The sequence below is a fragment of the Candoia aspera genome, chromosome 5 (genome assembly GCF_035149785.1).
Source record: "Candoia aspera isolate rCanAsp1 chromosome 5, rCanAsp1.hap2, whole genome shotgun sequence".
In the NCBI taxonomy this organism is placed as follows: domain Eukaryota; kingdom Metazoa; phylum Chordata; class Lepidosauria; order Squamata; family Boidae; genus Candoia; species Candoia aspera.
Genome location: NC_086157.1, coordinates 96,651,024 through 96,755,601, shown reverse-complemented (window position 1 = coordinate 96,755,601; position 104,578 = coordinate 96,651,024). Strand labels below are relative to the sequence as shown.

The following is a 104,578-nucleotide window of genomic DNA, read 5'->3' as shown; positions in this document are numbered from 1 at the left end:
GTGCTTTGTGCCAGGGCATATGTATAAAATGTTCTTTTTTGCTCTTCCATTTCAAAATTTAGATCACATTAAAATATGCAATTTAAGAAAAGTCATTGGTGGACTAGTTAAACTACAGATGGCCCTCACCTGTAGAACACTGAATGATCAAGACACATTGCAGTTACAGGAAGTGCTGAAATGCTTGAAAATCTAGGCCAAATAGCTTTAGCGTACACCCCTATCTTCTCTACTATAAAACACAGGCACAGGAGACACCAAGGGTGTCAGAAGACAAATCTTAGGTTAACTTTGACAACAAAAGGCTCTTACAAGCAAGATGAGAAATAAGATTGACTTATAACCTTGGAAGAGGGGTAGGAGCACAAGGAAGCAATGAAAGAGATTATGATGTTTCTAACTATAGTCATTCCCTGAACAGTTGTTGGTGATAATATATACATCCAGACATCAGTAACCTAAAAATAAATTATTCCAGTGCAAGCCACAGGTTATGGAACTGAGCCTCTTGATGTACTTTGAGTCAGTAGCTTCGCATTGCAGTCATCCTTTGAAGACATCTGTTTAGGAATAACTGTTTTACAGCAAGCCTGCAGTAGCATTCTGTTAATAGAAAGGGAGGGGAAACTTGCCTTAAATCAATCTGATTGCAGTTTCTTTTCCTGGTAATTGAAATGGTCATCTGTCCTGAAGCTGTTATCATTGCAATATTTTTGCTTTATTGCTCCCAGCAACACTATACAGCTTCTTCTGTGGCTAGTGCCCATAGTTTAAATTCTCATGTGGAAGAATCATCATAGAAGTTCTGCATAACTATCAAGAGAGCAGCTAAAGATTGCGTGTGTGTCTATAAAGGCTTATTTCAGCCTATAGCATCACAATAGCCAATCTAACAACTGGAACAACTGCAGAACATCTCCTTGTTCACCTCCAAGGCTCTTTGAAGGAGCAAGATAGGCTTTATGGGAGTTGCTGGGCCTCATTTCTAAGGTGCCAATGGTTAGAGCTCCTTGTTCCAGTCAGCTAGTATAGCTCTATCTGTATCACCAGTTGTTCTGGTATTTTATTTTGTTTAACTTAACAGGTCTTGTATCCTACCTGTGAATTTTATGGTGATTTGTGTTGTAATTTCAAGTAGCTCCTACGATAATTTATTAACACCTATGGAAAAAGTATTTATAGTGACCTCCACATGACCATTAAAATTGCTGTAGACCAATGTATCAGATCCTGCAGGGATTCTAAGGGCGCTCCCACGCCAATTTTAATCTTGAAGTTCATCTGCAATCCACATCTGTCAGCCTCAAAATGCTGAAATCACTAATCTGTGCTCCTTCCAGTTGAGCAACTTGAAAGGACAGCCCAGAAGTACACAAATCCTTTCAGCCTTTTTGGTACAAAAAAAGAAAATACACTGATATTACCCCTTCTGTTTTCTGCTGTCTGATGTACACAAACACACACATCTGCAAAACAAATGCACAATTGCTATCAGGGACAACTCCAAAATCACTGTTCCTCCCTTGCTGTGATAATAATTAATAAGAATAATAAGAATAGAATAGAATAGAATAGAATAGAATAGAATAGAATAGAATAGAATAGAATAGAATAGAATAGAATAGAATAGGAATAATAGAAAACTTTTACTGTCATTTCACTATACACCAAAGTGTACATCAAAATGAAATTTCATTGCAATTGGCTTGAGCAATAAAATAATACCATAATTACTATAGTATATAATATATATTCTTTACCCATTCCACTCCTCCAATCTTTATCCCTAATAAATATCAGTCCTACACAAAGCATGTGTACCCATGGAGTGAGAAGGGATTATTAGGAGTTCAGGAGTCTAACAGCCCAGGGGACAAAACTATTACCTAAGCTAGCTGTTCTACATTGAATGCAGTGGAACCTTTTCCCAGAGGGGAACAAGGAGAACAAGCCATAATGGGGGTGAAAGGGATCACTAACAGTATTTCGTGTTGATGTTTTCCTACTAACGATTAAGACTGCTATTGTACCTAATAATTTTGGCCAGGTGAAGAGGTTGTATTTGATTGTCTCCTTTCACGTGCTTGATGCAAATCGCCTGGGGGGAGGAACCTGCCCGGACTTGTTTCTTACTTCCTCTTTTTTTCTCTGTGCCAATATGTAGCCAAGCTAGGTAGCTCTGAATGAGAGCTAAGTCCTTTAAATATGTTTTTGCTTTTGTTTTACTTTCTATAAATAAATTATTTTTATAGAAATGCCTGGTGTGTGACTTTTCTGATCTCTCCTGGGCTAAAGGCTTTCCCAGCATTCTGCAACGTTTCGGGCTCTGGACAGACAGCGTGTATGCTCCATGTTCTGAATGAGAGGAAGTGAAATCCCAATTATCTTCTCTGCTGCCCTCACCACCCTCTGCACAGACTTCTTATCCGAGGCCCTACAGCCTCCAAACCAAATAGAAATACAGCTGGTCAATACACTCTCTATAGTGCCTCTGTAGAAAGTAAGGAGGATGGGAGGTGGAAGATGTGCTTTCCTCATCCGGCACAAAAAATACAAACGCTGCTGTGCTTGTTTTACCAAAGATGCAGTATTGAGAGACCAAGTCAAACTATTTGTTATCTGCACCCCCAGATACCTGGTGCTACTGACTGACTCCACAGCTATGCCTTTAATAAAGAGTGGTGTGTGGCTGGGCCGGTTCTTTCTAAAGCCGATAATAACCTTGGTTTTTTCAACATTTAGAACCAGGCTGTTTATATGACACCAATCCACCAAACCCTTCACCTCCTCCCTATAAGCCCACTCATTGTCATCCCTGGTAAGACCCACCACTGCTGCATCATCTGCATACTTCACAACAGAGTTGGTGGTAAGCCTGGCACAACAGTCATGGTTCATCAGGGTAAACAGCAGTGGGCTCAGGACACAGCCCTGAGGAGAACCGATGCTCAAGGAAATAGGGCTGGAGATACTGTTTCCAACTCACACTGACTGGGGTCTGTCAGTGAGGAAGTCAAGTAGCCAGTTACGCAAAGGAGTACTAAAACTCAAAGGACCCAGTTTGTCTACCAGATGCTGGGGAGCGATTGCATTAAATGTACTCATCAAATCTAAATAAGGCTTAGCAAAAATAATTAAGCATTGTTAATAAAATTTTGTTTTTAATTTCAATTAAAATAATTTTAAAAAATTAATTAATTAAAATAAAGTATCTTGATTGATAGGATCAATAGGCCTACTCCTAAGTCTAGGCACATCAGCACTGGGATATCTTCCAGAGAATGAAATCAAAAAGACAGGTAATAAAACTATAGATGTTGAAAGAATTCACTTTATTGTAGCTTGCCCTGCCAAGCCCAGTGTGGACTCTGAAAAGAAGAGAACTCTCTATCTCCTTGATCAAAAGATGTACTTAAGTGGTTTCACACATATATTACCTTCCAAAGCAAAATAAAGATCATATAGAATGCTGTACAGTAAAAGAATACCGTGAATATATTCCTAACATTTCATAAAGCATTGATAGTTGTTTACGCCTGAAAGAAGCAAGGGAAAAAATTCATTTGCCCTTGAAAATGTGAGGAAATTCAAAATATTGAAATAATTATTGGGATCATTTTAGCTGATGAATTTTACAGGAAAGCATTGAATCATATAATTATTTTAAATGAAGAACCATTCTTGTGATAGGCCCTTTTCCATATTTGGGTCCAGGGTTAATTTCTCTCTTGTTCTACTAGAAAAGAATCTGCCAGGCCCTATCCCTTTTCGATGATAGACAAGTAGCTCTGTATGCTCCAGGAAGTGTACCTTAAAACTTTAAAATCAACACTATACAGAAGGTATAATCATGGGTAATAGCACCTCCTTTTACATAAGACACCACAGAGCAAACCTAGAAAAATATATCAGCTGAAATGTAACCAATGGTTAGGTGTTCACTTTGTCAGAAAAGGAAAATCACTCCAGTTTGAAAAAAATCTATTAATTTTTATTGGGCTATCAAGAGGGAGAATCTAAATCCAGTCCAGAATCGTAATTCACATAACATCGAAATTCATTAGCTAAATTTCGAGCATGTTTTGGAATAAACTTGCACATCTTCACGCCAAGATACTTTGCAGCATATTCCTCCATGATTAAACCTGAAAACAAAACAAAACAAATTTAGAATAGTCTTGCTGGATCAGAACAGGGTTTTATCTATTTCCAGTTAATGGTCTATCAGATACTCCCAAGAAGCTCCTAAATTGGGTATAAAAACAAAAATTCTTTCCTGATAGAAATTTCCCAGAAGGTGGTATCCACAGATAAAACACTATGTTCAGAGGCAGCATCATTCATGTGTTACGATAAAGCTATGAAATAATGCAAATTCTCTTTCACAAACTACATCTCCGGACTTCTGTTTTTTCTCCTTGTATCGTCTCACAAATCATTCACTGTGGGGAAGGGCTGATTAGTTCCCAAATCAGAAGAAATGGGACAGATTGAAAAAAATACAAGCCAAAAAGGAATAAGTAGTGTTGGGCTTCAGGGTTTAGTGACCATAACCCAGAGGACAGATTTCCTGACATTTCACCAGCAAATCAGTCCTCTGGACCATGGTCAATAAATCCTGAAGCCCAACACTGCCCAACAGATGCCAGCCAGGAAAGCCTACACCAAAAAGGAATATTTGTTCTATTGTATGGTTTGAATCAAGTATCACTTTGTAGAGCATTTTTTTAAACAATAAATCAAATACACTGCATTCATAGATTAACCATAGCACATCCACAATACCCGGATACACGACGGCACAAGTGTATACATGTCTTAGGTAAACTAGACCATGCTTTGAAATTTGTTCCAAATGCTGCTTGAATCCATCTTTATAACTAGCTATATTTTTTGAATGAGTTACTCCTGGTTCTCTGAACCTATTTTCAGGTACAGTTTTGTACTCAAAGCCACTGTGGTTTGATATTTTTGACAGTGGTGTTATTTCTCTGTACCTCCTCCCCTTTTTTCTCCCCTCCCCCCCATGTAGGGGGAAAAAAGATCATAGAACAATGCTGTTGCCCTCTGCAGGTCACCTTTAGTAGACCAGTAACAGGATAAATATTTAATTACACAATTGGGACCAGCAACTCAGTCGTTAAGCAAAGCAGTTGCTAAGTGAAAATGTGACTGTGGTTATGATCTTACTTCACCTTTCCTTTGCTTTATAGACCTGTGAAGGTCGTAAACGCGAGGATTGGTCATAAAGTTACTTTTTCATCACCGTGCAAATGGTCACTAAACAAGGCAGTTGCTAAATGAGGACTACCCGTAGTTTTATCAGAACATTCTTTAAACCCACAGAAACTTATTTTGAATGAATGCAAATCTATAATAATAACGATGTCACAAATGGCTGTTTTCTTTCAAAAAACTACTGAAGCAAATGAATTGGAGAAAACAAGTAATATACCTGTACACAGCAGAATCTTTCCTTTAGTTAAGTATTTTATGGTTTCTGCTATTTTTTTGAGACATTCTTCAGATAAGTAGGGTGGATCTGCTACGACAATATCAAAACTATGTGCTTCAAGGTGGGCTGGAAGTTTCAAAGGACTGTTGTAATCATAGAAACTATACTCAGCTCCGTATACGGAAAATCTTCGGTCATATTCCAAAATGCAGGTTGAAAAATGTTGGCTCTCTTTCAGCTTTTGATAAACACTAGGGGCACTGACACAAGCTATCCTGCAAGGATAATGAAGCAAGGACAGAACCTGTTATTCAAGACATCAAAATGTTTCATTCACATCTTCTCCTGAATATAAACATTTAAATATTTACTTGACCCCATGAACATCATTCTTGTTCAAGTACACACCTACAGAATGTTTTTTTCCTCCCCAAATACAGGAAAGTGCTAATTTGAAATAACTGAATTTATTCATCACACAGTGCAATCTTGTTCTTGGGTAAATATGCACATTTATATATTTATGTATTGCAACCAAAGTTAACTTTACAACCACCTTCCACTCAAAAAGTAACACACACACACTGGATAAACAGCCTGTCCATCTATTCTATACATAGGGCAGGATCAAACAGGGCAAGGCTTCCTGAAAAGAAGCTGCTGCTATTTCTAGCATTATTATAAGCACACCTCTCTTGTGTGTGGTTTATGCATATCCAAATGTTAGATATTATAAATCTCAGGGTTTCGTGCAGCAAAAACCGCTGATTGCACTAATAAAGGCAGGAGTCTCCATGGGGGGTAGGCAGTCACAAATTGAAGATGGCAGCCCTGATCACATGATGGAAGCCCCACCACTTTTTGTATGCATGCAAAAACTTGCAGGGTCTTGATAGCATGGTTGTGGCCACCATCTTTTCTTTTCCGACCTGCCCCTGCTCAGACACCCCTGAACAAAGCTCTGGATTGAAATTCTTCTATGGATGATAAGCTCATCCAAAGACAAATCTCAACCCCTCACCTGTAAAATAGAAAAGTAGGTTATTGTGAGGATCCAGAGCTGTTTGTATATACTTAAGAGATCAGTGTAAGAAGCTCCTTAATGATTCTTGCCTCCCATCTGACAGTCCTGTGTCATAACCACAGACCCTCACAGTCAAAACTGCACTATAGTTTAATGCTATCGAAAGAAAGGATTGATAGATGAAGAAGCCAGGATACAGCATTTTCACAAGATAGTCACAATGCTTAGGATATAGAAAGCCAACAGAATTTACCTGCCACCTTTTCCAGCTGCTCTTATGGCCTCATTAGCCAAACAAAGTGCTGTTTCAGAATCATACCAAAACTGGCTCAGTTGCTGCAAGGGTAAAAAATGCAAAAGTTAACAGCACAATTTTTCCAGTAACTTTATCAGTAGAAGGCTACTTTTCTTCAACCCAGAGGTGGCCAACCAGAGATCCACTTGAGTTGGTTTACTCCTGCAGCCTCTAGGGGTCTTGGGTGTATAGACCTATAGACTGCAGGAGACTAGCATAAAATATTCAGCTAATTTGGGGGAGTTTGGAAGTGTTAAGGGCAAAACAACAACGTTTAAGATACCATGTCAGGCCTTATTTCATAAACACAAACAAAAGCATGCTGCAGAATTTTGGCACTATGATTACTGGGCTCAAGGGACACAAAAATGGGACTTTATGAAGTATACAGCTCAACAGGTGCAAGTTGGGCACCCTTACTTAGCCAAATAGAAGAAAACAGAAACACACATAATCTCATACACATCCAAAGGCAGATCAAGCACTAGGGAGCCAGGGCATCTGTAGGCAGGTGGGGAGTGTCAGGAAAGTCGAAGTAGCAGATGTGACTCCTGTCTTGACTTTTTTGACATGTCCCCCACTCCCTGTGAATGGCCCTGCATAAAACTCATGGCCATTATTTTTTACAAATTCTGTGCAAAATGCATGTCAACCCCCTGCCCAAAACAAAAAAACCCAACCTTGATGAAGAATTAGGGGAAAGGAGGAATAAAACATGATTCTTTCAAATAGGAGTCTTATGCCTATTATGAGAGGAATATGGTGCAAAAGTAGACTATTGAACTTGGAGGAAGGGTAGGTGTGATGGGCAAGGGAATAGCAAGACTACTGGGAATGTATTCTCAGCTGTATGAAGTTCTTAATTAGCAAATTTTAAACACTGAACAATGTGTTAGATAAAAGCTCCCTTGAACTGAGTTTTCCTAGTGAGGTCCCTGTGCTTTTCTTAGCAACAATACAGAAGTGATTTGCCACTGCCACCTTATTTTATTTTATTTACTTCCCAGTCTAGCCAACTGTCCTAAGAAATCCTGATGGATTCCTGTCCTTGTACTAACCAGGTCTGACGCTGCTCAAACAATGCTGTTGTTTGCTTTGTTGTTTTGAGATCAGCCATGGTCATCTAAGTACTGCCACCTAAGTTGCTATCAAAGCTGGAAAAGCTATTTTCAAATGCCTTCTTCTAATTCTTTTAAACTTTGGTTAAAATACCAACTTAAAGAATTAGTATCCATCCTTGGTATTGAAATACTGGCAGATTAGAGTTAGATGTTGTCAAGACAAAAATAACAGAAATTTAGAAAATTAGTTTAGTTTAAATGAAGAATGGTGAGTAAGCACACCACTGAATTATGTTCCCATTCACAAACTGTTCTAAACATTTAATAATTAATAGGTATGTTTGGGGATTATACATATATTTCGCTTGGAATTATCTGCCCTCAGTTCAATGGACGCAGAGGATGTAGAATGGGAAACAAAGCTGTGCTTACATGATGCACCAAGTCATAAGTAATGGCTACCAAGGTGCACATACTGCCACCTTACTCTTATTTTGCGTAGATCATTAATCAGTGCTGTAGGCTCCATGGAAACTTAGCGACTGCACTTAGCCACAGCAATTTCCATTTGTGGAAACTAGCGTTGAAACCTTGTGAGCGTTTCTACACAGGAGTCACCATTAGCCATACTTTAGTAAAAATGCTTACCCAGTTCTCTTCAATAGAGCCGACAGAATAACTCTGAGTTCTATCAGTGGTCTTAGCTTCTCTCTGCTGTTGCTCAACATAGAACTCCTGCAAAGCAGCTAAAGCTTCAGATGAAAGCTGGGGAACATCATCATCACCATAATTCATTTCTAGATATAAAGCACAGGAAAAAGAGCCTTTTGTTAGCCAAAAGGAATCGGCAAAAGACAAATGAATTAGCTATAAAATACAACTATTTTGCCATGAGAGGTAAAAATGTGAGGAACAGATTTTCTAATTTCCTGAATTAAAAACAAAAACTATGGAGTTGTTGTTATTTCAAAAACTTGTCAGTACAGGTAATCCTCATTTAGCTACCACAACTGGGACTGGCAACTCAGTCGTTAAGCAGTGTGGTCACTAAGTGAAACTGCAACTGTGCTTATGATCTTACTTCAGCTTTCTTTCGCTTTACAGACCTGCGAAGGTTGTAAATGCGAGGATTGGTTGCAAAGTTACTTTTTCATCACTGTTGTAACTTCAAATGGTCGCTAAACGAGGACTACCTGTAGTGCATTACACGTTAAAGCAGACAGAAAATACTTTGAAAGGAAGCATACAATGCCTTACTTACAAGAATGTCTGTCATAAATAGTGTCAAAGTTAGCTGTCCTCCTCAAAAGGAATAGAACAAAACAGAATTAATTTGCTCCCTAAATAGGTAAGAATTTATAAATATTGTATATGAAATGAAGGTGGGACATGAGAGGGAAAAGGGCAGAATCCTATTATACTGGGCTAAAGAATACCTGAGGGAGGGATGGTCCACAGCACAAAGAACTAATAGAAATGGATCTGGAAGTCCACAAAGACTTCAAAAGTTTGGGGACATGTGGCTCTTTTCACTGATTTGAAAGAGGCATCAGTGTGATGTTTTCTGGCAGAGTAAACAAACTAAGGGGGGACAAACTAAGGGGGGACTGGAAACCATAGCAAGACTAAAGTCTGGGAAGTCCTCCCTGCCCGTTCCTGCTATCATTCCCCATAATTCATTTTTCCTATGCTCTTTTTTCAAACACATAGATCCAGAGATCCAAATGGTTTGGTTCAGCTCATCCAAAATAATGATTTCCACTACATCTAAGAATGCTGCCTGGAAATAGACCCTTCCCATATTCTTTCATGTTGAAGGTATCTTTTAATTTGCAAGAAAAAACAATGAAAGTTGCTTCAGTTGCATTTTGAAGGTGTCAAAAGGGAATTGTTTCAACTGCAGCTCATTATTCCTTTCCAAGTCAATACAGTACAGTCATCAAGAAAACATGTTTTCATTTTATAAATAACCAGCTGTGTGTATTTTTGTTAAACATACTTCATAACGAAAAATTATTTACGCACCGAAGTCTTGTATCCAAAGGGATGCCTGGAGCTATTTCTTTCAAGCAAATTATGCAAATGTTTTAAACGAATATTTCTTGTTTGGTTTATCATTGCTCTGGCTTTGTGCAGCTTTAGTGCCAGGACAAAGATTAACAATTCTATGGAATTTCTTTCAACAACAAAGTGTGCTACACATAACATAAGCTTTTGAAGATTTAAATATTAAAACTGTAACAAAACCACAGCCAAGGAAAAAGTAATTATGCACACATGAAAGAAGGTAAGATGGACTAATAAATGTACTGCCATGGACTCCTGCATATAATTCTGTATCCAATATCTTTTTGGCTATTTTGATAATCAGAAGCTCCTAAGGATAGCCAATTCAGAATTTTAGAAAAGTGTCTCTCACTAGGATTAGGAGGCAGTCAAAATGACATAAAAGTCACAAGAGGGGCCCCATAAAGACATGGGGGAAACTATATACAGTATTTCAGGAAGGGAAACTGGGTGGTCCTCCACTAAATTTATGGACTAAATTTTCCAGCATTCCTAATGATTGACAATGTTGGTGAGGGAGAATAGGAGCTGGAGTACAGCAGCAGCTGAAAGGTCACATCTTCTTCAACCATACTGTAGCGGAACAGAGATTCTTGCACTTTTTTACAAAAAGGACTGTAATTCTCAATTACAGCTTCAAGAAGTTAAGACTGCCCACATGGCCACCTAAACACCAACAGTGATTCAGTAAAAGTGACATAAATTGTGTTGTACATCTATCATGCTTACCATTCTGCTGCATGAAAAATAAATTCACAGTAATTTAAAGTAAAGGTCATAAAGTAAAGGCCATTAGCAAGTGTCTTGCCCCATAGCAGACAGCATATAAATAAAATTAAAAAGGCTGCCCTACCTTAAAGGGTTTGAAAAGAAACAGGCCACGCTGTTAAGTCAGCAGACATCCTCTTGGGCAATTAAATCTCCTCTTGCTCTCTCTCACCCTCCCCCCTGCATCAACTCTCATGGTTCCAAATCTGGGCATTCAAAGGGTCTACTCCCAGTGTAGCGCAATCTTAGCTACTTTGTCTGCTGGCTGGGGAATTCTGGGAGTTGAAGTCCACACATCTTAAAGTAGCTAAGGTTGAGAAACACTGGTCTCCTCTATTGGGAAAAGTTGTTCTGCCAGCAGACACAGCTCAGTACCTCTGAGCTGAACATAATTATGAAATGTAATTTTTCTTATAAAACACCAACCTTCATGAACATTCACCGTATATTAATCACTGTTAACATTCCAAAGGTTCTTAGAGTCAGAAGGAACCTCTTAGGCTTCCGAGTCCAACTCCTTGCTCAATGGAGTAATCTACTAAGCATCAGATGGCTGTCTATATTCTGCCTGAAAGGGAACACACCACCTCTAAGTAATTGGTGGTGCTGCAGAGTAAAATTATTTCAATACATAGAATGCAATTCATCTGGCCCTGGACATTTAAACCCATGGGAAAAAAGAAGTATTCCTGATGTTATTTCTATCCAGCTGAAGCTTCATTCCTTCTTCTTCATCACCTTCTTCTTCAGTTACCTGATGAAATATGTACCTTCTTGTTTCAGAGAAACTTAAGCCAGAATAGGACTTGGTAGCTCTGCCTTTCAGGGTTGTTAGTATTTTGGTATCTTCACAAAGGCAGTTACTATTTATTCTTCCTTTTATTTTGAACATACCCCAGAAGCACTTTTTGGTGTTCTTAGTTACACATTCCAATTTTCATTTTTTCCCATTTTTAAATTTTCCTGACAACCTCAAAAGTCCTGAGCTATCTGTATGCACTCAACCTTGGTGACCTGGTCTCTTCCCACCTCCTAAGTATGTCCTCTTCAGGGTTGAACTCTTAGATGCTTTCTGTGCAGCATCTCCTTTTACAATTTTTTCTCCCATTGGGATTGTCTGGAATTATACTTTTAGTGTCTTCTTTTTAAAAAGAATTCACACCTACTTGGCACCCATTTCTTCTGCCATGGGATCTTACTTATCACTGCTCTGATTTTATTAAAAATCTGTAGGTTTTAAGTCCACCATAAACTTCAGCTGTAGCTTCCATTCTTGATCATTTGAATGATCACTTATCTTGGCATGACATAAGTAGTAAGGCCAAGAGAGCCACTGAGCTAGTTACAGACCTTCCAGATGGCCCATAAAGTAGCAAAATTGCAGGTACAAAAGCAAAGTTTGCCACTAATAGAAAGCTTGAAAATACAACAGAGCACTGCAGCATCAGTGAGCAATTGGCCATATTATTATTGCAGTGGGGCAGTTCAGCTGTCCTGGTGCTTCACTATTCTCCTTCTGAAAGAGTCCCCTAACAGCAGAAAAATAGCATCTAATAGGCTGGCGCAGAACAGAAGGACACCTAGCGTTTACACTTCTGGGACAGGAACGTGCAACGGTCCTCTCCCGTTCAAAATATCCTGATGCCACCCTGCTGCACAGACGGAAAGGACTGACATCGGTCCCTTTGCTCGCCAGCATCTTTCAGAGGCTGCCTTTGTCCGGCAGGCCAACCCGTGCTGCACCGCCCTGCATTCACGCGGCACATCAACACAGGCCCAGGTTACCCTATCTGCTCCGCAAACCTACAGATCATCGCTGGAAGGCAGCAAAGAGCGCCTCCGCGGCTGCCATCTCGTGGTCAGCCGCTTGCTTGCAGGCAGAGCAGCGCAACGCTAAAACGCGGAGCGAAGCGCCCGGGCTGGGTCTGCATATCCCGCAAGGGCAAAACGTGGATGGCTGGTCGCCGGCTCCAAGGGGTCCACGCAGCCACAGGCGCTCTGGAAGACGGAGGGCCCCGGCGCTGGAGACTGAACCCCGTCAGGCCCAGGAAGTTGGAGGAAGGGCTGCCCCTTCGCCTACTCGTGCGCCCTGCCTCGGCGACTCTCCCTCTGTCGCTCCCCACCCCCCGGCAGCCCGTTCTCCTGCCTTCCGGCCGCTCGCAGCAGCACTCACCAACACCTTAGGCCTCCCGGCCGCCTCTTCCCTTCCCCGCCTCTCCCGGAGCTCCGCCTTCCCCCTGCCCGGCCACCCAGCCCGCTCCGGCGCCCTCTAGTGTGGAGGGAGCTCCGGCGCTGCTCCCTGTTTTAATAGGTGCTGTGGGGGGAAGGGGTGCAAAAGAGGAGAAAAAGGCGGTAGGATAGAGGGCCAAGGAAAACGGAGCTAAAGGGCATGGCTTTTCTGGTTCTTGCCAAGCATCACATTTTTTTTAGGGCATTATAGAGCTAAAAAGAGGGTGTGAAGGGATGATGGGTCCTCGTAGGACTTACAGAGCGTCCCATTCCTTCTTTCCCGTCTAATACATGGCTGGCTGGGGAATTCTGGGAGTTGAAGTCCACACATCTTCAAGCGGCCAAGGTTGAGAAAGGCTGGTCTAATAAATCCCCGGAGAGGCAATGTTATCATCTGTCACAATAAAACACTGAGGGGGCTTAGGACATTTTTCGAATTGCAAGATTCATTTACCACACAATGCAGGGGGGGATTTTTCCATGCTCAGTTCCAGGGCTAAAACTAGCCTAGCAAAATGATGTTTGCACAAGCCACTATTGCTACAAATGGCTAATTTTGTAAATGGCAGTTTTGCTCAGAAGCATCACGTAAGGTATTCCTAGTTTTGGGGTTAGAACTTTAATCCAGTTAGATGCAAGTGTTTGTTCGGTGTCCAGAATCTATGAGAAATTGGTTCTCAGCTGTGCCTTTTTATTTTGAAATGAACAAAATGTAGCACTTTGCCTGGTTTCTCAGAAAAAGTGTTGTTTGTTGCTACCTCTTCCTTAAATAGAAATGACCCATCACAGAATTCTTGCAGGCCCAGTAAAATCAGATGAATGTGTGTGTGGCTCTCCAAAAATGGTAAGATGTATTTTACTAAACTGAAGTTCCATCTTTTGGGGGCATTTGTTTTCACACTTAAGACAAGGCAACACACATGAACACTTGTAGAGGACAGAGGCAATGGCCTTGACGGACAGGAGGAGCCTGCCAAGGCAATGGTCAGATAAAAGGGGCCTGACCCCTGACCAAGAAAGTAACTTGAGAAAAGTCTCAAACATGGCCCTCCCTGGTTCACATGAAGGAGGAGGGAGGGAGGGGGAAGTGCATTGAAACTTGCAGGATTCAGTTATAAAGCTTTACAGTAAAAGTAGTACTGACCTACATGGCATTGGTTTCCAAGTCTGATCTCTCTTGTAGGACTAACAACACTATAAAATGCACTTTGTTTCAAATATCAAATAGAACTTGTCAAGATTTTGGAAGTGGTTTGCCAGTGCCTCCTTCCTGGGGCTGAAAGTGACTGGCCCAAGGTTACCCAGCTGTCTTTGTGTCTAAGGCAGGACTAGAACTCACAGTCTCCCAGTTTCTAGCCTTAACCACTACACCAAACTGGCTCTCCAAACTTGTATTATTATGGTTACATTAACTATGGATAAATGTGTTCTGCAAACAAGCTCCTGCAATTTTGTCTTAGGAAAGGAACAGGTTTATATTGGATGTTTTGTACTGTATTCTTCTCAAATTAAGAACCTAGAAATATGAGGCAGTGCTGCAGGAACAGAGTTAGATTTGCTGTCCCACTCTAACAAGTAACTTGCATACAGGTCGTCCTTGTTTAGCGACCACAATTGCAACTGGCAACTCAGTCGTTAAGCGAGGTGGTTAAGTGAAAACATCCCTTTGCTTATGACCTTACTTCAGCTTCCCTTTGCTTTACAGACCTGCAAAGGTCATAAATGTGAGGATTGGTCATAAAGTTAGTTTTTCATCCCAATTGTAACTGCAGATGGTCACTGTACAAGGCAGATATTAAACAAGGGCTACCAAGTTGCTAGATCCCTGTTAGGGCTCTCATATCTGGATTGCAGAACCACTAGGTGGAAGCAGAGAGGTAGGGATTTCTATATCTTTTGTTGCTATCCAGTAGCCTATGTTTATTTCAGGGGGAGAAGTGTTTCTACCATAATCATCAATTAGACATTCAGATTAAAAAGAAGAAAAAAAATTATCATAAATTGATGTTTGGCACATGACACCATATTTATCGTGCCAAATGAGGCTTGCCTTCCAAATGTTAGATGGCTGCAAGAAATTATTGGGGGCTGAGTAAGAATATTGCCAAGCTAACTTCTGAGAAGTAGCATGAAAATAAGGGCTTGATTTCTGAAAATAGAAATTGAGCAAATCTACCTTTGTTTTGTTTTTTAAATCTCTTCAGAATATGGTTGAAAGCCAATATAAAAATGACAAAAATAAATGCTTTCAAAATTGTTACATAGTAAGATTTGCATGCTATATACTCTTTGATAGTAGGCTAATAAATCAAATACCATTGCAATGTTAGGAACTACATTTTCTGTGTGCGTGTGCTTTGAACAGCCAACCTGCCGGTCATATCATAGACTTCTTTTGACTTCTGGACTGCAATTTTTGAAAGTAGGGACAATGGGAAATCCATCCGCCCCAAAGATGTTTGGATACCCAGCTTGTTCTAAGGTGTTTTCAGGCCACATTGTGACAGCAGTCCCTAAAGTCCTCTGCTAATTTGATAGATATGCACAATGTTGGATGATGGGTTTAGAAGTGTGATACAAAGTGATAGTGGTTTGTTCAGACACAAAATGCAAGGAAACAAAATCTCTGCTTCTCCTGCATCAAAATAGAATCAAACCACAGTTCTAATGTTAATTTTCTTTATAATAGTTTTCTGATGAGATCAGAAACACTCCTTTCCCTCTACTCTCTTTTTTTTTTAAATTACAAGTTTTAATAGCACCCAGTGTGGGACCTTACCACTATGATATATCATGTGTATCTTTGGTAAGCCATTATGAAAAATACATCTATACCTTAAAAATTACTAAATCGGTAATTTAAAGCTTTTCTCCAGGAACAATTTCACCTGATTTAATAGAATATCATATCAATCATGTGACCCAAATCCCAGTGCTTGGAGAACAGTATGAGAGACTGCTGCATGTGAAAAATTAAGATTTCCATTGAGTCTGTGTATGGAACATCCTCTCTCTTCGAAAGAAAGAATAAATGTCTTCTCCTCCCTACTAAAGGTTCTTCCTAACTGGCTCAATCCAGATGCGTTAAGGCTGCATTCAAAGCCACACTATATACACTATTAAAACTGTAGAGGTAGTAAAACAACCTCCCAAACCAACAATAACAACTTTGCAATCAGATGATGTAAAATATATTTAGCAACACCAGGAAAAACAGAAGTAACACAAATACTTAAAGAACAAAATAGCTTGTACAGCATCAGAATTTCCCAAGAGAAATGATAATATATGAGCCTATGTTCCCTTTGAACTTATAATCACAGTGTTGGGAATTTAGGCATTTGAGCAGAGTTTGACACCTCGCTCAGTGCAGGAATTGAAATTAAAGCATCCTTAGACAGTAACTATCCAATCTGTACCTGAAGGCTTCCAGTAAGGAAGAACCCAACACCTTTCTGTGTAATGGTTACACTGTCACACTGCTGTGTTAGGTTTAAAAAAAAATTAATTAGAATCCGCCTTCCAGTAATTTAAATCCTTGATTCCATGTCTTGCATCCTGACCTCCTTTTATGTAACTCCCCTTCAGACATAGAGCTGTGCAGTCGTCAAAACTTCAGCAAGAGAAGTACTTTAGATTCCCTGCACCTGCTGGGGACACTAATGCTGGATCCAAAACACCTGACTTTCTGTACGCCTCTTATTTTAGATATCTGAGGAATACTATGATATCCTCTGCTCCAGGGTAATATTCTCCAATTCCTTCCATGTCTTTTCATAGGACTTTTTCTGAAGATTCTCATTCCAGTTTGTCTGTGTCCTTCTAAAAGTGTGGGTTCCACACACTATTCAAGAGGGGGTCTGACCAATGCAGAATAAAGTGCAACTATTACTATTTATAGATATAGCTGTAACTGCATTTGCCCTTTTTTATAGTCATATCATACTGACTCACATTCAGTTTGCAATCAACTATTGTACGTTTTTTTTTTGGATTTCATACATGGTCATTACAAGGCAGGATGGAAGGCAAGAAGAAACATGGTTGCTTTTACTGTGGTGCAGCAATTTTCAAGGGGTTTACAATAGTTATTTGGTCCCTTCATCCTACAGTGGTTTTTGCGTTGTAAGCCCTATTTATTGACTATCTTCACATTACATCACTGAGACTGGCATCCAGTCTTTGTCACAAAAACCTCTTCTATCTCTTGGCAGTACTTCATCTGGGCTTCCTTTCTGTATAAGAAATAGATCTTCTTTAATAATTATTATTTCAGGTATCCATACCTACCTATTTGACTATTTCCTCAATGACAAAGTTCACATTTGACCGTATTCAATTTGCTTTTTTCCCCAGTCTGTTTCTCTGATTTACCAAGATCCTTCTGCATTTTGTTTATGTCTTCTAGGGTATTTATTACCACCACCACCACCCCATTTGTGCAATTCACAGATTTGCTAAGTATTTCCCGTTTCTTCACCCAAATTATTAATAAAAATGTTGACGTGTACAGGACCCAGGGCTGAACTTTGTGGCATCTAAGCAATTATTTTACTCTACTTTGATAATTGTGATTTTTAAACCAGCTATATGTAACCCACACTTAACTAGCTTGCTAATCAGAATGTCAGATGATGCTGTCAAATGCTTTTTGGAACTCATGGTATACGTATAGCATTCCCACAATCTACTAAGGAAGCTACCTGGTAATGGTCAAGACTGATTATGTGCCATCAAGTCATGTTCAACTCTTGGTGACCACATGGATATTCTCCATGACAATCTGTCCCTAACTTGGTCTTCCAATGGTGTTCTCATCACTACTATAACTGAAATGGTCAAGACATGATACTGATATATGTTAATTACACTGTTTTCATGGTGCTTTCAGAATGATTTTTATGGACTACTCTAGAATCTTCCTACATATTGATGTCAGATTGACTTGTCTATAGTTTGTCAAATCCTCTTTTTCTACTTCTTGAAGAAAATGACAGCCTTCTCCAGTCATCTCAAAGATAATGTATAATTATTCAGCTAAACCATCAGCAAATTCCTTCAGCATCCTAACATCTCATTCAACTGTCCTTAAAGATTTAAATAATTCAAAGTAAGTAAGTGTTTCCTTACTATATTTCAAGCAATCCCAAAAGTCTACCCTGCCCCTTCATCCTACTCCTCACAAATATCTGGTGGAACACATACTTCCTTGCTGAAGAAACTAAGGTATAATAGCTCTGACACTTCTTTGTTACCTATTAGTTAAACATATAACTTAACATTAATAAATGTTGGAGAACAAAACATTTAAAAGCAAATAATCTGTTCTTGTTCATATTAAATTAGTCTCCCCCCCCTTTTTAAAAAAAGTTCTAGCTTCTAAACATAATCTGGCTATTTAAAATATACAGATAATATATTCCACTTAAAAAGAAGAGACAGGTATCTATTGCAACTTGCTTTCCTGAGGCAGTTAAATTTTGTTTTTCATTGAGTACACATGTTTATCAAAATATTTGCAAGACAATTCATTTTCAACAGCCATAAAGTCACAAAAGTGCGTAACAGCCTTGAAGCAGTCCAAGAGTATTTTGGCTGACAGTCTTTCAATTAGGGCGGGTAGAAGAGTGTAAGAATTCACTGCCAGTAGTGCTGATGTTGTGAGAAGACATCTTCCTAAGATGTTTCTTAGAAATACAGCAATAGTTCAAAAATAGCAAAATGTTGTTTAAAAGTAATAGAGCATAACAAGCAAAATGAACAGTAGAAACAACAATACTTAAAACAGCATTGCAAACATATCTTTTAGGGGCCACTGAAAATCCTTTCCCCAACCATTTTGCAGTGGAATAAATTGAATTAGGATCCTCTAGCTGAAAGAATCAGAGACATAAACAGGCACAGTTTTGTTTGCAGTCTTTCTTGTAGTAACCACCATCCTTCAGCAGATACAAGACATGTAAGGCTCCCATATAATTCCCCAGTCTTTTTTGGTAAAAGGCAATCTAATGCACTTTAGAATTGAAGATAAACCTTAAAAGAGACCAATCATATAAAAACAAGGATTAGGTGCAATAGAAAAGAGTTGGAATTTTAACTAAACACATTTCTGCAATGAAACATTTAACGAGAACCCACCCCTTTTAATAAAAAATAAAATTAAAGTACTGAAATTCACACATTGAAGCACCAAGATTATCATTTACATTTACAGAGAGGTTTTCAAATGCAATTCAAAATATTTACTCTACTTTCTAAACACCTGTCAATTACACCTGGTTAGGATTGCAATCAGATTTAAAAAACACAATTACATCTTGCTGTTATTGCTTAACTAATCATCATTGCTTCTTTTTCTGACCAGGCAGTTTCATTTGGATAGCAGGTATCCTGAAGTCTTAAAAAATGAAAGCATACTAAGAACCTGAGTCCAATCATGCAAGACAGCACAAATGTCTCTCTCTCCCCCTCCGTACACAAAAATATTATCAAGTCATTGCTTCCCCCTCTATGACTTTCAAGTTTATTCCAGATCTCATTAATTTAAAGCAAAATTTCATTTCAGACAACCTGTGGCTTTAAACATTTTCTGTTGCTCAAAGGGACTGGGTTAAAAAAAGAGACTGATCTAAATCGATAATAAGTCTTCTTGATTTTAATAACCAGTCAGGTTACTAAGCTAAAAACATTACATTTAGCAGAAGGGTAGTTAGCAAACTCAAACTTTCCGGTTAAGTTCTGAACTCACGCTAGCATAATTCAGCCAAATATAAAGCTACCAAAATCTAAAGAATGGAAAATGAAGTATGTTTGAGCCCCAGTAACTGGGATATTTCAATAGTTTAAGGCTGTAATAAATAAAATTGACTGGTTGAATTTAATAACTGCTTTATTCCTTCCAGAAAGTAGCCTTGTATGAGAGAGAGGATCAAAATAACATCAGTGATGTTAAGAAGTTAATTGTATTTTGCACATTTGGTTATGGCTGTCTCCTCCCCATTCTGAATGCTTGGTTTATCAAGAGTAGGTGGACCAAGTGCAACTTGCATCCTAGTGATATTCTAAAGCAAGAAAATTGGATCAGTGCAAAACTGAATTCAGAATTTATTATTTTTATTTATCTTTGAAACAACTGGAAAACCATTTTTCAGGCTTCAGAGCAAGTCAGTTTATAGTAAAAAAAAAAGCAGTAATTGCACATGGACAAAACACAAAAAATATTTAACAAGAAATATGTCATTCCCCAGTATTCTGGCTTAAAAGGTGACTATATTACATTGACTATGGCTTCATTTTATGGAATATTCCATCAATTCCAACTACAGTAATAAATAGTGGAATTATGGAGCTCATGTAATTTCAACACTGCCATTCTATTTTGTTTGCTTGCTTCAGACCAAGCTTTCCATTTCTGCAACAGTCATCAAGTGATAATAATATTCACAGCACAGGGCCATGTGTGCCTACTCAAACCGCTCACTAAATTCAATGGATTTCTTCCAATTAATTAAATGAATATAGGATTGCAGTATGACTGTTACTGAATCTTTAAAACAGTGACATGCAAAGCACGTTTCACCACCAAAAGTGATATTGTACTTGCAAAACTTTGCGGACCAGAAGAGTTGGAAAAAGAGACATTCATACTTTGGGGCCTGCTTTTAAAATAATATTTTTAGTGAAGCTGAATCTCAGAATACTGAGATAAACCCATAAATATAAGCTGTTCAGCAGAATGCACTTTTCTCACAGATAAATGAAGTAAGATGGAAAATGCTGTTAGTCTATTTCAGTTCCAATAATCTATATTATTGTGTTGTTTCAGATGGAGTGCTTTTACATGTTTTAAGTTCTGTATGGAAGTGGTTTGTTGGAACTCAAATAAAATCCTACAAGATTGGGGAACCTATTATAACTGACTTTGGTATTATTGTGCGGACATGTGTTACTACGGTATATTTTTAACACTGATAATTGCTGGGACCAGGTAGATTTATTCTAGTTTCTTTTGTGATAAATTAGCTGTCAAATGTGACAGTTGGTAATTTGGATTTTAAGCAATTTATCATAATTTTCATATTATGTCTTTGTATGGAAATTGTGCATATTTCACTAAATATCATAAATGACAAGCCAGTATTTGAATTCAATGAATTTAGGATTCCTTTTCACTATGTCTGCTCTCATCCACATTGAATTAATGTACTTTGCATTAACATGCCCAGATTGGAATTGCAGACCTTCCTTCTCTCTTTGAAAAACATAATAGCACTATTGAAACCCAAGATGAAATCAAGGTCACTTTTCCTATGCTTGTATTTCTTATCCTAGTCTCTTTACATATCAAAGCATATGATTCAGTTTTATATGTTTTGAAAAATGTAGCAGTAGACTTGAATATATAATTTGGAAGTACATGGGGATCAGCAATGGCTATCATTAGAACAGATATCCCAAGAAAATTGTTTGCTCTATCAAAATATTATTTTTGGTATGTCTGAATTATACAGTTGTAGGTTGCATAATGGGATCTTACAGCAAGTGATTTTTATTTAATGTTTTCCTTTTCTATAGTTTTTCCCTGAAGGCAAACTCACTGTGGTTATGTTAATGAACCAATTTCTCAAAGAATGTCAGCTAATTGAAATGCATTGGGTTTTTTTTAATTGACCTCCATTGGCTTTGTCTGTGTTTTCACTAACAGAAGTACATGGTATCCCATTAAAGACTCCTTTCTTATAAAGATCTGGACACAGTCAAGTAATATAGAGTTCTCCAGTGTGATAAATCTGTGTATGCACCAAAGTGGGCTTTCAGAGTTAGTAGAGCAATTCTAAATTTTTAAAATGCCAACATTTAGGAGTAGAGATACATTATGTGACATCTGGAAATATGTTGGATGGAGTAGGATGAGATAGTATTATTCATAATTTCTTTAAAAAATACAAAAACTGGAAAGATAGCCTTCTTAGAAATTTCTAACAGTTATAAAATTTCAGATAAAAATGTATTGGATAGTGTCCCTTTAATATAATATACACATTAAACTGGGAAGCATGTTTAGAATTGTAAATAATCCTTGACAATTTAGAAACAATCCACCAAGCCCTGCTGTGCAAAACTACCATTCATTTGTGCAGAAATCTGGAACAGAGTAAATTGAAACAGATGATGCCCAGCAGCACTTAGCAGATTCTTCCCCAAACAATCAAGAAGGTGGAATTCTTGGCCAAGATTCACTATTGCCTTGCAAGTATTTTCCACTTTAAAGAAATTGTGCAAACTTGCTCTTCAATGCTTCCAGAGATAATCATTATGTCTCACATTTCCAGAAGTTCACATGGCACCTTTAAGCATTAATTTATAAACTAGATTTTTTGTTCACAATAAATGAGAATTCAGTTACATCCTATCAATAAATTGCCCTCAGTTAAATATAGGCAATAGAATTGCTTTCAACGTCATGAGTAAAATTTTGAAAGCTATTGGTTTAGCTTAAATGTTAACAAATTATTTAAAAAGATACATGTAGAATTCATCATAATTCAAATACATATAGCTGTTTTGGAGCCACAGGTGCAACCCAATTTTTAAACAAATCAGAACCCAAAACAGTTCCCTTATTCTACAAATAACAGTAACAGAAACAGATGGAACAATATAATTGAGAATTGAACAACTTTAGGCTCAGTTCAGATATCATGGCCAAATTATGGATTAGCTGGTTAGGAATATGCTTCGTTTTGAAACTAGTTAGGAGACCAATCAGTGGCTATAATAACCATCATTTGCTGAACTCAGCCTCTACTGCATACTAAACTAAACCATGCACAACGGGTGCATGCCATTGGTCGCAGCATGTTCCTGAAGACCAAGCCTTTATTTGGTATTGATCTCTGAACTAAGCCATTCTTTAGTGAATCTTTTTCTGTTTACTTATTCAAGGAAACAACTTGCTCTAGCCAGTCTTCATTTTGTGAAAACATTACAATTCAGAGGAAAGGTCTGCAAACCGTAGCCCATCTTTCCCTTGATTTCTGATCGTGGCTTAATATGAAGGAATTAAAGAAGTTTTGGACCCTTATAACACTCCATAATATTAAAGATTTCAAATCATATATAAATAATTCTGGGTAGTGTGATTAAATGTTGAGATGAACAGCTCAAGAATGGCATGGAATTGCAAACATGATGCTAGGATGAGGTGAGGGTCTACATCTCTATATAAAATGTAAAAATATTTATTTGAAAATATCCAATAGCATAGTTCTTGCAGGTATGAAGCACAAGGTTCTGGAGACAAATTATCTCCTTCCTTCATTAAAAAAAGGTTACTTTTAATCAGCAGCATATGCATTCCGGTTGGGTTGGTTTAGTTTGGCTTACAATTATGAATAAACTTCCTGCTTCCATATTCTTTAGTTCCTGCCACTTTGTTCCCATGGCAACCTCCTATTTGGTGAGTGCAGGATGAAACCATACAGGTAATCTTACACAGTTAAAGTGCCAACACACCAAACAAGTGGGATCAGAGCAGCAGAAGACAGCACTGTGAATCTGACAATGGTGGCAAAATATTAAACCATGGGTCCATATTCTGAATCATGAAGTCAAACATGTGCACCTTTGGCTAGAAGAGTTTGATGCTCATATAGTCTAGCCACTGAATCTAATGCCCCAACATAAAAAAATTGTAGAAATCAATAATTTACATAATTTGAAACATTATTGCTTCAGCAAACAGTTCAGTCTTGAAATACACTGCAGTTGTGTATGACCTGGGTGTGACTCAACAGATATTAAAAGTAAAGGTACACATTAATTTTTGTTTACACTCACAGACATAATACTCTCAACACACAAGGGCTGCAAATAGGTACATGGCAGCTTAGTGCCAACATTCTAAACCAGTTTTGAAGACTCAAAGCTTGCCTTAGATTACTCACCTAACTTTTATCAGCTATTTTTTTTAAATTAAGGCAATGAAATGGCTACAGTTCCTAAAGTTCATTTCAGGGGAAACAAAAATATACACCTTTCTTCTTTCTGAACTTTAGGGCAGCAGCATATAATGTAGAAAGTTGTATTACACAAACATGCAACGCCAGGTTGATGTAAAAAAAAAAAGCAAAACAAAACAAAACAAAACAAAAACACTAAATCCAAGTTAAAAAATATCATTTGGTGATTTTCTTCTTCACTGGGTTACACACACCATTTTCAGAGAGAAAAAATAAAGCTTAGAATTGATTTACAGTTCTGTATGTGTCTAAATCACACACCAAAAGGGTTTCTAGCAATAACAAAAAAATATTATAGGAGTTTGATTCATCACTACTTGAGGCCATCTGGGACAAGGCACTGGTTCTTGTTTTTGTTTTTTTACTGTGCCCATGTCTGTATGCACTTGTGGAATTTTTTTTAAAGATTTCAGTTTTTCTGTTTATTCTGTACAACATAAAAGGTATATGACAGACTGTGGCTAACACATATTAGCAGAAGCTGATTTTAGAGTTGACATCTCCTATTCCACTCTTTATCAAAACTTCCAGGCTCTCTGAAATTTTAGATGGCTGCAAAAAACCCAGAAACAGGCATTTAAGATTAAGTCAGCTTTCAGCATTTTTCAGTGCATTTTGCAAAAAGGGTCTAAGTTAGGCATACAGTTCTGGTATTTATTTTACACACAGAAGACCACCAACATTTGACATAAAGTCTTCTAAACTTTTGAGGAAGGTCATCTTCTGCTTACGATCCAGCGTAGGCGGAGTGCTGCTTGCAGTAAGCTTGTTGAAAGCATCTGCTAACCGCTGGTAAATTATGGGATCTTGCTGACTTGATAATAATGTTTCAACTAGTTCAGAATATTCTGCCTGTAAAGAAGATAATCATATTGATAGATCAGAAGAAAATGTCATTAAGAAAAATTAACATGGCTTAATTATGTCAAAGGCTTCCTATACATTGACTTGTTAAAAGATTTACAATGTAAGTATATTTCCTATTTTGGATGCCAGGAACATTACTTTAAGGTTGAGAATATTGGCTTCCCTCAAGTCACCAAGTGAATTCTATCTGACTGTAAAGTTCAGTTGCAGACCTCTACTACCCCTAAAAGTTGTGGAACATGCAAGAGATAAAGACAACATAAAATATCATACCTGATGCAAACATACTAATGTATAAAATGCTTCTCCTGCTGCAGCTGTCATCTCTGTATTGTGCTTTTGCAGTACCAGCATATCAAAAACCATCTAAAATTTAAAAACATAACTTTATATCCTGACTTTTTAAGAAAAATTGTGCTAAGCTGAAAGTGACAACTACTTTGTAGAAGCTTGTATTTTCAAGACCATCACTAGAAATTAAACTTTCAAATGATACACATACACATGATATAAATTGCTTGCAACAATGTATAAAGTAGAGAAGTATTATCACCATATAACAAAATGGATAGGAAATGGCTGAATCAGAGAGCCCAAATCTATCTGCTTAATTATGAGTCTTGAATTTCCTGACCAACAGCTTTCTCCCTTGGTCACAAAGACATAATTTTCTGGTGGAAGGACTATGTATTTTTTCCTAACACACTCCTTGGGCTCCTCAGTAACCAATGCAGCTAAACTTATAGATAAGCAGGGTTTATTTTACAAAAGCTGGTACCTAATGTTGTGTTAACCTTATTATGGGCTTGCATCCAGAAAGCCCTTCTGGTAGGAGAAAGTAGATTCCAATGACTAACACTGCACAAGGTTCATTCTCAAGACTTTCTGAAGGATCACTAAGGCTCATGCCCATCAGCCTGTATTTCCTATTTTGTAATACTGTATTCTTCAATATGGCACTGTGCAAATGAATTGAGCTGCAATTCCCAGAATCCCTAGCAGCTAAGTCAAACATGCAGTCCCACCATGCCTAGTGAGTGCCATGTTAAGGAAGGCTGCTATAACACCAACTATATTACACGATGGTGTTGCACTGCACTGAATCCAAGCCACAATATTAGGCAACAGGATATGGAATGATGTCTCTTACCTTAAGAAAGTGTCTTGTTGCTAAAAAGAGGGATGACTCTGACTCCTGGGTTTTTGCACATTGTTCTGCTAATGGTGTCAGAGCTTCTAAGCAGAGCTGGCAAACATCTGAACTCATTCTGATTATTCAGAGTCAAGGAATATATCTCTTCCTTTTGGGGGGAGGGTATTTGGAAATGATACAGTACATCAGGACAACAATAAACAGACATTAAAAATTGCCATTTTCCTATACATTATTTTAAGCGAAGATCACCACTAAGAGAATTGTTGAACTGGTTCCTCCTCCATCATTTTCCCCTAGAAACTGCTGTTACTGTACTTCTATATTTAAATAAAATATAAAGAAAGGAAGTAGAGAGAATTTAGGGCCCAAGCACATCATCAACTGAAGAGGGTCACGACAGCTTGTAGAAAGTGAGAGAGAAGCACAGACTGTCTGGATATTTTTGCATTAAAATGTTATTGAACCTAGAAAATGTGAGGAGGACAGATTCCTTCCCTGCCAAATGATGAAAAGTGGTTTCATTTTTCCTATCTGGGAATTCTCATAATATTTAAAATGCTAGAATACTCCAGCAACAGGCTTAAAAGATCAGGTGCATGTGTACCCTGGCTCTTCCTGGTGACAGGATGGGAAAGTTGCAGTGAATGAATAGCTACTTCTTGTTACAAAGATAAGCTACTTCAAGGAAAGAATATGTGGTGCTCGATGAAGGATTGTATCAGATTCTCTGCCAAAATAAAGTGCTAAGAAACACGTGGATGCCATTGCACAGAATAACTTAGATGAACAAAAACAAATGCAATACAAATGTTTAGATAACTAATCAACAACTGACATTCTTGACATTCTTAAGGCACACACTTAAGAGGTATTTAGCTAGTATAATGTAATGATTTAAAGAGGGGAAAAAAGGGGACCTGGTTAATGACTCCTTCCCCACCCCACCAAAAAAGGATCTCAAAGGATACGATGTCATCCCTAATTCTAATGAATACATAAGGCTTTTAAACAAGTCTTCTGGAAGCTGTGGAATTTTCTCAGGGAATATTTCACAAATAAAAGTAATTAATTTGTAGTACTGATTACATAGTGATGGAAACTATGGAAGGAAAAAGTAAATAAGTCTATGTTAATGAGGCCTCTTCAGATAAATTACTATATTTCAAGAATACAAAGGAATGTCAGATGTTCAAAATCAAGTGTTAGTTTTTATACATATCATAATTTGCAACACATATACAGGGCTAGGTTTTTGAGGTCAATACAGAATTAAACTTAAAATATCTTTGTAATTCATGGCCTACTGTTGAAACCCTAGATCATTTATTATGACAAACACAGGTCAAACTGATCTGCAATTAGAGACTTCTGAAAAGTTATAAAGCAAGAGGGGTATCATGCACGTTATTCCATAATGGTTGCAGAGGGAGCATGTTGGGTCTCCCCTGTCTCAAGCCAGTACCTTAACCGCTACATTACACTGGCTCTCCAATGCCAGGCTATTCCTCAGATGGTACTGCTAACACATTTGGAGAGTACCAGATTCAAAAGGCTGTCCAAAGGCAGGCATGAGCTGAAGCTCTGAGTTAATGCCAGAGGCCATTTTCCGCCAGCCATGAAAGTCCTAGTGGTAGTAGAAAATGAATATTCATATTTAAGGACATGACATTATGATGACTGAAATTTTTAGAAGAATGGTCAAAATTCCTCATCCCTTCCTGCAACACTGCATGACACTATACGTACTTTTAACAAGTCTTGGGACATTAAAGGCAGAATTAGGTTCACTCCATATAAGACAACGTCTGCTGCTGATACAGATCTGTTTGTTGCTTGCCCAGGTTCATGCCCCCTAAATACTTCATCTAAAAAGATGGGGAAGGAGAAAATATAGGAATATAAGAACAAATTCAACTCTCCCTCAATATTTTCTGAACTTCAAGCTTTCATTAGTGAGCATGCAATATGTTAATAAATTATTAACTAAAGCAATTGGAATGCAGTGCTTGAATCCCAGTAAGGTGATGCCAAGCTTAACTTTGCCTTCTGCAGTTGATCTTAAAAACGTATTTCCTTTAGAAAAACTAAATAGTATAGTGAGGTGTATTAAAAAGTATTCCACTTCTGCATGTTCTGTATTCACTACTTGATACAGATATATTTTTAAAAAATCAGTAATGTAATATATAAATAGTGTTAAATTATATCTAGTTTTTCCAATTCTTCTTTGGATTCTGAGGTGGACAAAAAGATTTAGAAACCCAGTGAGAAAAGTAAGAAATCAAGATTAAGGTGAAAAAATGACTGAAATTCTAACTTAAAAAACTATAAAAGATATAAAAGATGTTTTGCAATCTACTACAGCCAAGATTACTGTATCTCTAGACATACAATTATAAGGTATATACTTACTCATTTCAAACTCTTCAAATTTAATTTGTCAAATTTAGATTTGTAATTTTATATATTAAAGTGGTCTGTCTTTTGACAAATCTAAATTTGAAGAGTTTAAAGCAATGATTCACTAATGATCTGGTTACCTTGTAGTTAAACATATTTTCTTTTAGTTCAAAATGCACAAGGTACAAAAATCCAAACAGTAATCTTATTAGCCACAAAGATTTGTCTAATAAATGAAGACAAAACTCTAAGTCTACAAAAAACTGAGCTTACAGTAGTTAATTATCTACTTGGAAATGGTTTCATGTATCATACAAACACAAATCCAAGTTTACCAATGTCTATATACACCATAATTACTAATATTTATAAATGTCATTATGCAAATGCTTCAAAAACATTTGTTTATATATTAGATTTTTAAGAGATTTATGACCTGTCTACATTTCCCAACTAGCTGCTAAAGATCCCCAATATTAGTTTAAGCACACCAAATAAATAAATAAATAAATAAATACATACATACATACATACATACATAAATAAAGCAAGCAAGCAAGCAAGCAAGCAAGCAAGCAAGCAAGCAAGCAAGCAATATAAAAATTAGAAGGACAAAAAAAGATTGAAAAAAAATCCAAAGTGACCAAAGAACTAAACAGGAAAACAACTGTTTGTATAAATGCATCAGTGAATTAAGTGAATTAACTCTGAAATTTGAGAGATAGAAAGCACCCAACTAACAAGGCCCTGTTATTTGTTCATCACGTGCTGGAAAATAGGTTATTTTAAGAAAAGCCTTGGACAATAATTAGAGATCTAGCTGAACAGTTTCCTACGCATACTAGCCGGGTGTCAAGAGATAAAGAGCTCTTTAAGTCTGAGTGGCACCCATGCTATTTTCAGTTCTAGATTCCGCCCTACCTGTGTCACTGAAATCTATAAATTCTTTTGAAAGTAGGTTAGTGAGAAGCTCCATAATGAGAAGAAGATCCTGGTATTGGTCCTCTTCTGCTGTAACATCTATTCGTTGTCTACCTAAATTATTCTTGGAATATACTTGAAGTAGGGTCAGACAAGCTTCATACAAATTCATGGCTTTAGACTGCAAAAAATAGAAAAGAAGGCTTAATGAAGGATGTACATTTGCTAGAATTTATTACTCTGGCCTCTAAGCCACTTCAACTGCAACTGACACTATGCGGCATACACTCCATCCATAGCAAGGGTTAAAACAATAAAATAACAATACTTAATAATCATTAATCCTATTGCACCAAGGGAATACTCTCCAACATAGACAATCACAAATTGTCAGGCAAATTTAAGCAGTGTAGAATTTCCATTGTATAGTTATAACATTCTGTAGGAAATTCTGTCTCTTGGTACTATTAATATCTCCATTTTTAGGAACCCTATGGCTGGGCTGGAAGAGATAAATGTCCGCTGTATTGTTAACAGTTAACAAATGTACTGGGGCATATACCTTCTAGGTTAGAGCTTCTTCCATCAGATGCTGAAAGTGCTCCGTTGATGTATAACAGAGAACCTGTATGCCTCGTACAGGAATTGTATTACTGTTCCCATTCATTGGCCATGCTGGCTGGGACTGCTGGGATAACAGTTCTCCTTTAACTGGAAGGCCACAGCCTCACCACACAGCGAGGTCATAAAATAATGCAAGCAAGGCATGAGGCATAAATAATATCTAGCTGAAACTCTCTCCAAAAGGAAAATATTCTAAAAGGAACTGTATCATGTGGTGAATCATCAACTCTCAGTTTTAATTCAGCCTAACTGATAATACTAAAAATGTTTAGAAATTCCAAGCTCTTCAAAGATTCTTCTTCTAAAATGTTTGAAATGTTTCAATTTACAGAACCCATTGATTTTTTTAAAATTAGAAATAAAATACGAAAGAAGTCTTTATTCTCGACTTAGTGGAGAAAAGGGGCTGGAAACACAGAAACAGAAAAAGGTTGTGAAAGGAAATTGATATTACTGAACGGGTATGCAATGTACAGTTCATTTCCTGTGTGTATCCTACATTACATAAGAATATATTTTAAAATGTATTTACCTCTCCAAGATAGCATATTTGTTTATGTGCAACTTCAACAAAAACTTCAATGATGAGGTTAACAGTCTCTGGTGTATTCTTGTACACCTCCATTAGTCCAATGCAATTTGTCAGGAAGTCCATCAGAAAATTAAAGAGAATTGCTACATTGTCTATCTGGGTAGCCTCAGCAATACCGCAAAGTGCTTCTAGGGTGGCAGTGATTTCCTGTTTCACCTCCTCCTCCTGGCAGATCTGTTGGAAGTTTTCTTGGTTTATCACATTCAAGAATCGTTGCTGCAGTGGCTGAAGAACCTGGAAAACAAAAATAAAAACAGGTGTGCTGTAGCTTTGCTCATTTGCAACAGCTGCAGACAGAAGTATCTCGACCCAAAGGTTTTTCATGGACGTCATACACATATCTTGGAGAACAGTATTTTTTTATATATATAACACAACCTAGAGAAAGTTTAAAATTGATCCCAAAGGCATTGCTTCACTTCCAGGTAAGTTGGCAATGCCCTTTTACTGAATTATTTCTTGTTTGAATAGCATATATAAAACATAAAATACAAGGCCAAATACCTTAACATGCCAAAAAAAATACCCATTTTGAAAAAGCAGTACATACGTAAAATTTTAAGCCAAAAAGTGCTGAAAAATCATACATTACTTGATTTTAAAGAGCAAGTTTTTTTTTTAACATGCAGTAAATGTTCATAAACGTTAACACTGATCAAAGCAAAAATTGGACTGTAAAATGCTACTGGGCTAGTGAGATGGTTTTAAACAATTTTGGAAGAGGTGCGTGGAGAAACTGAGTCACAACAGAACAGTTGTCTCTGGAGTCTCACTGTGGGAGTGGCAGGGGAGTCATATCATTTTTTGCTCTTCTAAAACATCCTGAATGCACTAGGCCTCCCAGACTTGGTAAGCATCGGTTGAATTCTTTTATGTTGACTTGTCATATCTGGTTTTGTATAATATTTTGATTGCCAAAAGGGCTCATTATCAGTTGTAAAATCTTACAACTAGCTGTTTCTGGCTCGGGAAAATAACCTTTGTTTTTGCAGCCACATTTTTAATACATGGCTCATGCTACTTTGAAAAATCATTTTTAAAGCAAGCTTCCTGGAAGAGGAAAAGGGGAGTATTAAAAATACCACTACATGCTTAAAGCCTGGAAGGCAACTAAACAGGGCTGTAGTTAACATGAAGAAAAAATAACAGTAAAAACTATTCTTTTTCAGAGTATTCGTTTAATTTTTGTGTGTGTCTCTGTTCTCTCTTCTCTATATATGTGTGAATGTGTGCATGCGTGTGTGTGTGCAGAAGAGGTATATTTGGCAAAAACCAGGCCTTTACCAAAAGAGCTAAAGCCGCGGAACAGGAAAGCTGGGGAACTCGGGTGAGGTGCTCATTTCCGCTCAGTCTTCCCCTTGCAGCAGCCACGTCCCTGTACTGATGGGCCACAGTTCTCCAGAACATATCATGCTCTGCTAGACCCTCCAGGAGCATCGTTCTGAGGAGGTCTTCAGAATGATGCATTGTGAGGCTGCCCACTTCTCCCAATACAGTACACCAGGCACTCCCTCCAAGCCACATCTAAAGCAACGTGTCTCAACTTCAGTGTCTTTTAAGATTTGTGGACTTCAACTTCTGGGAGTTGACAGTCACACATCTTAAAGTTGCTGAGGTTGAGAAATAATGGTCCAAGGAATGCAGATGAATGGCCCGGTGAAGGCAGGGGCAGCTTTGTACTATGGAGAGAAAGTGTGTAGATCCTCCTCCTGCTTCAGTGGTGAGTATTCAGTGGACTGCTCTTGATCAAAGCACTTCCTTTCTTTGCTCCTCAGCAGGTTAAGTTCCTAAGACAGTTTATGCCGAATCAATAAATGCAACTAAAGGACATGGCACAAAATGAAAAAGAAGAAAAAAAATTAAAAAGGAAACTTAAACATCAATTATTATCGTTACATTCCATTTGCTTGTTATTTTAAGTCCAGAACACATTTTCATGTCATTTTATGAAACCCTTTGGTAGCACAAAGCTAAAAAATTAGAACTTTAATTTTTATCAATAAAAAGGAAAGCATTGATGCATGAATATTTAGAATTGCTTTTAAAACAATTAAATAACTTATTTATTTGAGTCAACAATACAATTATTGTTATATTCAAATTTATAAGACTTAGTACTATTGCAATTCAGAATGTTACATATCCTACAATTTCCCAAACTATAATCAAAAATAATGTCAGCAATAGATTTCCTTTCCTGGTGGTAAATGATGATATAAGCAAGCATACTTCTGGATGGATTGTAGAAAACAATCCTAGTTATAGAAAAGTATTCTCGAGAGTAGGTAGCTACAGACCACTGATACATTCTTGTACATGCTCATTTAACATCCGGATATAAAAAAAGTATTGGTTCATTTTAATGTTAAGCAACTGTATGTTACTTAGATTTATAGAATATTACCTAAGGAACTTTGTGAAATAAGTTACATTGCAAATAATAATGTAACATTAGATAACAATACATGATAGCCAGTGTGGTGTAGTGGTTGAGGCATTGGGCTAGAAACTGGGAGATGTGAGTTCTAATCCCGCCTTAGGCACAAAGGCAGCTGGGTGACCTTGGGCCAGTCACTCTCTTTCAGTCCCAGGAAGGAGTCAATGGCAAACTACTTCCAAAAAGCCTTGCCAAGAAAACTGCAGGGCTTATTCAGACAGTCGCCAAGAGTCAAAAACTGACTCAAAGGCATGTACACACACACACCCAATAATATAATGCTAGTAGTGAGTAACTGACGCTCTAAAACAAATTTTAAAATAAAGTAACTTAAAGGATTCTTTAAGTCAAAAAGGAAAAAAACCCAGGACAACTGAATCCCAAATTCTCACTTGCTGATTTCACTTATTCTGATTTTTGAAGCAGAGATTGCACTTACTTCTGTCCAGTATTGCTGTTTGGTATCTCCATCCATATGAGCAAAACCCCCAAGAACTAAGGCTTTCATTAATGTACGTTGCACTGAACTGGATAGAAAGTGAAGAGGGGGATTCCGTCTGGCAAACTGTTTTGCTAAGTTCCACCAGTTTTCACACTGAATCACTAAATTTGCCCTTACAGAAAGACATTGAAACACAGTAAATAGCAATGTAATAGCCCAGAACACTTAAGTAAAACCTGCCTTCCCCCAGATAAAATTCTTAAGCAGGCTCTTAACAAATGAATAATACTCTAACGACACAGTGTGTGCTGGCACTAGTATTAGGTGTCATCATCAAAACTTTTCCCCTTTGTTTCATTCAGTGAAAAACATGAGTAGAAATAGGACAAAAATAATTTATGTCTTACCCACAGTATTCTTCTTTTGGGAACTCAGTTAAACCTGAACTGGCTAAATTCATACCCGCATAGCAGAAGTTCCGTACTTGTATACAAGCTGCCCTGACTGTCTTAAGTGTTGTTTCTAAATGTAATTGTGGGCATGAGATCAGCCTGCAAAGCAGCAGCAACAATAGCATAAACGAATTAAGACTTACAGTCTCCTGCCAAATAAGGCAATGCAGGTTATATGCAGCAACACTGCAGTTACCAGCAGCTTTAAGAACTACCAGGTATACGCACAAGTTAAAAGGGGAACTTATTGTACAAGTGAACTGCCATTTCTATATGAAACCGATCAGTTTCTGGAAGAAGTTAGCAATAAAACTGAGGCTCAGCAAATCGCCCTTTTAACTCTTGGTTTTGATCAGATCAAGGCAGTTTAACACTTACGATAAACTTGTTCCTTGCCTTGGAAATAAGTGTAGTATCTTAACAATGGAAGCTTAGCACCAGACACATATTTCTGGAAAGAATCATTTTGTAACTAAATTATGAGTTCCAGCCCTTAAACTGATACACTTCATTCAAGCAGTATTATTTTGCCTGTGATCCTACAGTACTGGATAGTTAGAACACTTCCAACCATTTAAATCTCTTTCTGTTTACTTAGATGTATGCCTAAAACTCTTCTGACGAAGTTCAAACGTGTATCTTCACAACATACTTTTGATGGACAGGCAATCTATATTGAGAATGTAGCCCAGATGCATGCCGGTCATGTAATCTGCCCTCAAAAGATACAAATTTGGTATTTTAAACTCCATTAGGCTTCACATATCTACTTTGCGCTTAACCCCCCCGCCCAGCCCATGAAAAATAAAAGGCTGAAAAATATGCTTACCCCACCATGGTATCAGCACATTTTTAAACACCCTTCATCAGAAAGCTAGTAAATATTAAGAAATGAAATGCAGAACCCAGCAAAAAACGCCAGTTGCCTGATTCTGCTTTATCACATGCAATAACTATACTGACATTCTGAAGTTTAACAACTGCCTCAAATAACACAGAATTATTAGAAATAAGAGGGACTGGACATTTCTCTCAATGGCATTACACTCCTGATATAGGTATTCAAGTGCTGAATGGAGACATTTTAACCAGTCCCAAATTTCCTGAAATCCCTGAGCATAAAGCAGTCCAGAAGTTATACTGGACTCTTTATTAACACAAAACAATGATTTGCTGGCATATGATTCCTAGCAGATACTAATCATGTCCTCGTTACTCTCGGTGTCAGCATGGTGAAACTAGACAGAAAGGGGGGGAAGGCTGGACAGCAATTAAAGTTTAGGGATGTCAACTGTTGTTGGCACAACAGCCAAAGGAAGGGTTAGTCCTGCCTTCCAGATAGACGTGTGGGGACTGAGTAGTTGTGGTTTCAATGCTACTCAGGCTTCCTCAGAGCTACTATTTATATAGCAAGACTTAGATGTTCACAGAGTCTATTAACACCGTATCTAGCTTGGCCCAGAAAATCTCAGCCAGGATTGATTTTTTTTTTCATTTAGGAGTATAACTTTTAGGCTTACCTCTCTCTCCTTTCTACTAAAGTTACTAGCAGTTGCACAGTGTCATTGGCAAGGTCCTGCTCAGAGCTCCACACTGCAAGGTTGCTGATTACTTTTTCTAAAAGGTAACCCACAATCCATTGGGCACCCTCAGTATCAGCACCGAATGCTGTGTTGAATGGCAGGCTGATCTGAAAAAAAAAAAGTTAATATTTATAAATGTCACAGAATGTAGTATATTGATAAGAACATTGCCTGACTTCTTAGCTTTTTTTTTATTCATACCTCATATTTGATCTCTGTATAATAAGTTCCAAATATTTGTTCGTTTTATTAAAAAATGCATTAGGAATAACACAATAGTTTGAAGACACATAATGTATTTTTAAGTACAATTAGAGGTCACTATTATGGTGTTTCCATGTACATGTACCTAATAATTTAGAGGAATATACATGGTCCACCCATGTAGCGGAAGTGGCTGAGAGGGGAGATTATCATTTCAGATCATAAAGATGGTGTGCCATTTCTGAATGCTTTTCCCATCTATAAATTCCCTAAAAGCCATTTTAGTTTATTACTTGTAAGGAACAGCACAGAAGCACGCCCAAGTACAACCCTCCCCCTGAAAATGGTACAGGCCACAAGACTTCATTGCTTCATTTTGGTCTCCTTTCATTGTATGTTTAGATCCGGTCATACTTATTTAAGTACTAAGTGAGAATGGCACTGCAAAGAAAAAGCTCATGCCTTTGCAAAATCCAGGAATTCATTCTTTAACTCATTTGAAATTAAATGTAAAAATGCCCATATGTATTAAAATAGTTTTACCTGGTCATACAGTTTTTCATCTACTAGGAGATAGGTTTTTGCCCACCGTTTAAGGAACCACACAATATCTTTTCCCATTTGCGGGCTCAGAAGGTGCGTAAGATCTGCTCTTATTGCTCGAGACTCCACTTCCGAAACTCTTAGAACAGAAGACAATAACCTGAAGAAAATCAAAGATATCATGACTTTCCCCTAGCGCTCATTAATGTTGACTTGTGCTTAAACGCACAAAGCCTTTAAATTTTTTAAAAGTCAGGGGAATAACTGAGTGACATGATCAGTTTCACCATTTCTTCCAGAAGAAAACACTATTTCCTGTTTGGGACACAAAGTTTTCCAAGTATACACTCTTTCAGCCACTGAACAGCAGCATATACTGCCGATTCTTTACTTCAGAGACTACTAGGAAAATCCTCAATCTTTAATTTGGAAGTCTCAGATTATTGCTGCAGGAAGAATTAATGCTCCAAGATCAGTACAACAAGCCCACTTAGAACATTTGAAAATTTTATTGAGACTTTATGCCAGCTAACATTATTACTCTCTCTTCTTCAGCCCAAAACTAGTTTAATATTGCTGAAGAGTTTTCTAAAACAGACGCCGCACTATGATTTTCAGTTATTTAATCCCTGAAGGAGCATGTTAGCTCAAAGAAAACTAGGTCTCTTCAGAGAACAGTATTTTGGAGGAAGGAGGGAGAGTGAGGCCATAGGTCAATGGCAGCACCCACAGTCCCCCCCAGTAAGGAACACCAACTGCATTATCTTGCACCTCCAGTTTGCATGCCCTGAGGTAGCCCAGATGGGATAGCCTTTTAACCCCTACACATGAATAGCTTCTGCCAAATAGAAGGCAGTGCTGGGCTGGTAGTCTGATTCCTTAGAGCTTATTTTTCAGCATTCCTACGAGATGTCTCTGCAGCGACCACCATATATCTACTATTAAGTCAATACATGTATGCATCTGGGAACTGCTTAAAAACCTGCTATCCTAGTGTGAAAAGTGGCTCATAAGTATTCTGGAAATGCAGAGAGTCTGTGGTATTCAGCTGGATGTTACTGATCTCAGCAGGGCTTTAATTTACTTTTCTCGGATTTATATTCCATCTTATTTTTTTATGGGTCTGGGAAGCCACCTTTATATTGGCTCAAATTTATCTTCCAAGCAGTCAAAAGCATTTAGTGTCATTTTCTTAAAATATAAGAGTTCTGTGTCCATCTCTCCTTACTTTTGGTAGCTTGATCTGCACAAAATACTCATTGCTGCAGCACTGTGACATTACACAGCATATATAGCCTCAGTGCAGCAGTTTTATTACAGCAGTTAATTAGGGACTATATGCATATTAATAAAAACATTGTTTTTCCTCTTATAAAACAAATAACAGTTTTTAAAGCGGATGGATACTGAAAATTTAACAAAATGTACTATGCTTCCTTGTGGTGAGATGCCAGAAACAGGTATTCCTCTTTTAACAGAGAAAAACCTTTTAAAACATTCTCCTTAAAGGCAACTGAACTGCATATATTAAAAAGCTCTTTTAAGAGCACAGTTTGTTCGCTGAATTTTTACTCAAAGGCCAACAAATTACCTGAGAAGATATGTTAATTTTAGTCACTTAGAAAGCATTCTGTGACTTCATACTAGCCTACAAAACTTGAATATATGTTCTGGCACAGACTCAAGATAGCATTTGAACAGTCATTTCTGCCTTGCTATAAGATATTTATTTCAATTTAAAGATGCACCCATGTCACATGCCTGTATACATGTTCACAACAACTCATTTCATTTTCATTTAGTAAGCTATGTATTACCTTTTTTGACACACAGCCCCCCAAAAGTGGTGTTTATGTTATTCTTGCACCAAAAAAACCCTTATTTTCACTTATACCATAGTGCATCATAATGTTTGCTTAGAGCTAAAAACCTTAAATATTAAGGTTTTTTTCCTCAGTCATCAATATTAGGTCACTACACCTTAATTCTACATAAAGCCTATTTAACCTTCTTTCACCAGTTGTGACATTCACAATGTTACCATGGATTAATAATTTACAATGACAGCCCTATCTACTTCTGATTTAATTTTCAATATTTGGCATTAAAATACTAAATAAATTACCTAATAACAGAATCGGTTCTGTTGTACCCTGGAATGGAAGAGGCCTTTTCTCCTGGAGATCCAAGAATTTGAAGCGTTGTATTGATGTCAACCTCAGTTGAATGCTTAATGGAATACTCCATTATTTCTGGAGGTATTAGCGGAGTCTCTCCCTGAGTATCATTAGCTAAGAGGTAGCCTTAAAATTAAAAGCAAACAAACAAAAAAAGAAAGTAGTGACCTCAGGTTACCTAGCCTAAATTAAATACTGCTTTAAGGGCCATCAAAAAGATGCTGAGAGAACCGGCATCAATATTTGACTAAATTCTACCATATGCTTAAATTATAACTTGCATTTATGTTACATAGTTCAATTTGGTTTTGTATTGGGTTTCTACATGTAAGAATAAAGCCTATAAGCAGCTACAATTACTAGGGAGAAAATAGCAAATAAAAATAAATTCACCTTAAATACCATAACAAATATAATGTTTAAATAATACATCTATCTTGGCCAACATGTCACTAATGTTTTTTTTAAAGGCTTTTGCATCTGCAGCATAGGCTAGACTGAACCTTTTCAGAAGTTCCTGTAATACTGACAGCTTTAACCAATTAACTCCTTCCAGAGGGACTATATAATAGCTAAAAAATGCAGAGGAAGGTCTGAGAGAAACTACACAAATTTAAAGGTCAAAACAACATGTTGAGGGGGATGTGAATCATGTTGTTCTCCCTCCTTCCTTCCATGGATTTGCCTGAAGTCTGCAATGTCTGTTCCTCTAGAGGCAGTAGATCTCTTCTCAATATGAGATACAATATATAAATGCCAGGCTGTGTCTTCCCAATATTCACATACTGTGAGGTACCCCACAGAGTGGAAATGGCTGGAGTGGTTCCAATCCCACAGTGTATCTACATGCAGTATCCTCAGCATAGCAGCCCTCCTAGGCCATTAGGCTCTCAAAAAGAAGAATTTTAGGAGGCAAAAGGTAAATTATGAATGAATGAATCTTTACAGCACGTGAATTGACATTCATGTTCATAAAACCTCAATAAAGTCTTTGCTAAGCTGTCTTCTGTGAACCCGTATGTCAGTAAAATAGGACTACTAATTGTTTTACTATCAGTTTGGAACACACACACACACATTTTAGTATCATTTGAGATATGACTATATGTACATACCCACAGTTGAGATATGTGCATATGAATGTGCTTATGTGTTCCAAACATGCTAAAATAAATAACAGAAATAAGATTACAGAATCATAGAGGTCGTTTAGTCTACCTAGTGCACAGTTCAAGTATCCTAATTAATGCATCCCAGACAGATGGCTATTTCCTACTTGAATGCATCCAGCAAAAAGGAGCCCATCCTGTCTCTTGATAATTGGTTCCACTCTGAAACAGTTCTTATGGTTTGGATGTTTTTTATAAAGTTCAATTGGAATCAGTCTTCCTGTAACTCAAATCTATTATTCTGTCCTGCATTCTGAAATGATGGTGAACACATCTTCTTGTATTTCTTGAAGAATGCCATCATGATTCTCCACAGTTGCCTCTTCTCAATATTAAACATTTTTTCTCCTAAAACTGAATTTCCAATCCCCAGATTGTCCTCACTGCCTTCTTTGTACTTGTCCCAGTTTGACTGAATCCTTTAAAAATGTAATGCTCAGAACTGGACAAAGAATTCCAACCTGCCCATTGCAGAGCAAAGCAAAACTATTCCAAGATTTGGGAGGCATATTTCAATTGGTAAAGCCTAACATTCCTTATGCCTTTTTGGAAACCCTGACACACCGTTGACTCATATTCAGCTTATAACCAACCACAATTCCAAAATTCTTTTTGTATATACTATTACAAAGTCAAATATTCCCCTTTCTATGCCTGTGTATTTTATTTTCCCCCCACCACTGAAGATCTTTTCATTTGTCCCTATTAAATGTAATTCTGTTAGTAGTTCTCCTTTTAGTGACAAAGTATTGGCACACATTGTTATCTGAAATAAATGCTGAATCTTAATATGAAGGGTTTTTGTGCTGATTAATGGAAAAGCAGTTTACAATAGGATGAAGCTCTTGTTCTGAGAGGCCAAAAGATTAAGAGATAGTTTGGCCTTCATGGCTTATACAGCCCTTGTTTCCCAGGGAAACTGAAGGAGATCATTAGAAGCTGTTTCAAGAGACTTCTTTCCTGGACAGGCTATAACTACTGGGTCCCTCAGTAGCTTGTGATGTATTTAGATTTACCTCTTTCTGTGCTTCCTTCCTATTTACATGCAGGTACAGTCCAAAGATGAATTACTCAAAGGATCTAGAAGGCTATGAATGAGAGAAATTTGGCCGTGGCAGTGAAATACAGCAAACTCTAATATACTATATGCCTGAGCCTATTCATAACAGCCATCTTCTCAAGTCCAATTTAGCTGGTCTTTTCCTGAGCCTTCATCATTTATGTTTCCTGCACAATAGGCCTTGGGCTGAATGTTAAAGTTTCCTGTATTGCATGTACCACTGACAGTCCTCCCCAAATACAGCAATCCTCATTCAGGAAACGAGCAATTGCTCACAAATACTGTAAAAATTCTGGAATGCATTTTCAAATTTGTAACTTTGGGTTTTTGAGGAAAGGGATTAAAGGCTGAGGAAGCTAATAATTTACTTCACTGAGTCATACTGGACAACTGGAAAACCTCAACTCAACACTGCCAGGTACAATTATTGTGAGATTCTTCCTCTACTTTCTACTTGAGGAAAATTCCAACTTGGGCAAAATAGCAAGAGAAATTTCATGCCTATAGAAACTGCTCCCCCTTATCAACAAAAATCCCAATACACTGCTTAATGGTACTATATTTTCCCTCTTTTTCGATGGAGACATACCAGAAGCACTAAGATCCTTGTACTCAATCTCCAAATTTGGTTGTTCTGGTTGAGTTGGTTTGGTTTTTCACTATGTGCTACAGAAAACCACCACACTCATACAAGGCTGTTTTTTCTGACTTGAGTGTTGTGAAAATAAGGGTGCATCTATGTGTGTAAACTACATACACACAATTGACAGAAGAGCTAATTCATAACTGATTTTGAAAAAGGAACTTCCATTTCCAGTGGAATGTTCTCAATCGTTCTGCATGCAAAAGTCTTCCACTCACCTGTGACTAGAATAAGCCAATGAATATCCTCATACAAATCATCAAGCACTTTATTGTCAATGGAGCCCGATCCAGCTGAACTAATTAACTGCTGATGCCTTTGTAACTGGCCATGAAGCCTCGTCACTCTGTCTTCTAACAAACTGAAGGGAAACATTAAACAAGTTTATTAGTTACTCTTTTCACAATGAAGTGAAAATGGCAAAGGTGATGTCAAAGGATACAAATGACTTGAGCTATACCTGGTAAGAAGAGGTATACAGTGTTCAGCAGCAATTCTTCCTAACATGCCTATGCTGGCCAGCTGATCAGAAAATTGTTCTCTGTCATCCTCCTGCAGCTCACTTATTTCCTCCTCCTCCCTGGAAGCCACACCATTGGCAGTCTGACATTGAACAGAGAATGTAATCATGTCACATTATAAAAGCTGATTTTCTAGCATGTGTTAATGTTTTAAATAAAATAAGATTAAAAACTGACCCATCGCAAGCAAAAATAAAGTAATATGTCCAAGTGCTATTCAAGGTGGAAAAGTACAAATGTACAAAAAGATATAGATTTGCAACTATTGCATGTTTCCTCTTTCTCTCTTTGTAATATCAAAAATACAAAACAGCATTACTGGATAGGACCAAAAAGCATTCCCAATTCAGCATCTAATCCCAGTGGCAAACCAGCTATCTGTGGGAAAACTCTAAATAGCACTCTTCTGATCAAGTTTCTTAGTAATCAGCACCCAGAGCCATACTGCTTAAGAGACCAGAGATAATATATAGCCACAGTGACTAAAAGTACTGACTTCCTTATCCTCCATGAATCAGTCTACCCTGTTTTTAAAGCTGTCGAAGTTAGCCCTCATTATACTTCGTGGAAGAAAATTCTGAAGTTACATAAAAACTTATGTTTGACTGGCCTGGGATGTGAAGCTCCCTTCCCAGTTATTATAGTTGTAGGTCCTAGGTTATGCTCACTTCGGCCCTGCAAAATCAAGCTGAAATCCTGCTCAACTATTTGGGGGGGAGGGGGGAGCAGGGAGATTGTCGATTGAGATCTGCTTAATCAAATTTTTAAAAATGGGAGCCACTCATTTCCAATAGTATTGCAAGCATCAATTTTTCAAGAATTTTACAGCATTTAGAATGAAGAAGTACCATAGGAAAATCTCTGTGTCTATCAAACCATGAAAATGCAGAGTAGGCAGCAAGATAGTTAAGGGAGGAAGCAGGATAATTACAAAAGGCATTCTTGAGCCCAGGGAAGGGGGAAGCACAAGAAAGAGGTTATTCAGAGTAACTTCAACCTAATTATATTACATACAGGTCATGCAGGAGAATTACTTTGGTAGGCTTTCAGGATTCTATTACATTACTAGCAATAAAGGTATTTCCAGAAATCCAAGTGGTTCTTGCTTTCTATGCTTCTCAGCTTCACAGGTTTGGAATTAATCTTGAAAGCCTCCTTATTCTCTCATCAGAGAGGACTGGGTCCTGTGTCCTGGATCTAGACATGACTTCTGATCCTCAAGGTACCTCATTGGCAGAGCAAATGGCAGAGGTGTTACTGCAGCATATGCAGGAGGTAGAGATACAGATCACAGGTTTGCACAATGCTGTGGTGCAGTTAATTCAGTTTTTCGGCAAGGGTTTACAAGGAGCAGCCCCATAGGCTGTTATGCAGACACTTATACTGTTCCTATGCAAGCCTGCCAAAGAAGTTGGGGGGTGGAGGTGGGAAGAGACATGACCAATTCCTTACTTCCACTATCCAGTCTGAATTATTCATGGCAGGCATGCAGGCCAGCAGAATTCCCTACAGACCAGACCAAGGTGGCATTTGTTCTTAACACTTTTGAAAGAAAGGACAGATGGGCAGTACTACTCATTGAAATCAACGAACTGTATGAGACACCCACTGAAATTTGATAATGTTCAGAGCTGCTTCTGATGATTCTACCTGGAAAGTAACCGCTAATTGGGAGATTAATAAATTATGACCTGGAGGATGCCAAATACTTGAGTACACAGCAGATTTTCAGTTGTATGCCAGGGCCACGTGCTGGAATGATTTTGACCCAATCAACCAGTTTTGGGGAGGTCTCTCCTATTAACTGAGGATCAACTAGTGTGACAAGGCACATAATAGGCTTTGGAAGAGTTACTTCAACATTGCGTGGTGATTGATGGCAGGCTAGACAAGTTGAGACATAGAGGAAATAACAGCCTTTCTTCCACCTTCCCTTCCCTTCCTCTCCCTTCCCCAAAATTGCCTTCTTGGATTCCAAGGTGTGAAGCCCATGCAAATAGGAACAATGAAGAGATCCACATTTGCAGTGGAGAAACAAGATGAGATCGCAGTTCATTTTTACCTCACGAAGCTTCCTTGCTCTGAATTGGCTGGAAAGTATCACACTTGTGGAGATTTAGGACACCTTGCAAGTAAATCCCTGAAAGCCTTGACTTTGGGAAACTTTGCAGTACTCCCTCCCAAGAGCTCAGCAGGGCTCCCCACCCCAACAGACAATTAAAAAGAGCTCCAACATCTGACAACCAGGCAAATGTATTTTATAATCTCCTTAGTCTTTGAACCTCCACAGACTCAGAAACCCAACTATCAGGTTTTGGAATCTGGGGTGACTGCTATTTTCATAGATGTTATGTGGCATAATATCATAGATATTATGTGGCAGCTGGGCTTCCACACACAACAGCTGGAAAAGCCAATGCTAGTGAGATTATCAATGACAGACCCCTTAAATTGGGCTTCATCCTGCTGTTGTATGATTCATCTGAAACTGAGAATAAATGACGATAAGGAATTCTTGCAGCTATATTTGAGTGCCTCCTTCTATGGCCCAATTGTCTTGGGCACAGACTGGCTCCAAACATATAATCCTGATATACTGTACAGTAGAAGCAAGGAACTATTTCCTTTCCCCTTACAAAAATGTCAGCACTATGGGGCTGCAGGTGTTGGATTCTTTTTCATCCCTCCCTCCTGCACTGCCACCTGTACCTCTTTCTTTGCCAGTAAAGAATGCTATTTGCTGATGTTTGTGGGGAAGAGGAAGCTTGAATCTGCATCAGGCATGTGACTGCACTACTGACTTGCTACCTGGAGCCCAGATTCCAACCAAACAACAATATCCCATGTCTACTCAAGAGTTAGCAGCTTTAAAGGAGTTTCTTGATGGCAAGGTGAAGAAAAGATTTATTCACCCTTCTTCATCTCCCATCTCTGCACCAGTTTTTTTTTTAAATAAAAAAGATATTTTTCTTTGAGCCCTGTTCTTGACTACAGACTTCTCAATTCTGTAGCCATTAGAACTCATTATCTACTGCCTCTTATTTTGTATATGCCAGACTGCCTTCAGGAGGCAGACATTTTCACTAAATTGGACTTGACAAGAATGTACAATTTAATTTGGATGGAGCGACATGAATATTTAACAGCCTTTGATACTCACAATGGCAAGTTTGACTACATGGTAATGCCTTTTGGCCTAATGAATTGCTCACAGTGAAGTGCTCTGTACTCCCAACCACACCTGTCTCACAGCTATTGTTTCAAACTCAGATGTTGAATAGGTGAGGGAGAGGAACATTCCAGCCTCTTCAACTTCTTCCATTTTAGACTTGTCCATTAACCTTGAGGAAAGGTCTGGCTCATCTTTGGCAGAGGGGAAAAGTCTGAAGGGAGAGGTAATATGATGGAATGTTTAACAGACATTGGGAATACAGAAGATGCACCATGACAGTTAAGGGAGGAAACGGCCATTACTAAAGTCGTTCTTCAGTCCAGGGGAGGAAGGAAGTGTGAGGAAGAGATTCAAAATAACTTTGCCTTAATTACACTAAGTAATTGCTTAATTACAGATAATTACTTTGGTAGGCTGTCAGGATTCTGTTACATTACCCTTCCAACAATAAAAATCTTTCCAGGAATGCAAATGGGTTGTTTCTTATGCTTGCCAAACCTTGCAGGCTTGAGGGTCTCCAACTTTCTCAAAAGAACTTTAATAGTAGTAAGATTACAGATAGGCTGCTTTTTGTTTGCTGCAACACACATATGTTGTGACTTATCAGATATTTAATGTCCTCTCTGGATTGGTTGTCCCACTTGGAATGCAAAATCAGAACATTTCATCTAGGTTCATGCTTTACATACAGTATACTGTGGTTTGCTTGACTTTGTGTTACTGCACTGTATTATTAAATAATATTAAATATTATTATGTATTAATGTATTAATCCAGCCACCGGACTTTGTTAATTATAGTTTACTGCTCAGTGTGAAAGGCAGCATAGTGTAATTAAGGGGCTGGACTAAGAATCGGGAGAGCCTAGTTGTGGTTCTCCTTTAGGCCCAGAAGCCAGCTGTGTGAGCTTGAGCCAGTCGCTCCCTCTCAGCCTTAATCAGCATCATGTTCTGTGACAAGTTGGCTGATAAATAACATCCTTACACACACACACACACCGTAAGAACTAGAGGAGCACAGTGCAAAAACAAGCAGACCCTGCAACTATGCAGGTTAAGTACTAAAAAAATAATGTTACTGCTCAGTATTCTATGTGAATCAGGATGCAATGGCTTGTTCAGCAAACCATGGTTAAAGCAAGCCATGGCTTAGCATAATCTCTAAACCCAGTCACTAAGTCCTGGTGAGCTGATAGATAAAATTGTACAAATTGGATCTAGAAAGAGGTCATTCTATACATGAGTTTTGTAAAACTATTTATTAAATGCTTCAAAATATGTTTTCCCAAAACATCAACTTAATAAACTATAAATAACAATTCTGAAAAGCATGCAATAAAGAAAACTCCTCAGGACAACGTTAGAAGCATGGTGATTAAAGATTTACAGTGAACACAAGTGCCATGATCATAAGCTATATTGTTTTAAGAGTTGCTCTCTTTTCCGAACCCTCAGGAAATTACCCATACATTTCTTACTTTCTTGAGCTGGAAATACTAGAGTTTCTTCTTTCTTAAAATGCCACAACATCCAAGAGGTCAAATTTATAACCTCCTCTGTCACAAATCACTTCCTCCTCTGGCTCATTTCCTTCTTTGTAACACTGTTATTTTGTTATCAAACTCAAACTCAAACTCTGCTTGGTGCTCCTTTCCAAACCCAAATGAGAAGACAACCATACTGAGTTCCACAGAATGCCCTAAGTATAGTTTCAGGCAACGTTCTTGAAGAGGAACTTTTCCATATATTTGGACAAACTTAATGATTTGTCCAAATATTTGGAGAAACTGGTCTAGTCACAGAAATTGCAGAGGACATAAATGCTCATGATTTTATCCTCCCAGTGCTCAAAAATAAGATTCATACTTCTATTTCATGATACATTTGTAAACATAAAAATTTATGAAAAACTGTATGCATTCCCTGCAGCTATAGGGGAACAGCTTCTGATCAATGAAGCAATTAAAATGAAGGCATTACATTTTGCTCAGAGCATTTAAAGGCTGTAGGCTGTTTCCTGATGCGGTATCATTCACATCAACAGTAGCACTAGGGTCCCCAGTCAATGTGTCCCCGGACTTATCCCTTGTCATCCTCCAGAACTTGTGGCAGCCATACTTATCATAGCAGTGGTACTTTAAATGGGCAAACCTCCCCCCATGGCAGCTATGGCATACTCCTAATCTTCCAAATGTGGTCATTACCCAAGAATCTGGGGACTCCTGCAACAGTACTTTGCAGTAACATACACAAAAGTGTTACAGATCTGTGCTTTGTAGAATGCATTAAGTTTTAATAATAAAGCTGATTACTGCAAAACACAGAGAATCAAGAGTGTGTAATTATTTTTAATTATCTCCCCACAATTACCATAGTATTTAATTGGGAGGACTCCGTTTCTTTTCCCATAGCAAAGAAATTTGAAATCCCATCCAAAATTGTCACAGACATCTTAGGATGCTGGAAACAAGATCCAAGCCATGCTTTTTTGTTCTAAGAGGCTCTTTCAATCCTCTTACCTTGATTCCACTACCCAATAATGTTCTTAATAGCTTCAGTATCTTAGCTGTCCATGGAAAGTGCTTCTTGTTTGGAAAACCCTAGCTGCTTCTTTGATTATTGAACAAGCCAGGCTTTTCTGTGTCAGCTGTGGTTTCTAAGTAGTGTTCATGGGGATGAACAACTTATCTCAGAGAAATCAATGAATTACCTGCACCAACAAGTTATGCTGGGATTGTCAAGTCACAAATTCAAAGACCTTAATTACGAAATGCATTGGCTGGCACTTGGCCACTTTGGCCATCATCAGCCTAGCCACTGAGGACTTGGGGTCCTCAATCATCCATAAGTGCTCAAGATTAATGCTTGAATTGTCACAAAATGAAACTTCAATAATCCCACGTCTGCACATAAATAGTGATCATTATAACCAGCATAGCCGAACTATGCCTTCTCAGAATTACATATGACAATTCAAGAAAACTGGAGGTGTTAGTATGGAAGGAGAAGGAGGATGGTTTGGATTCCTGGATTATTTCTTATGAATGTGGGTTTATTTTGACAAAGCATTTTAATCATCCCACTGTGGCTGTTATTTCTTTAACCTTGTCACCCTCTGTCTTTGACATTTTTTTAGACTTTGTTTAAATGGAAATTATTGTACTTGAAGCCTATTAAGTAGAACTGTAACTATGATAAATATATTTACTTTTACTGTTTAGTTGCCCATGGAGAGAAGAAAGATAATTTGTAAATATCAATGGAAAGAAAACATTTTGCCAACACTATGACTTCAGTCTCCTGCAGCTTTGCTTTGTTTAAACTTTTTAATTAATTTGCAAGGTGCTGTATAGTATTTATTTATTTGTCATATTTCTCTACCGCCCATCTTGCATACGACAACTCTGGGTGGCTTTAGAATCTATCTTCTACCATATTAAATGCATTTTCTTATTTAAAGTTATTTTTAACAGTTTATCTATTTTTTAAAAAAATAAAGTTATATTTTGTTTATCTACTGCAAGATTGATCTACTTCCCAAGAATGGAGAAAAGAAGGGCTGAATCTTCAGTCACTTTGTCTCCACACTATAAAGCCAGTAGAAATTATTGTTTTCTATTTACAGCTTTTAATTGCCAGAAAGGCAGCACAAGTGTGAGAATTCTCTCCCTCATATGTACCAGGATTAGGAATGGATAGCAGCTGAGGTGCCCCTTGGAAGATGGGTGGTGGTAGCAGAAAATACTAAACTGCTACTCCAAAGCAGAAGTGCCAGGTTCTGAGGACCCAGAAGATTTCTGGTAGATGAGTTTTGGGACCTTCATCCTTCTACCCACAGGTCTCAGCAATCAATAGTAATGATAATAAGCAAAAATGGTAGTGAAAGCTTCCAAACTCTTCCACGTGAATAGACTAGAAAATCAGGTCAGAGAGGAGTATGCTTGTCACACACACCTATGGTTTAGCATGATTGTTCAACCTTGGCCAATCTCTTGTTCATATTCATGTTTAAATCAACTTATTAATTATTTCACATTCAAGATATTCATAATTGCCTCTAGAACTTACCAAATTCCTTGTACCATCAGGAGCAGCTAAGTGGCACTGGATGTAAGAATTAAAAACCTGAACAGCATGCTGGGTAAAGAAGCCTTTATGGAAATGTTTATCATCTTGTACCAAGGTAAGCCAGGATTCCAAGAGCTTGTCATATGCCTCCATATATACCATGTCATCTTTGTCAAGCTAAACAAATAAAGCAAGAACACTAATTACCCAAATGTTGCCTAAGCTTTCATCAATGTTTACTTAGTAAATCTTAAAGAATAAAGTATTTCCATTAGTTGTCTATTCACCTACTTCTAATTCTTAGTGTGTGAACAATACTTATTTTTATCGCTAAGTGTTTACAGTAGACTTGTATAGCAACAGGTAATTTACTGTGATTTGAACCCAACACAATATAAATCTTCACAGCATCCAAAAAGCTAGTTGCACAACTGGAGTACTATATGATATTCCTTCCCATTAGCTATGTCAGACTGTTACACAAGTTCCCTCAAGCCTCTGGACCAATTTTTCAAGGATATGAGAAAGTTCTGTTTGGGGAAAAGAACTCTCTTTCAGTAAAATGGTGTTATCATTAAAACTGGAAACGAAAGTTGATTGATAAATATATTGTAACAGCAAAACACAGACATAGGCACACACATGTATACATATGAAATATGTTTTTTTTATGCAAACTAACAGGATTTAAAACAACTCAAGCAAACATTTACCTCCCAAACAAAAATAAAAACCCAATAATAGCTCAACAATAGTTTACCAGAAAGTTTTCTTATGATAAAAATCTCATTCTAACTTTTTAAATAAGAAGTTCTTAGTCCTTTAGGCCTTTAACGTGACCCACCAAGATTACAGTGGTCAAGTAACCCAGCAGATTTTTTCAGCAAATGTGATTGGGGTGGGTAAGGGGGTGATTTTCTGCAAGTCTTACTTTTCATTTATATGGCATTAGATGTAAAGATATGAAGGGAAGAAACTAGAAAGGTTTTGCCAAAAAAATTTAATTGAAAAATTCATTTTTCTTAAGGAAAAAGGATTACAAAGTACTTCCTAGTAGGTTTTAAACTGTACATAAAATGGCAAGATGTCAAAGAAACTGCTCTTTGTTTTTACAAACATTCACACCAAAAAATCCCCTGAACCATAACACAGGAGTTTTCAAACTGTTTCAGGCCACAGAAGCTATAAGTTAAAAATAAAATCTCCCATCGCCCCTGATCAAGAGGCAAAGCTGTAGTGACAGACAATTTGCTGCCTTCAAGTGAACTTATTTTTCCCCTTAGTCTCTCACAGAATCCTGTCAAGCTGTCATGGAACCCTACAGTTCCATGGAACCCCATTTGAAAAACCCTGCCCTATTGTATGAAAGGCTAAAGAATACAGACAAACTTCTCTTTTCAGAAGTCCATGGAAATGATAAAAACAAAAGGAACAGAAGAAGAACTGTGGATAGTGGTAGTATTTTAGATTCACAACATTTCACATGGCAAATGTATGCTCTGATTCTTGTTAATTCTCTTTTTCTGAAAAGTAATGCTTCCTGTACTGTATCTCCTTGATACAGCAGAAGACAAAATCCAGTGACGGACAAAAATGGCTTTAATATACTACAATGTTGATGGCTTACTCTTTTTGTTATCTTTTTTCTTGCCTGCATTATTTAGAATTTACTAGTTTGTAGATCTGTCTGTAACAAAAAGTGAGACTATTTTAAAGTAAATTCAATCCAAAAATGTACTGTATGAGTATTGCCTGAATAAGCAATACTTTTGTATATTACACACCCAAACATACTTTTATAAGCAAATTGAATTATACAAAATGGATTTTTTTAAATAATAAAGCAACTGGAAAAGAGTATTAAAAATAACTAGTTTTCTGAAAAGAACAGAAGAAGACCAATTTTATTTCATTGTTTAAAAATTTCTGCAAATTTTGCATCTATATACAGAACAAATATTCAATATATGGAGTCAAGTTGTTTAGGATGGCATGATTTTCCTGGAATTAATTATAAAGAATCCTTCCTGTGGGAAAATGCTTTTTAATTTTTTTTTTTTTAAACATAGCTAGGGGATATATTTTTATTTTTTATTTTATACTTATTAATGTTTTAGATTCACACTACCTGGGTAACAAATGTATTAATATAGTAATAGAGGAGTGAATGCTATATTATGTGATCTATTTTATTAGTTGGTAGTATATTATTTTATTTCTTTGTTTTACTTTGTTTTTCTCCTTTTACTGGTCATTGACCAAATAAATATTATTGATTGATTAAAAAACATAAGACTTTAAAAATTGGATACTAAAGAGAACTAGAGGGAACTAAAGATTCCAATTAAAGGAGAAGAACACTCAAACTCAACTTACAATTACAGAAATAAAGCAAAATATTTTAACATTGGACATAATGAAGGATATTTTTGAACAATAGACCCAGAAGTTAATTTTAATAGTGTCTGCCTCTACAGATAGACTGTGTTTATAGAAAAGGAACAAGTTCTACCTGACAAGATTGAGACTAACTTGAAAGTGGATTTAAAAATGATGGGCTGCGAGAGTAACATTGTAAAAGATGTTACACTGGACATACAAAAGAAACCCGCTGATGTCTTAATAATTAAAAGGGATATACAAACAACAAACCAAGAGAGTGACCAGATAATTTTCCTATGCTGGCTTTACAAAAGAGGCTTGTTAAAGTTTTGAAGAATTTTGTGAGAAGGGACAAATAAAAAATGAAAACAAGTTCTACGATATTATTTGAAGGGACTAAAGATTGAGATTGTTAGAAGTAAAAGGAAGGAATATAAATTTGGGTTATTTGATCAAGGTTAAAATAGGTATGTTGTTATCTTTGGTAACGCTTAATGGACTTTTGCTGATCAGGACTGAAATGACAAAGCTTTAAGGATTTGTTTATAGATAAGAGATGGGATATGGGAAGAAGAGATCATTTGTTGGATTTTAAGAGAAGGTGATAAGTTACTAAAATTGTTTATATTTGTTGTGATGAAGGTGTGAAGTCACTTCTTTATATATTTCTTTTCTTTTTCTTTACTATATTCTTCTTTCTTTTCTGCACTTTCTTTTTATTATTTTAATTTTTTCAGTTTGTATTAGTTTTCACTGTTGTAATTATAATCTTTAATAAAATTACTATTAAAAAAGCAAGAAGCCTACTTACATATGGGCCTTTCATATGCATCAGCACAAAATGATCTTTCAGAAGGGGAAAGCGATAATTTCAGATTGTTTGCTGCTGGATAATTAACAATTTCAGACTGCAATCCTTAGTGTAATGGGTCTTATTTCTGAGTAGATGTGTATTTCCAATTGTTAAAGGCCACCAATGGGCCCTTCCTAAAGAGGACTTCAGGAATATTTTATATAATTACTCCAAAGTTTCAGAGTTGGCAGAATCAGCACGGCTCAGTCCACACATCCCGCTGCTTATTCTCTCAGTCGGCATGACAGAACTTTTCCAATGATTCTACGAGTGGAATGGACCGGGGTAAATCTCCTGTTATACGGAGCTTTGGAGCAGACTCATACTTCTGCTTACTACAAAGCTCAGTGCAATGCAAAAATCCTTTGCTATTTAAGAAGAATGTGGGAAGATAATTGCTGCTGCTATGTGCTAGCAAGAGAGCTGGGGACACTTGCCTCATGCTAACAATTTCGTGGAAATCTGTCAAAGGTGATGAGAAAAATTGAAGCACAATAACCAAACTCACCCCTTTCTTTGCTCCATTCAGAATCTATCACCCCACTATGTACTTAAACACACAAAGCAAAATTCAACTTTGTAAAGCAGGAACAAAAGTTCTGTTAACTTCTTTTTTAGTCTGATGTGGTATTACCAGGACTAATAAAAACATTCCTCTAGTAATTCAACAAGATAAAACCATGTGAAATATTCTTAAATAAGGTGGAAAGCTAAAGTACTAGGTTCTAGGACTATACAGAGGTTCAGTTCTGATTTGACAAAGCTATTTTGAATATGTAGAGGCACATACATTGCATTTATCAACAACTCTTTAAAGCAGCTGCATCTTTTCTTGAGCTATATGCTCCAAAGTATCTATTTAGAATTGGATCTGAAGCATCACTTATCCCTCCTAGACTCCAATGTATGGACATAAGCTTGCCTTCATCAATATTTGGCCAACCCATGAAAATTTATGTATTGACAAGCTATACTGAATAAATCTTACCAGCATTTTTTTCAGATCAGCAATTGCAACTGAAAAAGTGTATTAAATATACTATATCACTTCTGTAGATACTTAAGTAGAACACACAGACTCTTTGGGCGCAAGGACATACTGTGCCAGTATAAACCTACAATTAAGAACTGTCAGTGCAGATGCCTCTGCAGGAAACAGAATACCCATCTGGGGTTTGAGATATAGCCATCTGTGCCAAAACCAGGAAACTAAAGCCACAATGATTTAATATCTAAAATGAAATAAAAGCAAATAATTTATTTTATTAATTGCTTTCAGGACTGTGGTGATAAGATGGCTTTCTGAATTTCTGGAGACAATGCATTCTAAATGATGGTAATCAAGGTGAATTTCCGATCTTTACATTTCATCCAACTACCAATCTCAAGACAAAAAACTTTATTCCGATACATTAAAAAAATTCCACTGCTATAATTTCCAAAGCGAACAAGAACACAAAGCCCAATGCAGGTTAGGGAAATTGGTCTGCTCTGTCAAATCCCTTCAGGAGATGTACAGTAGATGCTCCATCCAGCAATCGTCTTCACCAGTTCTGCTCAACTTGAAAGGGAATAGTTTGAAATCCACCTCTTACTCCTAAATCTTAATTCTACAGAGCAAAGGCTGAAGACAATTCTGGAAGCCCAAGAGGAGAGATTACACAGATGGTGTGTGGATCTCTTATTCAGACTTTTGAAGATTTCACGAGCAGAAGCTTATTTGGGACAATGCCTGGAGAGTTTGTGCCATGAAAATGGAGATGAATTAGAGATAAAATGTATGGGATATTATAAAGAAAAATGCAAGAGGAGAGATGGAGTGTGCTTTATAGAAAAGAACAATGAGATGAAAAAAAAGTTCCATTAAACTAGAGATCAAACACAGATTCTCTAGCACTAGAAGGCTCAGGTAAAAAAATGCCCATATTAGTTACGAGTTTTCATGCCTCACTCATACTCAGTTTTGTATTTCCCTATAAATACATCAAACTACTATACAGAAAAATCCCTATAATATGAGTGAACTCCGGGGCATACAGATTTACTGATTTTTTTTTTCTGTTAATTGCTTTGCCTTATAAAGAACACAGTAATAAAGGCAATAAAATGCTCCCACGTGGTAAATTATCCAGTTCAACCTGCTACATCCAATAACGTCCATATAATCCCCACATAAAGGGTTATTATAATAGGAACTAAAATGTATTAATTGGAGCAGCATAATCCCATCTCAAAACTTCAGTTTTTTCATGCTAATGTCAAACAAAAACCTACAAGACCTACAATACTAAGGAAAGTATCAAAACACAATTTAAATATGCAGTTCACTGCAGAACTGCCAGCTCCACATCTAGTACACCACTCTAACCCAGGATGATTCTGGGTTTCATTAGGAGCCATTAAACCAACTAAATTTCTTCGTAAAACACAAAAGGGCCACAGATGCAGCTCACTGTAACCATTACAAATTTACTGAGTATGCAGGGAAAAAGTAGTACTATAAGCTAGACATTACGTAAAACTAAAAGTATTTTAAACTTCCACTCAACATTTTGGAACAACCTCACAAAATTAAAGTTGGTACTTACAACTTCTTCCAAGGCAGCACTCCTCCCAAAAGAGCAAGTGAGATGTGTGAGGCAGTTAACAAATGAAGAAAAAAGTTCATTTGGAATGGCGGTTAATATATTGCGAGGAAATACAGTGATCAAGTTGCTGATTATGCTGGATATACCCACGGCTTCAGAATCCTCTATCTCAATCCTGTAGATAAAACATTTTTTAAAAAAAGAGAGAAGCTCAATAACTTTATTAAGTTCAAAACCATTTCAGTGTTGTTCAGAAAAATCTCTTTAAGTACTGCTATGCCACTCTTCAACAGAACGCAAGTCCCACCTCCCTCCCACAGCAAACCCAAATTCTAGTAAGCAAGCATATTACCTACCCATTGATAGTATTGAGCAATCCCTCAATGAAGTGAGCCAAATAATCAACTTGAGAGCTTTCGTCTGGAAAGACTGGCCCATGAAGAGACGCTAGCTGGGCTAAACACTGCAGAGAGTCTTGTGCCATATCGGTGTCTTCTCTAATTTTTCGATGCACCTTTTCAGAAGTGAGAGGGTTAACACCACATCAGGAGGTGGGGGGAAGAAATAAGATGTTCTTTTACCATAATCACATGACACACTCCTAAAGAGCGTGAGTGAGCGCACATGCACATCCCACACATGTATGCAAACTGCCACTTCAGTATATCAAGTCAACAAGTCATATTAAATTAATTAAATCCAGGAACCTACCTACATGTTAAACTGTCTATGCATTTTGAGTCTTAGAGGGAAACAGTTGCCAGCCAGTCAGACATGCTGCTCCTTCTAAAAACAGCAATAATGACAGCCATCTCTATTATGCTAACTATGCCTGGGCTACAGTGTCTTGCTAAAGTTAGTCGACAAGTTCAATCAAGATTATATAGATGCTTCTTTAGTAGAGGTAAACACCAAACTCTCAAGAAACCAAATGAATTTCTCTTGAACAAAACCCTCTTATAACTTTCCAAACCTCTTTAGTCTTGATCCTATTGTTTCTGTCTGGAGGATTGCTCTCCTTTTCGGCACTAGCCTCCTTAAGTGGTCCTCAAGGACAATAAATCATTCCTATAGATCAATCATTTGTAGACTGAATATTTATGGCAAGTGTGGGCATCAAGGGACCTAACTTTGACAACCTTGGATGTACAATAGAGCTTCTGAATTCAATATCCAGATATGCTTTTGATTTATTACTATAAAGTTATATAGGACAACACTATGTTTTCTCCTTGTTCAAAAAATTTAATATTTCACATGGTCATTATAATCTAACAAATACTAATCTCTCAATCAATTTAAAGGCACACTAAATTATTATTTATTGCTATTATTACATACTTGTGCTTAACATGTTTTCTGAACCACTCATAAAACATGTTTAATAAAATATTGAAAACCTACAACAAAATACAATGAGAACAGTTGTTAAAACAGAAACTTTATAAATTTTTATTTACTTTTATTTTTAAAGGAATTTTGAAGTTTAACCTTACAAAAAATAGAAGTTAATACCTATAAACTAGAATATATTCTCTATACAATAACATGTAATTATTTTTAAAAATGGATTCACTTCTGATTTTGTTGAATAATCAAGAATTACATTATTTAAATTGAATTACAAATGCAGCAAGTCCACTCTATATGAGGGATTTGTAACTATAACTAGGAGCTAGCTATTCTGGAGTTTCAGTGAGTAACATACAGATAAAATAATTAACCCCTAATTCATTAATACAGATTTGATAGTTAAAGGGAAATGTTGTGAACCTGATGAAAAGTATACTTAATCTAAAAAGTAGTTCCTTTACAAGCAAGCAAAGGAATTTAACCTAAAGACTTGCTAAGGAAGAATTACATTAGAAAGGGTTAACCTGTAAACCTAAAAGCTATTTGTCTGAGGAGGTTCCCAGCTGACAGTACCAACTGTCTGGGTTGTCTAGACAGCTGTTCATATTGTGTGCAGCTGTTAAGTGGTCTGCCAGCAAGTTTTTTACTTTTTTGAAGATGCCTGAGCAATATTAAAAACTTGCAAGCAACTATGTATACATAATAAAGGTTTCGAAAAAAATCAGCATTCTATATAAAAGACTATTATTTTCAAAAAAGTTTTAAATCATCTATTATTCCAGAAGCAATAATCCCAAATTCTAGCTATCTCACTCTATTTTATGAAAAAAAACAGCTGGGTCTATCTTCCAAAGATAGTGAGATTTCCTAAACTGGTTGTCTAATGCTAAAAACATGGTACATTTCTCAATTAATTAATAGAGAATTATCCTACACTGGTGGATAGAAAATTACACTCATCATGTTAAAAAACTGGATTCAAGAGATGTGTTCCCTATTGATTTTGTGAAATGTCTTTATACCAACTAAATGGGAAGATGGAGCAATTTGTTTCTATATTGTCTAGATTTAACAACACGTTAAAGGACTGAGCTAATTCTAGGTTAATATTACATGGATCTTCTTTGTTAGTTTTAATTCACTTAATTATTTTATAATTTTATTGTATTATCACTGAATTATTATTATTTATTATATTTTGGTTCTATTTCATCAAGTAAAACCTTCTTAAGATTCACATAGATTTTGAGCTTTTAAACACCTATTACTTTTATCTTATATTTTACACTGTTTCACTATATTTTATTCAATTTCTCCCTTACTCTGGCTAAATTTTTAGGCTTGATATGACTGTTACACTGTCTCTACTAGTCTGGTTGTTGCTTGTGAGTTTTCCTTTTTTAATTTGCTGGATATTGATTGTAGTTAGATAAATTTGAATTTCCTACTTCTGCATATTGAACTTGCAGTTGACTGGACTGACCATTTCATGAAGAGCTCTTAATGTAAGCACCACAAGCTGGTTCACATGAAATGCCACAAATTCTTACACAGAACTAAGATCCCTGTAGAAAAGCCATATGCATCGTACAAGCACCCTTGTGGTACATGCCAGAGTAAACATAGGTTTCCTAAATGGAAACATTATCCATGTAGGAAGTTGCCAAATGGGAAGCAGCTTTAAGCTCCCTTTAGTTTTGTTTTACTCTATTTGCATAGTGCCTAAGAGGAGAGCAGGCACAAATTAATCTGCTTTTACAATCAACGAGAGAAATTTTATTTGATCAGCAATACTGAAGGTCTGAGTAGCTGAAAGATCCCCCACAACCACCTGTTCTGTTTAAATCACAACCACAATTAAATTAGAACAACACAATGCAGAGGAAATTAATATAAACACAGACTGATTAAAAACATTTAACTTAACTAACATTTAACTGATGACGCACAGAGTATGACTTACATAACTCTTACCTGAAGTCTTCCTACTACATCCAAGAGAGGGAAAAATCCAACAACAATCTTAGAAAGAAGTGATGGGAGTGGTAGCTTTGTTGCTACTAAACTAGCAAAAGAGAACAATGGAACTTACTGTAAAGAAAAGCTCCATAACTCTGCTGTCCAGGAGGGTCTCCCGCCAGGACTCTGTTGGCTTTAACATCACATTTTGTGAGGATTCAAACATAGCTATATAATGTCTGCCTAGTTGTCTGGTGTCAAGGTCAACAACAACATTCCAATTTGGCCTTCTTCTTTTTTTTTTTTTTAAATCCCTGATACAACAGGTCCCATTCAGAAAGAATGCAATGGAAACAAATTTTAAGCCTCTTCACATACACAGCATAATTCATGCATGAGGACAAGGAATAAAAGACATTGTACTGTAAAAAAGAACACCCTAGGAATGCCAGATAACAGTTTGATCACAATGACAAAACATTCCATACTGGCGCAATCCTGTAATAATCATTCCGATGAAACAAGGAATAAAAATGATACCACAAACAGGTATCAAACCTGTCTAAAATATGCTTTGTATATTAAAATGCTTTTGGCTGGTTTTATCAAATGTTGCATGGCAATTTAAGTCTTTGAAACCTACTAACATATTGTACATACTTCAAAGGATTCAACTGAGTTTAGCTTCATGTTTGATTTTTAAAAATGTATCAATTACATATATGCACATGTGTCTACACACTTCAGAGCAGGGATAATGGATACATGGTTTAAATCTGGAACTTTATATCCCAACCTCATGCACACTTAGGCAAACACATGTCACCCTAATTTCAACTGAGTTTCTTTACTAATAACTTTACGGAGGAACAGTCTTTAAAGTGTACAAGACAAAACATATGCTGTATTTCAGGTAATACAAGGTAATCCTCTAAAATAAAGGATGCCAAATAAGCATATTAGTATACATAGGGAATTAGTACAAAAATATGAGCATAATACATATTATTTTGTGCATTACTTTTAGTACTAATCCAAAGTTGCAAAGACTATGAATACTTAGAACATATGCCAATTATCCAGAATGCATATGTATCTGCTATTCACTAAGCTACACATAAAATAGCAATAATCCCAAATTCTAGCTATCTAAAAATAGTATATTTGAAGAGAAGACGGTTTAATTATCAAGTGTGCTGCCTAAAGATTCATGTACAGCTTTTTGAGGATCTTAAAAGTTAACAAAGAAATATAAATTAGTAAATCGCTGAATCCCATTAAGACTCAGATATTTATTTTATTTGGTTGGGGGGAGGGAATAATGCCACACAGAGCACTGGTATCTGCATTAAGAATTCAATTAGTTTTGCAGTTGAATACTAATCATTCTAAAAAATAACCATAACAGTTTAAGTTTCTGTGAACAACATTATTCACCTTTTCCATTGCTCTGGTCACACAGCTGACTCCAAAACACTCTATGCACTTCTTCCATTTTCTCTTCTCTTACATCCTATGTTTTTAAAGAACCTGTCCTTTTTCTTTTGTAATACAACTTTCTCCTTAGAACTGCTGCCCAAAATGTCTGCCTAACATCACCTATCCAAAATTCAGCTTTTTCACAGCCTTTAAGCTTTGCCCATAACGTCTGATACACGGACTGAGGCTTGGTTAAGTGAGGTAGGTGACTGAAATAAATATTCTCTCCCTGTTTTTTCCATCTCCCTTTCCTTTTGTCTTCTATTTAATTTTAGACAATAAGTCTCTTACACAGGAACCTGCTCATTACTTTGAAAAGCATCAAGGACATTGCTTATTAAGTAATGATAAAATGTTTAATAATAACCGCCCAGAGTCACTGGGAGTTAGGTAGCATATAAATTTAATTTATTAGTAGTAATAATAGTCAGTTTAAGACTCGGTCTTAAGCACACCTTTTCTATTAAAGTAAAAAGACATATTTAATATGTCTGCATATTAAATGCAGACATATACACACATGGTATTAAATTTCAAAATGCTGGAATTACTATTTTAGTTTTGAATAAGGAAAGGCAACATATTGAAAGTCCTCTAATAACCATTGCTGAAGAAGAAATGATTCTTTCCTTTTGCTGTAAGTCAAAGCTGTAGCTCTTCACTTAGTTACAGTATTATACTTTAAATGCAGTTTAGCATTAAGGCTTGCATAAATTGATACACATCAAATTCCATTTTAATTCATCTGTTTTCCAGAAAAGAAAAAGAATCAGGAATTAGGAGAGTTATAAATGAAAACTTGTTAAAGAATTTGAACATAAGAAGTGCCCTGTTCGGTAGCTATTCATGGGATTTCTTGGTCACCAGGACTAAATGATGAGGTTTTAAGGATCTGTTTATAAATGGGGAGAGATACCCTTTGCTTTACATTTTATAGAGAGTGTTAAGATGGATAACAGAATGCATTTCTTTAGATTAACAAGCGTATTAACATATTAAAATATATTTGTCACCCAAACTGCAGTGTATATTATGGGTTAAAGTATTAGACTAGGACTGGGAAGGCCCAGGGTCCAAGTCCACCTTCAGCCATGGAAGCCCACTGGGTGACTCTGGGCCACCACTCTCTCTCTCAGCCCAACCAAACTAACAGGATCGTTGCTGTGGAGGAAAAAAGAACTACTGTACTATGTATGGTGCCTTGAGTTCCTGGAGGAAAGGTGGTATAGAAATCTAACAAATAAACAATAAAAATAAAGCCTGAACTGGAGAGCAATAGTCTTTTGCATTATTGTTTCCCGTTAAGATGTGCTGCCTATAATTCAGGAAGTAGTAAACAATTATCACTAGCCACTGATAGTCTGATCCTTCATGAACCTGTCTTGTCCCTTTTTAAAAACATCCAAACTAACTGCCATTACAACTGCTGGCAGCAGATTCCACACTTTAATTATGTACTTTGTGAAAAAGCATTTTGTTCTGTTGATTTTGAAGGTTTTGGTATCTCATTCACAAGAGATACCTACGCAAGGCTTGATTTTATATACCCCTATTATTTTTCCCTTCACTCTCCTTTGTTCTAAACAGCCCCAAACGCTGTATTCTTTCTCAATTAGGGAGTTATTCCAGCTTTCAAACTATTTTGGTGGCATAAAGCTAGAAGACAAATCTCTAGATTTTTGATATAGCACAACAGTGCCCCCTAAAGTGTCTGATAAGTTGGACCCACGGTTAGAAGCCTGAACAAAAACAATTCAGCTTTTGTTTCCCTTAAAAAGCATGTAATCCTATTTATATAATGTCATAACTTGGGAAAAACAGACTGTATCTTTAGAATTCTATCAAGAATTACTAAGAAGATGGCTTTGACTGCTAAATAATTTCTAATTTGCTATCTAGACCCAGAACATCCAAGGTCAAGCATTCTGCTTTCCTGGACAAAACAGTCTTCTCAGAGAAGGTGGCTTTCACTTATCCTCTATGTTCTATAAAACTGAGGATGGTGCTAAAGAAGAGAGAGACAGCTAGACAGAGAGGAGCAGCAGCAGCAAGGAGGACCTGCCCGTAAATGTTCTATCAAGATGCTACCCTCTAAGTACATCCCTTGAAAAGAACTGTGAACATATGCTGAAAGTCAAGATCTTATTCAAGAAAGTAGCAAGTATTTGATCAGGCTAAACCAACCATGTTGATCTTCTTTCCAATTCTGTATATGTCTTCACTTTTTTGAATGCTATATTCCCTTTTCCCAATAAGCACCTTTTAATAACTTTATAAAGGTCTAGCTTTGATATAATAAGGGAATTTCTCATTAAGACTATCATCATGTGCAGGGCTGAATAATTACATAGCTGCCCCTTGTGCCTTAGGATTGGCTGAAGACTTACTAAGTTTGGCATTTCTGAGCTTTGGACAGGAATATCCAAACACCAGGTCTATTTATTCCTAGAGCTGGGCTGAAGAGAAACTTTTTGGCAGAGTGGCCAAGAAGTCCCCAGCTGGACAGACTAGGGGTGTCAAGAAGTTCTGCCTGACTGATAGCAGCCTAACGTAAGAGGTTCTTTATTGGGGAACCCTTGGAAAAGGGGCTCTTGTGAGGGAGGTTTTAAATTATCCCTTTTCTCTGTTTGTAATATAGGCTATTTGCCACAAGTCACCGTTTCTGTTCCATTTTCTCTGCCCGCCTGCTTGTCTTTTAATGCCACCTCAGACATTTCTCAATGGGATGTTTCAGAAGTTTAGATTATGGGGCATGTGGCTTCCACTTTCATGTAGCTATAAAATGATCCAGTTTGGAGAGTAACTTTGCTTATTAGAATAGTAGTAGTAGTAGCAGTAATAATAATAATAATAATTGATGTTATGTTCTATGTTCATATTACCCTGTTAATAAATCCATCAATTTTTATCACACACACCATATCTAGCTTTTTCATGTACAGTAAAAAACATTTTTAAAATAATTGGATTTTCTTTCTTGGGTTAGGAGAGAATAAAAAAGTACATGACTATACACCCAAGATTTGGGTCATTCTACCCTGAAATAATCACTATATCCACTTCCTGTTAGCCTTCCAGCATGCCAAGTTTTTAATCTGCTTTACGTTTAAGATCCATTGCTCCTGCTTTATAGGATTCACACTACTGAAGCCGAGGCTACACTTTCACTGAATTTTGAAAAATAATCGAAAGGATATAATTTGGAGGAAGAAAATTCCAGCTTAAGACCTGATTGGCTAGTGCAAGGTAACGTTGAAAGACCGAAGACATCTGAGCATTAAGATTTTCACGCCGGCTGAATTCCTGTAGTACCTCTACTGTGAGCATGAAGATCTGACGGAGGTCATCCTCCTGTGCAGAATAAAGACCAGATGTTTTAGTAATCTTTCAGTTTGGCATAATATAAATCAGTAGGCAAATCAAGTTAAACATTTGAATTCCATGTCTCGGGCCAGTCTAACTCTGTCCCTCATGGACTGAATATTTTATGCAGAGATCATGCGCTTGCTACTGAACTAATACTCAGTTCTTTTTCAGCTGACAAGTTTAGGTTGATCAGGAATATGAATTAGACCAAAAGACCAGCTAGTCCAGTATGCTATACCTTGCAAGCCTCTAGGAAACACACGAAGAGGAAAAGGAGTACAGTTCCACCAACTGCTCATGCGGCATTATGACACACACTGCCTCTGATATGCCTCTGCCTCTGAAGCACTTCCTTTTTTTCCTATCCCAAATCACTCACCACTGAAGAGTTCCAAACAATATAAGGCTGACAGTATAGTCCCTTGATCACTGTCATGCTCAGTAGTGTATATGGACAGCTAAATTTTCCCCTCAGTATGCGTCCCTTTACACTGAACCAATTTCAACGTTTGTTTATATCTTATCTTATCCTATGGCATTAAGTTTGTCCAGGAATTTTTAGAGACTTTTAACAAAAGCCTTCTGAAAAATCCACCAATGTTTCCCTGATTAATAAATATTTTTGCTGACACTCAGGAAATAGTTAATGTGACAGGATTTACTTTTGAAAGATAACTGTTTACTTTTTTCTTTAGCCTACTTTTCTTTGATATGATAATTTCATCTTCAGTCATGCTTTCTACCATTTACCCAGTACTGATGTTAAATTTCTGGCCCACAACTTCCTTGATAATTTCTGGGTTCCTTTCCAGTTCTCTAATACAAGTAGAATAATACTACATATTTTTCCTAGAAGATCAGCAAATTCACATGGTAGTTCTTTAAAAACACTTGGATAGACAGCATCTGGACCTAGTTATTTGGTTTCAGCCAATAATGTGTACCACTTCAACTCCTTTCTAGCAACCACTTGCTTCCAAGAAACAAAGATGCTTTGTGGGTTTTTTTAATTGCTGGATTTTTAAAAACTTAGTGATATGGGTGCTCAAATGCTTTTTTTTTGGTCTGCTTGCACTTATTTTATTCAAATTTGTGTTCCTCTAAGCTCTTATCATTTGGGGAGGAATTCTACTCTCTGGAGAGCTTTCCATTTGTATCTCCAGTAACTTCCGTGATCGTACCTGCAATCTTTCCTGATCTATGGTATGCATTGTAGTTGAACTGTCATTACTTTCATTTGAGTAACTGTGGAAATATATGAGAGAGAAGGAACAGAAAAAAGGATCACATAGGCAGCCCCCTTCCTTCTAACCTGCAGTTTAATTCATTCTGTATATAGGTATTACATTATTCTCTTGCACATGTCTGCAAGTATAATGGATCTTTTCCTGTTCGCATTGTTCTTGGAAACATAGAAACACATACTTCATTTACCTGAAATATTAGTTTGCAATTGCCGTGGAACTCCATGCTTAGTCCAATGTTGCTGGTTTTACTTGAACTTGAGAACTCGCTTAGCAATGCAGTTAAAATGGAACAGGCCAGAGTTTGCTGAGAAAATATGAGAAGAGATTTATTAACTGAACAATTTGGTGTACAAAATTCTTTATTATATCATAAAGTATCAGATCTTTCATTTAAAAAAATGCTAAAATGCCACTTCCAGTCTCAGATTTGGATTTATTCAACAAAAGCGCTTGTTATTTGGACTATTTGGTTTTGATTTCATTGTTTTTGAAGTCCATGGTAGTTAAAGAATATGGAGAAACTATTTCGTGTATAATAGGCACTTCAGAGAATGCTTACTAATTCAGAAGCAGGAACATTCATGTATTTATTTAGCAATTCTGCAAAGCAATTCTGCATAGTGCCATGATTACAACCCTCAGACATTTAAAAAAGACATAAAACACAATAAAACAGGTAAAATAGAGTAAAACTCATAAAAACAGTAATGGTCTAAACAGCCGTATCTAGGTGCCCACTCCCTTGTTCCCCAAAAGCTCTTTGGAACAGTTCCACTTTCACCAGCTGTTGGAATACTGACAAGGTCAGTGAGAAACTGGCATCTAGAGAGAGACTATTCCATAGAGCAGGGGCCATCACTGGAAAACACCACTCCAGAGTTCTGCCCCCCTCATCTCCCAAAATCAAAAGAATATTATTGGATGGATTGACTCCACTTGGAAAAAAGCAGTATAAAGCTATATAGGGCTTTCTGTGTTAAAATCAGCACTTTGAATTGCGTCCATAAACCAACTGGAAGCCAAAGTAGAGCTTTCATTGGCGAGTTGTGTGTCTGTGATGGCTCTTACCCACTAAGAAGCAGGCCACCTCATTTTACAACAACTGCAGTTTCTGAGCAGTATTGAATTGCTGTAATCTAGACATGTGATGATAAAGATATGAGTTATCATGGCTGTTGCGGGTTCTTTTTTTGAACCACCAATAACCAGTTTGACCCAGACTCAATAGGCACAAAGCACTGGAAACTTGGCAGTTGGGTGGGGCTTTGTATCTCCCTTCAGTGGATGACTTTTATTTTATAAAAGGAAAGCTTAAAGAGTTCAATATGTCTTTTATCTTTTTTAGTTTCTGCTTTCTGTTTCTGTTGTCATAGTCATTACTTTTTCTTCACCTTTTCTGCTGGTTTGTTCCTGGCTGGGCTTCTTGATTCTTCTCCTCTTCTTCCAAATCTTTACTTGGAAACAGTGGAGGGAAGGAAATAAATGCCCCTCCCTCCTAGTTTTCTCAGTTGCCACCTTGCTACCCATCCATCTGACTATTTTTTAGTTTGCCTCTTTATTTGACTCCAGGGCTACCCACCCAGGATAATGGGCGAGGGCCAAGAAGGTAGGAGGAAGAAGGACCACAGGTGCTTATAATCTGCTCAGGCAGTCTGCCTTCTACAATGGCCAAGCCACTTAACCCATTAAGCCAGAACTGGCACATGAGCTAAAGTTGGGCAAAGACCCCTCAGCCATGGCCTTCACATGCCTCTCAAGTCACAGGCCTATTCTTTCAGGGGGAGCGCTACCCATTCAGAATTAAAAGCAGAGGTGGCAGTAACTCCATCTTGCCATAACTCATTGGAAACAATCTCTCCTGCTACACCACCCCTAACTGGAACTACCCACTCCAAAAGGAGGGGAATCACAGTAAAATAGTTCCCATTGCTCCCAATCCTCATAGGCAGTCCAAAAGGATGCCATAATTGGGAGTACTGAATGCAGCCAAGATGTTCAATGGATGACTTTCAGGTCCCAACGAAAGTCATCCAGCAGAGCAACCAACGCTGGATTTTCCTTACTTTAACTCAGCTTGATTTGATTTGTCCTATTTTGGGGCATATTTTGAACTAAAATCAACGGGGCTATAAGTGTGTCTCTGGACTAACTTAGCATGCTGTGCAAATAATTTTAGGCAAATAATTACCTAGGCAAGTAACAAAGATTTTCTTTGGCCTGAAAAAGCTATTGGGGTACCATTACTGTAAATACTTCATAAGATGTCTCAGTATTTAGCACCTGTTGCACTTTCTCTATTTGCAAATTTTGATAAGGTCATAATTTATTTATTACCAAGAAGCATGTGTTAGTTAAAAGTCTTTACATTGGTCTTGGGGAATTACAACTTAAACACTAATAGGAGCATGCAAGTTTTAAGACTTTAAAACATGCAAGGGGCTGATTCATTAGGAGGTTCCACCCCCACCTCCCAAGGGAGCTCAAAACAGGACTGGAACTAATTATTGAAGGTGAGTTAATATTGGCAGGGAGAGATCAATTTAAACAGAGCACTGTAGCTAGAAATGCCCACTTTATGGTAAAACTGTGGTTCCCTTATTGACTCTATTTCTAAAGCAATGGATTAGATATACAGACTTTATGGGGGATTTCAATCATTGCTATAAACTTATTTACTGTATGTGTGAGAGCTTCATGCTGGGCTAGTCAAATTCTGCTATTTGGCTAACAAATTCTTATAATCAGTGCCTCCCTAATGAAATTTTAAAGCTTGAGTGCTTAAGTTAGCAGTATTTGAGCTATGATTCCCCAACAGTAAAGGCATTTGCTGTAGCTTTTACTCTGAAAGTTAATAGGGCTTGTCTAGAATGATGGCTAAATGTAAAGACACCCTTCTCCCTCCCTAAACTTCTCTACAGAATAGAAGAGATCTGTGTTAGTAAATTCAGTTGACACTGGAAAATATATGCATAAAGCTGCCAAATGCACAAAGTATGTAGATTTCCAGAATATATGAATGCACAGGTACCGTTTCCTCCAAAATTATTTAAAGCTTAATGTTTAAGATAAATCTTCAAGTACCAAATTGGTAAATGATTATTTCATAATATCTAGCTCCTCCATATATTATGCAAAAGATAGCATGTTTTATATTTCTCACAATAGACTTAACACACAATGGAAGTATACAACTATTGGCTTTATTCCTAGACTATTTGGAGCCAAGGTGCCATGGACGGGCAGGGGAATAGGAATTGTTAAAGGGTCATAAATGCCGGCAAGTGTCCAGGGGTCAAACAGAAATATGCACACTACCTCTGAACACCCGAAAGATTAAAGTTGTGATGATACTATTTATGCGAGGTCATGCAACAGCTGACACTAGTGCCATCCACCCACCAACTGCAACATCTTTGTTCAGAAATGCCTCTGATGTCAGTACCTTGACCCCACAGACGGCTAGTTATCACAGTCACTATGTACAAAATTGATAGTCTTCTTTGCTATATAAAGCCCAGAGAGATAAAAAGAAGAAAATTTTAGAAATTTATGTGGAATATATATTCAAGCTGAATGTAATAGCTGGTTTCCGTAATGATCCTGGACTCCCTAGCCACAATAACAAAAAGTGTCACGTTGTTTTGTTTTATATTGTTTTATGATTTTATTTTATTCTATTCTATTTATATGGCTGCCCATCTCAAAAACATAAAACGCACAGCAGCTGAGGGAACATCACAACCAGAAAATGGCCTCCATCACACCCCCAGGGGCCCTGGCTAGAGCACAGAACCAAGTCTTCAAAGCCTTGCAGAAGGCCAACAGGGCCAGGACCGATCTGATCTCCGGAAGGATGATATTCCAGAAGGCAGTTGCCATGACAGAAAAGGCTGTTCTCCTGGGCCCCACCAAATGACACTCCCTAACAGACAGGACCAGAAGCATGCTCCTCCAGCCAGACCAGACGAGGCAGGTAGAAACAACCGGGGAGAGAGGTCCTATACTTAACCCGGCCCCAAGCCATGAAAGGCTTTAAAAGTGACTACCAGCACCTTGAATTGCACTTGGAAGCATACTGGGAGGCAATGTAGCTCATGAAGCAGTGGTGTCACATGCGCTGAACAACAGGAGCCATTAACTACCTGCACAGCCACATTCTCCACCGGCTGAATGAGAATTTTATTTTCTTACTGTCTGGTGCTAGAAATATATGCATTATAGCTCTGATCATGGAATGATGAAGGGTTTGGCTTGCTTGATTCTTTTAAAACAGATTGGTTAATATGGTTTCCTGATGTCTGAATATATCCCAAATGATGCTCTACATCAGTCTTACCAAACCTGTTTCCAGACGCATTGTCCAACACTTTTGGAGGTAACAAGGTTGAGGATCTCTTAGGAATCTCATTCCAGAGGACATGCACCAGATAAGGCATGCTTCCAGGGTCCCGCTATATGACACTGCTGGATTGATGGGACCCGAAACATGCCCACTCTCCCAATTTCCTTTAAGTATAATGAATGATCATAGCTACACCGAAATTAATTAGATACTATCTAGAACTGTGTCATAACTAAAATTTGCAAAACTGGGTTAAGTAAAACATACTTAACATTAGCCATGGATTATGCAAGAACAGATAAAAGGCTAAAGATAATACAACTGCATGTGCCACATTATCTAGTGTCAGAATGCTCTACTTTCAGATGTCATAGAGCAATACCAAAAAATTAAAGAAGGACAAAATATTTGCTTTTAACTATTGGGCTAATTGTACAAACTTACAAGTGAGTAACTACAGACAGAATATCATTCCAGTTAAGGGTAAACCTATAAAACTAGTCTGATGTCTCACTTAACAGAAATGTTATGAGTTCTACCATATGAACAAATTACATACTCAAACAATACCCGTCTGACAACATAAAATACTTCTCTTGTTTGGAGAGTGGATTATCTCTTAGAATAGCCTGGCACTTACCCCAGTTGGGTAGTTATAAAAGTTTGCCATGCTTAAAAGAGACTTTCAGCTGCTCTAACAGAAGATCAATCAGAATGTGCTAAGAGAGATTAACTGGGCAATCAGATACCCAGTGGAAGTCAAGCAGCCCCAGACAATCATTATTCTTTTTCTTTAAAAAAAAACTTCTAATAAACTCCCTCTACTTCACAATTAAAACAAAACAACAAAAAGTAGAGCAATGCACTGAAAAACAGACAACCCTGTGAATATTCCTGTATATTACTGCATTACTGCATAAAGGATGGTTCATGCCTTCAAAAAATAATTTCATTTCAATTAAAAGTTAAAGCTATAAAGCTAACATTTCACACTTGTGACTGGGCTGTTGGTGGAAAACGTGCACCAGTATTTGAGTGTGCTTAGGTTACAGAGGATGAAAGGGATATAAGAGTTCAAAGGCTGTTTAGGAAAATACAGAGGCTGGTATACACCTGTCCAAAACTCAGAAACTGATCAGAGAATAAATTTCAGAGCTAAAACTGTTGTGTCTGCATCAGGCATGTGTGCTTCAATCACCAACATAAAAAAAAAAAAATTGGTTTAGACCAACTGCCTTTTAAAAAATTAATTCTCAAAACATCAGAATCCATTAGGATGATCTTACCCTTTTGTGTGCAAAGGAAAATCTTTAACTTTATATCTTTATATCTATGGAAAGAGCAAAAGAACAATGCACTTAGGGCGAAGAGGTTGTACACTTGTGTTTTCTTAGCCCATCAAGTTAATCCTACTGTCTTAAATCATTCTCAGATACCGTCAAGATGATTTATAGGGCTGCTGTTCTTCTCAGATGCTTCTGTGAAATCCATATTGTCAGTGTCAACTGATGCCTAAGAAGACAGGAAGTATTTGATAACAGCCTTCAAGGGATACTTACAACTAACACAGTGGGAGGAAGCAGGCTCAGTGCTGCAAGGCGACTCTGCTAGGAATGGGAGCAAGCAGAAAACAAAACACTCTCTAGAACAGCTACTCTGAAAGTGACTTTCTTTCATTTCTTGTCTCTGAAGAACCTCTGTCAGATGAAAAGGTACTAAAATTCACTTTAGATGTAATAAAAGCAGAGGCTGGCAAATAAAAACAAACCCTGAATGATATTTAACACTTTACTAATGATTATTTGTGTTGGTGTTGCAAGAAATTTGAGGGCACTTTAACTCCAATATTACTGTCATGTTCTTCCTTATACTCCTTTCGGAGTAATGTCATATGGTATGTTGACAGAATTATTAGGAAAAACCAAATGCTTTAGGAGATGGAAAAGTACTATAGCTCCAGATATAAAGGACTGGATTTCAGAGATGTGTGATCTAGCAATTTTCTCAAAAATATATTCTGTCAATCAGAAAATGTCGTATTATCTCTCCCTTTGGAAAAAAATTTTGGAGAGGCTTCATGAACATTGAAAGCTTAGTTTTCCCTTTTAGATTATAACATCAGATGAATTTGGAATATATTCGTAATTACAGATTTTTTTATGTTTTTGTTATGTTTTTGTCCTTTTTTTCTTCATGAGTGGTGAAGTGTTCATTTTTATTTTATGTGTTCGTTTGAAAATGGATTAATAATATTTCTTAAAAAAGAATAAATTGGAATGTAAAAAGCACTTATCACTAAGCTATGATTGACTTAACCATGATTACTGAATCCCCAATGGATTCATGAAGAAAAGCTATGGTGTCAGAAATCAAAATAAAAACTCATCCTATGAGTCACTACAACCCGTCCCAAAGAGGGAGGGGATAACTGAAGCAACCATGAGGCCATTGGTTCTCAGACCAACATATTCAAAGGTGGGGGAGCCAAGCAAAGGCTGCACGATTGGTTTCAATATGGCTGCCAATAAGTATAACGCACAATTACATAAGCATATTTATTGTGCAATTACATAATATTCAGTTCAGAAAGGAGCCCAGAGCAGTGTACAAAAAATAAGTAATCTGATAAAAGGAATCAGGGTTAGAGTAAGGGTGAGAGTTCTGACCGCCGTTAAACACAAAATGAGTACTACAATTTAAATAAAGTTCAATTAAAAGGCAGTCTGGTCCTGCAGCAGTTTTTAGCCTGCAAACATACAGGTGAATAGATGCGTATTTAATTGATATTTAAAACAAGACAGCATAGGGACAAATCATATTACCACTAAGACTAACTGCATTATAGGTAGTCCTTGCTTAGCAACTGCCTCATTCAGCAACTGTTCGAAGTTACAAAGATGCTGAAAAAAATAACTTTACGACCAACGCCCACATTTACACCCTTCGCAGTGTCCCTCAGTCACATGATTGCCATTACACTCAGTACACATTGTCCTGTGCCTGACCTGTGGTTTTTTTCTTTCTTTCTCCCCTTGCAGAACAGAGAGGTTGGAGAGGAAGGGATTACAAGACAGTAAGCAGGCATGCAATGGGGAATACACATCTAAAGCAATGTGGTGACTCCAGCAGACATGAGGGGCTGGGAGCCATGAGTGCACTACACAAACAGCCCAGTGTATTCCTCAATGTGTGCCTGCTTACTCTCTTGTAATCCCTTCCTTTCCAACCTCTCTGCTGTGCAAGGGAAGGGAAATGGGTCAGGCACAGGAGAGACTGTCTATAGAAATCACTTTTTTTTCTCCAAGGAAAACTGATAATAAAGCATCAGTGTTTAAATATGGTTAATCACAGCTAGCCAAATTTGCACAGTCTTGATTAGTCAAATGTTCAAGAACGATCTTCAATGTACAGCATAATATTCCCTTTTTCTATGTTTGAAACTTCTGCAAATTAATTTTATTGCTAGTTCAAGTATATGAAAAGAACATGTTCCCTACCCATGGTCCCCACAATATTAATAAGCTGTTCTCAAATATAAAAACAGAGGCTGCATTCTTATTACCTATTCATATCAACAATATTCTGTACTAAATTTTAAAAGGTGATATACTGGATTTGGGATACCAGTTTAGTGTCAGCCAACCTCTTCTGGACCTTTAAAGGTGATTTATATTATATTAAATGTAATTAGCAAAGAAGACATTGTATTGCTCCTTCTTATGGCATGCAAATTATTTAACAGTCTTTGGCAGATCTGAAAAAACCTGATCTTTGCAATCACTTTATTCTTTTTTACCTTTTATTTTTTAAAATCTATTTCAGGTTTTATCTTATATTACAGCCAGAAACAAACTTTGCATGTCCAATCCTAAAACATACAAAAAGATAACAGTGGTGTCAAACATAAAACCAGGGATGAGGACTTATCACTGTCTTCTTAGATCTCTTTTGGGTTTTGTTTTTTTGTCTTCAGGGGTAAGGTGGAAGTATGATCCATTTTTAATTTCATGCTGTTTTTAACCAACAGCTAATTTCATCCAATTCTGTTATTTTTCATAGCTCATGGTGAACATGTTTACCCTCCTTCAGTGAAGACCTTCCAGGCATACATAACTCAGCGAACACATTAGAAGCAACACTTGACAAGTTGTTGGACAGACTATTTTTATATATTAATATGAGGCAGCTCCACAGGCAGCTGAAAGTTCACACAGCCATATACACAGACACACACAAAGAATGATGAAGCTGCACTCCAGGTCTCAGAAAGGGGAATCCTTCAAATAGCCAAAGCAGAAAGAGAATTCGGTACTGAGATCCAGCACCAATGAGCTGCAGGCATTTGTGGTTAAGTGGATCTATCCCACATACATTTCCTTAGCATCTTGGAATCAGTGGTGGAAAACATGAATTAAGCAGACTAAAATTAGTAATTGGCTTTTTAGCAGAAGCTCTGTCCATCAGAGACCAATGTTGGCTATAGTGGGAAAAGGTTCAAAAGGTATGGGGATCAGTTCCCTGAGATAAAATCATGCTGTGTGACTGTCATTCTTCCCTTGCCTCAGTGAGTAACTAAAACGTTTTTTTACACTTTTCTAAATGTAGATTACTATTTACTAAATACCTCCAGTTGCAGATATAAGCAGATGGTCAAGGAGAAAATCTATGTGATCGCTAAGAGTCAAAACCGATTTGATGGCACATAATCAACCAATCAATTGGTTGTAAGTCTCTTACCAAGAGATCATCAACAGGCAATCTGCATCAGGCCTTAGAATTATCAAATTTAACTCAATCAAATGTTTGCATGTTAAAATAGGCTGACCAACTTCAACTGTAAGAAAGAGAGTGGCATTACAGTATGGCAGAAGAGACCAACTCTATTAAGATGCAGGAGCTTACTGGGTAATTGTTAGCTCTTAACCCTACAGAATTGTTGTGAGGATAAAATGGGAAGGAAGGAACTATGTATGTCATCTTGAGTTCACTGAAGAAAATGTTGGTAGGTAAAGGTAAATGTACAATAGAGATATCCTATACTTTAATATAAATCTTTGTGAAATAACTTTCCAGAGTACGTGTAGTATGGAACTGAGAAGTGCCTTCTAATTGTTGAAAAACAAATTTATTATAAAGACTGACCACTTCATGAGTGATAAGATTCACCTTTCATTCTTAAGTCAGTAACTGGAGAATTTTTCATCCTGACTTTATACCATAGGTAGATGTGTCCGTTTTTGATAAATCCTTCCACCTCTAGTACCTGCAAAATATAAATCTAGGATTTCTTGAACTGATTCTTCCCTCTGCTACCAAGTCAGTTCAACAGTATCTCTCCAGTAAGCCAATTCTTTCTCCTCTCCCAGTCCAGCCACCAACCTATTCAAGCCCTTGAAAGATGAAATAAATCTTGGGAGAGAAAAGTTCTGGCATGATAAAATTCATTCAGCACTAAAAATTTTCATCTTAATTTTTTTCAGTTGTAAGCATTATGCAGGAGGGATGTCCTATGTAATTTCTGGGCATGCAGGCTGACGCATTTTCTTTCCTTCACAGGGAGGCTACAAGGTATCTGAAGTGTTTGGGTTACTGCTCTATGAATCCCCATAAAAAGAATTCTAGTTATTTCATTCAACAGAATTATTTTTTTCTTTGTTATAATGCCCAAGGAGTGGAGGGAAATACAGTGAAATAATATTTTTCTCTCTTTCCTTTCAAAGAAAAGAAAACATCCGGTAACTTTGTCCAAGTAAAAGAAATGTAAGTTATACCTGGAAGAAGGAAAATATCCTCCTGTACATGCGTACCCAAAATGATTGCCAAGCTTTGGAGCTATACTCTGAAATTTTGGAACAATTAAAACATTGTTAGAAGAGAGGCCTGCGCTAGTCCAATAATTACAAGTAATTATTTGGTGAGTCTTAACTGTGAAAAATGACTGTGACCAGGACCACTGAAGGATGGAAAAGGAAGGAAAGTTGGAAGAGGAAGAACTGAGCTTTGCTGACCAAAAGGAGAATGGACACATGGAAATTCACATGGGAGCATGAGCCAGACTTGAACAACCTGAAAGCTACTAGTTTTCCTTGGCCAGACTGGAATAGAGGAGAAGAGAAACAGCTAAGTATGAATTCCAAAACCTTGTCCTGGTCTTCCAATATAGTACTTCTGGCAGTCATAAAGTTGGGGAATTCAGTCATGCTGGCTGGAGAATTCTGGGAGTTGAAGTCCACACATCTTAAAGTTGCTGAAGCCGAGAAACACTGGTTTAAACTAATCAAACTGCTGACAAATACTCAACATAGACTTTATTAGAATAAGGTTAAAGTTTTCATCACTTCAGGCAATGGATTTTATCAATATTTGTACATTTTGTAGCATTGTGACATGTGTTGTTCTATTCTAAGAGTTTTTTGCTACTATAAACATAGCATTGGTTTCATTCTTTTGCAGATAAAGCTCTCTCAGATCATTCCATTTTAGCCACCAAAGATTTTAGCAAGGAGTACAGATAGCTCATTTCCAGAGTGGAACATTTTGAATCTCATTTTCTGGCACAGCATATGGAATTGGAACTAACGGCGCAAGTGGAAATAAGGTGCTGGAATTCTATTTAGAGCTTCGTGAGAGGGTGGAGGATATTTCCTCATCAGGTTCTAAAAATGTAACATGAGTAAATTTTGTATTGCCATCTTCAGTTCTGTGTCGGCACATACCCCTTCTACCCAACCATACCACTTCCCCAGGGAGTGGAAAAGGTCTTTCCTCAGACAATTTCAACAGCTGACTCACAGACAGAACACAGCAAGGAACAGATGTAAACCAAACCAAATACAAGGAAATCTCTAACAACTATTGGAAAACCCATCCTGATATGAAAAGCGGTGGCATTTCAAATATGGCAGTTCAGTGCTCAACCTCAACATCTATACGGGTATCACTTAATAATTTGACTGGGGAGTCAAAAATATATGAGAGTCAAAAATAATTTATGCTGTAATTAAGTGCCAAAGTTGCATCCAAGCATACCGATGCCATTGGTGCCAGCGTAATAGAATGTAATTTATTGCTATACTGCAACTGCTAAATATATTGTGCAGCAGCTGCCTACCCATTTTTTCTTTTTAATGGCAAACTTTTCCCCTTGAGCAGCTTAGGTCCAACCTACTCATGTAGCAGAATGGGGAATCTCTTCGAATTAATGCATTTTTCCTCAGTTCTTTGCTTCCACCTGTGCTGTGATTACAACTCTGAGAATGCTCAATGGACACAGCAATTCCAGCAGAGCTGGAAGACACAAGGATGGGGGGAGGAGGTTTAAACTATTCCTGAAAGTAAATAATTAGTATAAGGATGGGAAAATGTCCAAATACCAACGTTTGCAAAAGAAGATGTACATTTTTAAACATAAGAACTTACCACTGTGGGATTGCCGCTGCTTATCAACTGGCTGACTTCATGAAAAATGCTCTTGCATTCAATTGACTTGTCTAAAGACCCTCGTTTCACTATTACTGCTACTGCTAACAATATCTGTTCCCGCACATATTTCTGGAGGCTGCAAAGTAACAATAAAAATATATTCAGCGCTGACCAAGATGACCATGCTATTGTTTACAGAGCAAAAAAACCTCTTGGTTATACTGCTTTTAGAAAGCAGGAGTGACTGGGCTAATTATCTGTAAAATTCTTTTGTCTGCTACTCCTTTGAGTTTGGTTTTCTTGTGTTGTCAGGATAATTAAATATAATTTATATATTTTTCTTATAAGCCAGGAATAGGGAACCTCTGACATAAGGATGGGATGTAATCTGCCAGCCTTTTAATTTAGGCTTCAGTGTCCTCACTGTCCCAGCATTTATTTTCTTTGCGTAGAAGCAAACTGTTCCCCTTGAAGGCGGAACCTGTGGAAAGGGGAAAGCCCCATCTTCTGACATCCTCAGGTACAGATTCCTCTCCTGACCCAGAGGCTGGGGATAATTCCCCATGACCACAGAGAAAGTAGTCCCTTACTCCATATCTAAGAGAAGGGCGGAAGCAACTGGTTCTTTCTTGCTCCTCTGCAGAGAGGCTGAAGGATGTCAGGGAGACAGGCAATGGATGAATGTCAGACTGACATTTACCAACCCCAAATGTCACCTAGCCCTCTAGGCATGTGAGGCTGTTGGGGGGGGGATGGGGAGGATCTAGCCTTTGGGCCAGATTCAGTTCATATCCTGCAGCATCCCGTGTGTTTTCTGCCTATGTTCTCCAATGTAATTTGCACAGCTCCTACACACAGCACAGTTGCTAACTTATTTGTTAAATTGTTATACAGTGACTATGGAAATCTCATGGCTATTTACAACAAACCATTTTATCTGGCTGAATTAGATTCTAGAAATGTTACATCCATTTATTTGGACCAAGTATTAGATTCAGCCTAGATATTAGCTATTTTGCTGATTGATTTTCAAATGTACTCCTAGACTTAGTGAATTGTTTTAATCTTTTTATTCACAACAGTTATAGCTGAAAGGATAGTTTATAATCAGCAATAGGTTCCTCACTTTCTAAATCACATTAAAATGATTAACAAACAATATCCTGGAAGATTAATCATATTTGTTGAAATAAAAGAGAATTATTAGGTTATAGAAATCTAGCAACTGGATATGTTTACTTTAGCACCCAATTTATCTTTAAAATTTGTTAAGACAGAGCTTTCTTGATCCTTTTGCTAACCACCCGCTGATATGCTGCGGAGGTGGCTACCTGTTTTCCTGATAAAGGAAGAGCATGCAAATGTTCTGTACTTTTAATACTTTGCAAACTACCATCCTCTTTCTCAGGCTCTGAGAAGCCCATTACAATACCTATGAGACAGACAGGCAGATGTTAATTAATCATTTGCACTAATCCCATGTTTTATATACTGTAAGACTAAGGCCACAATCTTACTTAAATGCAAGGATCTTTCTCATTTTTTTCCCTTCCCACTCTGAAATCTGCCCTTTGTGCATCATTCAAAGTGTCTCTGGAACACTGAAGAACCTTCTCAAATTATATCTATACTGGAGAATGCTTCAACTTTATTTTGGGCAATCCCTTCTTTCATGCAATATCCCTCACTGCTCAGGCAGATCTAAGCCAATGGACAGGCTTGTACAGGGCAGAGGTATCAACGAACAGCAAAAACCCAATAAGCAGAACCTCCAGGAGGGCACGACTACCTTGTTGTTTTTAGGAGTGGCCCTACCAAGAGTGAAACATACCTCCTAATTTACACCAATTGAAGTAAGAATCTCAGAGGTTCCAAACAACAACAACAACAACCAATTACTAGCACATGTGAATGTAAGAAGTTCTTTTATATCAAGTAGACCAAGTGTTCTGTGTTCCAATTAGTACTGTCTCTGGAATCATCATGAATGTCTCCTCATTATATTTTACATCAGGTTTTTAACTGGAAATCTCAGGGATGGAAACAATCTTCTGTACATGCAGCATTTACTCTACCCGTGAATTATGTTTTCTTTGGCCTATAGGGAAGCATATAATTTTTAAAGCTCTTATTCAGGAACCTATACAAATGTTTTAAACAATGCCTTGTACTTACTTTGGCCTTTGTAAGACGTACGTTAAAAGGAATGTTCGTAGTGATTCTATACTGCTTTTTTCCAACAGAATCCATTCTCGTACAACTGCTTCCATTATCGCTGTGGCGGCTTGAAAAAGGACATAGTCCACTTTACTAGTTTCTGTTAAAGAAATGCAAAATTATAAACTCATAATCCATAGGCAAAAGCTTGAAAAACATACCTTGTAAATCTCCAAACGAAAAACAGCTTTTAAATTTTATTTATGTCTGAAATTATAGGCTGGATTTTAGGACTACCTCTCTCTAAAGGGTTCATAGCAATTTTAAACCTGTACTCTACAACACTCAGAGACACCTAAATATATTTTGCAGCACACTAAAACAATATATAAATATATAAATCAACAGCAGAAATAACAAGTTACAGAAGCACTAGCATCACAAGTTAAAATTAGCAGTAAGTAAATATCAGGCATAAATAAGTGTTAAACCCAAAGCGATTTTTAAAGGCAATGGGAATGGTAAAGGCAGGCACTTTTAGAGACAATTCTCCCAATGAAAATCCAGTGGCTACAATCATTCCATAATATTTTGCTACCCTCCAGTTCAGTGCATTTTGATCCAACAAGTAAGGAAATGTTAAAGCCATCAGCCACAATCATGTACCCAGCCACTAAAAGGGGCTGGGGTGATGCTGTTGTGCTCAATTCCTGCAGCCAGCAGGAGAACAGAAAACAGCAGCCTGAAATCAGAAGATTCTATTCCAACGGTGCATAAGCTTTCCAGAAAAGTATATACACCATTGCCTTTACCAATCTTCCCATTTTTCTATTATTACTATTTCTGGATGCCTCTTCATAACACCCTCCCCAGAGATTTCCATTTGGCCACAACACTGCTGCAATTAAAATGCCAAAAAAATAACTGCTTTACAGGTAGTCCTCACTTAATGCAATTGGGACCGGCAACTACATCATTAAGTGAAGCTATTATTAAGTAAAACATCACATGACCATGCCCAACTTAATGATGTCAGTTCTACTGCAGTTGTTAAGTGAATCACCCATGGAGGTAAAGTGCAATGTCATGTGACTGCAACTTGCAACTTCCTGCTGGCTTCCCAATTGACTTTGTTTATCAGACTCTGAGGGTCACAAATGGTGATCAAGTGTCCTAACAGCCAGGAAACACGCTGAGACAAGGAACTGGTCTCTAATGTTTTATTGCTAGTACATAACAGGAATCCTAACAAACTAAAGAAGCGTGGGAAAAACCCAGACATATAAACCCCAAAGGTTAAGGCGGTCCCGATCTGTGTCTCTTTGAATGGCTGACCAATTCCTTAGTGCTACGCATGCGCTTAACAGTCTGGATGGGAGCCCCCTGCTCGCCATCCTTACTCATGACATCAAGTGACCATAGAATGCTGTGACCAAGATAAATGGGCACCAGCTGCAAAGTGCCAAGATCGTGATCATGTGATGGTGGGGACGTTGTGGTGGCTGTAAGTTTGAGGACCAGTCGTAAATCTACCTTTTCAGCACTGTTGTAAGTTCAAATGGTCACTGAACGAAACAGTTGTTAACTGAGGACTACCTGTATTCTGTTGGACCTTGTCTGGATATGTTATTAAACTTTCCTTATTAACATTAACTTCTTAAACACATATTATCTCTTCAGTTTGGTTCTGTGATGACCTTTTAAATACTGCAACTCATTTTGAGTACAATTAATGGAAAAGCCAGAAATATTTTAAACCACTGTAGTTTCAGCAGAAGAGCATAAATTAAGTGGCATAGCTCTTGCTATGGTGTAAGGATGCCTTAAATCTCAATTTCTGGGATCAGCTGTGTTTGTATATCTGAATCAAACATTTTAACCATATTTATATAAAACCCTAACTCACTAAGATCAATGAGGCATACTTTCAAGTTAACAGTGCTTAATATCTGAACATATACATACATATCCAAACTGGTAGGAAGAACAACATTTTACACATGTATCCTCAGCTTGTTTTAGAAAGTTATATTATTATGAATTAATGGTATACTGACTGAAACATAGGACTTACCTAAAATATGTCTGCAAACTGCAAATGGCGATTTTGATTTTCTAAATGATAAAAATATGTGTTCAGCATGCTGACGTTGTTCATTATTGACCATGGAGGGTGGTGCCTACAGAGAAAATAAAAGACTCTTTCTACCCATGGAATACAGAAAATTGCCATTTCTTATTCAAGTACATATCACAACAAAAAGCCTTTAATTTCATGTATAAAAAAACCAAATACACTGAATTAAGGTAGTGCTAAGGTAGTGCTAATAATAAGGTAGCAACTAATTAATCAAGTTCATCACTTAAGCAGGTCCATTAAAGCATTCTATTTCAACCTGACAATCCAATCCAATCTATACTAAGTACTTAGCAGCATTCAGGATAACAGTATACACGATTACTATATTTGGCTTACAAACCTCTGGACAACAACATCACAGCAAGAGATACAGGAAACTCTTAGCTTCCATCTAGCAGTCATATGGACTTTTGCAGACCAGGTGATGAAGATATTGATTTGTATAGCCGCCCATTTTGCAAATGTGACTTTGGGAGGCGAATACAGGATTAAAACCAAGATGCAATCAAATGAAAAACAATAAATAAATACTAGTAATAACACCATATAATGGTAACTCTATGATGTAGTTTTCAGTAATACTCTGAAGATGTGTTCAGATGGAAAATGTAGTTGTGTTCATCAACTTGTCCTACTGCTGCTTTTCCCCAGTGTGGATTTCAATTCTCAGAATTTCCTACCAGCATGGCCATGTAGAGAACTCTGGGACTTAAAGCCTATACATCTGGTGCAGTGTTTCTCAACCTTGGCAACTTTAAGCTGCGTGGACTTCAAATGGTGGCTGGGGAATTCTGGGAGTTGAAGTCCACACAGCTTAAAGTTGCCGAGGTTGAGAAACACTGATCTAGTGGATACCCAAGCTAGGGAAGATTATTCTGAGATTTTTTTCCAATATTTCACAGAAACAGAAATGAAACACCAGTTTTAAATGTGGAAGAAAGTTCTTTCAATTCCAACATCATGTATGTATCATCTTACTAATAATGAATATTGGATTGGTTGCAATATGTTTGTTATATTATTACGTATTAATGTATTATGGTAACTTGACTAGCGTGTGATCATTACTGTGATTGTTTTTTTTCCATGGTTTTTTATTAGCATTTCACAAAGCCGATAAGCAGCCAAATAAGATATACCGATAAATCATACTTCTACCAATAAATTCATTCTTATCAGTAGCATGCAAATAATTAACTTTTATATAAAAGATACTGGAGAAGGTTGCTCTATTTTTTATGAGGGAGAAACTGAAAGTTAAGAGACCTGAATTTTCAGACACCGCAGAGCATGATATTAGTACTGCAGCGGTATACTGCCCTCTAGGGCAACACCAGCATATTTTTCATCAAAACAACATGTAACATGTCTACTTTCTCTAATAAATCATTAAAAAATATGACTGTACTATTTATTTTGCTTATGTAAAATATTTCTAGGCTACGCAACAAACTCCTTCAATTTTATACACACACGAATCAATGGAGGGGGGGGTGTTTGCTGCTGCTTTCTTCCAGGAAACTCAGAAAAAAAACAATCCTAACCTCTAACTGGTAGCTTTTGTCCTGCCTTGCTAAGAGAAGCCTCACAGGACAGTGGTGGTTTCTTGGAGGCAGAACTGGTTCAGAAAAAAGCAGGATTGCTCAATTGAGCCTGATTAGTCAGAATCACTAAAAAGGTAAAGCCTCCTTCGAGCTATGCTCAACTCCTAGCAATGTCATACATACAGTTTTGTTCACAATAGCATGAATGTTTTTTGCCATTTCCTTTTTCCAGGATGTTTAGCTTACAGTCCTGTCGTTTCAAGTGGTCCCCCAACCATATATGACCAACACTGCTTAGCTTCTAAGATCTGACACGATTGGTGAGGTACTGCCATCTATTGGCATGCAATACAAATTGGCATGTAATACAAGTTACATTAAGGCCAACTCACTACAAAGATTAAAATACTTCTCCGAAACGCTTCCCAGTTCCAAGTAGAACTCTGGGAAGAATAACTACAAAGTCCAAGAAAAAGCTTGGGTAAGTAAGTGGTAGAAATAGAGTCTGATGAATCCCACATTAAGATATTCCATAAGGATAGGACTACTTTGGAAAAGGCCCACACCTCCCTCTCACTAATCCAGCCGATATCTTTTCTCTCACATATTATTTCATGGAATACATACATGACATTGACATTTACACAGCACAACCCATATAAAGAAGTGGCCGTGAAGGCAAAGTTCTTATCTTTCTCCTTCTCTGCATTACCATCCATTGTTCTAACGTTGAGAGAGTTCCATCAAACTGCAGTGTTTCATATGAAGCTATGATGGAGGCAGTGGGGCCCATTGTTCTTTCAGGATAGAAGATCCACATATAATCTAACAAATACAGGTGGTCCTTGTTTGACAACCTCATTCAACAACAGTTTAAACTTGTGACAGCGCTGAACAAGTAGTAGTTACGACCAATCCTTGAAGTTCTGGCCAGCACAGCACTACTACAGTCACATGATTGCAATCCACACACTTGGCAACCGGCCTGAATTTCTGACCATCGCAGCATCCCACAGTCACATCATGATTTGCAACCTTCCCTGCCAGTTTCCCACAAGCAAAGTCAATGGGGAAACTGGCAGGAAGTTGGAAGTTACAATCATGTGAGGTCCTTACAACCCATATGGTCCTCACTTAACAACAGTAACTGGGGATTGCTGGAATTGCCATCACTAAATGACACCATCACACAACATTGCGCTTTACAACTGCATTGCTTATCAATGGAAATTCTGGTCCCAATTACCATCATTAACTGAGACCTACCTGTAACTGAATAAATCACAGCACAGCAGAGCACTGTGCAAATGCCCAAACGTAAGGGTCTTGCTAGAGTCTTATAACACCTGTAACTTTCACCACACAAAGGGTGTATTAAAAACTTGCTAAAATACATGTGCACTATCTTACATAAGCAGTAGATACGAAACATGCCCAAGAAGCCATAAACAGTTTATATGTGAATATATTAGACTGTAGTAATGAAATTATTTAACACTTTCACTTAATTAAAAGTCAAATCTAATCCTTCCAACTGCAAGACTAAAACATCTTACACAATTTAACGCACACATCCCTCAAAAGGAACTTACAGTCCTACTGATCACCTCCAAATCAAATATTATTTGCTATTAAATTGCAGCACTATTAGGAGACTTTGGCAACCAATAAAATATTTCCTTCCCGAGAAAAGGGGGAATGAAAGAATAATGAACATTTTCTTAAAAGAGCTGCAAGAATAAGAATGTCCACACTGGCAATATGAAGGCAAGCATGTTTTCATTAGCCCAAGAGATAATAAAATTTGGCTCTTGGCTTTATTAAGAGGACATGTCAATAAAAGACAACTTATTCAAACACTCTACAATAAGAAGCAGAAGGATACTTGAGATCAAACACACACTTGACAAATTTATTACTTAGAAAAGATAAGACAAAGAAGTTGTAACAGCAATAGTTTTAATGACCATATTGAGCTTAGGAAAGCTTTGTCTAGACTCCATCTGAAATTATCACAGACCCCCGTCAATAGCAGTACTACCATAATGTTACAAGGATTTATGAAAAGAATTATAAATAGCTAGGGAAAAACTGAAAATAGTAGATTAATTTATAGTAATAAAACAGCCCAATGAGCATTTTATAACATATAAGAATGAGGGGAACACTAAAATTTGACTAACAAGACCTTGCTTAATGAATTGATATTTCTCCAGACAAGCAACTTCACAGCTAAGAATAGTTGTATACAGGAATGGTCTCCATCAAGAAAACACAGCAATTCCTTTCCCTGTGTGTCAGACATCTGGGGGAGACAATGGAGGCCTGCAGGAAAACAAGGGAAGTTCCATTGTGCAAATTATCACCCTTTCAAAACACAACCCATCATTGTGGTCAAACACAGCAAGTCAGAGCGTATAACTCTAGGCAAAATTGCAGGTCAAAATACATCCTTTTTTGGTTACGAAACAAATTACAAACATTTGAGCATTAACTTTGTACCTCAAGAGGAAAAAACTGCTTTGCTTACAAGTTCTCATTCCTGGAAAGTAAGATATCAATTACAATCCAAAGAGCTGCTTAAACTTAACAAGCTCTGTACTAGCTCAGTGAACTTTTAATTTTTTTCAGCTGAATAAATGAGTTCAGAGACAGTAACAGTATTTTTGAGCCTGCTCTCTGCTTTACATGGTTTGTCCTGTGGCTTGGATTCTGAATTTAGTTTTCAAAGTAATGATTTTATCAACTATTCTTGAACTTGTGCAAAGAAGGTATGGATCCTTTCTCCCTTCTGAGCAATATAAAGTTCTCTGATTGTTTCCTAGGCAGCATCTCACCCCCCACCCCATCTCCCAAGGTCATTCCCACATACCATTACATGTGTACTGTTGGAAAGCTTCTGAAGCCTTCTGAAGCACTGCGAGAATGGTGGGTGTGAGTTGGAGAACAGCAGGCGCAGCCTCAGGAAGAAGACATGGTGTGGCCAGCAGCTGCCTTGCATAGGGCCAGGCTGGGCATGCCTCATCAGCAGTGGGAGAAAAGCCACGAAGGTGAGCTGGGCACGGCAGGGCCTGTGGAGCAAGGGCAGCTGGGGCTTTCTGCTGTGGGGCTGGGGTGGCTGGCCACAGCGTAGGGCTTGAGATGGCACTCCTTGGCAGCGATGGTGCTGGGGCTGAAGTAGAGGCCTGGGAGCAATGGTGGCCAGCCACTGCCAAGGAGTGCCACTGTGCAGGATGGGCAAAAAAGGCAGAGATGAGGGGGAGATAGGTGAGTGGAGGAGTTCAAGAGGAGGCGGTCCCTTACCTTACCAAGGCTTGGGGCTGGGAGGGACCAAGCCGGGAATGGCTTGGTCAGGGTGGGTCTCTGCCTAACAACCAGTGGGATTTGGTTAACGACAGCAATGGGGATTGCCGGGATTGCTGCTGCTTAGTAATGCGGTCACATGATGTCACACTTTATGACAGCATCACTTAGTGATGGAAATTTCTGTCCCAATTACCATTGTAACTGGAGGACTTCTGTAATTGGTGTTTAGAAAAATGTACCTAAATGAATGCTGCTTAATTCCTGTGAAATGAGCTTAACTCTTCCCAATGCACCCAAAGCTGGTTTCTTAATGTAAGATAGATTTGATGTCAACCAATGAACACACATTAAAAAAACTCAATGTTTTGCCATATACATGAGCAGAGAAAGAGACATGGATCAGTGGGCATAATATTTAAAGACAGCAAAAAGGATAGATAGTTGTTCCAATGAGCTTGAAATGTAAAATTTGACAAGGAAAGAGCAGTCATATGAACAGAAGCACAGGCACATTGTAAATAGGGATTTAATAACTTAAATATGCATATTAGTCTTTATTACAAGTGTGTTCATAGTAAATCAGATTTCTTCAACCTGTCTTCCAGATGTGTTGGGACTACAACTCCCAGAATTCCTACCCAGCATGGCATGCAAGAGGAACTAGAAAGGTATGCCAGATGATTTATGAAAAATGAGGATTTTGAAGAGGGAGGGAGGGAAGGAAGGAAGGAAGGATCTTACAGATGTTTTGAGACAAGATAGGAAGAGTATAATCTTCTGAAGGAGCAGGAAGCCTTTGAACTGGATTTGGGAAGTGAAGGTCAAGGGAAAAGATGTGCTGGAATATAAGAATTAAGAGATAGAAAGATGTAATATCTTGGAAATTTTTGAAGATCAGGACAAAAATCCAAATAAATAAAAATCCAGCTGAAAATATACGCTCCTCTCAAAACATATAGATGCTAAACCAGGGTAAATGATTATAATTCACTTTTTAGGAGAACATTTCAGATAGCCAGAGAAAGGCAGGATATAAATCTAACAAAACAATATTTGTACATAGAAGTTAAATTTCACTTTAGTTGTGTAACTGATGGCTACTGCTACCAGCAAGGATCTTCTTTCAAAAACAATCCAGGGACAAGGACTGAAGAAAACAGACCTCTTCTCTGCCCAATTCTATTTGCTTTTACTTTTCACATAGATTGTATCCAAAATCAGACTTCGCTGATATCATATTTCTAGCTGGCACTTTCAAAACACTTCAATATTTTAAATCTTTGTTTTATTTTTTAAAAATATTTAGGAAGAGAACTGAAGAGAAACAAAAGGAAAAAGAAATAAGAGCAATTTATAAACCGTAAACATTAGATAAGAATTTACAAAAAGTTTTAAAAAATAAAGACATTCCTCTATTATTCTATTAGTAACATTGAATCAAGACAGCATCTAAAGATAATCACATCTCAGTTTGGCACTTTAAAAACTATTTTTAGAGTCAAGTCAGAGATCAACAAAAACAAAAATAAGAATCATCAGTCAAAATCATAACTGACAAGAATATCTAGCTAATCTGAAACAGTCTGTGCAGAATTTGGCATTTTAAGCTCTTGAGAACTCCCAAAATTAAATGTGACAGAAATCTATGTGCAGAATAACCCACTCCAATATTCAATACTGAAAACTGTACTAGTTGTTAAAATACAAGAAACATTGGAGACAGTGATTAAATTCACACACTGCACTAAGCCATAGTTTGCTTAGGCATGCTTATTGTATAAGTCATAATTGACTGGGTTTGTATAGTATGCTAAGCCAAAGGCAAACAAATTACATTATGGCTTAGTAAGATGTGTAAGCCAGGTCAATGTGTTAAGTGTTTTTTCAGGCAAGCATACATATTTCGCTAGGCTAGGAAGGGACTCCCTTATTCATGGGGAAAAAAATACATTTGTATGTTGAACATAGCATGTGAAATTAAAATTATTTTTCTCTGTGGTATAACATGCTTAGATGTTGTGATTTTTCTTTACAATAACTCATCTCTCTCTAAATAATACCCCAAATCAATTTAATTAATTAGCAACTTCATGTTTACAATCCTCATTTACTCAGCTCTTCATTCCAAACACCTTAATAGCCAAATACTCCTTCATAGCAATCTTCTTCCATCTAATGTGCTCCAGATATGTTACAGGGAAATATCATTTTGGAAAGCTGCTTTAGAGAATATTCTATACTCTCTAATATTAAAGTATTATATACTTTTACAGTGTCTTTCATACCCTTGCCTCAAACAAGTATTGGCAAAGGAAACAATCTTTGTTTAAAATATTTATAGGGCAACTTTCAGAGCAAAGCCCTTGCCAAGATCATAATCAGCTATGACATAGAACATATTACGATATTATCTGAACTATCAACCCATAAGAATACAGTATTGTATAAAAGCTTAAGGTTTGATCCTTACTTAGTCACACTGAATATACTTACTGAAATCAGTGGGACTTAGGCTAGTCATGACTAGCAAATCTCAGCAATTTTAATAGGTCTACTTGCAGAAATTAGGGGATCTGAAGGACAATCATATGGGAACCACAAAGTTTAGGGAAGCCTGATCTCCTGCCAGAAATATTACTGATTGTATGTAGAAGCTGTGCGAGGTTATCATGAATTACCTCCCATTTCCCATTCTTTAGGATTATTTTCAGAACAGAACTTTCTCACTGGCAAGAGTTCTGCCTGTTCTACTTTACTGTGTTCTAGATTTACAGGGATGGCAGCACACACTACAATACAGACAGCTCTGATTCATCAGTTGCTGCAGGGAAAAGCTACGTACAACAGTCACCATGTAAAGGTGCTGCATCTTGCTCTCTCTGATAGTCTGCTGAGCTTAATTACACCAAAAAGGAAAAAAAAGTTAATTTTTAAATGCATCCACTCAACCTTTCACATAATATATCCAAGTATCACATACTGAATTACAAATTTTCCACTGTCTCTAAGCATTTTAAAGACACGAAATATCCATGGCCAGTCTCATTTCTATCCCTGGCATCTTTAGTTCTTCCAACTATAGGAAAGCTGCATCTTTGGGGAAAGGGCCTGTGTTAGGGATGTTAAAGCCAACTGGGAAGGACAAGGAGCTCTATATATAGTCCTGGGGAAAATAAGAAAAACGTTTTTCCTACCAAGTTCTTCTCTTTTTATAGACTTGTACATCTCTAGCCTTCACACAATTATAGTAAAGAGCATACATTTAGAATAAGATTGATGGAAAGAATTGCAAATATTTGACAGAGTCAGACATCTGGTTTATAGAATTTTAGATTGGTATTCTGATTGGCAGTATCTGCCTCCAAAGTTTTTTAAAAAATCAGAATACCAATTTAAAATTTTACAAACCAGAGGTCTGACTGTCAAATATTTGCAATTCTGGCAAATCTGACAAAAAAATAAATCTCATTTTTTAACAGAGACTTGGCTTAAAATTAGCAAAAAAGACAAAGGAATGTAACTATGGGTATGTTCAAGATATAAGTAGCAGATATATAATTCTTATGTTTACTATATCTATTAAATATACTGTTTGAAAATGCAAACAGTAAATATGCTTACTCAGAATTAAACTTCAGTGAGTTCAGTTGGACTAATGTCCACATATATGTTTATAAATTGTAGTCTAAGGTTGTAATATTAAGATTCTTACTTTGGGGATTAAACCCTCTGAATTAACTTGTAATATATAAGCTTAAACACCTATATATCAAAGTCTATAGTTTTTTTTTCTTCCTAGTGTTTTTGTTTTTCCTGCAGGGGCAGGGTTGCTTTTTCAGATCAAGTCTACAGTATGGCTTTAAAAAAAAAAGCTTTCAAATAGGTGCACAAATTTGGACAATTCCTGGAAGCCCCAGCCAAAAGGCCAATAGTGAAGGATACTAGAAGATGTAATTCAGCAATATTTGGCAGGATCACACCCTGTGTACTCATGCAAGGAACACATTACAACTTCATAATAGTGCAAAAGAGTCTGATCATTAAATTAACTGGGTAAAACTGAGATGATGTTATGTCAAATTATTTCACACTCATAAAAAAAAAAAAAACATTTTTATACCAATCCCAGCAGTTGCAATTTATTTTAGCAGACTCTTCACATCAATATTTTCATCATTACTATCAAGAATCTTTAGTAAACTTTTAAGAAGATTTTTTTAGCACTAATACCATTTTGTGTAAAAGAATTACACAGACCAAATTAAAGCCACATTACTGTATTTTATGAGATTTGCAATTTCCTGACTAGATGCAGAGTTTTCTATGGTAGGAGGCAATCTTAAAGACTATCAAATAAATTCATTTAGATATATGTTCTCCATGGTTTATGGCTCTCTCAGATGGTTTGTTAATAGTCAAAGAACTGATGACATAGGAATACATAAGGCTGCCTTCTACTGAGTAGAACTTCTAGCTCATCTATAGATACTAAAAAAGCCAAAAGGTTGCATGGGCTGGGGGAGAAATCAGCGTAAGTTACCACCTGTATGCACAGCCAGCTATATCATCTGGGACACATCTGGTGGCATCCTGGGTCCCACCTTCTGTATTAGCAAGTTTTGTATTTCGAAGTTGCTTAAGCTTAGCAGCAAAAAGACAGGTTAAACTCTTGACTGAGGTACCTTAAAGACTCCTTAAGAGCCAAGCTAGATGTTCACAGATCTCATATGGGACAGTACTAAACTATACTGTCTTAGAATTATTGGTTATCTGAATGCTGTATTCTACTCTCTATTAAAACTTAGTATAACAGAGAAGATCCACTTGAGGGAGATGGCTAGCCAGGAATCTTTTTTCCTGACTTTTTCACGTGCTCAAAGTGTGTTATTTGCAATGCAAGTAGTTATTCAGGTAAACTGTAAAGCTGCTGCCATAAAAGATCCAAAAAAGGCAATGGCAAACCATTTCCATTCTGTTGTTTACTACAGGACATTCTCATGTAATCACCAAGAGTCAAGCCCAATTATCACTGCATAATTCAAAAGTTATCTATGCAAATGTATGTTAAACAAACAGATAAATGTGGTATTACTATCTAGAATGCATTCCTCCACATAACATGTAAACCAGTATTTCATTCAATTACCTCACAACAAAAGTAATTAAAGCAGACTTCTATCTGTTCTAAATCCCTAGGAGCTACTCACATGGCTTCAATATATAGACAGCCTAAGCAGCCTGGCCCTACTTTCAAAAGTATGCAACCTAAGTGCCTTAAATGAACAATATATGCCAAAATTGTTGTGTTTATCTTTGGGACATGACTGAGCTCTCTTAACCTTTTATATAACATCATTTCTAGCTAATAATTGGCCAGAATCAGAGGATCTATTCCCACCAAAAAGATTCTGTTTTCCATCAGAAATTGCTACTCCACAGAGAATTACAAGAATTGTCACACCACCAAAATGCAAGATTATACTTCAAAGGAAAAATTGTTATCCAAAGTCAGTCAGTCAGTCAGTCAGTCTATGTGTGTCTATGTGTATGTGTATGTGTGTGTGTATTTATATATATATGGCAAAATATTTCCAAAACGCAATCTTATTACCAGTGTCCTTGCAGATATGTTTATTGGTGAGCAAAGAATTAGTAACTTGGATTCAAATTCCCTGTAGGGCATGAAGCTTGCTGGGTATCCTGTGAGCCAATCACACTCTCACAGCCTATCACACCAAAGGATTGTTAGGTAGGGGAAAAATAAAACATATCCAGATAAATACTCATTCTGAACTCATGGAAAGAAAGCCAATATACCAAAACCTAGATAAACAATCATGATTGTAGATTGTTTCTTTTTTGCGTGGGATTATCATAGTTAATGTTCACTATCTCCTCTCTCAGGAAGCAGAACAGATTACAAAATCTGATACTTTACACATTCTATAAATTGGCATAGCAAAGGCCACTAATCTAGAAGACTGCTGATTACAGGCAAGCATTCTTTGCTCTTTGAGAACAGTTTTGAATTTCAAAATCAATCAAGTTCTTTTTAAAAAAAGAGAAGAGTTTTGAATTTGTCCAGTTTTAATATATTTAATCCAATGAGAGGACAAATACAAAGTTATTTTAGCTTAGTCACAAGAAGCATTTTGGAGCATGAGTTTGTAGCCTTGCAGACAACCTTCTTAAAAGAAAAGTTTCTGCTACTGAAACTTGGTTTTTTTACATATCCGACTGCCCAGAAAGACAAAAAGCAAATGGAACAGCCACTCCGGTACCACAAAGAGGGTAATATATGAGAAGAAAAAAAAAACAGGAGACATACAGTATAGGTAAAAATGTGTTTTGTATTAGCAGCTGATATTAAAAAATTCTTACCAGGAAACATGAAAAATGGTATTAAAAGGGGAGGGGGAGGAAACCAAGATAGAAACAGGGAAAAGTGGGGGACCACTCCTGATTACAAATTTGAGCACGTGGATGTCGAAGTGAAAAGGAAAGGATTATGTAGGGATATGATTATGTAAATGAAGGAAATGCAAGCCTCAAACAACATTAAAAAAAGTAAGGGGTTATGGAAAGAAGCCGAGTGGGACAAAAGCGAAGGTTGGCCAAGAGCGTGGTCCTGCCCGTCTTTGCCCGCCTGGGGTCAAAGAGGCTTACGCTCGAGGAAGGGTGCACGGGGCTGCAGCTTCAGACAAGAAAGAATGGGAGAGGGAGACCCGGCCCGTTGCAAAGTTTCTAAGGCACGAAAGGCGATGCCACTTCCCGGGGTTATCCGAGGATGCTTTCCCAGAGGAGTCCAAAGGGAGCCATCCCCGGGGAAGGGGCACTCACAGGGCTTCCCCGAAGGGCAGACGCCGGCTTTTTCCACCATGCAACCCACCACGCAACCCGCCCCGCCGCCGCCGCTACGCCGCCCCGCGCGGCGCCCTCACCATCAGCACTTTGGCCGCGTTCTCCAGCTGGGCGATCACCTCCGAGGCTCCCCCCGCCGCCGCGGCCGCCGCCATCATGGTCTCTCTTCAATGACGCGCCATGCACTGCATTCTGGGACGAGGCAGCCGCCCAGCCAATCCGCGATCCCGGAGGGCGGACGGGTCGGGAGGGAGCGCCGGGGCGTGGGGGGGGGTTGTGCCGGCGCCGCAGAGCGCTCGTGAGGCGCTCCCCGCCGGCCGCGGGGGTGGCGGAAGCTGCGGGTCGTCCCCTGAAATGGCTTCGGGGAAGATGGCGAGAGAGCAGTTCCGCCAGGCCGGGTCGGGAGGATGCGGGAATGCGACCCGACCCTTTCCAACCCCTCGCAGTCATAAAGCCAGAGGGGCTGAGGAGGTGACGACATGGTTTCGTGCCCTGGGAGCGGCCGGCGGAAGCCCAAAAGCCCCCCCAACGAGAACATCAACATCCCTAGAAGAGCACCCAATAACAACGTTTAAGCCCTTCGCCGGCCGAACTGCGGAAAAAGCCGATGGACCTGGGCCGGTTTCTTTTCATACTGAGCCCCGAATAACTCCAGTCCACTCCAACCCATAAAGTTGCTGAGGGAGGGTCCTTCAAGTCAAAGGGTTTGTTCTCCAAGCAAGTGGGAAGCTAATGCAAACCATCTCCGAGGTTTTGTGTATTTGGGTTTGGTTTTAAAGAAAGAATAGAATAAAAAATAAGAGAGCCAGTTTGGTGTAGTGGTTAAAGGACCAGGCTAGAAACCAGGAGACTGAGTTCTAGTCCCTGCCTTGGGCACAAAGCCAGCTGGGTGACCTTGGACCAGTCACTCTGTCTCAGCTGTAGGAAGGAGGCAATGGCAAACCACTTCTGAAAAATCTTGTCAAGAAAACTGCAGGGACTTGTCCAGACAGTATCCTACAATCGGACACGGATAAAAGAAACAAATAAAGAATACAGTTTATTCCCAAGAAGCATAGCGCATAACTTAGAGACAGTGCTTAAGTTGGTTACTGCTTTCCAGTTCCTTGTTTACCAAAATTTTGAAAGAGAAAGGTGATTGAACTTCACATAATGCCAATGATAAAGGTGAAAATTAGATAATTCTATATCTAAAGCATGGAACCAACCATATGTATCTCCATTATTAAGGATATTCTGTTCTTTCAAAGAATTCAATATAAGAATTATTGTTTTATGAGAACTTATAATGCATAATAACATGTAATAATTAAGCTTAAACATCTGAAATGTTGCTCATAGTATGGAGCTCTTTACAGCATACATATCTAACAGATGCATTTCATCTGGCCCAAAGTTTTCTGTACTTGAATGGCACCATCAGCCCTGCGACACCAAGGCAATAGTGAAAACAATAGAAAGAAGCAAGCACTATAAGTAAATGTCAATCCTTTCTTGGCTGGCAAGGCATATACAGTACTGCAGTAAATTATTTCCCAGGACACAAAGGCTCAGGTAAGCAGAGTTATTTAGCAAAACTATGATGCCATTATGAAAGAATTCATATCACTGGTGGGTATCAAATGCTAGCTCTATTTATACAACAATGTTCAGTTTCTTCTGCCCTTTTCTCTCACCTACTCCCATAAAGGGCTAGAAATCAAAGTCATGCATGCTAATACTACTTTTATTATAGGGTTATAGTAACAATCTTGCAAGTCTTTATGTTCATGAGAACTAGGGAGGGTCTTGTCTGAGACGCTTTCTCAGGTTACAATTCTGGGCCAGACTCAGATTTCTTTTATCTGGCCATTGTCTTGGTTGTAGCTCTTCCTCCTCTTTATTCAAGGTTATTCCCTCTGCCCTTTATAAGTACAATGACTACAGCTGCCCATCATTTTTATTTCCAAGGAATTCATGGGCCTATGTGGGGTGCAGAGGCTTTCTTGGAAGTGAATATTATGTTAGAAACTAGCATTTTGTTTCATGGCATGCCAGCTTCCCATTTTAAAAATTAGTTTATTTCCTACATGAGTAAGGTGGGTAGAAAGCCTGGCAGATGCCAAGAATGGACACAAAAACATTGATGGGTTATGGTTTGATCATTAATTAAGCCATTATTGAATAAACCATAATTTGATAGATTAATGCAACATGCTGTGGCATAAACCACAGTGGCTGGATTCACATACGGCAGTTAGTCAAAACTGAATATGCAAACTATCTTGTATATCATTCATAATAAAGAGGAATATAGAGATGATCCCAATATTATAATCCCACAGCTTCTTTCACAAGGAACTATTAGCAGCAACGCTGGACAAAGTGTTCTCCTTGAATGTGCATCGTGAGTCTAATCTTCCGGACAGATTGTTCCTCAGCACTTGAAACAGCCAATCTTGTAAGGCTAAATTATTCTACTACTGAAATTGCACTTGTCCATATGGTGGATATCTTAATATCTAGATAAAAGATCATGTTTCATTTAGTTCTTCACTAACTAGAAGATCATTAGGAATTACAGAGAAAAGCTCCAAATGGCTTATTCGCAATATCTGTCTCCAAATGTGATGAGAATGATTTAACATGGATATAAGAAATGTAGTTAAGTAAAAACAAATGCAAACCAATGTACTTTGATGTTGAAAAAAACCCATCTTTCCCATATGCTGATGGGATCTAAGCTGGTAAAATTAATTTGAGAATAGAATTTGGAGAGTTCACTAACTGGAATTTGGTGGAGAGTTCAATAACAACCAAATATTTGGAAGTTGTAAAAAAATGAAGGCAAATGCCATATTAGGGTCAGTAGAAAGCAGTTGTGAACCCTATCTCCTCTTCACTGAAAGGCAGTGTGGTAATGACATGATTTCTTCAGGTTACATGTGTAATAGAATCCTTGATGGAATTAGATCATAGCGAATCCGTATAGTATAATATTAGCACTTAAAGAAAATTGACTGAATTTAGTGACAATCAATGCTTCATTTTAAAATTTTAAATATTTGTAGCATCAAAGAAATTGAGCTTTTACATAGGCTTTCCCTATCTTGTGCTCTCTAGATGTGTATAACATCAGTTCCCATTAACCTTAGCTAGCATGTTTTGCTATCTATGGATTAAAGGAATTACTCAACAGCCCTGGAGGACACCAATTTGAGGAAGGCTGATATAGGACTATTGGAACATATGCCTTCTTTACCACTAGGGGGCCCTTTGTAACCATAACTTTAACATGTATAATGTATTACTGCTCATTTTATTTCTCACAACATAGATCTCACACAAATAACTCAACTTCACTGACAGTTCCTAACACAAACTAGCCTTCTACACCTCCAAACTTTACAGAATCAGCAAATACTGTATCCAGAGTTGAGGGAAGCATCATTGCTTCACTGTTCAATGTCCACAGTTTTATTTTGTGGGAAGTAGAAAGTCACAGATGGAAAACCTGGGACCATAAAACTCAGTACATTCTGGTTTTGTTATGTGTACATGTTTCCATTAATTGTTTTGTAGGATGAATTCAAATTACATGTTGTTGTTTATTCGCTTAGTCGCTTCCGACTCTTCGTGACTTCATGGACCAGCCCACGCCAGAGCTTCCTGTCGGTCGTCAACACCCCCAGCTCCCCCAGGGACGAGTCCATCACCTCTAGAATATCATCCATCCATCTTGCCCTTGGTCGGCCCCTCTTCCTTTTGCTTTCCACTCTCCCTAGCATCAGCATCTTCTCCAGGGTGTCCTGTCTTCTCATTATGTGGCCAAAGTATTTCAGTTTTGCCTTTAATATCATTCCCTCAAGTGAGCAGACTGGCTTGATTTCCTGGAGGATGGACTGGTTTGATCTTCTTGCAGTCCAAGGCACTCTCAGAATTTTCCTCCAACACCACAGTTCAAAAGCATCAATCTTCCTTCTCTCAGCCTTCCTTATGGTCCAGCTCTCGCAGCCATATGTTACTACAGGGAACACCATTGCTTTAACTATGCGGGCCTTTGTTGTCAGTGTGATGTCTCTGCTCTTAACTATTTTATCGAGATTTGTCATTGCTCTTCTCCCAAGGATTAAGCGTCTTCTGATTTCCTGACTGCAGTCAGCATCTGCAGTAATCTTTGCACCTAGGAATACAAAGTCTTTCACTGCTTCTACATTTTCTCCCTCTATTTGCCAGTTATCAATCAAGCTGGTTGCCATAACCTTGGTTTTTTTGAGGTTTAGCTGCAAGCCAGCTTTTGCACTTTCTTCTTTCACCTTCATCATAAGGCTCCTCAGTTCCTCTTCACTTTCAGCCATCCAAGTGGTATCATCTGCATATCTGAGATTGTTCATGTTTCTTCCAGCGATTTTAACTCCAGCCTTGGATTCCTCAACCCCAGCATGTCCCATGATGTGTTCTGCGTACAAGTTGAATAGGTAGGGTGAGAGTATACAGCCCTGCCGTACTCCTTTCCCAATCTTAAACCAGTCCGTTGTTCCGTGGTCTGTTCTTACTGTTGCTACTTGGTTGTTATACAGATTCTTCAGGAGGCATACAAGATGACTTGGTATCCCCATACCACTAAGAACTTGCCACAATTTGTTATGGTCCACACAGTCAAAGGCTTTAGAATAGTCAATAAAACAGAAATAGATGTTTTTCTGAAACTCCCTGGCTTTTTCCATTATCCAGCGAATATTGGCAATTTGGTCTCTAGTTCCTCTGCCTTTTCTAAACCCAGCTTGTACATCTGGCAATTCTCGCTCCATGAACTGCTGAAGTCTACCTTGCAGGATCTTGAGCATTACCTTACTGGCATGTGAAATGAGTGCCACTGTTCGATAGTTTGAACATTCTTTAGTGTTTCCCTTTTTTGGTATGGGGATATAAGTTGATTTTTTCCAATCTGATGGCCATTCTTGTGTTTTCCAAATTTGCTGGCATATAGCATGCATTACCTTGACAGCATCATCTTGCAAGATTTTGAACAGTTCAGCTGGGATGCCGTCGTCTCCTGCTGCGTTGTTATTAGCAATGCTTCTTAAGGCCCATTCAACCTCACTCTTCAGGATGTCTGGCTCTAGCTCACTGACCACACCGTCAAAGTTATCCCCGATATTGTTATCCTTCCTATACAGGTCTTCTGTATATTCTTGCCACCTTTTCTTGATCTCTTCTTCTTCTGTTAGGTCCTTGCCATCTTTGTTTTTGATCATACCCATTTTTGCCTGGAATTTACCTCCAATGTTTCTAATTTTCTGGAAGAGGTCTCTCGTCCTTCCTATTCTATTGTCTTCTTCCACTTCCGCGCATTGCTTGTTTAAAAATAATTCCTTATCTCTTCTGGCTAACCTCTGGAATTTTGCATTTAATTGGGCATATCTCCCCCTATCGCTGTTGCCTTTTGCTTTCCTTCTTTCTTGGGCTACTTCTAGTGTCTCAGCAGACAGCCATTTTGCCTTCTTGGTTTTCTCTTTCTTTGGGATGTATTTTGTTGCCGCCTCCTGAACAATGCTGCCAACTTCTGTCCAGAGTTCTTCCGGGACCCTATCTACTAAGTCCAGTCCCTTAAATCTATTCTTCACTTCCACTGCATATTCCTGAGGAATATTAGTGAGCTCATATCTAGTTGATCTGTGGGTCTTCCCTAATCTCTTTAGTCTGATCCTAAATTGTGCAAGAAGAAGTTCGTGATCTGAACTACAGTCAGCTCCAGGCCTAGTTTTTACCGACTGTACAGATGTCCGCCACCTTTGGCTGCAAAGGATGTAATCAATCTGATTTCGGTGTTGTCCATCTGGTGAAGTCCATGTATAAAGCCGTCTCTTAGGTTGTTGGAAGAGAGTGTTTGTTATGCAGAGTGAATTGTCTGGCAAAATTCTATCAGCCTATGTCCTGCTTCGTTTTGTTCTCCCAGGCCATACTTACCTGTAATTTGAGGTGTCATTTCACTGCCCACCTTAGCATTCCAGTCTCCTGTGATGAAAATAACATCTCTTTTAGGCGTGTTGTCCAGTAGGTGCTGCAGATCCTCATAGAACTGCTCTACTTCAGCTTCTTCAGCATTTGTGGTTGGGGCGTATATTTGGATCACTGTGATGTTAGATGGCTTGCCCTGAATTCGAATTGAGATCATTCTGTCGTTTTTGGGGTTGTATCCAAGCACTGCTTTAGCCACTTTACTATTAATTATGAAGGCTACTTCAGCAAAGGATCGTTACCTTGTCGTGGTGCTGGAGCTTGAGCACCTCAATGATGCCATGAGCTAAACCGTGAAGGGCCACCCAAGACGGGAAGGTCATGACAGAGAGGTCAGACTAAATGCGATCCCTGGGGAAGGTAATGGCAACCCACCTCAGTATTCTTGCCGTGAAAACTAAATGGATCAGTACAACCAGAGATATGTCGGTATACCATCGGAAGATGAGACCCCCAGGTCGGAAGATGGTCAAAATGCTACTGGGGAGGAACAGAGGATGAGCTCAACTAGCCCCAGACGTGATGACGCAGCTAGCTCAAAGCCGAAAGGACGGCTAGCGGCCGACGGTGCTGGTGGTGAACGGCGAATCCGATGTTCTAAGGATCAACACACCATCGGAACCTGGAATGTAAGATCTATGAGCCAGGGCAAATTGGATGTGGTTATTGGTGAGATGTCAAGATTAAAGATAGACATTCTGGGCGTCAGTGAACTGAAATGGACTGGAATGGGCCACTTCACATCAAATGACCACCAGATCTACTACTGCGGACAAGAGGACCACAGAAGAAATGGAGTAGCCTTCATAATTAATAGTAAAGTGGCTAAAGCAGTGCTTGGATACAATCCAAAAAATGACAGAATGATCTCAATTCGAATTCAGGGCAAGCCATCTAACATCACAGTGATCCAAATATACGCCCCAACCACAAATGCTGAAGAAGCTGAAGTAGAGCAGTTCTATGAGGATCTGCAGCACCTACTGGACAACACGCCTAAAAGAGATGTTATTTTCATCACAGGAGACTGGAATGCTAAGGTGGGCAGTCAAATGACACCTCGAATTACAGGTAAGTATGGCCTGGGAGAACAAAACGAAGCAGGACATAGGCTGATAGAATTTTGCCAAGACAATTCACTCTGCATAACAAACACTCTCTTCCAACAACCTAAGAGACGGCTTTATACATGGACTTCACCAGATGGACAACACCGAAATCAGATTGATTACATCCTTTGCAGCCAAAGGTGGCGGACATCTGTACAGTCGGTAAAAACAAGGCCTGGAGCTGACTGTAGTTCAGATCACGAACTTCTTCTTGCACAATTTAGGATCAGACTAAAGAGATTAGGGAAGACCCACAGATCAGCTAGATATGAGCTCACTAATATTCCTAAGGAATATGCAGTGGAGGTGAAGAATAGATTTAAGGGACTGGACTTAGTAGATAGGGTCCCGGAAGAACTCTGGACAGAAGTTGGCAGCATTGTTCAGGAGGCGGCAACAAAATACATCCCAAAGAAAGAGAAAACCAAGAAGGCAAAATGGCTGTCTGCTGAGACACTAGAAGTAGCCCAAGAAAGAAGGAAAGCAAAAGGCAACAGTGATAGGGGGAGATATGCCCAATTAAATGCAAAATTCCAGAGGTTAGCCAGAAGAGATAAGGAATTATTTTTAAACAAGCAATGTGCGGAAGTGGAAGAAGACAATAGAATAGGAAGGACAAGAGACCTCTTCCAGAAAATTAGAAACATTGGAGGTAAATTCCAGGCAAAAATGGGTATGATCAAAAACAAAGATGGCAAGGACCTAACAGAAGAAGAAGAGATCAAGAAAAGGTGGCAAGAATATACAGAAAACCTGTATAGGAAGGATAACAATATCGGGGATAGCTTTGACAGTGTGGTCGGTGAGCTAGAGCCAGACATCCTGAAGAGTGAGGTTGAGTGGGCCTTAAGAAGCATTGCTAATAACAAGGCAACAGGAGACGACGGCATCCCAGCTGAACTGTTCAAAATCTTGCAAGATGATGCTGTCAAGGTAATGCATGCTATATGCCAGCAAATTTGGAAAACACAAGAATGGCCATCAGACTGGAAAAAATCAACTTATATCCCCATACCAAAAAAGGGAAACACTAAAGAATGTTCAAACTATCGAACAGTGGCACTCATTTCACATGCCAGTAAGGTAATGCTCAAGATCCTGCAAGGTAGACTTCAGCAGTTCATGGAGCGAGAATTGCCAGACGTACAAGCTGGGTTTAGAAAAGGCAGAGGAACTAGAGACCAAATTGCCAATATCCGCTGGATAATGGAAAAAGCCAGGGAGTTTCAGAAAAACATCTATTTCTGTTTTATTGACTATTCTAAAGCCTTTGACTGTGTGGACCATAACAAATTGTGGCAAGTTCTTAGTGGTATGGGGATACCAAGTCATCTTGTATGCCTCCTGAAGAATCTGTATAACGACCAAGTAGCAACAGTAAGAACAGACCACGGAACAACAGACTGGTTTAAGATTGGGAAAGGAGTACGGCAGGGCTGTATACTCTCACCCTACCTATTCAACTTGTATGCAGAACACATCATGCGACAAGCTGGGCTTGAGGAATCCAAGGCTGGAGTTAAAATCTCTGGAAGAAACATTAACAATCTCAGATATGCAGATGATACCACTTTGATGGCTGAAAGTGAAGAGGAACTGAGGAGCCTTATGATGAAGGTGAAAGAAGAAAGTGCAAAAGCTGGTTTGCAGCTAAACCTGAAAAAAACCAAGATTATGGCAACCAGCTTGATTGATAACTGGCAAATAGAGGGAGAAAATGTAGAAGCAGTGAAAGACTTTGTATTCCTAGGTGCAAAGATTACTGCAGATGCTGACTGCAGTCAGGAAATCAGAAGACGCTTAATCCTTGGAAGAAGAGCAATGACAAATCTCGATAAAATAGTTAAGAGCAGAGACATCACACTGACAACAAAGGCCCGCATAGTTAAAGCAATGGTGTTCCCTGTAGTAACATATGGCTGCGAGAGCTGGACCATAAGGAAGGCTGAGCGAAGGAAGATCGATGCTTTTGAACTGTGGTGTTGGAGGAAAATTCTGAGAGTGCCTTGGACTGCAAGAAGATCCAACCAGTCCATCCTCCAGGAAATAAAGCCAGACTGCTCACTTGAGGGAATGATATTAAAGGCAAAACTGAAATACTTTGGCCACATAATGAGAAGACAGGACACCCTGGAGAAGATGCTGATGCTAGGGAGAGTGGAAGGCAAAAGGAAGAGGGGCCGACCAAGGGCAAGATGGATGGATGATATTCTAGAGGTGACGGACTCGTCCCTGGGGGAGCTGGGGGTGTTGACGACCGACAGGAAGCTCTGGCGTGGGCTGGTCCATGAAGTCACGAAGAGTCGGAAGCGACTAAACGAATAAACAACAACAAACATGAAGGCTACTCCATTTCTTCTGTGGTCCTCTTGTCCACAGTAGTAGATCTGGTGGTTATTTGATGTGAAGTGGCCCATTCCAGTCCATTTCAGTTCACTGACGCCCAGAATGTCTATCTTTAATCTTGACATCTCACCAATAACTACATCCAATTTGCCCTGGCTCATAGATCTTACATTCCAGGTTCCAATGGTGTGTTGATCCTTAGAACATCGGATTCGCCGTTCACCACCAGCACCGTCGGCCGCTAGCCGTCCTTTCGGCTTTGAGCTAGCTGCGTCATCACGTCTGGGGCTAGTTGAGCTCATCCTCTGTTACTCCCCAGTAGCATTTTGACCATCTTCCGACCTGGGGGTCTCATCTTCCGATGGTATACCAACATATCTCTGGTTGTACTGATCCATTTAGTTTTCACAGCAAGAATACTGGGGTGGGTTGCCATTACCTTCCCCAGGGATCGCATTTAGTCTGACCTCTCTGTCATGACCTTCCCGTCATGGCATCATTGAGGTGCTCAAGCTCCAGCACCACGACAAGGTAACAATCCTTTGCGGAGTCAAATTACATAATTTACATCATTTCCACTCCCTTGCTCCCCCTGCAGACTATTATGTTTCTCTCTACTCAAGATTGTCATGTTCACTGATTCAATGTAGTTTATACATCGTAATGTTTCACATGCCATGGCACTGACGCGCGTTTCTGTTTGGGAGGGAGCTGCTGTGAGACCTTGTACCAAGCTCTGTATGTGAAATCAGTACAATGGAATGTGTTTGGGTTATGTTACCTGTTTGAGGCCTTTTCCCATAGGCCACCAGAAACCGTTAGGAGTACCTGGGATTGTGAACTTGAGAAGATTCTACGGGGGGAGGGATTTCATTTGCACCGAGGGTTTTTAGTTTGAATTTGGTGCGCTTTCATCATTCTCAGCTTTCTCTGTGATCCTGCATACTATTCTTTAATAAATCAGATATCTTTGAATTCCTGCTCATGAGTCTGATGGTGTTTTAGAATAGGCAACCATTACATAAAGCTGAGAATCCCAAAGTTGTACCGTTAGCTCCTACCAAGATCAGTCTCTTGTGAGGGAAAATAGTTAACAATGGCTGAGTCAAAATCCACGACCGGGGGACTTGAGGAGACAGCTAGCTTGATGCCCGAGTCGACGGTCAAGAGCGGAGAACTGGATCTCACCCCAGAACCTTCAGAATTCGGAGACCTGTCAAGGGATGAATTGAGTTCCAATTCTGATGCAGAGGAATCTGACAACGGGGAAGAGCCAAAGCAAACGGCACCCAGCGAATTGCTCTCAGAGTTGATCACCTTGGATGAAGTGGGGGAACCCCAACCAGGGACGTCGGGGACGTCCTGGAAGTATCGGTTCCCACTAACCCCAGACAAAGATTCTACTACGGTGTCAACTGAGAGGAAACCGGGCACGGGAAGGAGAGGAGACTCTTGAACCCCTGAGAGACTAAGAGTGGTGGAAGCCAAAATAGAATCGATGGAGTACATGTTGAGAAACCTGTCTTTGTCACTGGAGGGGCAGGGGAAGCGTGGAGGAGATCCCAGCTTCCCGCAACCATCCCCCATCCTCCCATCCAGACCGCCGGCGGAGCCAGGCCGGAGATGGCTCCAGGATGAATCTTCACCCCGCAGAGCCTGGCCATCGGTATCCCCACCCCGAAAAGGGAAAGCTAGTGTAACCTGGGGCCCAACCACTTAAGTGACTGCTGGTTCCACTCCAACTGGAGGCGGAGTGAGAGACTTTTCTGTCAAGTTTGATGGGGATCCAACAAAGTTATCTTTCTTTTTAACTAATGCTAAAAGTTATATGAGACAGTTTGGGGCATGCTTCCCTTCCGAAGAGGCTAAAATAACTGCCATTGCCACCAAGTTGAAGGGTCGAGCGGCTGACTGGTATGTTCAGTTAAGCAATGCTGACTCCCCTGCACTTGATTATTTTGATGATTTCATGTGGGTGTTAAAGCTGAAGCGAAGAATATGCACTGAAGCTAGTACACCATGAAGGCTTACTGAATATCAAAGAAAGACCAAAGAATAGAAAAGAGACATGGCAAGGCAAAGTATTACATGGCCAGTACATAAAAAAACTAGCAGGCAAAGCAGATAACCTGGCAATGACTAAGAACAGGGAAGTTGAAGAAAGAGACAAAGGGGCTAATTCTGGCTGCACAAGACCAAGCTTTAAGAGCAAATGCATATAAAGCCAGAATTGAGAAGACAGCAACAGACGGCAAATGCCCTCTCTGCCAAGAAGCTGGAGAAACAGTGGATCACCTAGTTAGCTGCTGCAAGAACATCGCACACACTAGTTACAAACAAAGGCATGACAAAGTAGCAAGAATGTTGCATTGGAGTATCTGCAAGAAATACCACTTTCCTGCAAGCAAGAACTGGTGGGACCACAAAATAGACAAAGTAATAGAAAATGAAGAAGCTAAAATGTTCTGGGACTTTAGAATTCAGACAGACAAACATGTGCCACACAACATCTCAAGTATAACAATTGTTGATAAGAAAGACGAAAAAGTCTGGATAGTGGACATTGCAATACCTGGAGACAGCAGAAGAGAAGAGAAAGGACTGGAGAAAATCACAAAATATAAACCCGCAAATAGAAGTAGAACGATTGTGGCAAAAGAAAGCAAAGATAGTGCCAATAGTAATAGGTGCCTTGGGTGCAATTCCAAAACATCTGGAGCACCACTTGAACACCATTGTCATTGACAAAATCACCATCAGTCAATTGCAAAAGGCAGCTTTACTTGGAACAGCTTACATCCTGTGACAATACCTTTAATATTATGAAACAACAACATCTGCCTATTCCAGGTCCTTGAGAAGGATTTGATAGATGGACAAAAATGCCAAATCCAGTCTAAACATCTGGCTGTGTGATCAACAATAATAGTAATAAAAGAGCCAGTTTGGTCTAGTGGTTAAGGCAGCGGGCTAGAAACCAGGAGACTGAGAGTTCTAGTCCCGCCTTAGGCATGAAAGCCGGCTGGGTGACCTTGGGCCAGTCCCTCTGGCTCAGCCCAACTCACCTCACAGGGTTGTTGTGGGGAAAATAGGAGGAAGGAGTATTGGTATGTTCACTGCCTTGGGTTATTTATAAAAATAATAAAGGCGAGATTTAAAAAAATTGAATAAATA

At 38.2% G+C, this 104,578-nt stretch overlaps 2 protein-coding genes across 2 annotated transcripts; both read right to left on the bottom strand.

Moving 5' to 3' along the window:
* Positions 1-3,969: 3,969 nt before the first annotated feature.
* Positions 3,970-12,864, bottom strand: EEF1AKMT1 (EEF1A lysine methyltransferase 1). The gene is made up of 5 exons (XM_063305772.1): positions 12,844-12,864; positions 8,484-8,632; positions 6,733-6,815; positions 5,456-5,730; positions 3,970-4,145 (listed from the first exon to the last, which is right to left on the bottom strand). Exons 2-5 carry the CDS (start codon positions 8,628-8,630, stop codon positions 4,003-4,005), a joined length of 648 nt encoding a protein of 215 aa, XP_063161842.1. The 5' UTR covers positions 8,631-8,632; positions 12,844-12,864; the 3' UTR covers positions 3,970-4,002.
* A 5,401-nt stretch (positions 12,865-18,265) lies between these two features.
* Positions 18,266-92,109, bottom strand: XPO4 (exportin 4). The gene is made up of 23 exons (XM_063305771.1): positions 92,030-92,109; positions 80,173-80,278; positions 78,117-78,258; positions 75,939-76,077; positions 64,365-64,481; positions 62,762-62,915; positions 58,219-58,331; positions 55,130-55,287; positions 54,774-54,948; positions 48,951-49,127; positions 41,651-41,793; positions 41,409-41,551; positions 38,267-38,444; positions 36,142-36,301; positions 35,332-35,501; positions 33,357-33,531; positions 30,421-30,714; positions 29,265-29,445; positions 27,690-27,808; positions 26,912-27,042; positions 25,938-26,055; positions 25,061-25,153; positions 18,266-24,772 (listed from the first exon to the last, which is right to left on the bottom strand). The coding sequence occupies exons 1-23, from the start codon at positions 92,105-92,107 to the stop codon at positions 24,575-24,577; spliced, it is 3,462 nt and encodes a 1,153-aa protein (XP_063161841.1). The 5' UTR covers positions 92,108-92,109; the 3' UTR covers positions 18,266-24,574.
* Between the last annotated feature and the right edge of the window lie 12,469 nt (positions 92,110-104,578).

What these genes read in the sequence shown, in the direction of transcription:
- EEF1AKMT1 (XM_063305772.1), bottom strand. Translation starts at nt 8,630, where the DNA reads ATGAATTATGGTGATGATGATGTTCCCCAGCTTTCATCTGAAGCTTTA. An exon ending in GCTCTATTGAAGAGAACTGG is followed by an intron (nt 6,816 to 8,483) that starts GTAAGCATTTTT and finishes TTACCCTTGCAG; the next exon opens with CAACTGAGCCAGTTTTGGTA. An exon ending in AAAGATTCTGCTGTGTACAG is followed by an intron (nt 4,146 to 5,455) that starts GTATATTACTTG and finishes TTTTGTTTTCAG; the next exon opens with GTTTAATCATGGAGGAATAT.
- XPO4 (XM_063305771.1), bottom strand. Translation starts at nt 92,107, where the DNA reads ATGATGGCGGCGGCCGCGGCGGCGGGGGGAGCCTCGGAGGTGATCGCC. An exon ending in CTGATGGTACAAGGAATTTG is followed by an intron (nt 41,794 to 48,950) that starts GTAAGTTCTAGA and finishes GTTCAATGTCAG; the next exon opens with ACTGCCAATGGTGTGGCTTC. An exon ending in ATGAAAAACTGTATGACCAG is followed by an intron (nt 35,502 to 36,141) that starts GTAAAACTATTT and finishes TTTTTTTTTCAG; the next exon opens with ATCAGCCTGCCATTCAACAC.